The sequence below is a fragment of the Xenopus tropicalis genome, chromosome 5 (assembly GCF_000004195.4).
Source record: "Xenopus tropicalis strain Nigerian chromosome 5, UCB_Xtro_10.0, whole genome shotgun sequence".
In the NCBI taxonomy this organism is placed as follows: Eukaryota; Metazoa; Chordata; class Amphibia; order Anura; family Pipidae; genus Xenopus; species Xenopus tropicalis.
Window position 1 is genome coordinate 116,929,075 of NC_030681.2, and position 144,179 is coordinate 117,073,253.

At 39.4% G+C, this 144,179-nt stretch overlaps 2 protein-coding genes across 3 annotated transcripts; one reads left to right on the top strand and one right to left on the bottom strand.

Annotated features, from left to right (window-relative positions):
* The first annotated feature begins 1,275 nt into the window (after positions 1 to 1,275).
* Positions 1,276 to 26,982, top strand: dhx36 (DEAH-box helicase 36). The gene is made up of 25 exons (XM_002933246.5): positions 1,276 to 1,599; positions 3,086 to 3,216; positions 3,788 to 3,956; positions 4,653 to 4,691; positions 4,784 to 4,954; positions 6,616 to 6,695; positions 8,054 to 8,128; positions 8,212 to 8,378; positions 9,429 to 9,510; positions 9,788 to 9,928; positions 10,845 to 10,947; positions 12,199 to 12,286; positions 14,385 to 14,440; positions 14,918 to 14,982; positions 15,744 to 15,887; positions 17,127 to 17,244; positions 17,329 to 17,427; positions 17,716 to 17,889; positions 19,973 to 20,059; positions 20,406 to 20,489; positions 21,051 to 21,150; positions 21,397 to 21,487; positions 22,487 to 22,607; positions 23,872 to 24,024; positions 24,892 to 26,982. The coding sequence occupies exons 1-25, from the start codon at positions 1,378 to 1,380 to the stop codon at positions 25,075 to 25,077; spliced, it is 2,946 nt and encodes a 981-aa protein (XP_002933292.1). The 5' UTR covers positions 1,276 to 1,377; the 3' UTR covers positions 25,078 to 26,982.
* Positions 26,983 to 28,341: 1,359 nt separating this feature from the next.
* arhgef26 (Rho guanine nucleotide exchange factor 26) lies at positions 28,342 to 102,193 on the bottom strand. Of its 2 annotated transcripts, none has more exons than XM_002933248.3 (15): positions 102,105 to 102,193; positions 99,085 to 100,254; positions 95,279 to 95,318; positions 93,144 to 93,286; positions 75,060 to 75,116; positions 74,393 to 74,553; positions 63,750 to 63,902; positions 62,081 to 62,210; positions 60,654 to 60,728; positions 58,993 to 59,082; positions 50,750 to 50,904; positions 35,684 to 35,890; positions 33,693 to 33,760; positions 33,438 to 33,542; positions 28,342 to 29,915 (listed from the first exon to the last, which is right to left on the bottom strand). In XM_002933248.3, exons 2-15 carry the CDS (start codon positions 100,162 to 100,164, stop codon positions 29,773 to 29,775), a joined length of 2,607 nt encoding a protein of 868 aa, XP_002933294.3. In that variant the 5' UTR covers positions 100,165 to 100,254; positions 102,105 to 102,193; the 3' UTR covers positions 28,342 to 29,772. The 2 variants fall into 2 exon arrangements, with proteins under 2 accessions (XP_002933294.3, XP_012818900.2); XM_012963446.3 differs by lacking the exon at positions 102,105 to 102,193 and adding an exon at positions 101,881 to 102,045.
* Positions 102,194 to 144,179: the final 41,986 nt, after the last annotated feature.

The following is a 144,179-nucleotide window of genomic DNA, read 5'->3' on the forward strand; positions in this document are numbered from 1 at the left end:
GTTTTAATCAGGCTTGCATACCTTCCAACTATTTTGGAGGGACAGTCTTGATTTTAACAGCTAAGCCCGCAGTCCCTTTCTTATTGAAAAATCCCTCATTTCCCTTTGATCTTCTGCAATAAATGCCAAAAAAAGATACAAAGTTTCTCAAACTTAATTAGATAAGGAGTCTTTTGGTAGAGAGCCCAGAATACTCAACAGTCAACACTTGCACTTAGATAACTAATAAGATAAACACATGTTTTTGTCCCTTCTATTTTTAAAGTGGAGTTATGCTTTTAGCCCAAAAAGCCTTTCTGGTGTTTCAAGTTTGCTTCCCTATTTATAACATCACTAATATAAGCTGCCATAAACCAGTCCTTTATACTGCAGCTGTCTGGGCCTTTGTGTACTTGAAATGACAGGACCTATTTTGACTATAAAGGTGGACATACATGTCACAATTACAATGGTCACAGGAAAGATCGTTTGTATCCTCCATTAACGTTCAGGGCTGAATCGTCAGATAGGGAGGTAGAAACAATAGGAATTCTAACCCTATCTGATGATTGAGCCCTAAACAAATGCTGTTGCTTGGGTTCTTCCACAGCGCCCGATCAAAATCTTTTATCCCGCCGGATCAATGAGACAAACAATATATAAGGATTTTGCAATATCGGTCGTCTCATCGATCCACCATACACGCAGTTAGTTTGGCCAGCTGATAAAAATGACACCTATTTCCAATGTTAGCAGTGATGGAACATTACAGAGACAGAAAAACAGCATTTTTTCCAGAGAAGGTGGCAGTATAGAGGCGCAGTTAGTTGCAAATGGGATATAACCGAATGGCAATTATACAAAGGATTGTTTCCAACAGGCTGAAACTTCTACTCTTTCTAGGGTTGTCACCAGGCTAGTTCAAACAACGCTTGATATCAATATTATTAACAAGGAAGACAGATCAAAATAAAGAAAATCAGAATGGCATTTTTTTCCCACAAAAGAGGACACCTCCTTGAAAGCAGATTTTAGTTGCTACCCCTTGCCAGTGATAATGTAGAGCTTTAGTCAGAGCTCTAACGTTATACTATATAAATCTGATTTAATCAAAGTCAGGTTTTGGACAAACCTCTGAGAAACTGTTATATTCTTTATTTTCATAACTACATGTGATTTATTTTCTCTTTTATCACAAAACGTTAGCATCTCTGCGTGCTCGGCATTACGTAAGTAATTTACGTATACGTATAATAGCTCTACGGAAGCCGAATAAGTCCCATCCCTTACTGCAGTTATTTTGCTAGGGATACTACGGTGTCCGCTTAGGTTCAAATCCATTCACTGCCTCGTTACAGGCTCTTGCTTCTCCGGCTTTCTGGCAGGTCGCTGTGAGGCATGAGCTACGAACAGCGGAGAGGATGGGGGCGAGGGGGACGATGGGGACGAGGGGGACGGGGCAGAGCAAGGGGCTACTCTTCCCAGTACGAGAGCGGCTCTATGGAGAATTCGGGAGGTGAGCAAAGAGAGAAACCGCCGCCGCATCTGAAGGGCCGGGAGATAGGTTTATGGCATGCCCGGAGACAAGGCCAGAGAAGCAAAGAAAAAGAGAGGCAGGAGGTAGGTTTGGGGGAGAAGCAGGGACCATAATTATGGGATAACGAGTGTCATTGCCAAACCTGCTGATCCCTTTCCTTCCTATTTGCCCCATCCCACTGTTTTCTCCCAGTAGCATCCCTCATCTACTTATGTGCTCAGTATTAAATGTGTGGTAACCCATAGCAACCAGTCACATAGTTGCCCTCAGGGGTGTACATAGAGATGTAGTAGTCCCTATTACTGCTGGGCTGGCTCAGGGTGTACTGTATAAGGTGACCAATTACACTTTCACTATATGTTTGAACAATGTCTTATTCGTTCAGGTAAGTGTGTCCCTAAACTGTGTTGTTGGGCCTAGTAATTTTACTCCACTCTGGATTCAATTGCTGGAGGAGATATAGCCCAGGTGAAAAAACGTACCATATGCTCATTACCCTAACTATTATCTGGTTGCTAGGGTGTAAAGACCCCAGCAGAGTCAGTCATCAGTAAGAAATCAGAATGGAAAATGAATAAGAGAGTTCCTTGAAATAAGGTTTAACAATACATGTAACCTTGAAGGAGAATGCAAGTCAAAATTTAAAAAGCATACTGCCCAATAGTCCTCCTATTGTTTAGTAAAAACGTCACACTTTTGGCTCACCTAATCAAATATTTACTCAGTCACACCTACTTCACATTTTAATAGAACAAGCAGCCATCTCTAAAAAGGTATTCTCCCTTCCTTTCCCTCCTTGCTTCATACTGCACATGTGTTTCATTCCCTCCCCCCCCCTCCCCTCTGCCAGATCCGCTTCTGATTGGCTGGTGGGCATGTGTAGCTCAGAGCAGGAGACAGGATCAAGTTACACACATGCTCAGAGAATAGGAAGGCTGCCGCTGGCACCTACAGGAAGGGGAGAGAGATTTCAGTGATGTCACTGTAGTCTTCACACTGCTGTAGGCTGCCAGCACCATATCTCAGAGAAGCAAGCAGGGATCTGGGAATTTAGATATGCAGTAAGTACTTAAAAAGAATGCCTTTAGACTTACTTTTAATTTATATTAACCTTTCATTGTCCTTTAACATTGAAGCATCACTGTTCATCTGGTTTTTTTTTCTTTGTTTTTGTTGCCACTTACTAGATAACATTTTTATTTTTAGACTTGAAAAGGCAGATGATTCTAAAACCATAAAAAAATACCATTTGGAAACAGGTCTCATGATCTGAGGCAGAAGTGTTTTTCAATAGATCTCTTTCTGTAGTGTGCAGTCCATATTACCGTCACACATAACTTGGCAATCATGGATACGGGGGCATGGCACTGGTAAAGATACTCAGCTGCTTACCAAATATCTGATGAATTGGACACTCCTCACTTCTTTGACATATGTTACTTTGCTTCTGGCTTACATGATAAAAGATTAAAATGGATCTTGAAACATTCGTAAAAGGTGAAATGAATTGATTTGCAAAACTTTGATTATCATACATTTAATGTGCTAAAGTAAATATTTTTTTTCTAGAGAGCTGTCGTAAAAATGGATGAATCCAGGGAGCAACATATTACTCGGCTGCTGAATTCGGTGCAGGCGCAGAATAACAATGAAAGGCCAAGTTGCTCTGATGAATCCTGGTGGGCCACTGAGAATGAACGGTATGTTATTCTTGTTATTTCTTTACTGTGCAGACACATGAGCTTTCTTTCACTAGTTACATTTTGCACATCAATGGGTGTTTAAGGTGTAAGACTTTGATTTCTCGTGGGCTATGGATCCTAGCTTTGCTTTATTAAAGACAAAACAAGAGCTGCTGTTTCAAAAACTCCATTGTATGGCATAGAATATGTGCCATAAGGAAAGGTTAAAGTCTTTTATACGTGTAAATAATGAAAGCACATAGCTATGATTGCGCTTATTTATTCTCGTATATTTTATTGAGCTGTAATTACTGAAGGTAATCCAATTTCAAGGAAATTTCTGTTCTTTTCATACTGAAAATCAATTTAGTCAAAATAATACCTAGTTTTTTTCTTTTCTGGGTTTGTTGTTGCAAAGTATCTGGACGCATGTTTAGTTGTTCTATCACTGGATAAATGTGTATATAACATATACAGCAACAAACCCAGAAAAGACAAAATGTCCTAGAACCAGATATATATATGAGATTTTTATATTTTAATTCCATAAAATAGTGCAGTTACAAAGTAATAGCTTTTGTTTTTTCAGAAACAGTGTTTCCACTCAACTAAAGCAGCCAGCAATGCCCGAAGAAAAGGATCATGCGTGGGATTCTGAATACGCTGCTGAGGCAGATGAAGCAGGCACAGATCTGGATCAACAGCTTAAAGAAGAGCTGCACGAAAAGAGAACAAATTATAAATATCTTGAAATGCAGGTTCGCTATTACGCCCACTTTTAGCAGAGTGACTCCTTCTTGTCACAGGTTTATGAACTTGTTCAATGCTGAAGAGCATTAATGCATATTAGAGCCCACTAGTAATAAATAAGTTCTAAGATAATTAGACTTAATATGGAAAATATACCCTATTAACATAATTTAAAGGAGAAGGAAAGGCTAATAAAGAGTTAATCTCAAGCTGCAGGCATACCTTCAGTTCTCTCAATAGTGCCCTTAAATATCCCAATATTTCACTTGTTCAGATTATCAGAAGCCAAACAGGAAAAAAAAACACTGAGCTGTGTAAAGAAAATTCCCATAATGCCTCGCTCCTGCATCGAGACCCAGACCAGTGTACATGCTCAGTTAGTAAGGCTATGAGTCAGCTTCCTGCTGATTGGCTCAGATCCACATTCTTAAGGGTGGGAGTGAGTTTTTAGCATTCTTGAGGGAGGGGGAAGCAGGAGAGAGGAGAGTGCTGCATGTCTCTAGCAGAGGAAAACGGACACAACAAATCTTTTCACAGAGAACTTACGAGTGCTTATGGCTGTATTTACATAGACCTTTCTGATAAAGCTTACTTAGTTTTTACCTTTCTTTCTCCTTTAATGCATGGATAAAAAAAATAAGAGTAAACTTCATTCAGGAACCAGATTAAGTTTTTCAGTATTTATTTTTGCCTTTCGTTTCTAGAAATTTCGTGAGAAGTTGCCTTCCTACAGCATGAAGGAGGTAGGAAAATTTTTATTCATCTTCTGTTGTTATGGATAAACACTTGTTATTATGTTGGATTGTAAAACACTGTTTATTTCCATGTATTCTAGATGATAATTAAAATGATTAATTCAAACCAAGTGACTGTCATTAGTGGAGAGACTGGCTGTGGGAAGACTACACAAGTAACACAGTTTATTCTGGATGACCATATCAAGAGGGGGAAAGGTTCTTCTTGCTACATTGTTTGTACGCAGCCAAGGAGGATTAGTGCCATATCAGTAAGACATTGCATTGATTTACTTTTACTTGAGGGATAATCAATAAAATGATCACTTGTAGCATCAATGCTGTATATTGTTTAGAATTCCATTTTAATGGCAAGTAACATATAACGAACTGTGAAGATAAATAATATGTTTGTGCTGGGCATGGTTTTATGTTTGCATTTGGATACCAAAGTTATGTTATCTATATTAAAACTCATTTAGTTAGGGCTTAGGGCTCAGCACAGGGTTGGCTGATTTTTTAGATAATAGAAAAGATCTATGTATTATTGAATTATAGATGTACTTAATCAATTGAATTGTACTCTTATGCTAAAATGTTTGGTATAGTTTTTAAAAGAAAGTCATAAGGGAAATGTTAAGGTCTCTGGTACATGGAGCAATTTTGAGCACAGGGATTTTGTAGCTCTATGGAAGGGGGGAAAAAACCTTTAACTTGCCCCCCCCCGACTTTGACTGCCAAAAGCCTGAAAGCACTAGTTCACTATAACTGGGCAACAAGAGCTCCTCTGCACTCACCCACTATCAATATATATAGGACATTAAGACATTTATGCATTAAGCTACCGAGCAATGCACTCCCCTTTAAAGAATAAGTAAACCTTTTTTTTTTTCTATCAGTAAAATTATTCTAAACAGCCTCCAGAATTGCCTACCTTTGTCACTCTGTTCTTTCTGACCTGGTTCCTCAGTTACAAGCTGCTGGATTCCTCTCCTTCCTTGTTCAGAGTGAAGCCCCGCCCCCACTTCCTGTTCAGGTCTCTCATCAAGAAAAAAAACCCTGCTAATGCACAGACTGGCTCCTGCTGCCTCTAGGCATGATGAGAGAGTAATGAGAGACCTGAACAGGAAGTGGGGGCGGGGCTTCACTCTGAACAAGGAAGCAGCTTTTAACTCAGGAACCAGGTCAGAAAGAACAGAGGGACAAAGGTAGGCAATCTGGGAAGCTATTTAGAGTAATTTTATTAATAGAAAAAAAAGGTTTACTTATTCTTTTAGCAAAACAGGGATTGTTTGTCCATATATTGCAATATACTAAAAGCTGGCCAACTATGTCATACCTGATATGGCCAATCCTTATCTAATTCATTCAGAATTCTACTGCTTCAATATACATTAAACAGACTGAATTTTACCTACGACTTACATACTTTCAAGGATAAAACCCTTAAATGGTTGCACTTTTATTAGCTCCAGGGGGTTCACCAGACTGCAACAAAAGGTCCTCTGCACTTCTGCCTACATTTGGAAGTCAAAACAGAGGATGCATTGGCAAAGGCCTGAAGAGAAAGATATGCAATTAAAAATAAGAATTGCAAAGATGGAAAAAAAAAACAAAAAACTTTTTTTTTTTTGTTTTGTTTCTGCAGCCAGCGAACCTGACAACTAGGGAACTTATAGTTAAATAAACATATAAACATGCAAAGTTAATAAAGAAGACTTTGCTTAGAATAGCTTGTTGTATTACATATTTTTAAATAAGGGAAAAGAGAAAAATAAAAAAGCCAAAACTGTATACCTTTGGAGTAGCTACTAATAAAAATAAAACATTATATAGACAGTTTAGTTAAGTTAGTTGAAAATTGCAGAATTTGTTTTAGGTGCCAGAGTCACTTGAATCAAACTGGTAATATTGTGTTGCCTTTTACATAAAGGTAGCAGAACGAGTGGCAGCAGAAAGAGCAGAAGCCTGCGGAAGAGGGAACAGTACTGGATATCAGATCCGCCTTGAAAGGTAATAATTAAAATATAATCCACAGGTGGATGAAGTTCTTATTGATCAAGCTATTAATAAATAATAAACGGCGTCTTTTGGCATTAGCACACTCTGTTTATATCTTAAAGTGTAAATTTGCTAAACCCGCTGCTGGCCCACTGCTGCTTGCTAGCCACTGCTCACCCACTCTGTCAGTACTACTCTTACCGGTCTCTGGATCTGCTGCAGAGAAAACCTAAAAATCCAGAAAACTTTCTGTGAACAATAAGCTGAGGCAACCTGACAGTGTGTGAGGGTGGGTGATAATGGGCTGACTGCAGAGTTGTGAGGGGAAGGCATCACCAGAGCTCAAACTGACAGAGGGGGAATGAGCAGAGGTTGAATAAACAAACGTGATGGGGCGAAAGTGGAATAGAAAGGTGCAGAAGTGAATGAATGGGCCAAGGGCAGAAACAGAGTTGTAATAGGTTAGACCGAGTGTCCTTAAAATGGGCAGGTGGAAAACAGCAGGACAGAGGGGAGGAAGGATGGAGTAAGAGGAGGAGGGAGGTTTGTTGGAACCATGGAGCAGAATCACATACATTCCCTGAACACTTAAAAACTAAATATTTTTGCTGTAGATTAGAATGAATAATGTACCCCCTACTAAAATTTATAACAAATATCACCTCTGAGTTATGTGACCTGTATAAAAGCACTCCACCTATAAGATACAGTAGGGGGTGCATTATCCTCTATATCATGGGCTTGCACATCAGGTTATAGTAAAAAATGGAATGGGAATTATTATGTAGATTTATAGGCAGTGGCAGTGCTGCACATGGATCATAGTAGTTTTGACTATCAAACCAGATTACTTGTAATTTAGCAAACCAGTAATCTTTTTAAAGGAAACACAAATATTCTAAACTCAAATATTTAATAAACTCACATTTTTTTTCCCATCTGAAGGCCTATTCAAATATACTGATACATATGCATTCACTATTCACCATGGTTTTTTAATGCTGTATAGGACTATTCCAGTTACTCTTCTGACTACTTGCAGTAAGCTCTGTGATCAGCATTTCTTGCCCATTTACCATAATGACACATGCTGTAAGCTTGTTTTCCTATCTTGGGGTGTTTAACTACATTGCAACAATTCTTGAAATATCCTACACACACTGTATGCAGTTGAGCAGCATCAATGCTGCACATCACAGATACTCTCCTTTATAAACTTGGAACTTTTAAATTAAGCTGTAATATTGCTGATATAAACGGTACTGGTATTTATATCTAGTAGGCGTACCATAGGCCTTCGTAATAAATAGGGATATTTATATTGAACTGTGCTAGTGCAGATTCTGATTGTTTGCCTGCTTCTTTCTTAGTCAGATGCCACGGAAACAAGGTTCTATATTATACTGCACAACTGGGATTGTGATACAGTGGCTCCAGTCAGACCCGTAAGTCCAAGTACAAAGGCAAATTAAGTATACCCTCCTTCTATACGCCTATCTTCTTTTTAAGCAGAGCTCTTTTGTTGCAGGCACTTGGCCAATGTCAGCCATGTTGTTATAGATGAAATACACGAGAGAAACCTCCAGTCTGATGTTCTTATGGCAATTGTTAAAGATCTTCTAACCTTTCGGTCGGATTTGAAAGTCATATTGATGAGTGCCACTCTGAATGCAGAGAAGTTCTCACAGTATTTTGGTTAGTTTCTTGCATTTGGTGATAACACAAAGACTTTATACCTCCTCCCCCAAATCCTTCCCCTTATTATACATGTTCATATTGGTTTATATGCTGTGATTTTGCACAGTCCAGCTTACTTTTTGTTCTCTAAACATTCAAATTAACAGTAAACACATTTATTTTTTTTTTAACTTATTTTCACTTTGAAATAATTTGAAAATAGTGATTACCAGCTGCCTAAAACATTCCCTCCATTTGTATTGTCTTGCTGTATAAAAATGAAGCTTGCCAAATATTAGCCTCGCCTAAGACATTCTCTGCTGCCAATCTTTAGTAACCTTTCTCCCACATTAAATGTGTGTATCCAACATACAGACTGCAAAGAAATACTGACCGATACACAAAGTTAATAGTGCCTTAATTGGTGGAGTTTATAATCTTTAAAGAATCGGACAAGCCAACTTACTGCTGCCACCCACATGTAAAGGTCCCCAGTAAAGGTCCCCATACACTATAAGATCCGCTCGCTTGGCGATGTCGCCAAGCGAGCGGATCTTTACTCGATATCCCCACCTACGGGTGGGCAATATCGGGTAGCAAGTTGCTTTAAAAAAAAATAATCCGATCGTTTGGCCCTGGGGCCAAACGATCGCATTACATTTGCGGCCATGGGCAGTCGGTTCGGGGGCCGCATCAACGAGCCGATGCGGTCCCCGATCCGACTGGATTTTCTAACCTGGCCGATCGATATCTGGCCAATTTCAGGCCAGATATCGGTCGGCCAGGCCGCTCGTTTCTGCCCATACACGGGCCGATTAGCTGCCGAATCGGTCCAAGGGACCGATATCGCAGCTTCTATCGGCCCGTGTATGGGGGCCTTAAGCCATTATACCTCTTGTATAATTTTAAAATAAACAAATCATGTTTATTGCAAGTAAGTTGTATTATCTCTTTAATACATGGTCAAGGTTTCGTAATTTGACTAAATAAATTGAGTTATTGTCATGTTTAACGTGAGAAAATGGAAGATTTCTGCAAAATATCTGATAATCCTACCTACTTTTACAGACAGCTGTCCAATGCTGCACATTCCTGGGTTTACCTACCCTGTCAAAGAGTACTTACTTGAAGATGTTATAGAAATGCTTAGGTATGTATAATTTATTTAACATGCTATAAATTATCTCACTTTAGAAATAGCATTTAACACAATATTCAGGAACGTTTGTTTCGTACAGCCACCTTAATCTGCACTGTAACAGCTGACATTATACTCATTTGCCATGAGCTGTATATTTAGGGCTTTTATTGTTTACTTTTATCCACCCATCTATATTTCTAATCTTGGCAAAGTATTTACATACTCTAAAAATATGCTAAAATTCAAAACTCTTGATTGTTTTTATATAAAACCTATACTGCTAAAGGTACATGCCAAAGGATAGTGACCGGAGGCCCCAGTGGAAGAAACGATTTATGCAAGGGCGTATGATGTGTACAGAGAAGGAGGAAAAGGAGCAGCTCTACAGGGAGCGCTGGCCTGAATTTGTACGGAAACTTCAGAGAAGGTGAGATTCTCCTTTTTATTTTAATGCTGTCTAAAGTAACAATTAAACATAGCAAGTGTTTTGTAACCAGTGCCTAAAATTTCAAAAAATGCAATTGTTTAGCCATTAGATTGGATTAATTAACATTTTGGATGAGGGGTTGTGGACTAATTTATTAACAACAAGCAAAAATGTCCCAATGTGGTGAAATTAACATTCACTATTTTATCTGCAGAAGACTAAAGCTGATTGGTTGCTATGGTTTACTGCAATGGGTCACATTTGGCCAGTCATTTGTAAAAACCTCATTGTGTTTATAACAGCAAATCAGGCAAGAATAAGTTAACTTGGTAATTTAAACAAAACACTGTGGTACGTGGCATTTATGGTTTTCAGAACCAGATCCAGTACCTGTAGAATTAAAAAAAAAAAAAGAAATTGCGCTCAAACCCAAATAAATCATTTTTAGAAATATATATTGTCAAAGATATAAATACATCCATTTGGGTAGCCCTGCTGTTTTTTCTTGAAAGAACTTCAAATGGCAATTATAACTAACAACCCAATATTGTGCTTGTTTTGGGTTTTTTTTCAGTAAACCGTGTAAATGGAACATAAACTTGTTAACTGCCATTCACTGAACTTTGTCCCGGTGGCAGAAGAGGGATGTTCCAGTGCCGAATCTACCTCCCCTTTGCATGGTAGATCCATAATTATGTGTAATGAACTTTTCCCTCCCTCTACGAACTGCTAGTGTTTTCAGGCTTAAAAGTTAAGACACAAATTCTTATTGAGTACTGGGCAGGGATGGGTGTCTTACAAATGGGGGAATAAACTGCAGAACAACATTAATAGCAGTGCTAGAAACCTAACTCATGGTATGTGTTCATATCCTGAAAGTTTAACTACTTTTTTTTTTTTTTTTTTTTTTTTGTAGATACTCTGAAAGCACTATTGAAGCTTTGGAACTTGCAGATGATGAAAAAGTTGACCTTGACCTTATTGCAGAACTCATAAGGTACATTGTTCTAAAAGGAGAGGTAAGTGTTCACTCTTTAACAGCAGATATTATGCTATGTATTTCATTCTTCAATGATTCTTCTTTAGTGTGTGGTGGGGAAATTTAGCAAATTTAAGTTAATTGCCAAAAAAATGTATGTTTGCATTATTTTCTTTTATAGCTTTACCTGTGTACAAAGAACTGAGCTGTTTTGCACTGCACAGAGTTACTGTTAAATAGCATTTGAATAGTTTGCTTATTTTTTAGTAAATACAATTAATGCTGAAAATATGAATTTCTTAAAGGACAGAGGCCATCATTCATTGGGGGAGGTGTCAGCTAGTGAATGATACCACTCCTTTTTTTCTTGGCACTGTTTCTTTTTTGGAGAAAAATGCTCCTCCCTGGAGAACTTGCTAAAGTATCTCTGTTGCCATCTTTGCTGTCTCTTCACTGGCATCTCTTGCAAAGAATTCTTCATGCACAGTAGTGTACAACTGTAAAATTGTACTTTACTGCCCATACACAAATCTAAGCCCTAAGACAACATTGCTGCTTTGGAACGTTACCTGTGAATTATGGTTTTATTCTCCTTTAACTGCTGCCTAAAAAATTTTTTATGCTATATTAACATATTTAGGCTCTCTATCTCTCTCATGTTTAATGAATATAAGAAAATTGTTACATTCTCAAGGAAAAGTAAACTTTTATATAAAAAAAAAAAAAGTGCCTCAAAGTTCTCTCAATGCCCACCTCTTTATTTTCTGTTGGTTCCTGTTCCCATGTGAACCCTTAGCGCACTGCTTCTCCTCCACATTGACTTACTGGTTGGAGACTGTGAATGTCACCAGATCTTGGTGGTTAAACAAATATTACAGTTCCTGTCTTGAGTCACAGTATATCCTGCACATGCCCAGTAAAACTTTCTGACAACAGGTATTTAGGCAAGTGCAGTAAAGGCTATGGCAGGCATGACTTTTTGATGGATGCCGTGGTCCTCATGTAGGATCACGTGTTACTGCATGCCATAGAAAGCACAGTGCATGACAGACAGTTATAGAGTTATTTTCCAGTGCTCATCAACAAACTTTAAAGTTTGTACATAGTTAATATAGCAGTATTCAAAGTCTACATGCATGGCAGATACGGTTTCACAAGTAGAAGTAGTATATTTTTTCACTTTTTTTGTCATTGTTGGTGTGTTTGGCTTGTATTTTTGGGTGCAGCCTAAAATCTAGTAAACCAAAAAACCTGTTTCTAAAGCTAAACTTGTACTTTTTATTGTGGACAGGATGGAGCAATCTTGGTGTTTCTGCCAGGATGGGACAACATTAGCACCTTAAATGATTTGCTTATGTCACAAGTGATGTTCAAGTCAGGTACTGTTTCAGTTATTGTTTTCTTACTGCTCAGCCATATCTAGCAAATCATTTATCACAGTGCTGCTTAAACTTTTACAGGTTGCACCCTTGGTAAGCTTTGTAGCCCATACAGCAATCAAGGATTAGGTTTAAATGATGCACTCCTCTCTATTAAAGGAGATCAATGGGGCCCATTTTGGTTGTGGCTATTGTGAATAAGCCAATTTCCTGGAATATTTACTTTTCATGCACAGAACAGAAAAGCTCACAAAAATGACTTATAGGGCTTTTTATGTCATACAGAGGTCATTTAAAGGAGTAGAAAAGGCTACATCACTTGGGGGGTGCCCTCCCCAGTGACCGTAATCGTTTTCGCTTACCTGAAACCCCTGCCCATTGTTCCTTTTAGGAAAAAACTGCACCAGCTGGGGGGTGTATGCAGGCAAGAGTCCCATCTACGGTCTTCGGTTCTCTTAATAAATGGCTAAGAAAAACTTTGCATGTTCACAGAATATGGATATATTTTCAGTTTTTAATGGGCAATAATAACAAGCAAAATACACAAGTAATTCCTCTACCTGTAAAGTTACAGTTTAAATATATGTACTGGTTTAAAAAAAAAAAAAAAAAAGACCTTATTGACAGTTATGTTGTTAATGTTACTTTTCTTTCCAATGTACAAATTAGCCTTGTAAATGCCTGCATACCTAAAAACAAACGCATAAATCCTTGTTTAGTTTGACACGCACCAATTTTGTTTATTAATACCATGTGCACATTAGAGATGTAGCGAACTGTTCGCCGGAGAACTAATTCGCATGAAAATCGGGTGTTCGCAAGTTCGCAAGTTCGCGAACTTTTAGCAAAGTTCGCAATTTTGGGTTCGCCTTAGCTGGAGCCAAATTTTGACCTCTCACCCCAGAGCCAGCAGATACATGGCAGCCAATCAGGCAGCTCTCCCTCCTGGACCACCCCCGGACCACTCCCTTCCATATATAAACCGAAGCCCAGCAGCCATTTTACATTCTGCCTGTGTGTGCTTGATGAGTTAGCATAGGGAGAGAGCTGTGCAGGGGTTTGAGGGACAGTTTAGGTAGCTTTGCTGACTAGTAATCTACTTTCTACTGCTCTGTATGTAGCTCCTGTGGGCAGCTGTCCTGCTGATCATCTGCTGTAACCCAATAGTCCTTGTAAGGACTGCTTTTATTTTCTGATTACTGTTACTCTTCTTTTCATTGTGTACTGCAGCTCTATCTGTGTGTGTTTGCTACTGTAATTTATAGAGCCCAGTGCTATTAGTCTAGCTGTGTTGGGGACTGGTGTGCTGCTCCTAGTAGTTCACCCCCAGCACCAACCAGAAATTTAAGTTACTGTTCTTTAATGTGTCCAGTGCTGTTTGCTTTTGCTGAGCGATGTTTTTCCACCAGCAATAATATATTCTGTATCCACTACTGCGACGTTTTGTCTTTGGGTGTGAAACGGCTGTAACCTTTACACGACTTGATTGGCATGTAGACGCCGGACATTTTAAAGCAGTTTATTACACAAGTTTAGAAATTTAGTGTGATTTCTGCCCTTTACAGCACAAAACGCAACGCTGTGTCAACAACGTATTTTTAAGAGACATTTTTGCCCTTGATCCCCCTCCTGCATGCCACTGTCCAGGTCGTGGCACCCTTTAAACAACTTTAAAATCAGTTTTCTGGCCAGAAATGGCTTTTCTAGTTTTTAAAGTTCGCCTTCCCATTGAAGTCTATGGGGTTCGCAAAGTTCGCAAAAGTTCGCACTTTTTGGCAGAAGTTCGCGAACGGGTTCGCGAACTTTTTTTGTGAGGTTCGCTACATCCCTAGTGCACATACCTGAGATATCTGACATAACCAAAGTTCTAATATCTGTGTGTGTGCAAAAGTTATTTCTACAAACTGCGGCTGCATCTGAGTCAGTATATAGTCAAATAATTTTGCGTTTCAGTGTGTGCCACTTTTTTTTTTGTTTTTATTTGTGTGTGTCATAACTTGCTTGTGTGCTGCTTAGAGGGTCAATTATACAGAACCATCTTTCATGTTTTAAAAAGATATTCAGCTGTTTATTTAATATTTTGTTGTTTTTTCCTTAGATAAATTCATCATTATTCCTTTGCATTCATTGATGCCAACTGTAAACCAGACAGAGGTATGTGTTAATTATATGCACTATTCAGCTCTCTCATTGAGTAATGGACAGAACATATAAATTCCTGAGCTGCAAAGTAGTAAGATCATTTACAGTAGAAAAATTCTGTCAGTATAGATGTGAATTCTGGGTGTTCTTGCAAGCAGTTAGTGTTCTTGCAAGCCAGTATCTGTCAGAACTACTACTCTGTTAAAAAAGCTGATATAACTGTGAACTTTAACTTATAATAAAAAAAGATACGATTTAATAAAATAATTTTACAGCAGTTGTGCTATACACTTACAACATAACTCTATTCTAGTCTCCACAGATTTTAAATATTAAGGTTGCTGGATTCTGCCGACAAATCACTTGCAGGGTCGCATGTGTCCCTCATGCATTTAGATCATGGACAGTCTTACATGTATCTGATGTGATGTTATTTTATTATTAAAGCTGCAAACATTTTTCCAAATGAAATATTAATGTTACTTATAGGTTTTTAAAAGGCCACCACCAGGAGTGAGGAAAATTGTAATTGCCACCAACATTGCAGAGACAAGGTAAATACACACAATGCTAACTACAAGTAATTAGGAATGGTTTAATCTAAAACATAAGGACAGCTGTTATAACAGTCGCATACATACAACATAACATACAGTTTCTGTCTTCTCGCAATATTATTACATTCCTATTCCAATTTGGGTTTGTTACCCTTTTTTTCTAAATTGCAGTTTTATGTAGCTTTTTATTTGATGTAAGTTTAGTTTTCAGTGTGCAGCTGTGGTCTGGTCTGTTTTACAGCTAATATATCTAAATCTTTTTGTAATATTTATAAACCTCTGTCTACTTACCACTCAGATGTTCTATAAGCTGACTCCATACTTATGTTACTGCATAGTTTGATCTTTGCCTCTTTTGATGGCCTTTCTGGTTCTTGGTTCTCACAGACTTTTGTGCATAACTGTGTTTACAACAGGCAAGCTATGGTAGAATTTTGGTCTGTTTTTAGCAGTTTTTACTGGATAGGTTGGATAAAAGAGAAAATGGAAAAATATACATAGTGACAGTTATGGAGAAGGTATAATGAAATGTAATAGGGAGCTGTGGTGGTGCATAGCCTTTCTTAAATGATCTATATTTAAAAGGAAACTTAGTTTTATTACAGGCAACAATACGTACTTCTTATACCAGTGGCCATCTATATATAATATAATCCAAAATAAAATTGGCACATCTTTGCCCTAGTGATTTTGCATAGATCTGTTATCAACAATTCCAACTGTTTGTTTTTTAAGACTTCTCTTTTTCTCTGTTGCAGTATTACCATAGATGATGTGGTGCATGTAATAGATGGAGGAAAAATAAAAGAGACTCACTTTGACACACAAAATAACATCAGCACAATGACTGCAGAATGGGTTAGCCATGCCAATGCCAAGCAAAGGAAAGGTCGTGCAGGCAGGTACGAATGAACTACTTCTGTAAGGAGAGATGAATGGGTTTGGTCTAAAAACATTTATATGCCTGAAATGCTTTATTTCATTTAATAAACCTAACATACTCTACTGCCTGATGTTCAGCAGCCTAATAACTATAGTGATCCTTGTTGTTCCCATCTTGTTAGGCCATTTTTGTGTGTCAGTGACACTGCACTCTATCCTTCCAAATCCAGTATTCCAGTTCAGCTACCTCCTTCAGGCAGGCTATCACTCCTGTGCTCCTTTTGTAGCACTAATTACATGTAGACATCATATAGGATGCTGGAAATTAATGTTTATTAGTGTGTTCCACTACAAGTGAACAACATAACATCTGAACAAATAACATTTAAATGGTTCCAAGACCAAGTCCAGCCTCCCCCTAACACCATTGGTTCCAAGCAGATAATTATTTTTTGTATGGTACCTACTATAGGGAACACTCAATGTTTAGCTATAAACAGGGCAATACATTAAAGGATAGCCTATGCCCAAGTGAATATAAAAGGAAAGATAGAAAGCAGTTATCCCTGGGTACTCCAAAGTGGGGAACAGCACCATGTCTTAATTGTGTATGCTGCTCTGGGGTAATTAAGGGTGATTTCTAACATTCTTTGTTGATCTTTGGTCTTTATTTAACAAACCATCATAATTGCATGAAATCAGGCTTATTTCACAGATAGAAGCCTATTATTACTTCTTTGTACTAAATGTAGTTCATCTGTCGCCTCTTATATGGTGCAAGCTGTCTTTTTCCATTGCATCTAGTTCCCAAACTCCATTGCAACGATTTCTTAATGACTTGCACATAATATTCATCCTGTAGTTTAATTAGTAACCAATTTCTTTCTCTTTCTCCAGTTTTCACTAGCCACTGTAGAAATCTCAAATATCAGTTGATTTAAAAAATTCACATTAGGTTGATAAGTAATATAAAGAACAAAGCTAGCAGAAATACAATTTCCAATTAAATGCAAGAGATCAGTAAAACAACATTTTAAAAGTAAAACTGTAATTATAGAACATCAATGAGCCGATGCGGTCCCCGATCCGACCAGATTTTTTAACCTGCCCGATCGAGATCTGGCCAATTTCAGGCCACATATCGGTCCGGCAGGCCCGTGTATGGAGACCTTAAGACTAGTGGCCAAGAATCAAGTTGGGCTTTATATTAAACAGTAAACTTGAGAAATGTGGGATAAACTGTATCTTGTAATAAACAGAGTTCAACCTGGCCACTGCTACCACCTGTATAACAGCCTTCGGGATAGTCTTTTGGATGACTATCAATTACCAGAAATTGTGAGGACACCATTGGAGGAACTTTGCCTCCAGATCAAGGTGAGAATAGGTTACTACATGTAAAAGTATGTTAGTTGGTATTGAAAAGTTTTTATTGATATTGTTCCAAATTTTATTTTTTAGATTTTAAAGCTTGGTGGCATTGCCTCTTTTTTGAGGAAACTAATGGATACCCCATCTAGAGATACAATATGTCTGGCAATCAATCATCTTATGGAATTGGTATGTGCTGATTTGGTTTTTCCCCCAGTTAAACTGCACAGGTGCATTAGGTGCTAGGTCTTTAGATTACATAGCACGCAGGGTGTTGTGTGGATTTTTGTTTTAGCACCAATATACCAAATATTGTATTTGTGATGCTTAGCTGTATTTTTCCTCTTCCCTTCATATTCATTACCCAGTATTTAGACTTGTTTCTAAAGCACAAACTTTTTCTTGATTGTAGTTATGAGATTAAAGGGTGACTGGTGAATTATCAATTAATATTATTTATCCTGTTTGTTTCTACAGAATGCTCTAGATAAACGTGAAGAATTAACCCCATTGGGGTTTCACTTGGCACGATTACCAGTAGAACCACACATTGGCAAGATGATCCTGTTCGGAGCCCTTTTCTGTTGCCTAGATCCAGTTCTCACCATTGCAGCAAGCCTCAGCTTTAAAGATCCATTTGTCATTCCATTGGTAATATGATAGTTTATAAATGTGAAATGCAACAAATATTTAAAGGAGAAGGAAAGGCTAAGTCACTTGGGGGTGCCAAAATGTTAGGCACCCCCAAGTGACTTAGATCGCTTACCTTGTACCCCGGGCTGGTGCCCCTGTTAGGAGAAAAAAGCACCAGCCCAGGGTACTTGTAGTGAGCGCTTCCTTCTTCCTTTTTCTTCTGCCGGCGAAATCCGTGGGCCGGCGCATGCGCAGTAGAGTAAAAAGCTGACTTTCTTGTTTAAGTTCGGCTTTTCACTCTACTGCGCATGCGCGCGCAAGTGAATAGGAAGTAGGAAGCGCTCGCAGCTACCCTGGGCTGGTGCTGTTCTCTTCGTACAGGGGCACCAGCCCGGGGTAAAAGGTAAGCGATATAAGTCACTTGGGGGTGCCTAACATTTTGGCATACCCAAGTGACTTAGCCTTTCCTTCTCCTTTAACAGCCACATTTATCTTAAATTTAAATCTGTCCAGTTAAATTTTGTAGTCTATGGGAAAAAAAGGAACCCCATGTCTTCCCATGTTATGTTGCTTTAGATCAGTGCTGTCCAACTGGCGACCCCCCTCTGTGTGGCCCCCCACCTGTCTGGCTGCTTTGATGGCTTACCTTTGAGTAAGCATTAAATGGTATCAGTACTGAGATTAACTGGCCCCCTGCATGGTTCTCACCTCAGATTCAGGCTGTAATCCCTCTGTATTGTTTAAATATCTAATCCCCTGTGTTTTTCACACCTTTTAATACCTGCATTGTTCACCCCCTGCAGTGTTCACACCTCAGGCTCAGGCTGTAATCACCCACATTGTTCACTTCTTCACACCTCAGACATAGGTACTGTAGGCAGAGTATGGCACATACAGGCAGCATAGGGCAGGGAGGGTATGGCACACACAGGAAGGGTAGGGAAGGCAGAGTATGGCACATACAGGCAGCATAGGGCAGGCAGAGTATGGCACACACAGGCAGGGTAGGGCAGGCAGAGCATGGCACACAGAGGCAGCATAGGGAAGGCAGAGTATGGCACACACAGGCAGGGTAGGACAGGCAGAGTATGGCACACACAGACAGCATAGGACAGGCAGAGTGCTGCTTGTGTTTGCCATACTCTGCTTGCCCTATGCTGCATGTGGGAGGTGAACCTGGCAGGGGTTTGTTGTGGGAGTTTGTTAGCAGTTGGAAATAGCCAATAAATGGTCCCAAAGGTGTGTAATTATGTACTGGGGGTTGCTCTGCTATCCACAGGGGAGGAAGAGGAATATGGAATTTAAGGGTATATCTTAATATGACATAATTCTTTCACATATGAATGATGGTTGATATCCCCACAGTAAGGACCAAGCATTTGGGATTTTGCTGTGCTACCACCATTGTGATAAAATAGGTGTGGTTTCAAGTGGGTGTGGTTTCAAAAAGGGGAGTGGTCAAAACTGGCTTCCATTAGCGGCCCTCCACCATGTATGCTAGAGAAATTCCGGCCCTCGGCACCGTAGAAGTTGGACAGCACTGCTTTAGATGAAGGCATTTAATATCCCCCACCAGTTCTACTAGCAACAATACCTGGCACATACCTTAGATAATAAAACAATTTTTGTCATATACATAGTTAACAAATGTGCAGCTGAAGAGAGATTGGGGCAAGCAACCAATACATTGGTCCAATAGGCAAAAAGTAAGAGCAAAGCCTGGACATGATAATCTAAGCATATAGTATAAGTATATATATATATAAGTTCTCAAGTTGAAAATAGGCCACTCCTTTCGCTTCAGAAAACTAATCAGAGAGACATAAGAAGGACTGATTTAACAGGTATAAAAAGTAGCTTTTACAGTGGCATTTTTACTTTTTTATGGAAAATGGATTTTCTGACCGCATTTGGTGGTTTAATAAGATTTGGACATTGAAGATGAACAACCCCTTTAAAATGTCTTGTCCCATAGACCATGCACTGAAGATTTGCTGGTTTTCTGGTTTGCAGTTGGTAAATGTTTGCTTTTTAAGTTACGATTTGGATGCCATGTCGTTGTGCTGGCTAAATAGCTGTGTTGTGTTTCTTAATCTTTAAGGGAAAAGAGAAATTGGCTGATGCAAGGCGGAAGGAATTATCCAGGAATTCAAAAAGTGACCATCTGACGGTGCTAAATGCATTCGAGGTAGGTGTATGGTCTGCTAGATGCCTGGTGTATGGTCTTCTAGATGCCTTTTAGAAATATTTATACTTATGTGCCACTGCAGGTCTGTGCCATATAGCTGAATAACTAGTCATGATTTGCAACACAGCAACAATTGTTAGCAAACAAAATGATCCATGTAATTGATGTTTTTGTTTTGTTTGCTTTTGTACTAAACAGTTGGACCATATTGTTAGTACATCTTTGCTGGCCTTTTCTTGATCTGCTTTTTTTTTTCTTTCTACATGTATTTCAGTTGTTAGTGATGGAAAGGATTTTCCTTATTTTCAGTCAAAAAAAAAAAAAAATCTCATTCTTGTTGTTTCAGGGGTGGGAGGATGCCAAATGGCGTGGAGGCAGAGCAGAGAGAGACTATTGCTGGGAAAACTTTCTGTCTTCTAACTCATTGAAGGTAACTTTTTTCTTTTAAAAGGAATAAAAAAAGAAAAAAAAGCTATCACAGTAGCCATTTTTAAGGCATCTTAGCAAATTGCAGTAGAGCAACAGTTATTAAAATCCATACTGACATCTATGAAGCAGGGGCTTGTGTTAGAGTTACCAACTCTCTTTAAATTTTAGCTTTTATTGTTTGACAGTGCTTTTGAATTTCTTACACAAAGTGGGCTGATTATTTCTCATACCATATGTTTGTGCATGGTATTATATTATAAGGGTGATGTCCTACAAAACAATCATATCACTTTGAAGGCCACATCTGGCCTCCAATTGGACAGCTATAGCCATAGTTTGTAGCAATGATTCCCTAATACTAGGTAACTTTATAACTCACACAGAGATTTTGTAAGCTATGCAGATCTGATTCTAGGCTTAGTATTACTCTTAACTGTCTGAAACGGCAGTCTTGATAACCACTGTTTTTGGTGCTTAAGGTAATGGGTGATAAAGTGGATTCGTTCTGAATTTGTTACTATGAAGCAAACCGTAATTCTTGGTTTGTTCCTTTTTCCCTCAGATGCTGAGTAACATGAAAGGACAGTTTGCTGAACACCTACTTAGTGCTGGTTTTGTGAGCAGCAGGAGTCCGAACGACCCCAAATCAAATATCAATTCCAGTGTGTATTAGAAAATATTTACTTAAGTCATTGTGGTCTTTATTCTGAATTATCATACTCTTGGTCTCCTTTTAGATTGTAAGCTCTTATGATTGTGGCCACCTTGCTGTATCAGTCAGTATTTGGATGTAGAGTGTATATTTCATGTGTACACCCTTTTATTGTACAGTGCTGTGGAATATGTTGGTGCTTTATGAATAAGTGTTATAAATTATACTAATGCAAACAATTTGTTTTCCTTGACAGCTAATGAGAAGCTCATTAAAGCTGTTATTTGCGCTGGTTTATATCCAAAGGTAGCAAAGATTCGGCCAAACTTTGGCAAAAGGCGGAAAATGTAAGAAGGCTTGCACCAGATTTTGATATAGTGCTTACTTTAGTATTGGATGTCTTATCAAATGTTCCTCTTGCTTTCTTTGTGGCTGCTTGCTTTTCTGATTTACTGCTGAACATTATGGCTCCTACATCCTCAGAAACACTAAGGGGCTGATTTACTAACCCACGAATCCGACCCGAATTGGAAAAGTTCCGACTTGAAAACGAACATTTTGCGACTTTTTCGTATGTTTTGCGATTTTTTCGGATTCTGTACGAATTTTTCGTTACCAATACGATTTTTGCGTAAAAACGCGAGTTTTTCGTATCCATTACGAAAGTTGCGTAAAAAGTTGCGCATTTTTCGTAGCGTTAAAACTTACGCGAAAAGTTGCGCATTTTTCGTAGCGTTAAAACTTACGCGAAAAGTTGCGCATTTTTCGTAGCGTTAAAACTTAACGCTACGAAAAATGCGCAACTTTTCGCGTAAGTTTTAACGCTACGCAAAATGCGCAACTTTTTACGCAACTTTCGTAATGGATAGGAAAACTCGCGTTTTTACGCAAAAATCGTATTGGTAACGAAAAATTCGTAAAGAATCCGAAAAAATCGCAAAACATACGAAAAAAATCGCAAAATACCGATCATTACGAAAAAAACGCAATCGGACTCCATTCGACCCGTTCGTGGGTAAGTAAATCAGCCCCTAAGCATGAGCACTTCTTTTCAATCAATGTGGTAGCCACTTAATTCCACATATTGTCTTTCTTTTTAATTCACAGTTTCTGCAGATAGTCTGTTTGAAATTGGGTAGCAGCAAAAATGTACTGGTGTCTAATATTTTTGTATAATTATTGTGCCAGTTATTTATTTATTTAGATAGTTACATTACTTATGTGAATATGCCCACTCATTGTATTATAAAAATAATGAATAGGAATGTAACAGAGCTGAATCATTCAGGTAATTGGAAATTACTTCTGTGTTTGTCCTAAGAAAAGATTCTTTTTTTTTTCTCTAGGGTAAAGGTGTATACAAAGTCTGATGGCAAGGTTAACATTCACCCAAAGTCTGTCAATGTGGAAGAAACAGAATTTCACTATTCATGGCTTGTCTACCATCTGAAGATGAGAACTACTAGTGTATGTATCTTCTTCATCCTTTGCCTGTTTATGGGGATACACTGGGCTTTTCTCACTTTAAAGGGCAATGACATAAAACTCCTGAAACACTATTCTAGGGCTGCCTTTTTAAAATTGAGTAGGTGATACCCTTTCTTGGCTAATTAAGTGGATAACAAAACATGATTTTTCAGGATTACTTAGGCCACTGCTTCAGGCAAAGTGTAATGGAGAAACTAAATAATCATGAAGTTGATACAGATGTGCAGGATCTAACATGTATGTGTAATATAATTCCCATTCAGGGGACTGGGATATCTTAATAAATCAACATGTAGGTGTTAGGTCATATCAGTCCTGAGGCAAGTGTCTTTAGAAAATTTGAGAAGTCTTTTGAAGTGTGTCTTCTGGGTGTAGAACTTAAATCCCTCCACAACCCCCAGGCAGCTTCAGGGTGTTATTGGCAATATTAATATTGGGACAAAATCCTCTGCCCCTGTTAAGGCTGCACTGTAGGTAACTGAATTACTGCATGCATTTATGTTCTGTCTCCTTTTGGTCCTGTTGTGTTTTAAACATATATTTCAGTTTGGCAAAAGGATTCTTTAAAAGGATAGGAATCTGTTACATACATAAATTTGAATAAACAGCCATACATAGGATTTTTTGGGTGCCTGTGGGGAGTGCGTTTTCTTACAGACACTAAAACTTCCTGTTTGCTATTGCCCTAAAGAGAAGAACTGCTCCTGACTGGAATAATTTATAATGATCTAGCTGCATTTTGGCTTTTACCACAAACCGGGTGGGCAGTAAAATTCCTTCAGAGAACCATAAATATAAAAATAGTTTTAATTTGCTCCCCCTCCCCCTTTTTTCTGTAGTAATAAAACATCACCTTGTTTCTCATGGGAACTAAGCTGCATAAATCCATACTGATCCTATTGGGTTTATTTAATGTTAAATATTTTTTTAGTAGACTTAAGATAAGGGTTTTACCCCATAGTTTGGGTCACCATATCTGGAAAACCACAGGTCCCAAGTGTTCCAGATAATAGATCCTATACCAGTAATTTAAAAAAATGCAAAAATAGAAAAATCTGTTTCAGACTGGCTCAGAATATCAATGCCTACTTCATACATGAATTCATGACTATGAATAGTTTAAATGAAAGTCAGAGAAAAGAGGATTAAAGGAATGTTATGTTTATTTTGTGTAACTAAGCCCCTATAGCTGTGTGTTAAATCCATATTATTTTTTCTTTTTTTTTTTCTTTTTAAATAACAGATTTATCTATACGATTGCACTGAAGTCTCACCATATTCACTGCTTTTCTTTGGGGGAGACATTTCAATCCAGAAAGACAAAGATCAGGATACTATTGCTGTGGATGAATGGATTGTGTTCCAGTCCCCTGCAAGGATTGCACATCTAGTGAAGGTAATGCAAATGCAATCCAGTCCAGATAAAAAATAAATGCCCTTACCAAAAACATTAGTGAATAGCTTTTGCCTCCATTACAACTCTATAACCACCTCAGGATATCTACAAATCCAAACTCACCTTACAGAATGAGATTGTTTTGTCAGAGAACCTTTTTTGCTGATATAGATACAGTTTAATTAAACTAAACCCAAATCACTGGGGGGGGAGGCTTACAGTTACAGCTCATACCCATAGCTGGTACTCCTCTCTTTTAAAAATCACAAATATTAGTATTTATATGATATTATCCTGTAATATCATGATTTTGTAACTGGAGTGCCCCCTGCTGTTCTCTCTGCCTAGACAAAATGCCAAAAGCTGAAGTGATGCTTCTTGGCTCTGTTCTATCAATCCAGCACATTGAGTGACAACTAAGAGGAGCAGTGTGATGCCTCCTGTATCAGTAACTTTGGCTTCTGACATATTTATCAAAGCAGATAAGAATTGAAATTAGCAGTGAACCGCATTCTGTTTTATGGGGTGTTAGAACTCAGTGGCTTTATGGTGTGTTAATTCCAAATAATAACAAGAATTATGATAATATGAATGCAGAAGGGAGACCCCCCCCAACATACACACACACACAGATTCGCCGCCTACCTTCCTTCATGCAGCCGATTGCGTGGGGTGGCGCTCTGTTTCCAGTTGGGATGGAGTCTAGGTTGCCAGGGTACACTGGGTTTTCCCCTGGTCAACCCTCTTTATGAATGAAATAAGGAGATGTAGAACTGTATTTGTCCATTAAGAATGCAGCAAAACAAATGCCTTCACCTTATGAATTCTGTACATTTTAATATATAGCCTTTGCTCTATGCTCTGTAGGATTTGAAATCAGAACTTGATGTCCTGTTAAAAGAGAAGATTGAGAAGCCTCAACCTGTTGACTGGAAGGAAACAAAATCCAGAGACTGTGCTGTCCTTTCTGCCATCATTGATCTCATAACCACACAAGAAAACCAAGAAGAAAAAAGTTTTGGCCCTTGTTACCAGGGGGGCTTTTATAGGTGATAGAGCAGTGGCTCTTCTCTGAGCAAGAATGGGAATGCCTTCCATGCCAGCCTGAGTATGAAGGGAAGCTGTGCACACAAGACCTGAACTATTAAACTGCCATTATGGCCTGGCTTGTGTTGTTTGTAACAGTTAAAGTTGTGTCTTGCCTGTAACGTACATACCTTGTTGGTAAGCAACATTCATTTTCATAAATGTAACTTTTCGTTTACAAGAATAATACCATGATCTCCATTACAATATAGCAGCAGAAAGGTAAAGTTTAGCTGCATCTCTAGGTTTCTAGATCTCTGATCTAATCTGTTCTCTGTTGAACTGCCACTCTGCATCTTCACACGTTATTCTTACTGGCAAGTGGGGTTTTTGTTTAGTTACATTTCTCATAGCCATGAGAAAGGCATGGCCTTTGGAGCAATAGATTTTGGCATTCTATGAGAACGCTGTTGTCTCAAGGCTGGGGCAAGCAGCCAAGGTTTGTGAAAATACAAAGCTTTGTGGAAGTCTATTTTGCAGCAGTGCCATCCAGCAGCAAGGCGCTGCAGAGTTTTCCTATTCCTTTTGGTAGAAATGTTGGTTCTTTTAAGTTAGCCTGGCATTGTTCTTGGGTTTCACACAGATTGCTATTGGATTCAAGTCTGGGTCACTTAAGGACACATTTTCTGAACCCCTTCACTATGTGTGCAGTGTGCTACTGGAAAGTGCCATTTATCTCATCAGTTCAATGAGTTTTACAGCCTGGAAAGGATTTGTCTGGCGGCTCTGTCTTGGCACCATCCATTCACTTTAACACATACAATTTAATTAGAATGTAATCTTGTGCCTCAAAGAAATCCACGGTCTTCTATTGATGTATAGGCCTAAAAAAGCCATCAATAATTTGTCTATGTACGGTCACAGGGCAGATCTGCTAAACTATAACCATCAAGAATCTGCTACCATTGCAGCACCAAGGTACAAAGTCACTGACACCAAGCACCTTCACCACTGGGTTCCACACTGAACAGGTACAGGAAAGGTTGTCAAAAGAAGATTTACCATACGATGTATAGTTACAGGCGCCCCCTGCAGGATGACAGTGCTAAACATGGTCTGCAAAGAAACTGGCATGTGTAAATCACTACCTTTCTCATTAGTACTTCTTTCTCCTTAATATCTATAACTGTGGGTAGGGCCAAATATGAATTATTTAATAAAAAATGATTATCAGTTGATACTTAAACACCTTTTGTTTCCAGGCTTTACACATATAAAATAAGTGAACTTTTGTTTTTAAATGCTAAGTGAAACTGGCAGAGTTAGGCATAATTATGCTTTAAAATACTGCCGTGCTCTGTCTTTGGGTTGTGAATGGTGTCAGACTTGGAGATACTGTTTATACCTTGACAAACATGGCAGCACAATGTGAGTGCCTGCCTCAGCATCACACCCATAGTCAGCTCAGTTCAATATTTCATTGTATTTAGCAACACATCCTAATATGCAAAATACACTAAGCATGCAATGCATTAAGATTTCTATAGGGTGTTTTGCTGAATAAATATGTTTTTTATGAAATATTGACCTGTGTGGACTCCATGGGTGCCGCTCTCCTAGGGTTACGTGCACTGTGCCTGGTAAAATATTTTTGCCGCTTTTTTTTTTTTGCAAAATAAAACCATTCCATCCTTCATGCAGTGGGGGCTGTATTTAGGAAAGGTCTAGATTCCCTCTAATGGTCTCATGTTATTTACCCACCATATGTGTCTCAGCTGGGAGCAGCCCTTTTATTTTTATAATTAGCTCAGTTTGTTGCACCCAGGCAGTTAGCCATCTGTTCCAATGGGCAGTTCTTTAGCATAGTTCCCTGCTGTGCATACAATGTATATCACCCAAACAAATGGGCAGTTATTTAAAAAAAAAAAAAAAGTTCTGAGAAATGAATTTGTCTGCCGTAAAAAATTTGGAGTTCCCAGATACTCCGACATCTATTAAATGAACAATAAACAGAATATTGTGCAGCCACACAAGCTAGGAGTCACACACTCGAAACTGTTATGTAATCTAATTACTGGGGGGGATAAATCCTTATGGAAGTTAAACAGATCTCTGAGTAACAGATTAAGTTCTACCTGCTAGGTACAGTGTCATCTATCTAATCAAATCTATCTGCAACCTGCACATCAGTTTTACTCCATATTTACAAGTACCTTGTATATGATGATCGCTTATTAACTGCCTGCTTCTATGGCAAATATAAACAGAGCTTTTTTTTCTTATGCACAGATATTATTATTCCATATTATAGCTTAGAGTAGGTATAGGCAACCTTTGATGCTTTACATGTGGAAACCTACCAATTGTCCATCAGCATGACATGATATATTGATATTGGGAGTTGTAGTCCTATAAGAATTGCTTTGTGATTTCATCCAGCTTGACTGGCCATCATTGCACATAGATCCTTCTGGGGTCTCTTTGGCAAACCTTGCAGTAAATAAAGTAGGTCTCTCTGAAAGTGATTGATAGGCCTTTCCTTTTCCTCTCACTTCTGACTTAAGCCATACATGCACCGATATTATCGTACAAGACGAGGTTTTGTCAGCGAAACTACCAATATCGCAAAAGCCTTGGATATTGGTTGATCAGACGCCCAAGCAAACGCATGTGTTTCGGGCTGAATCGTCAGATAGGGGTAGATTTCCTATTGTTTCTACCTACATATCTGACGATTCAGCCCTGATGGTCGCCGGAAAGCTTGTAATTGTTATGTTTATGGCCACCATTAATTTATTCATCCCAGCCCTGCCCAGGACGAAGAAACAGATAAGTGAATTGTGGGTATCTACTGCTAGTAGGCCCCTACAAACAACTATACAGTCTGGAAACTGATCCACGTGCCACCAGCTTTAGACTATAAGGTATTTCAGTTTGTTTGGTTTTTTTTTTAATAATATCCTGAATGTGTATTGGGAGCACCCTCTGCTGTTTCGCAGAAAGCGTCTTCTGATGCTGCTCAGCGCTGTCATTTCTTGTGCATTGAGGGACAGAAGTGAGAAGTGTCAGGAGATGATTCCTACAGCAGCAAATGGAGCTGTTACTGTGCTTTCCAATGCCCCCTGGACAGACCAGCAGTGGGTGCACATGTGACACACTCAGCATACTAGCAGTGAAAAACTGCTAATATGAAAATGTATTTAAAAAATGTGCAACAGTGCTTAGAAGAGCAATCTGACATTGTTATATTTGTGGATACATTTTCCCTTTAAACTAAGAACAGAGACCTTGTATCATTAAAATCTTTTATTTACAGTGGTAAAAATTTATAAAATGTCACAGTATTCTGTTTAAAGAGATCTTACAAGTGATTGATCTAAGATACGTTTGTAGCAGACAGACACCTCCAGCTGAATCTCGGGAGCAGAGTTACACTGAGTTCACTACAGCAATAGGGGTTTTTTTTGGTGTTTGGTCCCCAGAACATAATTTACAGCCTCAACATGTTAACCCCTGCACTGCTGACTGCTTGCAGCTGCAGACACAATGTATCATGGGGGGGTTAAAGCTACACATATTATACACAGATGCACGCTATTGTAAACCAGCATCATGCCCCCCTGTAGTATGTAAGAAATAGGATGTGTACTACTTATGAGTTGTTTGTACACTACATGTATTTACCTGGAGATGAAGCTTAAATCAAAGTCTTTTTATTTTTAATTCATTTTCCTATTTTGTCTGTTTGAAATATACACATTCCCTATGTAAACGAAATCCATGATTATAATTTATCCAGTGATATTTGAAAGAATTCTTCCTGTAGTTCTGCTCTCATACTACTACCATCTTGTGTGTGTTAATGAGCCCTTTAAGTTAGCAAATGGTTTCAAACTACAACTCCCTACCTGCTTTTGGGCATATACTTGGGGGACAGCTCCCCAACCCTTCTTGCAATACAATTGCCAGTATCCCACCAGCAGTCCAAGCAAATCCCGGAAACTGGAATTCAAGAATGGCTGCAGGTTGCCTTAAAGTCACACTGTCTGGTCAATGCCATGTTTTTTCTTATGTACACAGTTTGCCTATAAAAGCATTGTTTTAACATTCTCCGTTCATTCCCAGTCTTTGAAATGGAATCCCACCAGTTGTGGAAAGTTTGTACATAAGCCCTGTGTGATGACGGTGGATTCTGGACCTTATTCCAAAAACCCCTCACAAACTTTACAGCACATAGGCAGCTTGGATCTCATGTTCCACCATAACAGACTACTTCTAATCCCCCATTGCTTGTGCCTTTCCCCAGCCATCGCAGCGTTCCTGCTAGAACAGTCCTTTCTGATGTATCATTCTTGCAGCTCCTGAAATTAAGCAAGCTGAAACTAATTTCCAGGCTGTGATGTCTTCATTTTTCCATGCCATGCAAAGAGGAACAATTTCCTGTTGTACTGTGTTTATTGGTCTCAAGAATGACCGTCCCTTGTGGGTTTCAGACATAAAAGGGGCCCCAAAGAAATCCACCAGAACCGAGTGAGGGAGTGTCGACAAATCCTCGTTCTTACAAAGAAAAGGCTTAAAGGAGAGTGCAGCTGGCCAAGGTCCTTATGAAGCTGTCCCGAGCCCAGCTGGCAAGACTGTCTCATTCAGATCCCTTCTGACATTCCCATACACAGTGCTGCTACTGTAGTGCAAATCCTGCAAGGAATAAAGGGAGTGTGAAGACTACACATTTGTTTCAAGTGCCAGTAAGCGGCCCATTCGCTCCATGTTCTTTTCTATTGTGGCACGGCATGTAATTTCTTTGGCGCATTCTACAGGGAACCATCCTCTTTCTCCATCTCGAAGTCTTTCACCTTCATACCAGCCTGAAAATACACATACACATCTGTGTCAGAAATTATTAACGTGTTTATTAACATTTATTTATAAAGCGCCAACATATTCCGCAGTGCTGTACAATAAGTGGGTTTTATACATTGGACATACAGAGTAACATATAAAGCAATCAATAACCGATACAAGAGGTGAAGAGGGCCCTGCCCAAAAGAGCTTACAATCTACAAATGAGGTACAACACTGAGACAAAGATTTGTTATTGGTTTCCCTTTAATTCTGCCTGGCCGTGTTTTCCCGGCACTAGGTTGATGCCACCCTAAGAGCATTCACATCAACATAGGAAAGCCACTCAATCTGAAGTTCTTCCCTGTAGGGGGCCCAGTTACTGATTTCAAATTTGTTAGTATAAATCATGGTGCCTAAGATTTTTCTGTTGTATGGGGAACCTGTGTATAGCAGGGTGTGTGATGGCAGCTCTGAGTATGGGGTACAGGTCACCTTTAACTTTAAGTTTGTTATAAAATGTCCTATTTCTAACCATGGGCGTCCACAGAAGGGGGCAAGAGGGGGCACTTGCCCCCCCCTGGAAAAGTAGCAAAAAAAACCTTACTTTCTGCACTGTCTCCTCAAGCCCGTTTTTGCTGTGCTCCGATTGGATCTTTCTTCTTGTGGATTCTCCAATCAGAGCGCAGCTTCCTTGACAGACAGTAAAATTGACCAATCAGAGCACAGATGCACACAGGGATCGGGAGATTTTGCAAACTGGAAACAAATGAAGACTGAAAAGAAGAATCTGCAGCTGTAACTTTACCTGAGAACCAACTCTCAACTTTTGCTGCAGATTTCATCCCACAGGTACTATACACAGGCACTATACACAGGTACTATACACAGGTACTATACACAGGCACTATACCCAGGCACTATACCCAGGCACTATACCCAGGCACTATACCCAGGCACTATACCCAGGTACTATACACAGGCACTATACCCAGGCACTATACGCAGGCACTATACGCAGGCACTATACGCAGGCACTATACGCAGGTACTATACGCAGGCACTATACACAGGCACTATACCCAGGTACTATACCCAGGTACTATACCCAGGCACTATACACAGGCACTATACCCAGGCACTATACGCAGGCACTATACGCAGGCACTATACGCAGGCACTATACGCAGGCACTATACGCAGGTACTATACCCAGGCACTATACACAGGCACTATACCCAGGCACTATACGCAGGCACTATACGCAGGCACTATACGCAGGTACTATACCCAGGCACTATACGCAGGCACTATACGCAGGCACTATACGCAGGCACTATACGCAGGCACTATACACAGGCACTATACCCAGGCACTATACGCAGGCACTATACGCAGGCACTATACGCAGGCACTATACGCAGGCACTATACGCAGGCACTATACCCAGGCACTATACACAGGCACTATACCCAGGTACTATACCCAGGTACTATACCCAGGCACTATACACAGGCACTATACACAGGCACTATACCCAGGCACTATACCCAGGCACTATACCCAGGCACTATACCCAGGCACTATACCCAGGCACTATACCCAGGCACTATACCCAGGCACTATACGCAGGCACTATACGCAGGCACTATACGCAGGCACTATACGCAGGCACTATACGCAGGCACTATACCCAGGCACTATACACAGGTACTATACACAGGCACTATACCCAGGCACTATACACAGGTACTATACACAGGCACTATACCCAGGCACTATACGCAGGCACTATACGCAGGCACTATACCCAGGCACTATACCCAGGCACTATACCCAGGCACTATACGCAAGCACTATACGCAGGCACTATACCCAGGCACTATACCCAGGCACTATACACAGGCACTATACCCAGGTACTATACCCAGGTACTATACCCAGGTACTATACGCAGGCACTATACGCAGGCACTATAAACAGGTACTATACCCAGGTACTATACACAGGCACTATAAACAGGTACTATACCCAGGTACTATACACAGGCACTATACACAGGTACTATACCCAGGTACTATACACAGGCACTATACACAGGTACTATACCCAGGTACTATACACAGGCACTATACACAGGTACTATACCCAGGTACTATACACAGGCACTATAAACAGGTACTATACCCAGGTACTATACACAGGCACTATACACAGGTACTATACCCAGGTACTATACACAGGCCTCTGTTCTGCCTCTATACAGATTTCAAATGGGGGCCAAAAATATTGCTCTGTGAGGATACAATTTTATTATTATTATAATTTTGTATTACTTATTTTTCCAAGTAGGCCCCTTAACTATTCATATTCCCATCTCTTGTTTAAACCACTACCTGGTTGCTAGGGTAAATAAGACCCTAGCAACCAGATAGCTGCTGAAATACCAAATGGAGAGCTGCTGAACAAAAAGCTAAATAACTGAAAAACCATTAAAAATAAAAGTGAATTTGAATGCGAACTAGCCCTGATCACAAACACAAATGTTTGCAGATCCCCTCACAGAAATGCGCGTATAAATACTTTAACATACTAAACATTTTAGGGTAAAAAAAAAAAAGCCCCCCCCCGCACTTTTGTACAGTATCCCTGGGAGTCAGTGGGAACGGCAAGAGGTAGTTGGGAGGTTAACTTTTTACGCCAGCAGCGAATCCACTAAGTGTCACATTAGCTGTAGGTCAGTCTGTGTATGGGCCATCTTTAGCCTCCCCTAGTATCATCCTGCAAAAAAAATATATATATTTATATATATATATATATATTTGTCTGTTGCAAGATGATACTAGCTTACTTGCCCCCCCTTGGAAAATTTTCTGCGGACGCCCATGTTTCTAACAACTTTACAATGGTAAAGTTACAATCCTTGGAAGACACTTTCATACGACCGGTGTCTGACGACTATTTCATGATCAGAACATCCTGTAGTTTATCCTACAATTTCAGTCTAAATGTTAGTTATTAAACGTACGTTTGATATCGCAGTGTTCAGAAGACTAAAACATGTATGGCCAGCTTTAAGCCAGGATCCCAGAAGAGACCCCCAGGAACATGCAGCAGAGAGTGGGGACCTACTAAAGGCATGTACTGTATATGTATATGGCAATTACAGGTCAATAAATCTGTTCTCATCCAAAGCTGCTAGACGAGTTAGCCACAACTCTTTTCCCAACATGTTTATCCAAGTGTTTGACATATGGCATTAGCCCATGTTACTGGGACCAGCAATTTGCTGTGCTGCCTCTCTCCCAAGTGCTTCCATGCACCCTGCATTTCGGTTATAAAAGGGATATTGGCCTGTACTTGCCTGTTCTGCACAACTTCTCATGCCCTACAGTCATGGCATCTTTTTGTTGCATGGCACAAAAAACATTATAATAATTCAAACACAGCTCATGTATTTAACAGAAGCTTGCAGAACCCCAGGAAGTAATAATACCCTATATACAAAATGCCTGATAAAGCCAAGATTTACAGCAAGTGGAACCTACCATCATTAATCTTTTGATAAACCAGAACCACGTCGGCAACTTGTAGGGAAAGTTCATCTGGTTGCTTTGCTGTGTATGTCCGGGTAATTTCCACCTGAGTTAGGGCTATAAAGGCAATAACAGGGCTGATCAAATATCACCAATAAAGCACCAAATAACAGAGAGATCAATGTTGCACAAATAATGTATCTCAGTTGTGTCTGTTTGTGAACAAACCAGCAGAGGGCGCTATGGCACAAAGGAAACTTTACTTACTTGTTCTGTCTGTGTCTGCTCTGTCTTTGCTGTGCACCAATGCAGTGATCCAGCGAGCTCGGTCACTCCTGCCAAATAAGGTGCACAGTTACTAAAAGACCAACTGCAGGAATGCACCTTGTGCCCAAAGCCCCTGGTAAATCAGTCAGTCTGTCTAATCTATAGCTATCCCCTTTTTTTCTCACTGTGTAATAGAGAACCTCAAAGGAAGGAAGCATGAATGTGACAATTAGAAATCATGTATTTTCTTTTACTTTCTTTTACAAAAAGGCAGCTGTCAAGAGGGAGATAGCAAAATGTGTGCCCCCTCCTCCCAATTCCACTGCCTGGTACCTGAGGGGGATTGTTTGGATTTCCTTACTAAAGCTATCAAGTTGCTGAAGGGCAGGGACCTGCAAACTGCTCAGCTTTCACCTTTCCCAACATAAAAAGGCCAGGGGGCAGGGGGAAACCATGACACTATACAGAACTGTAGAAAATATCAGTGCCAGCTGCATGGCAAACACTATAGGGGCTCATTTAACAACACATGCTGGATTGCTCCAGTGTGCTGTCTGTCACCTATAGCAACCAAACATGTAATTAGCAACTGCACTTGTGTAATTAAGCACCTTCGTTAGTAAATGAGCTGTAATAGGCTAAACGGGAAATATTCCCAGAAAACTAGTTCCATAATAAACAGAGAACTAAGAGAATGGCTGTATTGTATTTATTACAGTAGAACTATTTATTGATACTATATGCCCACTGCCAGTTAGAAAGTGGAGCATAGCTTTAGGGGAAATGCTGAACTGGCAGTTTGGGAGTAATTTCAAGAGTTCCATACAAAGCAATCTAGCACATTGCACTCTGCACATTTACTGTCCATGCCAATTTATAATGCTATGTAGGCTTTTCCTGCATTCACAGAGCTGATCCCTTTAACATTCTGTGCTAATAAAGAAAAGCTGGCTGAACTCTGCCATAGATATAAAGCAGGCGAGTGCCTTATACACAACCCAGCTGCCTGTCCATCCAAAGAACAGCAAAAAGAAACAAAGGAAAAAATGTTGGAACTGAGCACAATTAGCAATCTGTATATGGATGAGGGAAAGATGGAACCCTACTCCTACAAGCACTAGCTTTTCCCATGGGCAGCACATGTGGTGGTGTCAGTGGCAAATGCTTTCAACTCCCGCTGCTCCCAATGCATCACAGCAGGATTCCCTGTCACTACTAACAGGCTGAGACTGAGATGATAGAAAACACACACAGACCCTGAGAGATAAATGTACAATACTGAGGAACTATCTCCTAACATCTTGTCCTATCATGTACCATCTCACATTTATATGTTTTACATTGCATTCAATGGGCAAAATAACCCGGCAGCACTGGAGTAATAAAGGCAAACACATGTTTCATATGAAATAGGTATGAAATAGGGAAATGTTTTGCTGAGGTTACTACTGATTATGGGGGGTTCCTTCCATCCTAATGCAACCCAAATTACATGATAACAGACTTGGTAAAATGTGCTGATGTGATGGTCAGAAAGTGCAGTAAATGCACGAGGTGGCCCGTGTGTAACCACTTCAGAACTAAGCAGAGAATATATCTGTTACACAAGTAATAATTACTCTCAGGTTTATATATATATATATATATTTATTTATATACACACAGTTGAATGATATGAAAGGCATCTCCATATGTGAGAAATGTTTTTGGTTTGCGGGCCCTATAAGTTTGGAAGAGACACAAGTCCATCAAGTTCTGCATGTAATTCCTGTTCTTTCTAGAGATAATTTTTGCTGAAAAATGCAAAGTATTTTAGGGGTGGTCTAATATGCTATCTCAATGACATGTTATACCAAAACAGCTCCAGATCCACAGCTGAGAATATTTCCTTAACTGACAGAAAGCTTCATACAAGGTGCAGTTTCCACATAAAATAAACTCAGTCTCCCATTTTTACCCCACAGTTAATATCAGGAATAGAAGGTACTTACAGAGTTTCAGCTCCAAGCAGTATCTCCACCTCCTCCCCAGCATAGTTGGTGAGCATGGTGAGTGTGAAGAGATGGCTGGCCGAGCTTTGCCTTGAGTACAACATGGTGGTGCTATTTTTGACAGGAGATGAAGGCTCTTCATTATCATTCTGCTCCACCAGAAGTTTTTCTCGTAAGCAATAGTCTGTCACATTGTAGCTCTCCTCGCTGCAAGAAAGCCACATTTATGAAATAAGTAACTGAACAATGAGTATTAGATAGAATTACTCTGCAAATCACTGATGTATATCTTATTTGAATTAAAGAGAAGCCTGTTTGCTGATATAGGATCTAAACAAATGTGGTTTTAGTGACAGAAGACAGAACTAGAGATGAACCACAGCCTCAAGGGACATTGGGTCAGCCGCCCCACTATGGGGTTCTATTCTTGCCAGCCAAGCAATAAAATAATCAGAATACTCCTGACTGCACAGGAACATACCATAAAGCTCATGGGCTTGCAAGATACCCAATTTGTATTAGTAAAAAACCAACTCCAGGAACATGGGGTGAATATTAGTGGTTGGTTCAGTCTATTAAGGGAGAATGGACACAAATCCCCGGACTCAATGCCTGGATAACAGCCTAGAGGGATCTTTATTCTGATGTTCTCTAACTGCACAACTACAATTTTTCAGCCAAGTTCAATGCAGTTGGGGGGTGGGGGCCGGGGCACAATCTGAAGAAACCTTAAGTGCAGTTATGCTATCTCCATATTAACTTAACATGCACAGCCAATAATGACCCTGGAACCTTGCTTTTTTTTTAAAAAAGCCAAGATTTCTCCATGACTTTAATAGAGGGCTATGCTTTAACTTATAATATGAATATTCAGCAGCAATCATTGTCACCACTATTACAGTATTCCATAATGAACTAGTTGCTGAAATATTAGCTGCTTGCAGCAAAGCCTGTTTTTGCCATTTCCTTTGAATGCCCTGTTACCAAACTATCATCCAAGCTGGTCAACAGGCTGTACCACCCAGCCATTGATATAGCCCAACTAGGGGAGGGCTCCCTATGTACAGTATAGCCCCACAGCTATCTACTGGCTGGAGTAAAGGCACCTAAACACTCTGTGGAAAGCAGAAAATACTTGAGTATATAAATAAAGATAAAAAGAGTGGTAACTCTCTACCATATACCCATAACCAACCACTACCTCCCACCTCTATTTGTTTCTACTTGTTTCCTCTCTTTCTTAGCACGTGCAATGGAGGTGAGAGGGCTCACGGTGAGGCAGACGCTTCTCACTGGGGAATGTAAACAATGAATTTGTATGCTAAACATACTGATAACTTGGGCTGTTTTCATTGTATTTTCTGTATATGCTCACCACCTGTTTATGGCTCAAAGCTTTGGGTAGGAAACACATTGGAAGGAAATCAAAATACTAACATGGTAAAATGACTGTAACATCTGCAGTTTCTGATCCTGCGCCAGTTACTAAAGGCTTATTGTTGTTTCTTATAGGCAATACACACGGCGTGTACATGTAAGGCATTTCTGCTGCGGGGGCCCCTGTCAATCAAATGTGACCCCAGGATGGAAACATAATTGGCTTCTACTCAAACAGAAAGATAATAATATTTCACGTCTTGCATTCTCTGTAATAAATTACATTGGAATTCCACACCCAGATGTACTCCTGCTCTGGAACTAAAGTATACTCTGCAATATACTGCATCTATGGTCTATACAGGTCATGCTTTTTGTTTATTGTTGACATATTATTAAAAGAACAGTAAATATTAATTCCATATTGCTTAAATACCATAACCATGACGTGCAGTTTTTAGCTGCCTAGGGCAAGGCGTTTCCTTCTGTGTTTCACTTACTAGCGAAATATAAGTACGCTATATGCAACTGCACCCTAAAGCCAGCTCAGATGTGTCTGCGTACAGAACTATCCCATATAAATATCTGTGACTTGCAATACCCCTAGCCCCTGGCAGCATTGTTGTACATGAACCCCAATTGTTACTTTACCTTCTGCCACTCCCTTGGCTAAATCTGTGGCGCCTGAGATGGCAGAAGAAGCTGCTACTTGCATTGGAGAGAAGCTGTAGTTTTGGCTGCTCTGGTAAATGCATCCAAGTTGGGGGAGGTATACACCAGGGCAGCAGCTGATTGCAATGGGTTGTTTTCCTAGAAGCCTAGCCTAGAGAAGCCTAGCTTGCCTGGGCTGGCAAAAAAAACATTTCTACAAGTGGCTAGGTCCATGAGCATGTGTCACAGATAATCCTCATTTATGTGTCTTGCATCATACGGAGCTATTGGTCACATTTTTGGAGCTTATCCTGAACAGCACCCGATATGGCAATGAAAGCATCTGACAGTTTAAATTCCATACTTACTATTCCACAGGATCTCTGTGTACTGTGGGATTATTAGCTACTGTATTAGGCTTATTCTTCTGTACTTGTAGACTGTAGACACACCCAGCAGTCCACTTCAACACACATTAGTTTCTAGGGATATTATGCTATTCAGACGGTGCTTGTGTTATTATCACATATTTATAAAGCACCATGATATACTGTAGTGCTTTACAATCAATGGGTGTATACAATAAACATAAAGATTACAGACAAAGATAAACAACCAATGCAAGATGTAAAGAGGGCCCTGCCCTAAACTGCTTATAATTTAAAAGTGCTTTAAAACAAGCCATGAAGCCACAATCATATTATCCCTTTCAGCTTTTATATCATTCACATCAGTCCCTGCCCCAGTAGAGCTCACAATCTAAAGTCCCTATCACATTTACACACAGTAGGGTAATTGTAACCAGCAAAGCTACAATGACTGTCACTGAGCCGGTGCCTAGAAGCTCTATATAATACACTACAGCACTGAATAATTTATAAAAATCCATCCTTATAATTAGCGCTTAGTGCATACTTCATACTTTATACCTTTATATGAGGATATGAGGGGTCACCTCGGAGTTCCATGATCTGTATGTGGTCACGAAACTCCTGCATAGGGAAATGTTATTTCCTATATTAATGCCCATATAAGGTTTATTTGTCATTAAATGGGCGAATTTGCGAGTATATGAAACGCTGCAGAGACAATCTCCCCAAAGAATTGTGTTCACTATTATTATTAGTGTTGCTCTCAGATACACTTACTTTAAATAATTTCTTGGCACTGGGACGCATGTTAATAGAATGGCTTCCTGCCATTGTAAGTCACATGCAGGAAAAAGAGTTAAAAATGAACCTGACAGAGCTCTGTGCTATCACTCTATAAATCAAGGAAGGACAAACTGAAGCTCTGCAGTCATTATCTGACCCGAAATTCCCATCATTCTTATTTGGCCACTCTGTGCTAAATCTTTCATAATCCTAATAGTGCCATTAGCAAGAGCTGACAGAGGGATGATTTATATATATATATCTATAGCTGCTAAAATACATTGCAGGAATTGTCTGGAAAGAAATGAGTCAGAGCTGTCAGCAAAATGCGTAACCCTCCACCTTCAGAACTGTGTGTGATACCTGTGTGACTGACCCAAATCCCCCAGCATAGTACAAATATCACGCTAAGTGTGCGGCACGACAGATTTGTGATGTGATTGAGAAATGTTATGATTGTTCATTTTATTTACATTCATGTTCTACCTGCCAATGGCCACTTAGGTTTGCTACCCTCCCGTCCTATGTCATGGCACGTAGGGCACGGGCACATGGACTGGTAACATACTCTCTGAACACAGTTTTAATGTGGTGGTAAAAATCCCAACCCCCCCATTACCATTACACATTTCAAGGCAACAATCATCTGACAAGCATAAACTTAATTTATACCTAAGCCCATGGCCATGCTTTCACTGGGGTATTGTTATTTAAAAATGCAGTATTTAAAGCACCCAAAATGGACACACACCTCCAGTAAGGCTTATTGGTATCCGAGTGTATATTTTTATGTCTGACAGGTTATTGCTGTGTGAGTGAAATCCGCAGGATCTCCTGCATGTCAGTACTATGTGCCACCCACAGGGCCGACACATGCAAATGGAAGTCCCCCTCCTGCAATTCTCACACCTAATGGCTACACAAAATAGAGGGGGGGCAGAAGTGTTCAGAGTGAGTTTTCAGTGCAAACAAAATAGCTGTATGTGGAATATGAAACACACATAGTGGTCAGTATCACATTCATCCAATAAACAGAGCAACAGATGACATTACTGGAGCCAACACAGGGAGCATGATGTAATGCATCACGCGGAGACACTTACCTCCCTGTACATTCATGTATGCTAGACAAACTATAGCCTGTCTCTCTGCACGTGCCCGTTCAATCATTTGCACCCACACAAGCTCATTCATTTCATTCTAACCCGCGGGTCAATACTCAAAAATAACTGATCAAGACCAAGAAGATGATGCCCATCTCGTTGGTATAGCGAAGGGCAAAATGAAATCAACTAACACTGCAGCAATGTGCGGTTAAAACCATGACAATCCCCAATGTGTCCAATACCAGTACAAACACCAGTGGCGTCATACCCTCTTGCTGGCTGCTGGACTCCAGGAATATACATTAGAAATTGTAACCAATCGTTGAGTTCTAGGAACTATTCAATGTGATATTATTAATATTACAGTTCTAGAAAGCCTGTATGCCATCCTTGGGTTTCTCACAGAGTTTTCTTGTTAACATCCATTAATTGCCTGGAAGGAATACTAATGCGCCAGAACAAGCCTCATCACCTCATGCAGATATTTAGGCCTTCAGTGGGTAAACACAACAAAGAAAGCAACTTCTGTCTTGAACACATGTAGTTGTACATGCGCTTGATGCAATTCAGAGGCAAGTTGTGTCATGCATTTTCAGTGTGGGGATCATGTCACTTCTAGCGCACGTTCAAATACGCATTTTCGTCCCATTCACTGGATGCAGGTCCTACTGACACAATGGAGCTACTACCAGGTCTGGGGTGCTGGTAGCTATAAGGTCTCTTGGCATCAGTAGGTGCAGCTGCGCACCATTCATCAGATGAGGCAGCAGGGAGGCACTGGCAGATATGTGGAAGTGTAAGAGCGTGTTTGGAGACATCTACCTTAATGAACTACATCAATATGTAATCGCCATTACTATTATTTTGTGGGCTGCTATACTGGAAACAGTTTTATTGTCATCCAAACAGAAGAAGTACTACAAGTATATAATAAGGGTTTATTTATAACTCTAAGCACTTAAATATACCAGTGCAGTTACTTATAGCATCCAACCATTTTTTTAATTTTCATATTGAAACTTGTAGGAAATAAAATGCTGTTTTTTTCTATTTGTAACTGCACTGGTAAAAATTAAGAAGCTATTATATCACACCAATGTCTGCTTAATGCAACAATGTTTAACTTAAGCTGGCCATACACATAAAGTACTGCTCTTTAAATAGCCACTTTGGGCAAAGATCTGTTGTTTGGCAAGGTCTCGAAGGAGCAAATCTTGGTCATCTTTGGGCTTAACAGACGATCTAGCCTCCATACCAACGATAACATGCAGGACCATCAGGAGAGGACTACATCAATGTGCCATCACCCGACAGGATTTTTTAAACCTGTCCAATAGATAGTTGGAGGATTTTTGGTCAGACATTTGTCAGGGAGGCAGATAAAAGCATCCATACATGGACATAGATGCCAACACAGTGTGGACAGACTGATTTGGCAACCTATACCTGCCTATTTATGATAACAGTTAGTCTTTTACAGAAATCTCACAGATCTGCAGCAAATGCATTATAATGAGAAGAGATACACTCATCAGTTCAAGATTCAGTAGTCAAATAGCCCTTCTCAGAACATCCCTCTGATGTCTTCAAAGTTTTACATTTATATGTTTCGCTATATAAATTCTAAGAATGCAAACGCAGTACGATAGAAAGTAGAAATGTTAGGTATGAGTCAACTATGAGCCAATATGTATAATGTTAATATTTAATATTATGATAAGAAACCTTTCCCACATATTGCTCTAATCTGACTAACTTTCTGTGAAAGAAGCATGACTGAAATACCATTCAAGCTCACATAACTGTGGGTCACTGGCTTTGCAAACGAAAGCTTACATTTAGCTTACTGCTTCAGGTGTTGTTCTGCAGTCACAGCACAGAAAATAACCCAGCTCTGCTACACAAAACTCATGTTATGATGGAATTGCTTAATAAATGCATATCACAAGGCATATAGCACACAAGGTATCTCAGGTATCTTAGGAAGAATCTGGTGGTTAAAACAGCTTTACTGCATACTCTGTATATTGCAAGTAGGGTCACTCAGGAACCCCAAAAGTCAACATAATCCATAGGTCCAAAATTGTGGGGTTGTTCCCCCTTCAGGGAGCCAACCAAGTTGAAAAATTAAAAAATGATTGGTTACTGTCCTGGATATTCCAGGGAGTTCAGCTGATGCAAGCTGGGACTGTTTCCAATTTCCTGGTTCTTGCAAGGTAATAGTGATGAGCAACATTTTTTACCAGGTTTGCAGCAAAAAAACATCCATAGACTAACTAAACTAAATAAACAAAATATGGATTAATTTATTTACTATAAATAGGCAGAATGTGTTTTAGCATAAGTTCTATTTATTTGATTTTGCTTCTGTTGAAAGAAGTTGTACATAGATGATTACTTCCTAAAGAGTTTATGAGCAGTCAATGTATTGTCCCATCTATATGATTTTTAACTGTACTCTCGGCCAAAGCACATCTGGTCATTGGCTGAATTTATCCGGTTTGACCAATTACATGTATGTAACCCCTATTTGACTGTAACAACAGGCAATGAAAACGTCGAATCTCTTTGGGTAGAAATTTCAGTAGGGCTGAAGGTCACAAAGAAAATGATCATTGGTGTATGTTATAAACCACCCCGTATAGATGAGGGGGATGAGGCCCAGCTATTGTTGCAAATGGAGGAGGCTTCAAAACTGGGTCAAGTTGTTGTTATGGGGGACTTTAATTATCCGGACATTGACTGGAGTAATGGGGTGGCTAAGTCAGAAAAAGCTAGTAGGTTTGTAAATATGCTAAATGACAACTTTTTATTTCAGGCAGTTCAAGAACCCACTAGGAATGACGCTATTTTGGACCTGGTGATTTCTAATAATAATGAACTCATCTCTAACATTTGTGTGGGTGAGCATTTGGGGAACAGTGATCACAACATGGTCTCCTTTGAGATAATGCTACAGAGACAGCTCTATAAGGGAGTAACTAAAACACTCAATTTTAGACGTGCAGACTTTGCCAGTATAAGGGCATCTCTGCAATGTGTCAACTGGGAAAGGCTTTTCATGGGGTTAGACACAGAAGGAAAATGGAACATCTTTAAAACATTGCTTTGTAGGTATACACAACAGTATATCCCCCTAGTAAGCAAGGAGAGGCATCGCAAAGCAAAACCTTTATGGCTGAATAAAAGTGTTATTGTCGAGGTTGGTAAGAAAAAACGTGCTTTTAGGGCATTCAAGTTAGCTGGGACAGCGGAAACTTTCATCAGGTACAAGGAAGCAAATAAAGCATGCAAAAAAGCTATCAAGCAAGCTAAAATAGAGATGGAAAGGGGTATTGCAGCTAGGAGTAAAAAGAATCCAAAATTATTTTTTAATTATGTGAATAGTAAAAAAATGAAGCAAGAAGGGGTGGGAACTTTATTATCACGGGGGGGTACGTTGGTTGATGAAAAAGGGGAAAAAGCTGAAATTTTGAACTCTTATTTTTCATCTGTCTATACATCTGAGGAGCCAGATAATGAAGGCTTCCCTTGTAATATGCCCAGTTCTAGTAATTTAGCTACTGACGCGTGGGTCACTCGGGAGGAAATTCAAAAGAGACTTGAACATGTAAAGGTAAACAAAGGTCCAGGGCCGGATGGGATTCATCCCAGGGTATTAAATGAGCTGAGCGCTGTGATTGCCAAGCCTCTTCACTTAATTTTTCAGGATTCATTGAGGTCTGGCATGGTGCCAAGAGACTGGCGGATTGCTAATGTGGTGCCGTTATTTAAAAAGGGATCCCGTTCTCAGCCTGAAAACTATAGGCCTGTTAGTCTGACATCAGTAGTAGGAAAACTTTTGGAAGGGGTAATAAGGGATAGGGTACTTGAATACATTGCAGTTCACAATACTATTAGTTTGTGCCAGCATGGTTTTATGCGTAACAGATCTTGCCAGACTAATTTAGTTGCCTTTTATGAGGAGGTGAGTAGGAACCTTGATGCTGGAATGGCAGTTGATGTCATCTACTTGGACTTTGCTAAAGCGTTTGATACAGTACCTCACAGAAGGTTAATGATCAAATTAAGGAATATTGGCCTAGAACATAATATTTGTAATTGGATAGAGAACTGGCTGAAGGATAGAGTACAAAGAGTGGTGGTAAATGGAACATTTTCTAATTGGACCAGTGTGGTTAGTGGAGTACCGCAGGGGTCAGTCCTTGGGCCTTTGCTGTTTAACTTGTTTATTAATGACCTGGAGGTGGGCATAGACAGTATTGTTTCTATTTTTGCTGATGACACTAAATTGTGCAAAACTATAAGTTCCATGCAGGATGCTGCCGCTTTGCAGAGCGATTTGACAAAATTAGAAAACTGGGCAGCAAACTGGAAAATGAGGTTCAATGTTGATAAGTGCAAAGTTATGCACTTTGGTAGAAATAATATAAACGCAAACTATCTACTGAATGGTAGTGTGTTGGGGGTATCCTTAATGGAGAAGGATCTAGGGGTTTTTGTTGATAACAAGTTGTCTAATTCCAGGCAGTGTCATTCTGTGGCTACTAAAGCAAATAAAGTGCTGTCTTGTATAAAAAAGGGCATTGACTCAAGGGATGAGAACATAATTTTGCCCCTTTATAGGTCCCTGGTAAGGCCTCACCTTGAGTATTTAGTGCAGTTTAGGGCTCCAGTCCTTAAGAGGGATATTAATGAGCTGGAGAGAGTGCAGAGACGTGCAACTAAACTGGTTAAGGGGATGGAAGATTTAAACTATGAGGTTAGACTGTCGAGGTTGGGGTTGTTTTCTCTGGAAAAGAGGCGCTTGCGAGGGGACATGATTACTCTGTACAAGTACATTAGAGGGGATTATAGGCAGATGGGGGATGTTCTTTTTTCCCATAAAAACAATCAACGCACCAGAGGTCACCCCTTTAGATTAGAGGAAAGGAGTTTCCATTTGAAGCAGCGTAGGTGGTTTTTCACGGTGAGGGCAGTGAGGTTGGGGAATGCCCTTCCTAGTGATGTGGTAATGGCAGATTCTGTTAATGCCTTTAAGAGGGGCCTGGATGAGTTCTTGATCAATCAGAATATCCAAGGCTATTGTGATACTAATATCTACAGTTAGTACTAGTGGTTGTATTTATAGTTTATGTATGTGAGTGTATAGATTGGTAGGTGTGGGTTAGGTGTGCTGGGTTTACTTGGATGGGTTGAACTTGATGGACACAGGTCTTTTTTCAACCCTATGTAACTATGTAATACCAGCTAGATAGGCTTTAGAGCATGGTGTACATAGGACTCTACACACCAGATGGGCTTTCGCTATGTGGAAATATCTTTGGGGTGTAGAGCAACTACAAGCAAATGAAAGAATGGGAGCCAGAAGGTTCTTTGTGGTAAACCAGAACTTAACTTGTTTATTGTCCAATACAACGATCCACAGGGTTATAGCAATACTCACACAGATGACATATCAGATAATTAACAGACAGTAGAAAAGTATGGTGTCCATCCGTATAGCCCACCTCAGCCAAGGGTGGGGAAGGTAAGGACCACCAACGAGCACGGCCTCCCTGTGGAGAGTAGCCTGGCTAAGTATCTGTATCCTCAGGGTGTCCCTTAGCAGCCAAGGATCCCTCACAGCCAACTATGGATCAGGGATAAGAACTGACCTGATACCTGCATCTTAACTGTATCCTGCTCTAAGGCAACAATGCCTGTAGGGAAGAGTACTTCCAGCTAATCTCTCCTGGTTGGAGTCAGACACTGCTCTTTCTAACTAAGCTCGCTATCTCACTCTCCTAGAAAGTGCCCTGATATATTATCCTGACACTTACTACTCCTCATTCACAGGGTCCCTGTTCCCTGACTTCACTAGAGGTAGCCTCTAGGGTACTCACTTTACTGGGGCCCTGTTTCACCTGGGTGAGCAGATGCAGCCAAAGAGAAAGACTCACCCCTTTGTTAAGCACTATATTGAAGTCCCAAGGGACTGGTCTACCTAATATCCAATAAGGCACATATGCTAATGGAACACTAGATACATGGGCCTCTGCCCAGCAACAGGACAGAAGGAACTAGTAGGGCTTAAAGCCATAGAGATGTATTAACCCTATAGGTCTCTACATGTGCTTTCTGGGTGGGGGCCACAGACCCACATGCTCAGTATTCAGGCTAAATGGATGGATCACAGTGCCCAAGCCAGCTATTCATTTACCAAACTTGCAATAAGAGGTTAGTGCTCATCCATTTATACAGATGCTTTGGCGTAGTTAGTTCTTGCTGCTATTGTGATAGTACATTTCCTACCCTATTTCCAAGTCATTATGTCAGTTCATTCATGTATCACAGTTAAAAAAGACATGCCTGGAATATAACAAAAAACTTACATTACAAGGAGCTTTAAAAATAAAACATCTTTTTTAACTCTCCTCTTGGAATATGTGTATAGGGAATGAAGGGAAATACAGCTGCTTTAGAAATAAGGCGGCTTATACCTCTGTAAGGATTAAATACAAAATGAATCTCGTTTGCAGCTGCACACAGGTAACATTCCATTGCATTGTCTAATTTTTGGTTGGGATCCAATGTAAGAACTCCAGCTGCATTTTCTCCAATATATCTGTTATCCATAGGGCACAGTGCCAGAAAGCTCAGCAATTTACTGGAATCCCAGTGTAACCAGACAAAGAACAGAACGCTGCACAGTGAAATACCCAAGCCAAAATACTGTTAGCCTTCAATTCAGCATGTTTACATTTCCCCAGTTCTAAAGTGCCAAGCGTTTTCTTATAGATCACCCACTGGAAACTCAGCCGTGACTGCGTTCGCAATGAATTTGGTGCATGCCAGTTATGGAATGCTTGGCAAGCTAGATACTATGCTGAAAATACCTGAAACAGAATATGTGACCAATTATATCACAGCAGATTGGCCAAGCATGTGCACCAAACACAATGTTCTTGTCTATTACACATAAGAGGGAATAATTCTTCTTGGTGTAGAAATTCCATAAAGTGATGAAAGTTTTAGCTAGAGATAGGATTCAACCTCCATGCCTTCAGTGTCAGTCATAGCGATTTATCTTGCACTTGCTATATCTGCTACTTTGTACTAATTCATATGTCAAGTTTACCTGAATCAATCCAAATTGTACAGAGGAAATTATGTTAAGTAAATTAAATGAAGATTCACTCATATCCATAGTTATTAAACTGCTTTTCCCCCCTTGTAGGTGGATAGTGAATTACATAAGGACTTACATTAATTACCATGCAACTTTTCTGGGAAAAAAAAGATTGCAAAACTCAAAGTACAACAGCTCACTTCCAATTATCATAAATGCAATGCAGTTTCATTCTAGCAAAAAGTGGTCTTTGGCAATGTAGTCCTCACCCCTTGAGATTTTTAAGCCTTCCTGATTGAAATCAAGTAAATATTGGCAATGTTGGTCATCATTTTGGCATTGGGTTTCTCTAGCTGACCATTTGCACAAAAAAGCACAAAACTGGCTGATGGGATGGGCCAGAGAGGCTGATTCAAATTTTGGGTTTGAACAGACCTGTCAGGAGAGGACTGCATCTGTGTCCTAAGTTCTCTACCATAAGTTCTTCTTAAGCTTCCTTACACACCAAACGAGCAAATCTACAGTATTTCTAATTTCATTACAATATTACAGGGATCCATTCATTTGGCCCCCAAAAACATATTAAATAGGAAGACCGTGCAGATCAGCTAAGAGAGGATCACACCCATAGCTCAATGCAGTCCTTGCCTTACAGAACCTTTAAGCCAGCCCTATCTATATCTGGCCAAACCCTAACCATATTGTTTGGACAGACAGTCATTGAGGCCCAATCATGGTTAATAAGGCACAAACATAAGAGTGCCCAAGTCAGCAGGCAATATCAGCCCTTTTACAGCCAGCTTTACAGCTCTATATGATATTAAATATAATATGATATTAAATGTAGCTATGGTGCATTTAATAGAAACATGTATAGATGGACCACAGTGCAATGTTTCCCATACGTTTCAATTAAAACTACTTGTAATTGAACTTAATTAATAATAGATGAAGTTCAGGATGGCTGACCAAATTAGTCCTTAAAGCTGACTTTACGATTTTAATGACAAATAATAAGGGAAATATGGTTACATGGTGCTGACTAACGGCACAGCCAGGAAACCTGAGCGATTTCCTCCAATGACAGATTGAAAAAGTTGTTTTTATTGACTGTCACACTTTAGTGCTGCTGCTGCAATATTTAGCCTTCTCCTACATGGCTCTCTAAAAATAACTGACTTACTGTTTCATTAGTTATAATATCAAAATATAAAAATCATATGAGCTATATTAATTCCCTGACAAAACAATAGAAGGAGCAGAGAATTTGCCAGCATATGCTCACTTGAGAGCTAACCTCTCTAATCTGCCAGGCTGATAATTCCCTATAGGCCGCACCATAAAATTTGTTTACTGGAAACAGTGACAGAATGTGTGGAAAAAACTCCAATGTCTTTGGAAAATAACTGGGAAACACACAGTTACAATTCAAACATATGTCTGGAGGAAAACTGGTATGAACAAGAAGGTGTGACTCTCAAACAAGGAGCTTGCTTGACTACAGCTTCGAAATCTTGGAGACCTGCTGTTCTGGGATACGTAACTGCACCGGGTTAGGCTTGTCAAACTGCATACAACATATTTATTCTGATCAGAACAAAGCCGCTGTCAGTGTACAAACGGCCTCAACAGGGGAAAAAACGAGTGAGAACTGGTATAACATCACACATGGCAGCAATAGCAACTAAATACATAAACACTAAACAGGCATAAGGGTTTGTGGCTATACAGTATCCATTTCAACAGGGTCCATTTTCTAAGCAAGTGATGCTGTGTATTGCATTTAAGGCTACTGTAACACTACATGACATTCCAGGGTGATGTAATGCCTAAAAGAGTGCCCCAGAGTGCCACATTCTGTACATTCTGTATATGGGCATAAAGATTATTAGTTAGAACAGAAGATGGAAGAATGAGGCTTCTAGTATTATTCGTTTTTTAATATTACACTATTTTAGTATTTTCAGCCCAAAATATTAGTTTGGGGCTGAAAAATACTAACATAGCATAATACTAAAATGATTGGATGCAAAAACAAATAATACTTTAGCTTAATATGCCTGCACAATATGGCACCAGCAGAGTCCAGAATATCAGAATACTTTTGAATAAAAAAATAAAAACCTCAGACGTATGTGAGTTTGGCATTCCTTGGTTCTGCTGCTTCAGTTACAGAGCCCCTGCTTGTTGTTTTGCAAAGATATGATTATTGGGATTTCCTTGAACAAGCGCTGACAGGAAGGTCAAAGTAATCAAGTATTTATTTTAAGATTTCCAATAGGAACTGTGTAAGAAATGGGTGTTTATACAGGGCTCCCTGTTTTGGCTGGAATAGAATACTACTGGAGGGATCTTCACAAAGTGTAAACCATTCTTGCCTAAACTATGAACATTTCTTCTCTTGTGCAACTTTGTTTTCATGGTGTGCACTAAACTTCTCTTCTGATAATGCTGCCATATACTTTGTACAGAAAGCCAGCACGAGTCCCTGGGGAGGTAATGGGAGAGATGCTGACAGGATGTCAGTGGCCATGTAACAATGAGCGCTAACAAGCATCCCTGACTCCGCTGCTCACGTACTCATCCTATCTCTGCCCAGAGACTGACGCGTGTGCAGGATGTCACCCCTATAGCCCTCAATAAAGGGACATTAATGTTTGAATTAACCTTTAGAAAACCTTAGTATTCAGAGTCAATCTGCAACTGGTTTTTATTTTCACTTTTTTTAGTGGTTTTTGAAATATGTGCACTTATATTCTAATGTTAGGTGGTTACTGGGGTCAGCAGTACCCAACAATCTGATACATTCTGAGCCTGAGAAGTTGTATTCCAACTTTACATGGAACCAAGCTGGCAACTTTTATCTTCCCGTGTATGGTCACCTTTAAAATATCACATATATTTTAAAGCTATTCCCATCAGTACACTTCATTTGCTTAAAAAATACCTTTTACTCAGTGTTTCATTAGGCTTTGTATTACCAACCAATTAACACTGATTATATGATATTGCTTTGCATGGCTTGAGCTAAGTACTGAGGCAGAGAACCTTTTTAGTAAGACATATCCAAAGCGTAATGCAGAGCAACAGTTGTTACCTTACAGTCTATTATTATTTTGAGGAATCCCAGCAAAGAGAGTTTATTTCCTAAGTGGTGAGATGTGGAATAATGTTACCCACAGCTTAGCCCAGACTCACAGTAAAGAGCAGGTTTCTCATAGTCCGTGTTATAAGGAATGGAAATATTGACTGTAATTTAATCAATGTTTGATGACCTATCCTTGAAAAACCCCAGGATATCCTTGCTTTGTGTCAGTTTCGCTGCCTGTGTAATTCCGGATTCCACGTTATACATGACATCATTATGAGCAGAGCACTTTGGAACGGTATCAGGATATGACAGTGAAACATGGGGATGTTCGTTTGCTTTCCCCCACCCAATGAAAGGATAGAGTGCAGTAGCCACTGGCTTTGCTGCACCTACCCTATCCTAATAACATTGTACTATAAGGGGATAATGAATGAGGAATTATAACAAAGAACATGCCTAGGTCTATACAAACCATAAGTAACACTTCCCTGATTACAAATGAAAGAGTATGCTGCATACACCAAACAACTAGGAAAGACATTTGCAACGCATCATTGATGGCAAATAGGCATTTACCTCTTCTTTTTGGTTATAATGAGCACGTCATTGAAGAGGAAAAAGTAGAACTGTTGCTTTGTTGTTCTCTTGGAGAAGATGCCAGTGTCCTCTACATAAGCTGTAAGTTCTCCTCTCTTCAGTAACCATCTGGAGGAGGAAACCAATGGAAATGGCTGCAAAACAGACAGTTGACAAATTAAATCAGCAACGAGAGCTTTACTTCTGCCTGCTTTACTTCTGCCAATATAATGGCAAACAAATAACAGATTTTCTACTTCTTTACTGCCTTCATTTTTAATATTAACATCATTACTAACATGTAATTTAGGAATACATTGTTTACATTCAGATTCATATTAATAGTAAGTGGCAATATAAACATAAAAGATGCTTTTTAAAGGGTTGGTTCACCTTGAACTGTTAGTATGCTATAGAATTCCCTATTCCTAGCAACTTTACAACTGTTATTCATAATATAGTTTTTGGGTTATTTTTCTTTCTCTTCTGCATATTTCCCCCTTTTAATTGGGGGTCACTTACTCAGCAGCCAAAAACTACTGCTCTGTGAGGCTACAATGTTACTGTTACTTTTTATTTCTTACTGTACCTTTCTTTGCAGGCCTTCTCCTATTCATATTCTTGTCTCTCTTTCAAACCATTGCATGGTTGCTAAGGTTAATAAGACCCTGCCCTGCTTATGGCGTTATGTTTTTTTCTGCAGGTTGGAGCATTTTTGCCCAATAAGGAGCAGCAGTAGGGTTGCCACCCATGGACCACTTATTCAAAGTGCACGTAACCATGGCCCATGCATTTTAAGGTTGGTCATAATTCAAAACACGCACTGAATCAATGCTTTTTTGTATTGGCAAACTTAGTGCAATCAGACAACATGAGATTCAGCCAAAGCACTTGCTGTAAGGGACCACACATATACGGGATACAGTATATTAAACTGATGAAAATGGACAGGAATCTATTGCCTGTGCAGCCAGGATAGCACCTATGCAATTTGCCTTCATTGTTTATTGTTTGTTTATCTCTGGAAGGTTAAGCACAACATTTTGATCTCTGGGTTCACAGCCTTAGGGGACTACTGGCTACCGGTTGGGATGTCCCATACGGCAATGAAACAGAGAATAGAGGTTAGCCAATGTGTGCATGGTACTGAGCAAACTCTGGTCGATGCACACCCTCTCCCCTGGGCTGGAAAGTCAGTTAAGATAAACTTAATGGATCACAGATGTCGACTGTTAGATTTTTGGGAAGGGCTGGGCTTGAATTGCTGGAGCACAGACCAAAAGGGAAAAAGTCATTTATTCCCTAATAATACAAAACCTTTAACAGGACTTGCTAAAGCTGTAGTCTCGCTCAGGGTGGGGCCTTTACTCACAGATCTGGCAATATGTTCTTTTTATTATAATTTAACAGATTTGCAATATTAAATGGGACCTTTGTACATTCCTCAAATCCAAATGTATTAACAGACCTTTTTTTTTAATCCTAGTGACATTAGCACTGCTTTCCAAAAGTATTAAATGTATACAATTTAAATATTATTGTCTGGGCTGCTGGAAATCTCACTGAAACAATCATATGATATCCAGGGCAGGCCGAAAGTGGTTATTCATTTCAATGTGTCTGAGAGATCTGTGGTTCCAGAGCATTGTAAAAGATTTTTGGCAGATTAAGATTTCTAAATTTGTGCTAGAAAAATATATTTAATCCAAATGTCTGCTTTTTCAGCAGATCCCCAGATTCCCCAAAAGAATACAGGAATGTAATATTGCGTCATGTTACATTGTCCTGCAGTTAGCTCATGGGTTTAAGCCTGGCAGATATTCCACTGCGACTCTTAGCAAAATAACTAATAGCAGTGCACCAGTTTTGATGTACAGGTATGGGATCATATTGGAATGATTAAATAAGTAACAATTATTTACTTAATGGGACTCATGTTGGTTATTCTGCACTTTCTGTATAATGGGTTTCTGCAGACCCCCTAGCTACAGTGGTGTGAAAAACTATTTGCCCCCTTCCTGATTTCTTATTCTTTTGCATGTTTGTCACATTTAAATGTTTCTGATCATCAAACACATTTAACTATTAGTCAAAGATAACACAAGTAAACACAAAATGCAGTTTTTAAATGAGGGTTTTTATTATTTAGGGAGAAAAAAAATCCAAACCTACATGGCCCTGTGTGAAAAAGTAATTGCCCCCTGAACCTAATAACTGGTTGGGCCACCCTTAGCAGCAATAACTGCAATCAAGCGTTTGCGATAACTTGCAACGAGTCTTTTACAGCGCTCTGGAGGAATTTTGGCCCACTCATCTTTGCAGAATTGTTGTAATTCAGCTTTATTTGAGGGTTTTCTAGCATGAACCGCCTTTTTAAGGTCATGCCACAACATCTCAATAGGAATCAGGTCAGGACTTTGACTAGGCCACTCCAAAGTCTTCATTTTGTTTTTCTTCAGCCATTCAGAGGTGGATTTGCTGGTGTGTTTTGGGTCATTGTCCTGCTGCAGCACCCAAGATCGCTTCAGCTTGAGTTGACGAACAGATGGCCGGACATTCTCCTTCAGGATTTTTTGGTAGACAGTAGAATTCATGGTTCCATCTATCACAGCAAGCCTTCCAGGTCCTGAAGCAGCAAAACAACCCCAGACCATCACACTACCACCACCATATTTTACTGTTGGTATGATGTTCTTTTTCTGAAATGCTGTGTTACTTTTACGCCAGATGTAACGGGACACGCACCTTCCAAAAAGTTCAACTTTTGTCTCGTCGGTCTACAAGGTATTTTCCCAAAAGTCTTGGCAATCATTGAGATGTTTTTTAGCAAAATTGAGACGAGCCTTAATGTTCTTTTTGCTTAAAAGTGGTTTGCGCCTTGGAAATCTGCCATGCAGGCCGTTTTTGCCCAGTCTCTTTCTTATGGTGGAGTCGTGAACACTGACCTTAATTGAGGCAAGTGAGGCCTGCAGTTCTTTAGATGTTGTCCTGGGGTCTTTTGTGGCCTCTCGGATGAGTTGTCTCTGCGCTCTTGGGGTAATTTTGGTCAGCCGGCCACTCCTGGGAAGGTTCACCACTAATCCATGTTTTTGCCATTTGTGGATAATGGCTCTCACTGTGGTTCGCTGGAGTCCCAAAGCTTTAGAAATGGCTTTATAACCTTTACCAGACTGATAGATCTCAATTACTTTTGTTCTCATTTGCTCCTGAATTTCTTTGGATCTTGGCATGATGTCTAGCTTTTGAGGTGCTTTTGGTCTACTTCTCTGTGTCAGGTAGCTCCTATTTAAGTGATTTCTTGATTGAAACAGGTGTGGCAGTAATCAGGCCTGGGGGTGACTACAGAAATTGATATTGAAATTGAAAATTGAAATTGATAAACCACAGTTAAGTTATTTTTTAACAAGGGGGGCAATCACTTTTTCACACAGGGCCATGTAGATTTGGAGTTTTTTTTCTCCCTTAATAACGTAAACCTTCATTTAAAAACTGCATTTTGTGTTCAATTATGTTATCTTTGACTAATAGTTAACGGTTTTTGATGAGCAGAAACATTTAAATGTGACAAACATGCAAAAGAATAAGAAATCAGGAAGGGGGCAAATAGTTTTTCACACCACTGTATATATACAGATTCAATCGCACATTTACGCCTGCAAGTGCAGTGAGCAAAATATAAATTCACTGGTTTTTCCCCAAAATGCAGCATTTTTCCCCCAGAATTCCAGCATCATTGTGGTCGCAAGGGGGTGATGTGCTTGTAGCAATTGTGATGCATCTACCACAAATGTGCCCCCAATTCACCATAACTGCTGCAACTGCGTGTTGCAAATCGGCCCACTTGGCATCATTTCTGGTGTTCAGTGCGTGAGTCACATCTGTGCCCAATGCTTCAGGTGCATGTGTGCTGCACCTATTGTCACTGGTTGTGAAGGGAACCCTAGACCTATTGCCTGGTTAGGAGGTGGCAGTAGCTCCAGGGTTCCCCTCTGTCAATAGGCGCAGCATTGCTTGATTCAGAATGGAGGTCAGGAAGGACTGAGCAGCACTGTGCAAAACTACACTGAAGTGCAAGTAGCTTTCATGAAAGTGGTTTGACACACAACTGCATTTAGCACAGAGGTGCACCATAGCTGAAAAGTGACAACACATCTATCACCAAAGGTGGCATGACACAAAGATGTCCCCCAACAATAATCTGTGCTCACTTTCAACTCTCCCCCAGCAGACTAGAGTAGGGCCGTGAGTAGGGCTTTGTCACAACTGTTTTTTTACTGCTGGAATATGATACTTCTGTATAAACTCTTCTAACACAAATCATCCAGAGGCACAATGTACAGAGCGGCAGGGAGTGCAGGCTGCATGGGGGCCCTGTCCTTAGTGCCAGATTTTTCACTGAGTGCTCAATGCAGAAAGCAGCAGGCAGATGCGCCACACTTACGCCCCTTAGTATTCCTTCCTGTGCATGAATGACCCCTGTGATCTCTTCCAGCAGAATAAAAAAAAAAATTAGGATGTGTATGGGCTATGCAGGGGCCTGTGTCAGCTGACTGATAAAAGCAAATAAATACATATAAACACATGTATATGTACAGGTCCCCACCCAGCTGTGTCAATAATAATGAAAGTGAACGCTGTTTCTTTAGTTAGAGCCTATTCTGGCCTGCAATGCGCCACTCCTTTGCCTGCCCTAAAGGTTAATACGCGGTTCTTTGGAGCAAGGTCATTGTGAGTACTGAAATTTACATGGGGGAACTAACGAAACTCATTTATGTATAAAATCTACCCAATTCTAAAAAAAAAAAAAAATCTGTTAAGCGAACATTTTTTCCTTTGTGCAGTTAACGCCCCACCCCACCACAAATGAGCTATTGGCAATCAAAATATTCATTAGACAGTTACTACATTACATTACAAAATGCCTTTTTTTTTTTTTTTACATGTAGAACTTTTCTGACTTTTTCCTCAACAGTGCTCACCGAAGGCAAATGCACCCCACAAAATTGTTGAGAGAATTGAGAGTTGTTGTCACAAAAAATATATTATTTTACAAGTAAAGTTCATGCCTCATCCAGCACCAGCCACTAACAGAAAGGCAGGGAGATACAGGTCAGCCAGAAAGCACTGACAATTCAGCCAAGCAGAATAATTATATTTCAACACATTGATTAAGGTTCCTCGTTCATAAATTCATTGGACAAAAATACAAAAATGACGAAACCCACTACTCCTGTGCCAGCCTTCTAGTGTATTACAAACTTTTTAACACTTCTGACATATCCAGCCTCAGCTGGCAGCTGGTATTAATTTTATTAGTGAAATATCAGGGGAATTTGGCATCACTGTGTGTATGAAACCAGTGGAACACACAGACACACCAAGGAGAAAGGTAGCATGGATCCAGCCAAACCATTTTCCAGCCATGGAAAGCAGGTACATTATGTAGGTGTTACCCCCACATGTAATACATCACTAAGTTTACCCTGGTACAGTAACCTATAGGTGCCAAGACATTTATTTTTTAACTGCGCCGCCTCAGGGTTCCTTGCCGCCCTGAGGTGGCCAAGTTGACGCTGTCCCTCGCCATGCTTTCTTTTCTTTCTTCACAATAGCGCTCTCTGCACTAGAAGAGCCAATTAAAAAAATTGGAATTTCTACTCTTTAAGTTACCAGGAGTGGCTTTTTGCCGCCTGGGGCAAGTTTCTCAGCTGGCCTCATTGGCAGCAGTGCCCATGCTAATTGGTTGCTATAGGGTACTAGACCTAGACTAGTTTATTATATAACTCTAGATTTGTTTTGACTTCTCATCTTAATAAATAAAGTTATTGCAGTGCTTCCTTTTTATTGCAAGCAGACTTACATACAGTCAGAAGGTCAAGAAGCTTTTAAAATTTCAGTGGAGTCAATAATGATTATACCATAAAGTCATGGATAACAGGGACTATCATTAGCAGATTAGCAAACTCTTCCTCAAAGGCCACATATGCCTTTAGGCTGAGAACAACCAAAACATTTTGTCAGATGTACAAAACTGTCTCCAGTGCGGGCAACAAAATGTCTAAAAATACCTTTGTATTGGCGGCGCATGGAATATCTGTGACTAAATCAGCTGTATTGCATAATCATGTGAAAGGCATTTTAGAACGATTACAGCAACGCAATTACCTCCATTGAAGGCAATAAAACATCAGATGTTTTCTTTTTGTGTCTGGGGCAGGGGGTGCTTACTAAAATGACAAAGGTATAACAGCAAAGGAAGACATTCATCTATAATAGTAGAGCTGGATATGCCATAATCACAAGCCTCTATTAAAGGGGAAGTTAAGGAGTTCCACAAAATTAAGGGATTCTAATAGTATCACTTAAAACTAGCTACTTTCCAATGTTCTACCATTTATTTATATAAAGTCTGTCTCTCCCCTTACACCTAACAGCCCTACCCTCAGACCATCTATAAATCAGTGCCGTTAATGCTTTACACTCAATAGGAATCAATAGGAAACGAGTTCCCATGGCACTCGACACACCACGTGCACTCCTTCCATATTGACTTCCATATTGAGAAGAGAACTCATCTGCCAACTGAGCTGATTTCTGGTGATACAGAAGTTGGGGCTAACAGAGGTGACTGGGGATACTAGGACTTATTTATATAATAAAAAGTAAAAAGACAAATAATAAATGTATATTAAAAGTAAAGACCCACCTGTTTAAGGAAAGCATATTCAATGCATCTTGACTAATCAGACTTCAGATTATCATGAATCTCAATTACTTTCATCCTACCCCTTTAAATTGTAAGCTCTTGCAAGTAGGGCCCTCTGATCCTATTTTTACTCCGTAACCCTTGTTTGTTCAAGACCCCTGTTCATTATAAAATAATATAAACCTTTGCATAACCTGTTGGCACTATATAAATAACTGATGATTCTCCTCCTGCTCTCTTAATCAGTTGTCATGTGGTACATTATTTCAGAAGTCAGAACCACTAGTGCAGTGAATATACACAGCCAGACAGAAGTTGCTTTTCAATTATATCTACCAAAAACTTTAAAACCATGGACATGTATAAACTATAGTGCTTGCCTTGTATCACTAGAATATGATGAGGTTGAGAGGTGCTAGTAGTTAAACTGCTCCAGTACAGATGGACAGTCTCCAAGATTTCACCCTCAACTGTGTACTGAATGGCACATTAGCCCTTATATATACTCCTTCAAAACATTTGTTTCAGCAGGCTGTTCATTCCTCCCCCACTGCACATATAGCTGTACCATTAAAGCTTTCTATAACTTAGCCAGTAAATTCTTCCTAGCACCTAAGCCTTTAGTATCCCAGCCAAGATATACATTAACAACTTCCTAAAGGCCACTTTGCTGATCCACAGTTTTTCCTGTCTCATTAGTGTTAACATGTTCTCTGCCAATGTATGTAGCAATTCACTCTGGAGTGTAACAAAATGACATATTACTGTTTTAATGGCTGGACCCAGCATCATTTTCACTAACAAGACTCTGATATACAGCAGCACCCAAGTTTTTAGAGCGACACACATCGAGACAGGACCCAGCGCTTCGTAATGATTCCCATTAACTTTGGATGGGGTAATTTCTAGATAGTAATTGCCAATAACCATAGTCTGAAAGGACAGAACATGTTCCTTGGGGGGGGGGTCATCCCTTAGCATCTGTACATAGCCTTACCACTTACTAAAGTACAGATGTAGCTCAGTATTCATGGGGGGATGCAGAGCTCTGCATTCCATTTTGGAGCTCAGGGACCTGTGGCAATTACCGTTCTGCTGCCAAATCATATATGGAAATTAGGGATGCACCGAATCCAGGATTCGGTTCGGTATTTGGCCAGGATTTGGCCTTATTTCGAAGGGTTTGGAATTTTGGCCGAATCCACAGTCCTGACCAAACCGAATTCGAATTAGCATATGCTTACTAGGACTTGTAAGGGTTAAATGGCCACATAAACACGGAAGTGAAAAAAATTTCATCGCACGCGACATTTGTGGATCCTAATTAGCATATACTATGGGATAGATTTGGGGGTTTGGCCGAACCCGAAAAACTGGGTTTGGTGCATCCCTAATGGAATGGACTTATGTGACAAGGAGAGAGGGACGGTTCTGCCTGTCATGCCGGATGGTACCGCTAGCTTGGCCACATTTTTATATATAATATTATTATATGCATGCAGTACTTTACATATGAACAATTAAAATTGGACAATACCTTAATCTTAAATTCCAGCTGAGAATTGATTGTAACCATCATTTCCATCCTCTCCATTTTCCTTGCTCCTTCATTGCACAGACGGACCAGCTAGTAATAAGCAAAGGTAATACAGATGTAATTATCATAAACATATATCACATTTTTGTTTTTTTTGTTCAGCCTGAAGTTGACTGAAAAATACAATCATTAATTGGTTGCTATGGGTTACTGCCCATGTGCAAATGTACCCAATATTTATAAATAACCCAGAGTCTTTATTATTATTTTTTTTTTGTAGCCCCAAACAGAATGAAGCAGCCTCCCCAGTGACTTGAATGTAGATCTCCTGACATCACTCAGCAGTATTAAGGGCTATAGAGAAATTGTTCTTCATTCACACACCAATGCACACTACAGGATATTTCACTTTCAATCTGTCCATGTATTTTTCGAGCGTGAGATGAAATGGAAGTATCAAAAAGAAAACCACACACACACAGGCACAGGCAGAACATACAAACTCCTTGCAGAAAGTGAACCTAGGACTCTAACACTGTAAGGGTAATTTCTCAGAGACTACAGTATCGATTTAATCACATAGCTGAAAATGAATTACATGAAGGCATGTAAATACACAACCAAGGTCTCACGAAAAGGTAAGGAATTCAATAACTAAGAAAACTGCCTGGATTTAGTAACAGCAAGCAAAATGGTGTAGTCCAAGTACCTGCAGGCCTCAGAATATAAATCCTTAAAACTTCTTTGGTCTAAAAAGACATAGTACACCACTGGATGGTATGTACAATACCCTTGGGTGGTGATAAGTCTTAACATGTTTAAAATTTGGACTTGGTGCATATACTGTAACCCACATATAAGGCAGACACTGATTAAAAGTATCCAAGTTGTAACTAAGCTACAACTACAGACATGCAAATACTATAGAGAAGAGCTGATAAATGTAATTTTCCAAAGCATATGGACAGCCTGATTCATAATATTACTATAAAATATTCACTTTTATGTCTAACAGAGCAATTGCTAGTCGTTATACATGAACTCATTTACACCATGTAAAGGCACACTTAGGGGCCCATTTAAAGATTTGTTTCAGGCCTTGAAACACTATATGGTATAAATTTGAAGTAACCACGATAATTTCTGTAGTTCTAAAATGTCTCGACAATGCTTTCATCATTTGTACGAAAATATTGTGTTCTGAAAAGTTCATAAACGCCACGAAAACAGTTCTGGCTCAGTGGCACTCGACAGATCAAACCTGTCAAAAATATAGTCCCGATGAAAGTGTAACCAAAGCGTTAACGAATTCCGAAATGTTCATATTCTTTGCGCAAAGTACGTTTTTTTTGTGGAAATTTACCAAAAACCACAAAAAACTTGTGGAATTTTAAGGAAATTTTCGTGTACACTCCAAAATGTTCATAATTTAGAAAAAATATGAATTTATCTGAAAATTGTTTAGTAAATGGGCCCCTTAGCTTGCAGTATAACATCTCTGCACTACATACTAACATATCCATTAATGTTTATGGAAAGGTCGGCATTTGGATACAAGCCAAGTATAGGTTTAAATAAATGTATGTCTTACTGGGCACTAGAATGCAACAATTGAAATTCTACCGATATTCTTACAAACAATTAAGAACTTTGGCACTTACCTTCCCAACTTCTTTTAGAGCATGCTTACTTGCCTCATACTTAGCAGACTCTTTTGGGGTTTTCTGACATATTGTCTGGAATGAAATATTCTTAGTGTTACATTCTGCATTCTCTACGTGCTCAGCTAAAAATAAGCAAATTCAAATTACAAGATCTTTAACAGAAAACTATTATAGTTTGCCCTTGTTAAACGTTGAGGAACTAGAGTAACAGACTGGAATAATTCTAGCCAACTTCATGACCATAAAATGTAAGGCATTATTATTTATTTCAAACTCTGATGATTAGTCTTTCAGTCTAATAGAATATGGTACAAAGGAAATGCAAAAATGACACTTTGGGCAAGGTCGTTGGAGTCCCTGTAGACAGAGTAGAAAGCAGGGTTGATAACATATTGCTACTGTTAGGGCTCTGGCACACGGGGAGATTAGTCACCCGCAACAAAACTCCCTGTTCGCGGGCGACTAACCTCCCCGGATTGCCATCCCACCGGCAAAAATGTAAATCGACGGTGGGATGGCATACGCGGCGGCGCGATTTCACTAATCTCCCCGTGTGCCAGAGCCCTAATGATGTATGGCAGTTTGGACACTAGAGCATCAAAGTCTGTTTTTATATAGGATCAGTCTCTAGCTCTTTAGAAGATCTTAACATTTACAGTGTCGCCAGCAAGAGAATTGTAACCAAAGTGATCTGAAACACCAAGCAATAATTAAATGAATATATCAACTACAAAACCTGCTTTTTTATTACAGCCCATTCCAGGTGTTGATAACAACTTCCTGCCTGTCTCTGTTAAATGCTCTTTTAACTGGTAGACCAAGTCGTCTACCATATACCCTCTTTTATGATTACAGTCATTACCAGCTTGCGGGAATCTCTTATGGCCACAATGGAATACACTCTGCTAAACTAACAAACTCTGCACTCTAGATGAACTGCTTGAGGTAGGTTTCATTTTAAAGGCTGAACTCAACATAAGAGTGCCTTTTTTTAATCTAAATGACTATGTTACTGTGTAGATTCATGTTACTATGTGGTTATCAGAATGCTTCTGAGACACTTGTGCTTGAATAATTCTAATAATGTATTAAAGTTTGAACAGTTGCACAATATAAAGGATAGGCTGTGGAATTTTTAGATTGATTTTATGATATGAACTTTGTGTGCTATTTTTTAAATATAAAGATAATGATTGAATGCATCAGTAGATCTACATAAGCAGAGATAGCCTCTCAGACTACAGAGCACATGAATACTATGCCAGGAATTCATCAATTTGCAGAGCGGGTTTTTATATTTATCTTGTGGGATTAATTCAATATTACACTATCAGCGGTTGTTTGTGCCTGCACTCCGTGAGTTACTCATTTGTTCACAATAATGTGCCTCTACATGAAATGTAATGTATCTTTGAAATGCTTACATCCATGAGGAGAGGAAGGCGAGTCACTCTCTGCATAGGAAGGATAAGGAAAGAGATCATTGGAAGATTCCTGCACTCTTCATGCGATTCAATTTTAGACAGCGCTTCTTTGAAAGATGAATTGGTCAATCTGTATTAGCAAGATAAATATCATTAGTGAACTATTTTGAGACAAACAAAAACATTAAAGGGGAACTCCACCCAAAAACAACTTAAGCTTTTTGAAGAGCAAACATAATTTTAGGCAACTTTGCAATATACATCAGTTAAAAAATTTGCAGCCTTTTCATGATTTTTCATTTAATAATATGGTTTGGAACGGTTACCTAAGCCCTGCCCCCAGTTCTGCAGATCTGGCTGTTACACCAGTCGACTATCCTCAGCCTGCATCCTCTAAATCCCCCAATTCCCTGCACACTTAGGGGTATATTGATCATGCAGTGTAAAAAGTGGAGTAAAACAACACCAGTGATGTTGCCCATAGCAGCATCAGATGTTTTGCTTTATTTTCTAATTGTTGAAATCTAATTGCTGATTGGTTGCCCTCGGCAACATCACCGGTAATGCTTCACTCTACTTTTTACACAGCATGATAAATATAACCCTTAATGTCAATAAGGAAAGGAATATTGCAGTGCAGTGCATTGTGGGGTATGTAGTTCCTACATGATGCCTGTAAGCTGCGGAAAATGTGTTAGGATTTGTAACATCAGTGTTTTAGTCCCTCCTCCCATGGCAGAATTTCGAATTAGGCATGTACTGAATCCAGGATTCGGTTTGGGATTCAGTGAAGATTCAGTGAAGATTCAGTGAAGATTTGCCGAATCCAGGTGTCTGGTCAAACCGAATCCTTAAAATCACATGACTTTTGGTCATGAGAACACAGAAATTAAAGAAAAAATTAGGCGTGCTTCTACTTAACCCTTCCTTAGCCTTATTTGGGCATGCAAATTAGGATTCGGAGTTGGTTCGGTATTCAGCTGAATCTTTCACAAAGGATTTGGGGTTTGCCTGATACCAAAAATAATGGATTCAGTGCATCACTGTTTCAAACGATGATATACCTATTACAGTATATTAGGGGTTTCTGTGTTGTGCAGGGCTCTTTAACAAATTTTGGGTCTGAAGCCAGAGTTCTCCTTTAACATTTAAAATATAGACAGTTGGTAGAACAGTTGGCAGACTGTCTAAAGTCTAAAGCCTTTGGTTATGAGCCACTTTAGCTAATAATATGGTTCTAAAGAAAAATATCAGTGTCTTTCTGTAGTTCCCAAGTTCCAAGAGTTCTAGGACAACAATAAATTTTTCACCCTAACTGTGGAGCTTTTAGAGGCATCTAGAAGAGCAAACAGACAGAGTCCCCAAATCTTACACAACCTGTTCTACAGCCTGAGCCTCCTGCCAAGACCCTCTGTTTTAGATACATTTGGACATTTGATCATAAAATCAAGGACATAAACATTAACAAAAAATTCCCCTTAGTATAAACAGCATGTTATATTTGTTACGCCTGCTTTAATCTGCCCAGGCAGAAAATGATAGACTGCTCAGGATATAGGAAAATAAAACACTACATAACTGCATGGAGCGGTGAAAACCTCCCACCCCCAACAAAAACAACCAATAAAATAATGAGGAAAGTTATAGATCTACTGCCACGTCCTCATACATTAATCTCTGCAGCGTCCTTTGCTGGTAGACTTCATTAGTGCAATACTTCACGTAGGGATCGAATGTTGCCTTGGCATGCTTTTCAACAATATCACTAATGTCTTCTATAAGAATGTTCCTTTGATGTCTTCCTTCCAGCTCTTTAAAAAACCTGTACAACAAAACAAAACTCTAAGTTATTGTTAAGGAGAACATAGAGGAGGAGGAGTTAGGAAATTGGGTAATGCTATTTTATTTACAGGCCTTACAGCTTAAAGTCACTAATTACAAGTTAAATGAAAGCACCTGTACTTGACACTTAATGGTCTATTTTCCATGCAGCGGAAGATGAATGTCTGATACCTGGCACAATTATTCAAATAATAATAAAAAGGAAGAAGCAAGATATTATATTACAGCTATGTCGCTGGTTGCCAAGCACAATGTTTATTCATGCTAATCCCCATCGTAACTATGATGTTGAGTAATAGGAGCAGCTCTGAGGCACAGCACAGGCAGCATTTGCAGAACATTAAGTTCTTTTGGTCTTTTTGGAGGTTCCAAAGGACATTTAAAAATACTTATTGAAAAAAAAAAAAGATAACCATCTAAAATTAAGATATTTTTCACATTAAAGCTTATTTATAAATATACTAAATGGAGTATAAAAGGAATTATAAGAATTAGGTTTGTGTTATATATAAGGAATGTTTTGTTGTTAGGAATATTATATCATGTAGAACTATATAAAGTAATGTTAGACTCATTTATACTTTATGGTAAACCACTGAGAAGAAGCTAGTGCTCTGGATAATCCTGGATGACAAGGTTTAGTCCACATTCTGAATGTCAGTTTTAGTCCTTATAATGTTACATCTATTGATAAAACAAATCTTTAGTTTATCATCTTTAAGACCACAAAATATCAAACCTTACAATATGCAAGTCTTTATGACTCTCTACTGTATAAGGTTGTGATCAAATGGATAATTTTGTTAAAGTCACTCAAATTGTGAGTAACTTGAGCATACAGGAACAGAGACACCAGTGAGTATCAGCTGAGACACCAACTCAGGTATTCAAGAGGACATAACCTCCCAAAGTCAATTTTAAGTCACTAGGATGTAACTTTGTCACTTTGTATAGTATGGGCTCAGTATTTGATGGTGAGTTAATGGGCATTTCTATAGTGCCTGAAATGTTAGCTATGCATTCAGAATATCACCTATTGTTATACTGACCAGTCCCACTTAATCTTTATGTTTCCTACTTTCCTATGGTTTCCTTTAAATACCAGGTGACTAATAATTCCCCACTTGGCCAGAGATATTAAGAGAGATGGCCAGAGATGTCTAAGCAGCCAAGTGTTCCTTCCGTATTCATTTTGAAGTCCAACTAGGAATTGGCAAATACGTGTACAAAGCGTCCTGTGAAGCAAAATATACTCAGATCTGAGGCTTATAAAGTTAGACTGACTGGGCAACATGGCAGATGGAATAATTGAATTTGTCAGATGAAGTTTATAATTGTCATAAAAACTCATACATGTCATTTCCCAAGACCAAACTAAGATAAAAGTCTGTGTGTTATTGTTTCTGTTTGATCTCTTGTTGCTCAAGATGCTCTTTGGTAACACAGGCAGGATAACTCCTATTGCTCCTTGTCATTTTATGTTATTAATAACTTATATTCATTACAAACATAAGTGCTATACTCTCTATCTATGGAATAGGATATATGTTTAGTTGCACTTTATTCCATTTAGGTGACTGAATGTGAATCTGTTAAATCTGCACCCAATTTTGTTTCGCCTAGACAATAATTTATGAGAATAATAAGTATATTTTGGGAGGACCATTCCATTTACATATATAATCAGGAGAAAGTGTACTAGGATTTCATTTTCAAGGTAGGGCCAAAAACAAGGTTTTATTGGTATGTATACAGCTTCTTTAAGTCTGGGAGGGACAGGTGGTGGAATGTTATAAACAGGACCCTCCCTTTTGAGGCAATTAACTTAAAAACAAGTAAATTGAAGCACATGGGTAAGATTCTACGGGATTTTTGCACAGAGCACTTTAAGGCTTCACATTGGTGTAACCTCTGTACATCCAATGTGGGTTGCTTTGCCTAGGACATAAGGTCTAACATATTTATTATTAAACAAAATCACTTCACATACTGACTTACTAATCCCAACGTTGGGTGTCTGCTTCCAAGTGGTTCACTTTATAAGGGTCCGAATTTATTGGGAATTTAATATTATTTATTTAATATTATTTAACTTTTCTGAAAAATCTAAACTATCATTACGTTGACAAAATTTTATCTCATACAAAGGAAATCAGCTGCAGATAAAAGAAGGTACCAACTGGATTATGGCCACTTTATACTATGATATATACATTATACAATATATATATGTTTACAATGTATAAATGTCATGTGTCACCTAGGTGTCAGCAAAACAAATACAAAGAAGCAGCGAACCACGCCATAGGAATGGTTTCGTTTTTATTTCTATTCAAACAAGCAAAAACACTTGCAAGGTAAATAGCCACAAGATTAAAGCATTAAATAAGATTAAAAACATTTTTTTTTTTAAAGATTAACATTTTTCACGGGATAAAATAGACTGTTGTCCGTACAACAAATTACCTTTCCTACCAAGTAAACATATTGACCTGTAAGTAACATTTCCTTAAACACAGTTAGGAATCAGGTTTGTATGTGTGATGTAACTGCTAATAAAATTGTGCAAGGAGGTACTTTATCCCTTTCAGAGTTCAACTTACAGTAGTATTGTGGGGCCTTGCCAAAAGATTCTATACAGACCATTTCTGACTTTCCTCAATCTATGGCACTCACAACTTTCAGCTCCACCCAACACACATCAGCTATGAGTCTATATGCCACTGCAGGAAATTGCATTTTAAGGGCAGGGGTACACGGGGAGATTAAGTCGCGCCACAACAAATCTCCGTTGTCCCGGGTGACTAATCTCCCTGCAATGCCATCCCACCAGCTAGAATGTAAATCGCCGGTGGGATGACATACGCGACGCCGCTATTTGCCAAAGTCGCTGAAGTTGCCTTGAGAGGAAACTTCGGGCGACTTAGGCAAATCGCGGCGCTGCGTATGCCATCCCACCAGCGATTTACATTCTAGCCAGTGGTATGGCATTGCGGGGAGATTAGTCGCCCACGACAATGAAGATTTGTTGCACGCCGACTAATCTCCCCGTGTGTTACTGCCCTAGTCATCAGAAGTTATTATCCCACTGCTACTATAGGCACCATCTCTCCCTAATGTATATGCTATCCCACAGCCACAGTCCCTTCCCAGAGGCTATTATCCCACTGCTACTATAGGCACCATCTCTCCCTAATGTATATGCTATCCCACAGCCCCAGTCCCTTCCCAGAGGTTATTATCCCACTGCTACTATAGGCACCATCTCTCCCTAATGTATATGCTATCCCACAGCCCCAGTCCCTTCCCAGAGGCTATTATCCCACTGCTACTATAGGCACCATCTCTCCCTACTATACCTGCTATCCCACAGCCCCAGTCCCTTCCCAGAGGCTATTATCCCACTGCTACTATAGGCACCATCTCTCCCTACTATACCTGCTATCCCACAGCCCCAGTCCCTTCCCAGAGGCTATTATCCCCCCACTGCTACTATAGGCACCATCTCTCCCTACTATACTTGCTATCCCACAGCCCCAGTCCCTTCCCAGAGGCTATTATTCCCCCACTGCTACTATAGGCACCATCTCTCCCTGCTATCCCACAGCCACAGTCCCTTCCCAGAGGCTATTATCCCCCCACTGCTACTATAGGCACCATCTCTCCCTACTATACCTGCTATCCCACAGCCCCAGTCCCTTCCCAGAGGTTATTATCCCACTGCTACTATAGGCACCATCTCTCCCTACTATACCTGCTATCCCACAGCCACAGTCCCTTCCCAGAGGCTATTATCCCCCCACTGCTACTATAGGCACCATCTCTCCCTACTACCTGCTATCCCACAGCTACAGTCCCTTCCCAGAGGCTATTATCCCCCCACTGCTACTATAGGCACCATCTCTTCCTAATGTATATGCTATCCCAGAGCCCCAGTCCCTTCCCAGAGGTTATTATCCCACTGCTACTATAGGCACCATCTCTCCCTAATGTATATGCTATCCCACAGCTACAGTCCCTTCCCAGAGGCTATTATCCCCCCACTGCTACTATAGGCACCTTCTCTCCCTAATGTATATGCTATCCCACAGCCCCAGTCCCTTCCCAGAGGTTATTATCCCACTGCTACTATAGGCACCATCTCTCCCTACTATACCTGCTATCCCACAGCCACAGTCCCTTCCCAGAGGCTATTATCCCCCAACGGTTACTATAGGCACCATCTCTCCCTACTATACCTGCTATCCCACAGCCACAGTCCCTTCCCAGAGGCTATTATCCCCCCACTGTTACTATAGGCACCATCTCTCCCTACTATACCTGCTATCCCACAGCTACAGATGCATTCCTTATGCTTTAGATTTTTACAAAATATTAATTGTACAAATAGGGGGACAAAAGTGCAATACAATAAACATAAATATGCATCCCTATTCCAACAAGGATTCTGTCAAAATTGGATACTTTACTTAGCTTTTCAATCCTCCAAAAATCTACAGCTGCTACTCTGTGGCGCTGCCAGGTAGATGCCCCTGCTTCATTCCTCTGAAACACCTCTGAGCCTCTGACCTCTCTCTCTATTATGTGTTATCTGCTTTCCATTTACAAGGTGCAAATTAATATACAAACCTCTTATCCAACCATAGACATTTCACAATTTAAAAAGTAATCAAAAGTATTTTCAGCACAGAGTATACTACCCCTTTAACTGCTATTGAGCATGAAGTGTATGTAATAAAAGTTCTTATTAAACAACGTGCTATTTTTGCACCAAAATAGTATGCCACATTCATGCACGCCTTAAAGATGCACTATGCGCAAAAAAATTCACAAAGCAATAACAAAACATATTACACTGAAAATGCACATTTTTAATTCTTACTTATGCAAAGCTTTTTCTGTTTATAAGTTTTATTAAACTTTCCCCATGTATTTAAAACAATTTTACCAAGTATACCAAAACACAGGATACAGTTCCTTGCTTCTTTTTATTTGGCATTTTCCTTTAAGACAATATGTAAGCATATTCTGCATTCCAATTCTGCATATATTTATCCAATGCACTTTGCACTCTCCCTATCACAAATGCGTCAGCGTTAGATAAAGGGCTGGCTTCATTGGTTAAACCTGTAGGAGTAAGCTATGAGTTGTCTGCTGTGTTATGTAATACAAAAAGTCAATAATAAGTTCAAAATTCACTATTCAAGTATAATATAACTAGAGTCTTTTAGGACCTGACAGATAATTTAGGACAAGTCTTCCTGCCAAATATTCTATGATGCCACCTTTTGTTCAGTACAAACCCCAGTGACCCACACTATGTTGTACTACATGGCTCTTCTCCTCACAACGGTAAGACCCAACCCCAGGCAAAGTAAATAGTTTACACACCCCAAACACAAAGCAAATTGCATTCCCTTTGTTGCCTTTTTTTGGCCCTACCTTGAGAATGAAATCCTAGTACACTTTCTCCTAATTATATACGTAAATGCTTGTAGGTCCTTCCAAAATATACTTATTATTCTCATGAATTATTGTCTAGGTGAAACAAAATTGGGTGCAGATTTAACAGATTCACATTCAGTCACCTAAATGGAATAAAGTGCAAATAAACATACATCCTATTCCATATATAGAGAGTATAGCAGTTATGTTTGTAATGAATGTAAGTAATGAATAATATAAAACGACAAGGAGCAATAGGAGTTATCCTGCCTGTGTTACTAAAGGGCATCTTGAGCAACAAAGAGATCAAACAGAAACAATAACACAGACGCAGACTTTTATCTTAGTTTGGTCTTGGGAAATGCCATGTATAAGTTTTTATGACAATTATAAACTTCTCTGTTCCGTTTCCGTTTAAGCATACAGTACATATACTCCGGGCACAAACAGTTCACCAAATGTACGTATACCTTTAATATTCTTCAGTAACATTGTGCAACTCTTTATATGACTTGTTATAAAATGATAAATAAGTCTTTTACATTTTATGGTAAAAATAATACATGTAAACATGCCTGCTCATAGCTTTGATGGGTAACTATATAATTTGTTGACATGAAATGCTGGTAGGGATATGCCACCATGCAACACATGAATAATGAGGAGTGTCCTAGCTCACTAATTATGGACATGTCGGAACAAACATGGCTGCCTGCACTGGCAGTTCCCTTACATTTTGGGCAGCATAGTGCACACTAGGAGTATTTTCTTGCACAAATAGTATTGTGTCCTCCAAACAGACTATAGGATTTTTTATTATCTTGCACCTCCAGTGGGGGGAAAAAATCTATGTCAGGTTGTCTTTAAAGGAGAAGGAAAGGCTAATAAAGAGTTAATCTCAAGCTGCAGGCATACCTTCAGTTGTCTCAATAGTGCCCTTAAGTCTCCCCATATTTCACCTGTTCAGATGATCAGAAGCCAAACAGGAAAAAAAAACACTGAGCTGTGGAAAGAAAGTTCCCATAATGCCTTACTCCTGCACAGACACCCAGACCAAGTGAACATGCTCAGTTAGTTAGACTATGGGGGAGATTTATTAAGACACAAATTCTCAGAACGTTTATTCGAATGCTCCGAGCGTATTTCCGAAATTTTTTTTGGCACTTGCGCCACTTTTTCGTATGCCCGCGCAAAAAATTCGGAAAGGTTCTGCTGCTGTTTACAATTGTTCAGTTTACATTTTCGTGATATTTGTGATCTTCAGAAATTATCGTATCCAATCCAAATTTTTCCCATTCTGGATTCGAACTCGTGTTTTAATGAATCGGCCCCTATGAGTCAGCTTCCTGCTGATTGGCTCAGATCCACATTCCTAAAGGGGGGAGTGAGTTCTTAGCATTCTTGAGGGAGGGGGAGCAGGAGAGAGGAGACAGCAGAGAGCTGCGTGTCTGTGGCACAGGAATTATAGACACAAGAAATCTTTTGACAGAAAAGTCAGTGCAGCGTTTCTGTGAGTGCTTATGGCTCTATTTATATAGACCTTTCTGATAAAGCTTACTTAGTTTTTACCTTTCTTTCTCCTTTAACTGTATATATTTTACACATGAGCTGATACATGTTTCACCATAACAACTAATTTGTTACAGACAAAAAAGCTGAAGGGGAACATGTTTTGTAAAGGCTGAAGCTGCTGGAAAATATATCAAGTAATGTATCAAATTGTCACAGATCAGAGAGCCAGCAGCCTGGCCTATTCAGCTGCTACTGGGACAGATGAGATGGGGGAGAATTAAATGATTTAATTTGTAAATTGTACATTTTAGAAAAATAGTAAAAAAAAAAATAAAGAAATTTTTAAAAATCATTATCCGTAGTGTATATAGTAACTTTGCAGTATATGCCCCACTTTTAGCATGGAGTGCAGGAACAAAGCACCCTGGGGTTTATCCATCACTCTATCCCCCATCCAACACTCACCCTCATTGCACCTTTTTCCTTTCTTCCCTTTCTAACAATGCAGTTCACACAGGAAACAAATGGGACTGCATCTGATGCTATCATTATACCTCGTAACAATTAACCTCCTAATTGTAATTAACTATACGGGAAAGATGATTAACAAATGTAATAGTATCTAATTATACTGAATGTATGTATCCCTAGGGTGAATTAGAGGAGGTTTAACTGAACACGTCTCTGCTACCAGGACATCTAAACTATACTGCACTGAAACCTACAATAACTTTGGGCCCATCTGCAGTTAGGATACAGGTTATATTGTGGCCTCTAATTAAAGGAAAGAAAGACTGTGAATGTGACTGGAATTTCTTTCAGGGCTTTTGTGAGTAACCACAAACATTGGCCTTTAAATTACAGCTAGACTGAGTGGACTGATTGTCTTTGTTCCCCACTTTGTTTTACAATCAATAACATCACCTCTCTAGCAGGATGGATGCCAGGCTCAGCATTTTATTGCACAGCTGAACTACACAATAGGGTCAGCTTCACAAAGACAAATGGTGGGAAACTGGGCAATGAGGTTTACAAGACTATCCACACGGATTCTCACTGGACTGAACAACATAAATTAACAAGTACCATGAGGGAGAATGTACGCTCATTCTTATTCTCTAAGTATCTCACAGCTTTAGCAGATGCCAATGCCGGCAACAAGACTCGCTTTCAATTGCACATTTAGGTGGTCAACACGTTGGCCTTCATACACAGCTTTGTGAATTTTTTTAATGTACTGACCAATTCATCATTCAGATATTATAATCACATATTCCTACCCATATGTTCCTAAAAAGAAAGGAAGCATTCAATCATATCTCTGATTGGTCACAAATAAGTGAATGATTTAAAGAAGGGCTGTCCCATGGAGACCTGTGGGCTGCTCTCCAAAGTATCTTTATGGGCCTGCCTGCCCAGTGGTTTTACAGACTAACCTGAATGCCAAATCTAATCATTATTACAGTAAGTGCCCACTATCTAGATATAGGAAACACTTTCTGCACTACTTTTCTTGGCTTTAAACATCATCCTGTTTCAATACAGATAACTGAGATTTGGATTTCCCAATATAAATAGCATAGTAAAAGTAAACTGCAGAAACTGCAATAAAGTCCTAAAATATAATATTTTTACAACTCCACATTAGATTCAGAAATGCTTCCATTGCTTAATAAACTATAAATAACTGTAATATACAATATATGGAAAACTGCTAGTGTGTGATCCGTATTCGTTCCCCATCAGATGTTTCTTATTTTGGACATCCCCGCATCATTGAGACTGATTAATGGCTCTGGAATGAATCACAGAATGCAATTGTTTACTAGTTTCCCATTCAGCATGCAGTAGATATCAAACTGGGTATCTGGAAAATGGGGAAGCCAAGGAAATTTCATGGACGCTAAAGAATGCACACTGACAGCCATGTATTGTATGGAAGGCCCCGACAAAACACACATGGCTGGGAACGGCCAAATGCTTAAATCATTCTCTTCCTCTAATGGGGAAACGGATTCCAGGGAGCTTCCAAAGAGACAAAGCATTCAGAACGCCACAGAGATAGCTTTGTTCCATACATATTGATGGCCGCTCTATTCAGGAGAGTTTCTGACATATGCAAGCAAGAATATTTATATCAAACCCTTTTTTTTTTAAAGGGAATAGTCTACTTTTTGTTTGCATATTTTCCTTAGATATGTGCATTCCTGAACAGTGATAAATTTTAATTACCAGACAGCTATTTTACCCTTTTCCCTGCATGAACAAGCCTAAGCCTTGCCCAACAGGGAACACTCATTTTTTTCACATTACCAGTTCGGCTCTTAGTTTGTTTTTAATGATGGTCGTAATAGTAACTAATAACTTCATGGGTATGAGGCCAAAGGCCAGGAAGTTATATCATGACAGCATTAATGATTTTCTATATAAATTTTATATTATTATTCAGGTTATAAGTGCCAAGGGGAGTAAGCAAATGTAGAACTGAAAACTCTCCCATTTCTGCGGGTCCAAACCTACACAACATGTCATTCTAATGTCTGCAGGAGTCATAGTTAATATGTAACCCTGACCCCGGGAACTGTTTTTCTTTTGCTATAAATACTAGAAGAACATGTCAAGCTGTGAAGACGGGTCTTTTTTATGACTAAAAATGATCAGGTGCTGCAGGCTTCAAGTTTTTCACTAAAATACCAGACTTTGGATAATTAGACTATGTCTATACTTGCAGAAAGATCATTTAAGACGTGGCTAGCTGAACATTGCTCAAAGGTTACAAATTGAAACAGTCTGTCCTTATGTAGCCTTTAATAAATGGGGAATCAGTATTATGTTACATTTGTAACTAATAACATCACATAGGTCACATCTGGGGATTATACATTGGTACGGCTACCTAGGCAAATGAAGATGTATCTGTGTAACCCCAGATTGAAGGGCTGTCTGATTTATGGGCTTATTTGTCCTGAGGATATCCCCACTTCTACAATGAAAAATGTTAGGCATTACCAGGACAGTAGTGTTGCCACCTGTTCAGATTAGAACCAGACAGTACAGCTATTGGCTGCTCAAAACTACTTCACTGCTCTGAAACCAAAACAAGTCTCTATCCCGAAAGCTCCAATCATTTTTGCCAACACACCAAATGCTCATATATGCAACACAACCCTGCCCTGACATCATCAAACCGACATTGCCCCACGTCCGCCATCAGAGAGGGGAGGGCATGGGCCTAAAATTACCAAGGCTCAGTGGGTTAGGGTCAGGTGCAGTTACAACGCAAGCAAGTTAGGGTCAGGTGTCGACCCGCACATAACTAAAGCCCAACTCAGTGAGTTTCCCCCCATTATTGTGCATGGGAACACAGATAACACTACTTTATAAGCAAATAGAAACAAACAAACAAATAAACTATTAAACTATAATAACACTGTAACAGCTGTATGAAATTTTCTATCCCTAATGAGGCATTTAACGATTTAGTGACACTAAATATTATAGAAACATGCTTACTTTTTGCTTGCCTCATAAACATCAGTAATGTTTGAGAAAAGGTGGTGGCTTTCTGTTTTTGTCATGGTGGCACTGAGTTGCTTTGAATTCTTAAACATTCGGATTAAAATTTCCAGGCTGAGAAGATAGGAATGCTCAGAAGATATAACTTCAAACATTGCCTGTGGGAAAGCAATCAAATGAATACATTCATATACATACATATATGAAATATATGAATAAAATCTGGTAAGTAACAAGATGAAAAACTGTCAGAGCATTGCCTTGGTCTAATAAAGAGGTGTGTCTATAAAGTAATCCACCCCCTGTCCTTATGTGTCATTGCTATAGTAGGCCTAAGGACAGACATGAGCTGTGAGTAATTACAATAATTAGCAATCAATGTTATCTAAATAACATTTAGTCCATTATTATCTTTCAATGAAATAGTGCCAACATATTACACAATGTTTTTTCAGTTCCTGCTCAGGTGAAACTTAGGGGCAGATTTATCAAAAGTGAGTTTAGAGCTTAATACATAAAAAATCACCCCTGTTCTATTTATTCCTATGGAATTTTTAGAAGAGTATTGAATGAATTATGTTTTTATGTATTAAGGCTCTAAACTCACATTTAAAGAAATTTGCCCCTTACAGTCAATTTCATTTTAATACACTGATGTGAATACCTCTTGCCTTTTTCTTTCTTCCTGGCTTACACTTTGGGACAGTCCATTCTTTCTCACCTAGAGAAAAGGAAAATATATTTACTGTACAGCATTTTAAGCATGTAAACATAAACAAAAGGGAAGTGCAAATAGAAAGTAATGGGGAATATTTGGATTATTTAGGAATATGAATATTTAAGTGTACAGGTATAGAATCCATTATCTGGAAACCGTTATCCATAAAGTTCTGAATTATAGAAAGGCCAGCTACCATAGACTCCATTTTAAACAAATGATTCTAATTTTTAGAAAAAATTTCCTTTTTCTCTGTAATATTAAAACAGTACCTTGTATTTGAGCCCAACTATGATGTAATCAATCCTTATTGGAGGCAAAAGAAGCCTACTGGGTTTATTTAATGTTTAAATTATTTTTTAGTAAACTTAAAGCATGGAGATCTAAACTAAGGAAAGATCCCTTATCCGGAAGAGCCCAGGTCCTGAGCATTCCAGATAACAGATCCCGTACTTGTACTAAACTCCCAAAGTGCTTCATCTGAGGTAACTACTTACTTAAATGCACCCATCTTTTTACTGCCATAGGGCATTCACACATATACAAGGGATCTTGCCAGTTTTGTCTCTTCTTTGTGTCTTTAACACGATATACCATATGATTATAAGAACACACGCCAATAAGTTATTTTATTACAATGTTAAATTCCTGCCAACTCTTTTATTCATAAAGCCGTTTCACTTCCTTCAAAAAGAAAAGACTGAATTACAATAGTAGAACAGAAGCTTATATTGGAATTTAGCTGCGTAATTAAAAACATTTGACTGTAACAAAACTGTGAGGGCCATAACAGACCAGAACTGGTAGAGGTATGTTACTTAAAAAAAATGAACACCTACTGACAAAAAAACCCTGGAGGGAAGCCTTGTTAGTCCAAGAAGAGAGAAGACTCAGCTGTGGAAGCCAATGCAGGGGCTGGAATTGATGAGACGCCACCTCTGGAAGAGGGGAGTAGCAGTAAATGAGCCCTCTGGGAAAGCATGTAAATATTCTTATTGTTCTGGATTAAATAGCATTAAGTACTATCAAAAGCAGGTTGTGCAGGTACACAGTCTGTTGATGAAGTATTTTATTCTAATGTTGAAAGAAAGAACTTTTTTGTTTATTTGCTTATGTTGTGTGAATTGAAAACTGTTGTGGAAAACTTTGTGAGGAATAAAACCCACGTGCATACCTGCATAAAAACTACATTGGTGCCGCTGTCTTCTCCTTTGGAAAATATATTGCTGATAATACAGTTACACAATGTATTGTGCCCAAGCAAAGATTCACAGAAACAAATTTCTACTATTCCAAATACCTATTTTGACCCTACAAGAACAACAATTCCACCAACAGGTACATAGACAAGAAGGAGCATAATTATAGAGAGTTGAACAGCTGATATAGAGGAAACATTTAAGAGTTAAGATTGTCCCCATGAATGCATAAAGTGAGCTTGTACAGCCGAGTGGTAAGAATGATATCATTATGGAGAAAAAAAATCTCATGTCCACATGAAGTTTGCAAATAAGTATTTAAGGCATACTAAGAACATGTGGAAATGGGTTTGTGGTTAGACACATTTGGAGCCACTGTAGAAATAAAAAGCTTAACGTCTAGTACACTCTTAACACAGACTGAGCATTAGGGCTGCTTCTTCTCAGCAGGAACTATAAAGAAAAAAAAAGAGGAATGTGCAAGAAACAAAGTACAGGCTTCTAAATGAATAAAAAAAGGAGAAAAAAGGTCAGTGGTCCAAAACTCAAGAAAGTAGTAGGATTAGGCCAATGGCATGGCCATTGGTGATAAAGGGAATTTTGCACACCCATAGGGTGCAATTTGGCTCCAAACAGCTTGAGGGCCGGTCTTCATTTAACTGGTAGTTTGGCAGTCAAGTTGAATTATACGCTGATTAGGACATGTTCAGTACAAGCAGTTTCCGGAATGATACAGGTAAGGGATGCAGCTTGATTGGGGCTTTGTTCAGTGCTTCATCTTAATAAACAAGACCCCATATAAAACAGAAATTGTTGGTTGCCTTGCCACTAAGATACCGAGCAGAACAAAGAAGCATGCTAGAGATGGTTGCAGTCCACTAGCAATAAGTAAGCAATTATTATTATTATTATTAACATTTATTTATAAAGCGCCAACATATTCCGCAGCGCTGTACAATAAGTGGGTTTCATACATTGGACATACAGAGTAAAATAAAACAATCAATAACCAATACAAGAGGTGAAGAGGGCCCTGCCCAAAAGAGCTTACAATCTACAATAAGTAAATATAGCCTTGTGTCCAATAGTGATCCTGGCTTGTGTATTCTGACAAATTCCATGCGATACTCATGTGCCTCCCACCATTCCCCTGCTTAATGCAGACCTATATAAAGTAGCGTCCACATCAGCCAGGAAGATTTAATCATGAAAAATAACAAAATTTAAATGTATCACTATATTAAGGTCATATGGCTTGGATAGAGGGCAGAACTATTCATTCTTTGAGTCCAATGGATCTAAGAATAGATAAGGATACTGAGTCTCATTCAGAAGGAAGAGGGCTAAACAATATTGATGTGCTGCAGCTATTCAAGATCTTATTGTGTCATTAAACCCTTTTGATATGCCCTACCCTAGAACCAGCCCTGGGCAGGAAGACATTTGCCAACACACCATAAGTTCCCTAACAGTAGTTTAGTCAGTACAGAAAGCCAAGGAACTATGGAAGAACCTCCAGGGAAGGATTGTAGGGCAGAAACGTTAATGAGCAAATGGACACACCTAAACACTTTATGTATACAATAGCCTTCCACAGAATTTGGTGCGCCCCAGGCCCCACCACCCATGCCCTGACTCCCAAGTTCTGAAACCTTTCCGAAAGCTGCATTTCTAGTTGTATTTATTTCAGGAATCTTTTAAATATATCGAGGCTTTGATATTTGATATGAGAAGTTGAATTTGTTATTAAACACATTCATAAATCATATCCACACAGAGCAGCATCCTGTTACTGCCTGCAGCTGTTCATTAATACAGAATCAAAATGTGCCAATGTAAATTACAATAAACACCATGACTCAAAGGAACCAAGACATTTCTGCAAGGCAGTGAAGCACCAGTCAGTCAATGACTTCACCTGTAAAACATCTTCTCAATGTGACAGGACTGGATATCTGCGTTACACAACATGTGTCAATAGGTGATACATGGGATCTGATGGGTATATCATGGTAATGTAATGTATATAAATGTGACTCCCACTAACTAACAAGAAATAGCCAGGGGATCCAAATCGTCTTAAGGCAAATATGCAGTGAGTTATCATTTTAAAATAACATTTAATATATTGAAGATAATGGTATTCTGCAGCAATTACAGCTGGTCTTATTTTATGGTCATATTTGATATTTTGTTGGTTTTGAACAACTTAACTTTGGTTCTTCAGTTCTCTCCCCTAGGATTTTAACATTTATTAGTTAGGATCCTATTCACCCTAACAAATCAGGCAATAGATAAATGGAAAGTGAATGGGAGAGGGCCACAGAAAGAAAGTTCAGAAACTTAGAGCAACAATAACAGTTCAAATGTAGCCTGAGAGAGCATTAGTTTCATTTGTTGCCAGGGTCAGTGACTCCAACAGCCACAAAGTATTTGGAAATGCATTTCAGTAAGCGGCAGAATAGTAATTCAAGTAATTCAAACACCATAGCAAATAAAACATAAAGTCCAAAATAAATTTCCCTTTAAAGCATAAATGCATGCTAATTTAACCATTTCTATAGCTGCACACACAAATGCTCTTACACATTTCCATAACAGACCAAATTTAGAAAGCTACAATTTAAAACCTGAAAAAAATGTCCTCATCCTACAAAGTCAGAACAGACTTTAAATATCTCAGACATGTGTGGCCACAAAGGGGTTACAAATTATTGTAAACAAAAAGAACACAATCACACATTGTAGAGATGCCCTGTGACTTACAACTGAACTGCCAAATGTAAGGCCAGTAGCTAATTAATGATGTACTCAGTCTTTGGCCCAGCTGCATATTTAGATAGGGAAGGCAAGGAAAACAGAAAGTAAATTGTAAACAGTTAATGGAACAGAACATTATGTCAGTTATATGTTGTGCTTAAGTTGCTTAATATTTTATTAGAGCGATACAAACATTTCATACATCCTGTAAGTTTCCACTTATATGAGATCTTTGCCACAGAAAATGTGAAAAGTCTATTTTACATGTGGGAATAGTAAAAGGCATAGGGTAGGGCATACGGATTGGTGCTAATTATTACCCTTATTTTCTCTATAAACACCCAATAATATGCTGTTGCTATCTCTCCAAGATTTAGATGGGTGGGTGATGCAAAGTTTTACGGTTTCTCCTTTAATCTCAGTTAAGGTGACATTTGGGCAGAATCCATATCTGCTACCCTAGTCATGGTGAAATTTTGAGTGAACACATATTTGCTGTCCCAGATATTCCTAGAACTATGTCTGAAAACAGATACACCAACATTCTTCTAAATATTGTGAGATAAGGGCAGCCCTGAGCAAAGGTTGGACCTCCAAATTGATCTGAAATCGTCCGACAATCTTTGCTTTACAGAGTACAGCCTTCTGGTATTCCCCTATAATCATCAAAATGTGAATAATTATATTTCTGTACTTCCACACCTCTTTGGGGGCCACTGGAGCATGTTAATAATGACATAAAAGTGCTGTATTCAAAATGAAACACAGAAGATAATATATTTAGTTAAAATATAGTGCCGTGTAGAATTCTCAGTTAGAGACCACTGAAATATGCCTCAGTGGGGTTGTATATTGTAGCTACTGGAAATGAGATGGGACAAAACTGCAGATTAAACATATAGCATACTCAGGGTAAGGGTTTTACACATCATTACTATGTTTAATTTAGCAAATTCAGCAACTTGGTGGTCCAGCTGCAGCCACTGCCTATTAAAGTGTGTGTATGTGCTCCGGCTGGCACGCTCTATCCTGAGATCCCCACTCACACATGAACTGGAGCATTAGGAAAGAACTGCTGCTGACAACACCACATCTGATTCATTAAATCTTAAAGGCGATTTGGGTTTCCAGCACTCATCACACAATACCTCCAAAGAATGATTTTGTTCCCAAAATACCAATCAAAAGCATATTTCATTGGTAATATCAGAAATTGCAGCTACAATCCTCCCTTTGTGTAACAGATACGGAGCAGTAGCGTGCGTCTGAAGCTGCGGATTTTATAGTTTTATACCAGACACTTTATACCCTATTATGGTTTGCCTGCTAGAACACACATCATTTAAATATGTGCTAAACGTAGCAGGGCTTTCCTGCCATTTTTTTTTTTTAGCAACATAGACATTTCCTGCTGAGCAATTTTCCTTTCCAGGCGTATGGAACCTGATCCCGAATCTGTGTTTTTCCAAAAAATGCCTAAAATGCCACTAGTTTAAATGATCTAAAATACAGCTACAAAGGACTTTTATTTGGTGTTTCACTGAGAAGCACCGAACATTTCACGTAGTTTGGGAATTCATATAAACTCTTACTCGCCACAATAATGACTATAAATGGCTAGCTGCCAATGCAGGAGAGTATAAATAGAAAAAACACTATATAGAGAATGAAGACTCAATGTATCAACTATTATTATTGACTGATTAATAATTAATCAGATCTAAAATGATTTTATTTATCAATAGTGATGATCAAATCTGTCCCATTTCGCCATAAAATTTGCCAAACGGCAAGAAAATTTGTGAAACAATGAAAAATTTACGAAACGCATTTGTTGCATGTTTTTTTGTTGCCCGCGATTTTTTTGTCACCCGCATCTTCTTTTATGCAGCTGCACCCATTTCTGACATGACCACCCTATTTTGATGTGGCCGTGCCCAATTTTGGCGTGACCGCACTCAAAAACTTTTTTTGACACGCAAAAATTTTGTCTGCGGTGAATTTTCACAGAAGTTTTGCGAAACATTTCACCAATGGCGAAATGTGGAAATTCACTGCTAATCCATGCCTGGCAAAAAAAATTTGCTCATCACTATTTATAAATCCAAATAAAAAAAATCCAGTTGCATTAGAGAGATTTTGAACAAAGATAAATAACTTTCAAAATGATAAATACTGATATTTATCCAATAGATAGAACTGGCCAATCAAATTGATTGCCCATGAGTATATTTAGTCATCATTAATCCTAATTATATCCAAGGTACATCAAACATAGTTTATACCCAGACCAATGGCATAACAGTAATGGCAGACTCTGTGATTGCAGGGAGGCCTGGGGAAGAGTAGAGAGGGCGGGGAGTGGATACTTATACACGATAGGGTGGGGGTGTGAGGAGGCAGGGCCCCGGCAAAGTTTGTTTTGTGGGAGGGGGGGGGGGAACGTAGTAGTTGTGCCACTGATCCAGACTACACCTGTCTGTTACATAGATTTCTCACATTTAGCTTGTTAAACATGTGGAAACGCACTTAAGCTTGTGTCAAAAGTCTTTCTGAACAAGTGCAATAAATTATACATACTGTTTATTTGGATAGGTTTTCCTTTTTCATACTTTTGGTTCACACTCTTTGTACCTAGGAGACATTCTCTTCTTTTTTAAAATGTGTTTTTTATCCTGTTTGCTCGTTGGCAGTTGTTGCTGATTGGTAGTTGCTTGCTTAAATAGTCACTTCCTGTAAGATACTTTAGCCTATGAAAAGGGATGGATCACCTTTAAGATAACATTTAGTATGTTACAGAATGGCCGAATCTTAGCAACTTTTTAATTGGCTTTAACTGTATAGTTTTTATAAATATTGAATGATTTGCCGCCTTCTTCTGATTCTTTTCAGCTTTGAAATGGGGGTTACTGACCCCAAATGCCCATAAAGTGTTACTCTGTGAGGCTACAATATTATGGTTATTATTATTTTATTTATTAGGGGTAGTTCACCTTTAAATTAACTTTTAGTATGATGTAGACCTTGATATTTTAAGACAATATGCACCTGGTCTTCATTTTTTATTTCTTATGTTTTTTTTAGTTAGTTAGGGTTTTGTTCAGCAGCTCTCCAGTTTGGTATTTTAGCAACTAACTGGTTGCTATGGTACAATTTATCCTAGCAACCCGACAGTGGTTTGCACAAGATTTGGGAATTTGAATAGAGGAGGACCTAAATAGATACAGTGGAAAACTATTTGCCCCCTTCCTGATTTCTTATTCTTTTGCATGTTTTTCACACAAAATGTTTCTGATCATCAAACACATGTAACTATTAGTCAAAGATAACACAAGTAAACACAAAATGCATTTTTTAAATGAGGGTTTTTATTATTTAGGGAGAAAAAAAATCCAAACCTACATGGCCCTGTGTGAAAAAGTAATTGCCCCCTGAACCTAATAACTGGTTGGGCCACCCTTAGCAGCAATAACTGCAATCAAGCGTTTGCGATAACTTGCAACGAGTCTTTTACAGCGCTCTGGAGGAATTTTGGCCCACTCATCTTTGCAGAATTGTTGTAATTCAGCTTTATTTGAGGGTTTTCTAGCATGAACCGCCTTTTTAAGGTCATGCCACAACATCTCAATAGGATTCAGGTCAGGACTTTGACTAGGCCACTCCAAAGTCTTCATTTTGTTTTTCTTCAGCCATTCAGAGGTGGATTTGCTGGTGTGTTTTGGGTCATTGTCCTGCTGCAGCACCCAAGATCGCTTCAGCTTGAGTTGATGAACAGATGGCCGGACATTCTCCTTCAGGATTTTTTGGTAGACAGTAGAATTCATGGTTCCATCTATCACAGCAAGCCTTCCAGGTCCTGAAGCAGCAAAACAACCCCAGACCATCACACTACCACCACCATATTTTACTGTTGGTATGATGTTCTTTTTCTGAAATGCTGTGTTACTTTTACGCCAGATGTAACGGGACACGCACCTTCCAAAAAGTTCAACTTTTGTCTCGTCGGTCCACAAGGTATTTTCTCAAAAGTCTTGGCAATCATTGAGATGTTTTTTAGCAAAATTGAGACAAGCCATAATGTTCTTTTTGCTTAAAAGTGGTTTGCGCCTTGGAAATCTGCCATGCAGGCCGTTTTTGCCCAGTCTCTTTCTTATGGTGGAGTCGTGAACACTGACCTTAATTGAGGCAAGTGAGGCCTGCAGTTCTTTAGATGTTGTCCTGGGGTCTTTTGTGGCCTCTCGGATGAGTTGTCTCTGCGCTCTTGGGGTAATTTTGGTCAGCCGGCCACTCCTGGGAAGGTTCACCACTGTTCCATGTTTTTGCCATTTGTGGATAATGGCTCTCACTGTGGTTCGCTGGAGTCCCAAAGCTTTAGAAATGGCTTTATAACCTTTACCAGACTGATAGATCTCAATTACTTTTGTTCTCATTTGTTCCTGAATTTCTTTGGATCTTGGCATGATGTCTAGCTTTTGAGGTGCTTTTGGTCTACTTCTCTGTGTCAGGTAGCTCCTATTTAAGTGCTTTCTTGATTGAAACAGGTGTGGCAGTAATCAGGCCTGGGGGTGACTACAGAAATTGATATTGAAATTGAAAATTGAAATTGATAAACCACAGTTAAGTTATTTTTTAACAAGGGGGGCAATCACTTTTTCACACAGGGCCATGAAGATTTGGAGTTTTTTTTCTCCCTTAATAACGTAAACCTTCATTTAAAAACTGCATTTTGTGTTCAATTATGTTATCTTTGACTAATAGTTAACAGTTTTTGATGAGCAGAAACATTTAAGTGTGACAAACATGCAAAAGAATAAGAAATCAGGAAGGGGGCAAATAGTTTTTCACACCACTGTAAGTAACAAAAAGTAACATTCAATAATTTCTCTGGTGATCTGTGTGGATCTTTGAGTGCCCCTCACCTTGTTGAATATCTACAGGATGGCACAGAGCGCCAGGCACACAAATAAAATACCATTACAGAGAATAGGCACAGTAGGCAGCAGGGGGTAAATGAACATTGTAAATTTGTGTTAGCAAACACTATTAGACTCCTATTTAATGTAGAAATAAACAGGTATCATTCAAATTTTTGCCAATACCACAATTGTTTCATATTATTTTAGCCGCAGCGCCAGCGAACATTCATTCAGTTATCTAGGTTTGTAGCCTTAGAGTGTTTATTTATTTTACCCTTTCCCTGTATTTCACTGCTTACCTATTGCAAAAGGGAAAATCTAAGTTTAATACCTGTGTTCCCTGTACTTGCTAAGCTTGTTTAGCTGAATTCCTTTCTCTACAGTGTTATTAACATTAAGATATGGTGTTTACATCCCCGTGCATGGCTACCGCTCAGCTGCAACATCCCAGGCTCATAAAAGGAACAGTGGACATAAAATGGCTTTATAACCTGCAATCAATAAGCTGATCTCCCAGTATCACCAGCATCTGTAAGGCACTGTGGTACCGGCCACCGGCACACTGTGTGATACACAGCAGTATATAATAATATCCTTATTGCCTGTACTTCTCCACAAACCCCCAGGAATACGAGCCATTATATACATCTGGATCCCTACAATATGTACGTATCACACAATTGAAAGAATTAGACGACTGCAAACAAACATTTCCTATGTTTAACCTATTGCCTATGATTTGGCCTGTAGTAAGAAAGCAAACTTCAGGGGGAAATTCAAGCCAGTGCCTATTTTCCGCTCTCGCCATGCGCTAAATGAAAGTTTATACAAACACACCGTATCAGGACCATATGACTGCTGGAGGACAGGGAAATGTTTTTTTTTAGGGAATGTTTACTTATATGAATCAAAAAGCTATTTTGAGTAAAGAAAAATATAAATATATAAGGTAACAGCTAATTGTATGAACAGATGCCTAAAGCCATGTTATTTGGTTATTGCTTTTTTTAAGAAATCTGTGCCAGGTAATATAAATATAAGTGTGTGTTTTTTCTCCAGAGAAGGTGTGCATATGGAAACCTCATGTCCTTGTTAGCTTCCATGAGCCGTGACATCTTATCATTAGGGTTGTGTTCCAATACACAAGTGTTTGATTCATGGGGCGTGACTGCAAGCAATCCTGGCTCTTCCACTTTAAGTTTTTAAAGTATGTTTTGCTTCTCAGCCACTCAAGGGATGTGGCAATGGAGCCTACTGCTTCTCCTTCTATGTGGGCATAAGCTTTACTACATTCAGTAATGGAAATCAGGGCATAAGGGCTCAATCATGAACGACAGGGTGTTGGCCAAAATAATGCCTTCATCAAGGTTATTGCACCTATACCCATACCTTATACCTTGTGCCCAGTGCCAATTTAGTTGGCTTTGATGAATGAGAGAGCAAAGAACTGTGCCCATGGAATGCTGTACTCTAAGCTGTACACTTGTGCTCACACACACAAATTTTGATACCAGTGTACATAATAAATTGTGGTGCAAACAAAGAATTGTGTGTGAAAACACATATTTTTGTACCACACACACAGCCAAGGAAAATTAGTGGGGAACCCCACTTTAAGGAATTTTTACTTTGCATAAAACTGCCTATTGTCCCTCCAAGATATTCCGGGAAGCCTAGTTTGAAGGTTATTTAGAGTACAATTGATGGTGAACCCATATTTGCTGTCCTTTTGAATTTTGATGGTTTTTTGGGTATCACAGTGTTTCCTTATTTCTGTGATTAGGGGGGCTTAACCAAATGTTGGACCTCAAAAGGGAAATTGACCCAAAAAGTCCAACAGCACTGCTCTAGAACTATGTTCTTTTTGTTCATGTTGTTTACTTATCTCTGCCATCTACCAAGTTCACCAAATGGCCGTGCTCTGTTACAGTTTGCATGTGTGCAACTGAAAAGGTCCTTCATCGGCACCAATCCCACTCTCCATATTCCTTAATTCCACCTTTTACCAAAACAGGCTTTTTCTCTTGCACACAATCAAGGGAACATGTGCAGAACACAAAACTGCCCAAGAGGGTGTCAGTCTGACTGCCATAAAAAATGTTGGTCTATGTACAGTGCCAGCACAACTTTTACAACTTCACTGGCTCCACTGCAATTAGACCCACAAATGTATTTGATAGACAGGGTTCTTATACAAGCACATATAGTAATTGCATGCTGATGTGTCTTTAGAAAGTCTGTCTCCACTCTACAATAGCGTGGTATTTCTGTAAGGACATAGCTTGAGAGGGTCTCAGTTCCTGTATAGTACTCTCAAATACGATGGAGGTGCACCGACAGCTAAAACCCAATCCCCGTTGTTCTCATATAAGGTTATTGGAAAAATAACACAAACACAAAAAAAGTAATAAGACATTAGCTGACTGACCAAGGAATGGTATGCTCCAAGGAAATAGGCATCTTCATTTAATAAATATAGCTGAAAATTATATGGCTCCCACATCTATTTACACACTGTTAATTGCTGGAAGTCCCTGCTGGAAATCACCCAGGGTGCTCTTATCTGTAACAGCTGCTCACAGGACCAATTTGCCAGCTCCAAGTCCAGGGTGCATAAAGAAGCAATGGGGAAAAGCCTATAATAGTGAAACAGCTGTTTGCTACTCACTGTTCCAGGCATTAACCTAAATGTAAGTCTTTTTCTTTATCTATAGCATTTTGTGCACCGAGCAGCACAGTACTCTCACTCACCATCACTGAAACGAATGGAGTCCTGTCCAAACAGTGAGAAGCGTCTCTTTACAACTATAATCAGATTTTCTGGCATATTTCAGGCTTATTTTTCTGCACAGTAAATATTTGCAGACACTGAGCTCATAAAGCAAAGTGTCAAATTTCTCCAGTACATAAAATTATCTATTATATGCATACATTTGCCAACTGGATTCTATTGGAATGATCATGTCATTCAAACACATTTCACATACATGCAGGTTGTGACCACAAAATTCAGAGGGCCCATGTTTGTCCCTAATTATGCATTTGTACAGTTGTGCTATAAGGGTAGTTCCTAACTACCAGAGATCCAATGGGATAGTCCTGATCTTAGCAGATAAAAAGGTAAAGTCTAAGGCCAGTGGCACACAAGTTGTTTTTTCCACCCAAGAGAAATGCAAGAGGAGAAAATGCCAATTACCTCCATGCTACCAATGCCCTTACAGCCACAGCTAGGGCTGCTACCTTTCTTTCCTTTCTTTCTTATAGGTCGATGACAAGAGCCAGGGGTGGGGCAGAGAGGGGGCAGAGTTGTGACATTTTGTGAGTAGGGTTCTGTCATTTCCAAGGTACAGCTGTGACGTTTTGTGTGCTGAGTCATGTATTGGGGCTGGCTGGGCCAGTAAGGGACTGGCTCACTTTAGATTATATAAGTAGAGCTTGGGGTTGCAGAGAGAGGGCTTTGGGGCAGAACAGATGTCCAGGGGCAGGACAACTAGTGATTATAATATTACCAGCAAGTACATTGCTGGTAAATTTGTAATACCGGCCCTAGCTGGTATTTTACACTAAGCCTGCAAAATGCTGGCTGGGTGCCAACCCTTACCGCAGCATCATCCTTTGAGTGCACATGGAGCCAATTTTGGCAAGAAATGTGAAAGTTTACAATGGACTGGATCAGATCAGCCTTGGGACTGGGCTGAATGATGTATAATCTGCAGAATAAGTCACTATATAAATAATGAATGACTACACAAGCGACTTACACTGTTATTGCTCCTTGCTCCCCACCCTAGCTAGGAGGCCTTATTCCAATTACCTCCAGAAAGTTATTTTCCCTCGTTTTAGGGAACATTCCTGAAGACGTTTCTATGGAACATCATCTAAGAGTTACTTGAGTTTGTTTAAAATATAATTATAAGTGAGGGCCCTGCCTCATCACAATCACCATTATCAGCTTAACATCAGGCTGCTGACTTAAAAGCTGAAATTATAGCAATTTTACTGTCCCTAGAAACAAGCAGTCAACTTTATGGGCTGTCATGGCAGCTTCCTGTCTAAACATGCGAGTCCCAGTACCTTTTTCAGTATAATTTCCTTCTTAAATAATTTATTTTTTAACATCAACGGCATTTCTCAAATTCAGAGGCTCACACACATACAAATATATCCAATATATATATATATATTAACTGCACTAAGTTATTGTGGACATAACACTAAATTTACCTTTTAGTATTAATATATGCTGTGTGATGGTTTCATCATAAGGTAACAGCACAAATGTCATTTTAAGATAATTTATACTTTAACATTCTATGCCTTTATTGCTATTTACAGAAAAGTTCCCAAACAACTGTATAAGTCCCAGTCCGTATGCCATGTTTCTGAATGCTGCTTTATAAATGAAGCAAAGCAATTTCTTCTCTGGGCTTTTCCCCTCTTTTTCTGTCGCACCTTTGGCCTCAGAAGCAGAATGTTCGTTGCCCGAGGAGCTTTTCTTCTCGGAGAGATTCTCTATGAATACTAAACCGCAGACTTGTGAATTGAATGCTTAAGTTAAGGGTTTGGCAGACAGCCACAGTGACCATCTCAAACTCATACAAGTTTGGATATTTTCCCTCACGAACATCATTTGTTCTCTGGTTTTACTTGCAAAGTAAACTGGTAGAGTTAAGGGAAAGTTCAAAAGCCTAAACTAACACAAGGCTGTTTTAACCAGAATGCTTAAGAAACAGCCACACAAATTCAACATTTCCAGTATTTTTACGCAGGGAAGGCTTTCCATCACACTGCTTACTGTGTTAGGAAATTCTGCAATAAGGAAAATATTTTCTGTTTATTTACACTGGTGCAATGGAAGATCCCACTAAGTTCCTAAATGGCTACAATTATCCTATGCTAGAAATGCTGAAAATCCCTTCCTAAACCCTGTAATTGGCAGCACCTTTTCATCTATCTGCACTGCTTACTGCCAGTAAACACAAGAAGCAAAGGTCAAATGGACCTAAAGCTCTAGCATGATGGTACAGGTATGGAACCTGTTATCCAGAATGCTTGGGACGTAGGGTTTTCTGGATAAGGGATATTTCTGTAATTTGGATCTCCATACCTTAAGCTTGCTAGAAAATAATTTAAACATTAAATAAACCCAATAGAATTGTTTTGCCACAAATAAGGATTAATTATATCTTAGTTAGAATCAAGTCCATGATATAGTTTATTATTACAAAGAAAAAGGAAATATATTTTAAAAATGTGAATTATTTCCTGAAAATGAAGTCTATGAAGATGGGCTTTCTGGATAACGGGTTTCCGGATAATTGGTCCCATACATGTACTTGTCATTAACCACAATTTCTCCTACTGTATTTCTTGGAAAAAAGGTCGGACTTTCCCACTGGGACACAGGGGAAACTGGGCTCCAGTCCTAGTGCCTCAGCTCGTTTGTTGTGACTAGGGTTGCCATCTTTGCCGGCGATGACATCAGAGAGGTGAGTTGGTGATATCAGAGGACGAAGCTGTGATGTTGAAGTTGCTAGTGACATTGGAACAGGATCTGTGATGTTGTTGGCAGACCCAGAGTATTCATTTAAAAATTGGACAGGTGGAAACCCTAGCTAAGGCCAAATTTTCATTATTTATGCCACCTGATGTACTGGTCAGCCAGTCTTTCACCCTATCATTTTTATTTGTCCAGATGGAAGGTAATGGCCACCAAGATTGTAAGCTCTACGGGGCAGGGACCTCATTCCTACTGTGTCTCATACCACATGGCACTTATTCCCTGTGCATTTATATATATATATATATATATATATATATATATATATTGTATTTATTTATTACATCACTTGTATTTTGTAAGATTGTACAGCACTGCGTACCCTTGTGGCTCTTTATAAATAAAGTTATACATACATACATACATACATACATCACCCCACAGAATTTAAGTTGTGTGCATCTCTCCTACTGCTGCTGCTGAATAGTCATAGAGGCACACAGCAGCCATCCCTGAAGTCATGCCTAACAATAAGTATATCAAGGGCCTTTGAGGTTGGGTTCTCTAGTGAGGCCCAGCTTTTTGGAAAATGTCTCATGTTTACTAATGAGTTTGAGAGAAATTATCTAATTAAGGATTTGTGAGGGAGAAAGAAACAATGTATAAAGGGAAAAAGGGATGGGAACCAGTAACAGTGCAAAAATGAAGAGGAAGCTTGCGGATGAAAGAAAAAAAAGTGTTGGGGGAGAATAAGAATGGGTTAACTGAGCCAGGTGCTTTTCTGTCTGTGATAGAGAATTTATGCAAGGAGTATGGTAGCCTGAAAACCACCTTCATTAGCATCAAGGTAATGTGAGCCAGGCAGTTTCAAAGCTGCTCCACCAATAAAATAATGCAAGTCTACCCCCCTATCCCCCGCCAATTTTTGCCATACAAACAGCACGACATGAAAAATCCATCTCCTGCACATCACACAATGCCTGACACAGTAGTAATGTCTCACAGCAAGCACATAAATATACAGCACGGGGACACAAGTTTGTGTTTTCCTCCAGAGAGTTCATCCACAAGCCAGGGCCCAGCTGCCTTCTCAATCTTGCACTTAAAATAAAAAGCCTGGCTCTGGTTCAACTCAAACACAGGCCTCATCCGATGGAATCCGCATTTCAATAACCCGTTAACAAAAAGTATTAAACTCAGTGAACATCACACAGTGAGGCGCTTCTCTGTTACTAGTGTGCTTCCCAAAGTTCTCCCCAGCTCCCCTCAGCACGGGGCTGCTCCCTCCCGGCCGCTCACCCCACAAAGCTCCACATTCAGACACAATGAATGGCTCCTGCTAAATCCTGCTTCCCACCATTTTTCTACCAATACTGGGAAAATATTCCCTGTAAAAAAACAGCAGCAAAGAACATAAAGATGTGGAGCTAAACCTGGCACTGTGACACCTGGTACCTCTAGGAACAAAGTGGCTGTTCTTAACCTCATGTTGTATAACATTGGCTAAGTTATATAGCTACAGTCTGTGGACCACCATATGAACTGCTGCTGCCTAACTCTGGTGTAAGGGGTCCAAGAGGCAAGTTATAAATTGAATTTCTTTATATCAAAGGAGAAGGACATGTTCAATGCCAAATGTTATGCATAGTACTCCTCTACTGACTGTAATCACTTGCCCTATACCCAGGGCCGGTGCTCCTCTTAGCAAAGCAACACAGAGCGATCCTCTTCCTTCTTCTTTCTTTGTTCGGGTAAACCAAGCTGTAACGCTACTGTGAATGCTTTGGCATGGGTTATTGAAGAAAGATGAAGCAGAAGAGAATTGTGTGGTGGAGAAATACCCTGGGCCAGAGCAGTTTTCTGCTAACAGGAGCAATGGCCCAGGGTAGGGAGAGTGTCTAACATTTGGCACCCCCCAGTGATTGAACCTTTCTTTCTCCTTTATTCCAATCGGTGTCCCAGGTTCTGCCATTTAAACCCAAGAGAGACTGCCTATATATACCCTAATCTTGCACTGTACTCTTGCCGGTTCATTAGCCTACCTTGCTGCTGGTCACTTGGCCTATGTTAGTTACTGCAGTTACTGTATTTGATCTCTGTAAAACACTTTGCCCTGTTTCTGGCTTTGCCTGTCCTGACCCACAGCCTAGACTTGGACTTGACTTGAACATGAGCTTGTTAACTGTTCATCAGCCTGTTTATCCTGTGTGTACCAGAACCTACACTTCTACCTTGTATTGTTAACCGTGCCTGTGCTTCAGTTAAGTGTTCTGTTTGTGTTCCACCTTGGTAACTACTCCAAATATTTTGACCATTGGCTCTGAAACAACACTGTGTTCCCCTGGTTATTACAGTATGAACAGGTCATTGGTCACAACACAACCCGCAACACAAGAGACTGACATTATCACAGGCATATTGTTTCCTATTTAACTAAATAGGAAGAAACTGCACATTGGGTTGGGTGTGTTGACCATCATGGTTCTTCCTAAGAGCCTTGTCTGTATATAGGCACCTATATTTTCTATACATATAGAGAGACCAAATCAAAATGAGTAAGTTTTACAGCAGAACAATACCACTAATACACACACACACATGAAATAGACTTTTTTTGTGCAATAACTTTGCAACAAGGCACTTCCCATAAATAGCCATGTTTTCATCGGTTGGAGGCACCCTACAAGTTATCTTTGTTTTATAAAAAATAGGTCACATTCTGATTGGCTTACCTTAGACTGTAAGGTGACTTAGAGCCATCAGTGATAACATAATTAAAGCAATTATAGCACAAATCCTAGCAAATCTACATGCACATTTTCTCTGCATGTTTTTCACATAGTGCATATTATAAAGGCAATCAGCTCAGATAGCTCCCACTATTTATATGAGGTTATTTTATTTGTCAATGGTGTGACCTTGTACTGTACAAGATAAGAAAGCTGAAAAAACAAGCACCATTTGTAACGAAATGTACATTCACCAGCCTGCCCCTTGCCAGTTATGAACTTGTATATGGTAGAGCTTATTAGCCAACTGCTCGCTTTGGTCCCTACCTGAGGTATTTCTCTACTGGTCAGCAGGGAAGGCATAAATAACGCTGCTATAAAGGGGTGTAAAAAATAATAATAAAAACACTTATCAATAGCCCCAAAAGCAGATTTATGCTTGTTAGAGAAGTTAGTATTAGGAATGCTGCCTATTTCTGTGATATATACCAGCCTTCAAATTGGGGGTGGGGCTATGACATAAAGGGAAGAGAAATGGGTGGACGGGGCAGGAGAAAGAGGATGGGCCATGGATATAGGCAGAGCAGAGGTGGGCCCATAGTAACAAACCATGATGAGCAGCAGAGAGTGTCAGGAAAGGGAGAGATTTAATGAACATTACATATTTATTGGCAAGCTAATGCTGGCCCTAGCTGGTGATTTACTGCCTCGGCCAGTCAGGTAACGGCCAGGTGGCAACCCTAGTTACTGCTGCGTAGGTAACATGAACGCAAACACCCTCAAAGGTACAAACCCCAGCTGTTCTGATATATAAAATGTACATACACAATATAGTTCACTTGTCTCACTTTCCAAACTCTATAAAACCTTTGTGGATCTGTTAGTATTACACTGTACTACACTGTAAACATGGATTAGAAACGTACCACAGAAAGCTGGCTCCAGGTAGATCTTAAAGGTTTGTATTCAACAATGATCCTGTCTTCTTTCTGCTCCTTGGAATCAGCGTCCTCATCTGAATCAATGTCCAGAGCCTTTTCCTTATAATTTTGGTATAACACAGCATTTTCTGAAATTAGAGATCTCTGTCACTATACTCGTACAGCAAATCTTAAAGCACTGGCAGGCATGATTTGGTAATCAGTAAGGGAAAACATTCTGAGGCACAACTGTAATTGTCTGACAGTTCTTCACCATATTAGAGTTAGAGTTTGAAGACCTCAGTAAGGCTAGACCTTTCAGCAGGTAAATATTGTTACAAAAAGTAGCAAATAATAAAAAAAAGCAGAGCTTGTAACATACCCAATAATAAGACATGGTACTAAGAGGCTCTGCTGAAGAGACAGCACACTACATTTCCTTAACAGAGGTGGCAGGCAAGCTAACATTATTGCTGGCTACGTGGCCAGGCTCATTGTGAATGCCAACTCAAAAGGAAAAGTAAGCTAAGTAAATTAGTCCAAATCTTGAGCTGGTACACACTGTGGCAATTTACATGCCAAAAAAGATACCATGATATAATTTGGGGAAAGTCTGTGGGGAAGCGTAAATTACAGCTGGAGTGAATTACATGGTAACTGGTGACATTTATTATAAATCAAAGTTTCTCACCTCTCCCTATTGCTCAGTTCCTGTATAGTGGGCCTGGCTCCCTCGGGTGGGACTGAGCCTGCAGACCAGTTGTGTGCAGAATTGGGAAGAATGCCTATTTGCTGTCCTATATGTTACTGGAATGTGTTCATACATCTATAAGCTTGTTACTTTGGAACCATGAACAAATTCTGGAAATCCAAGAGGGTCTTAAACCAAAAAAAAATTATTTTTTCCATTAAACTAACTGATAAACCTAGACCCAAATTAACCTTTTGACAAAGTGTGATGGTGGTAGAAGAAGCCCACGCATTATATGGGTTGGTTTCAGCCTCACAAGGTACTTTGGCCTGACTGGGAAGGGCTGTCAGACAGAATGAGCTTGTACTTTATACTGTGGGCAGCTTTCCAAGTGTAGCCACGAGGCAGCAGCCCTTGCACTGTTTGTGTTTGTGCTTTTGCAATGTCTTAGCAACCCATAGATCTCCTTTCCGCTTGGATGCACATAAACTGCCTGTACATTTTGTAGAATTAACCACAATATATGTCTGTTTTTTCAACTACCATGTAGAATACACTTCATATATAGTGTATATTAATCTGCCAAAGAAGCTGAAATTAGTAGAAGGATACAGTGTGCTTAGCAACAATATCCCCAACAAAGAATCCCCTAAACCTATGTCTGGGATTTCTTAATAGAATAGACAGCACTATGGTCCAACATCACTCAGGGCAGAATATTTTATTTTATTCATTTTTTTTACAGAACTAGGCTTTTAAAAAAGATAAAAGCTGGTTAATTTAAGGATTACTCAGAGCTAGTTATTGCAACTAATTCCATATAAATACTATGGAATAGGGTGGATTAGACTTAATTTTGCCAGGGAAATCTGGGTGATGAACTTCACCTACAGTTTAAGGACCAAAGAGTTTATTATACACAGAGGGAAACAAACTTTGCCATCATGCAACTCACACAGAGCACAATGACACACAAACTAGCACACTCTTTAATGGAAATGTGCCACAATGGTTAATATAAATGAAAAGACATAAACGGAAATGGTGAGCCATCGAAACCAAATGTCTATAAAGTCTGCACCATTCTTAAGGAGGTCAAATATCTGGGCAAAAACTGTACATATATCTATCGAGCACAGTAGAAAATCCCCTTGGTCGAGGACTGCATTGATACATTGGAGATTGAGACCCCATAATGATCGGCTCTTTGACCCAGGGGACAAATGATAAAATCATTCCGATACGGCCCAGTGCGTTGGTAACCCAATCAGGTAAAGATCCGCTTGTTTGGTGAGGATGATAAATGGGTGGATGTTACAGTGTATGCCCAACTTTATGGGTGATTTCTGATCCTTTAGAATGCTTGCCTGAATATTGCTAAGATCTGCAAATCAAATGCATGTTAGATTTGTGTTTAGATTCTAGAAAAGCCGGTGATATTTCTACTCACCCTCACTGCCAAATGTCCCATGGCCTCTTAGGATTTTTCGCTATTGCAAACAGAAACAGAAGAAAGAAGTATTAGATCAGTTAGAAGAATCACTTAATGACCAGATTTATTATAGCAGGCAAAGCAACATCACCAGTGATGTTGCCCATAGCAACCAATCAGATCTTTGCTTTTGTTTTCTAACTCGTAGGTGACAATACAAATCTAATTGCTGATTGGTTACTATGGCAATATCACCGGTTATGTCAGCTTACACACTACACTGTCACACTAAAGGAGCTCAGAGAATCTACTATCCAAACTCCCTCACTGGCTCACGTGTCTGTGGTTCTTGTATGCCCTAAGCTTCCAAGGAAATGAGACAGTAAATCTTTCCATCTAAATTCGGGGGAATCTTGAAGTCCCTGTATCAGCTGATACATTTCTGGATGCCTTATGTGGAACTTGTCCCTATGACAGCAATCATGTCTATATGACTTTATGATAATAATGTCAATTATGCCTCCCTTTTCTAAATTCACTTTCCCCTTTATGTATGTAGGTAAACATTATAGCATAGCTTAAAGCTTAGTTTGCACATTTGAATTTACTTGGAAGCAGCCATATTGATCACATCAGCAGAGATAAGCTTGTCTTTGTCGTTTTACATGGGTAACTGCACCCCTAGGGATCATAAATTAATGGCGCAAAGCAAAAACACAGCTTTCACTCATGTTATTAAATATGTATATATATATATATCACTGCCATTTGAGGATAGATGTGGGGTGAAATAAGGTGGCTGATTTGTGCTGGGGCACAGTAGGTAACATTGTAGCCTTTGAGCTCTGGGAATACAGGTTTGATTCCAGCCAGGGCAGAAACTGCAAGGAGTATGCTTGTCCCCCCTATGTCTGTGTGGCTTTTCTCTAGGTACTTACATTTCCTACAAAATACATACAGAATAACACAGTGTGTGCACATATGCAATGACCTTAGACTGTAAGTACCACTGGGGCACGGGCTGATGGGAATGATGTATAATCACAAAACAGGACCAAATAAAGCTGAAGAAAACATCTTGTGAGCCCACTAAATGTATGTGCCAAAGCATACAATTAATTCTGACTCGACAAGCACATGAATCACATAGCATACATACTGTACAGCACTCACACCAACATGAACTGAGGTTTCTTGAATTCCACAGAAAAAAAAACAGTCAAGGCTTCTAATTTTAGGCTTCCTGTGCTATTAGTTCAGAGGGCCCAAGTGATGTTGGATGTACATTTGCCAGACTGGGTGTGTAGCTGTGTGTGTAGTTGTGAGAAATGTCACAGCATCACACAGATAATGAAACCCTTGTGTCTGGCAGCAGAGGGACATGCTGCCAATGACTCCATTGAGGGGGGGGGGGGGGTGGGCTGGTTAGTTTATTAGGGTGCCAATAATGCATTGTAATCCACAAACAGAATTAAATTTGTTGTTTAAACCTAAATTGCAGGTATGTGTTCATTCCACAGGTCAGGATGCTGAATGAACATGTCAGTAAAAAGAATGTACAAATGAGGAAAATAACCCAGAGGGGCTGCACATTTTTGGGCACCCTTTCAGCAGTAGTGCCTACTGGCTACAACACATGCAAGGCCTGATCAGCTCCAGGTGTGCAGGGGGCATGGCTAGCATACTGGGAGATAAGGTGGCCTTGGGCAAGAAACCTTATCTCATGCACCTCAGGCAACAAACTTGATTGATTTCTGTACAGGTCAGTGGCTCACTTTCAAATAAATGCTACTAACAGACTGGCTATTACAATGGGCCAGCATTTTTCCTTCCATTTACAGGCACATCACATTTCACTGAAGTGCATTTTATCTGCTCACCACCCTGTCCTCTCTATGCCCCATATTAATTATAAATATACATGTAAAGCTACTTATATGGACAGGGCTATTATAATGACCAGTTAGTTGATTTGATAAAGGGAATGGCTCAGAGGTTAGGACAGTGTACTGGAGTCAGGAACACTTGGAATAATTTCCAGTTGATAAGTTCTATTCTGTTCCCCGTGGCCCTGATTTAGTATTTAAAGCACCACAGACAGGAACCCACGGGGTCTGAATAACAATATACATAGTGCTGTGCACAGTATATATATCACATTGTGTATTTATAGCTCATGGTTTGCAAGCTTTGGATCTATGATAGATGCTGAGATTAAAGCCTGGAAGCATGATCCTTTGGCCACTGGGACCCCTTATCTTTTGTTATTCAGTTATGGGACCCATTATCTGGAAGCCTCACCTGCTGGATAAAGTCCCGGAGTTCAGAGCACTATACTAAAATATATTAAACATAATCCTGACCAAACAAGTTGGATGAGAGTTTTGTTTCTATCTCCTGTGCTTCCTCCTACTGTACATTCAGATCTGGGTCAGAAAGGACTTATGGTGGCCATACACATTACAATTATGATATTGCCTGCGACCAATGGTACACTCCACTGACATTTAGAGCTGAATCGTCAGATATGCAGATAGAAACAAAATAATCTGATGATTCAGCACTAAATGTTTGCCAACAAGACGAAAGATATCCAAGGCCTTTGCTGATATCGGTTGCCTCGTCTATGGCCATACACTGAGTTTCGTATGATGATATCCGTGCATGTATGGCCACCTTTAGAAATGGCACGGAGAGTCAGTGAAATCCTGGGTTAAGAGCAGTAATATTGGCCCTCCAGCATCCTCATTTTTATACTATTCCAAAAACAAGGATGCAGGATAGGGGTCCATCACCTATAGTCAAGAGCAGGGTCAGACTGGGCTGCCTGGACACCGGGAAAAATCCCGGTGGGCCCCAGCGGCCCAGACCCGACCCTTGCTGCACTCCCTCTGCCCGACCACTCCTCCCCTGATGCATTAAATTTACGCACGGTCAGGGGAGGACGTCGGGTGGGGGCCCTGCGGGGGGGTTAGGGGGGCCCCTGCGAGGGGTGGGGTTAGGGGACGCGGCTGGCGGGGGCACCTGTAGGGCCCCTGGGGCGGAAGCCCCGGTGGGTCCTGCACCCCCCAGTCCCACCCTGGTCAAGAGTGAGTTACTTTAACTTGGTAAAGCAATCAGTATGGCAGCACCCACTCAAATAGATAAAACAGTCACGAAAACAACTCAGGTGTGCTATGATGTAAACTCTACTGCATATATAAACAAAAACAAACTGAAAGCAAAAGCTTAATATAAACATTTCCTTTATATCCCAGTGGGAGGCATTTTATATCATGGAATAATGTTATTTCTTTCCTACCTCTGCAGCACCATATCAGGTGGATAAATACTGAATAATCTCAGCAACATCTCTGCACTTAACTATACACAAGGGCCATTAATTATATTTAAAAATAAATAGTCTTAGCAGATATGTAAGGCGTAAGACAGCTTTATATACAGAGTAGCTGTGCCCCACAGGCTGTACAGAAGATGCCATATTGGTACGTGCCCCAGCACTGCTAAACATACATTATATATACAGAACAAACAGAACATTTAGTATGGAAAATAAAACATTGCACATTGTTAAGTGACATAATGTGGATCGATTCTGTCTGATTGCTTCAATAACAATGTTGCTTTAATATGCAGAGTTACTTGAGGGAAGTAACTCACTTCTAAGAAATTCCATTGCAATGAATTGAATCTGGGTTTTTATATATTAAGTTCTAAACTCACATTTTTATAAATCCGCCCCTATATATGTGTGTATATATATATACACACACATACTATTTTAATTTACTGACAACTTCGAGATACAAATAGAACTATATTACCTTTATTCTACCCAAGCTTGAAAACTTTTCCTTGTCCTCTGAAACGGTCCTCAGGATTGGTTGAGACATCCTATTATTTTTTTTCCTTTCTGTTGGATTACTGAAGTCGAGGCCACTCACTACAGCCCTACGGTAGGAGGTAGATCGGAGGCCTCTCCTTAGGGTGCCCGGACTGTCCCTGTCAGCATCTATGTCTCCGTCTTCTTGAACCACTACCAGAGGAAGAGAGCTTGTTTCAACCATGCTGCGGGTTTTGAGTATTCTTTTGCCAGTCTCCATATTTTGACTGTTCTGGGAATTGTTTTTGTTTGTCAGTTTTACTCCAGAGGCCAATCCCTTGGGTATAATTTGTTGCACTCCCACTTTGAGAGCAGCAGCGCTGTTGGTGCTCAAGACGAAGGACTGTGTTTCAGTCGAGGAGCTTGAGTTTGATGGGGTTCTTTGGAGAACCTGTTTGGTGTTCACATCAGATTTTGGGGAACCCAGAACAGGATCTGAGCACAAGGTATTTGTTTCCTGTTGGTCATTGTAAGGCTTCATAGGGTTATTGTTGTTATTAGAATTCACCATCCCATTAGCTAAGCTGGATCCAAAAACAATCTGTTCTTTGTCAGGTGTCAGGGTGATATTATTGGATGTCCTGCTGGAAAGCATCAACCTCTGATTTGGTGAGGGCAGAGCTCCATTGGCAGTAAAACTGATAGAATTACTTGAAACCACCTTTAAAACTTGAGGCGAGTGCCTCTGGTTTGGTGCAACTGAATTGTATTCCAGAGACAGAGAGGAGGATGATGGTAGTATTCTGCCATTAGGTCTATACAAACTTGTCCCCCCTTGATGAGAGTTCCTGTTGTCCGGAGAAGTTGTAATCCTTTCTGCAGGCTGGGTCAATGTAAAAGTATGTTTGTCCTCCACAGGGAAATCTGTCACCAACAAGCCACTAGGACTCTGATAAGACTGTGGTCTAGGTCTAGGGTTTAGGCTACTATACAGCCCTTCCACTTGATGAGGATTCATCCTCCTCCACAATGGTATAACCTTGACATCATTATGAGAAAACTCCACCTCACATTCCTCCATAGCAACGCCTGTTCATCCTCCCTCCAGAAAAAACTAAAAAGCCGCCGGCATTCAGCGAAGATTAACAACTCTCCACCGACACTTCCATTCCTAGAACAGAGAGCTTGTTTAGCACCAGGGGTAGAAGAGCCCACCTAGGATAACAAGATCTTAGGGCAGCATGTCCTAAAATTCATATATCACTTATTATGCAGAAAGCAAAAGTAGCGTTACAAATATGACTGCATAGACAGTAGCCCAGATAATGTCATTGCGGAGTGGAAGCTGCCCTATGCATTCCCCCCATCATTTACAGTCCCTTGTAAGGACAAATGAGCCAAACAGCTGCATACACAATAAGAAGCAAATGGAGCACAGCAGTAAACTATTTACAGGCAGTGCCACCCTTAGCCCCAATAATGTACATTTCCTGCAATTCCCTATTAGGTATGCTACAGACTAAGGAACATTTGTATTTAAAGGCTACCTGGCCAGTGGAAAAGCTGCACTTGTGCCCTGCAACTAGTCTTTATTGCTGTCACTGGGCTAGTGCCAAACATTGTATTGCTGATAGCCTTACACAGCTGGCAAGCAAACACAGATGGTATGTCCCATCTATTACTTTCCAAATGATACTGAGAACAAAGAATGTGTCTATTGAGGAATGCTGGGATTTGTAGTCCCACAGCAAGTATATAGGGTACAAATATCTTTACCCTAAACTCTTGCATATCACATCACAAAGAATGAGATGTTATAGGGAACCCTGCTGTGCCCAGATATGAGAGTTATGTTAGTTTATACCAGTATGGTTCTTATGCAGAACTGTTTACCCACTCGTGAGCAGTAGTACTCTGGCATTCCTCTGCCTACTGTTAGAGGAGTTTGGCCACATTCTAGCAGCCAGCTATTTCTGTGGTCACATTCTCATGTCTCCTGCTGAAGATTCAGTAGCTGGAAACTCCTGCCATAAAGGGCCTGGAAACCTGTTTGATGAGATTATTCTCTTACATGGGACATTGTGGTGCCATTCTCTCTCTGAAATGGAATACGCAGGCAGGAGCTGGGGGCAATGAGAGCTGGCACTCAGTATTGTGTAACGTGCAATAGGAGAAAGGGAAAGAGAAAGCAGATTCTACAGCAGGCAGGCAAAGGGGCAGCAGGATCATGGGCTATAAAGTATTGCAATTTTATAACACCCAACACCTCCCCATCAGATTTGCACATAGTTTAAAACCAGCTGGAGGGAAAGAGGAGATCCCTATTATATGCAAACATAGAGACAACTGGCTGGGAGACCTGCTGTCACACGGGGGGAGATCAGTTTTGGGCATCCAGCTGACCTCCAGATGTTGTTAAATAACACCTTCCAGAAAACAGCCATTGGTGGAACTAAGCAACTCTAAAAAGCCACAATGACAAAGAACTGCTGGGGATGCAGGGACCTGTAGTTTCACAACACCTGAATGGCCACATATGGACTTCTCTAGAAACCAAGCAACATAAATCTGCATTTAGGGGTCATCACAAAAGAACACAGCAACTAAAAACAGCTAAAGTAACAGTAACAGTAAATCATCCTCCCAGTAGTAAATAAAGGCACCCAGCAATTATCCCTGGACTGAGCTGCTGCACCACACATCCCTTAACCCACTTCTCCCCTGGGCACAAATGTTCTGAGGGTTGGCAGCTTGGGTAGTCTAACGTTCAACTGAGCCTGAACCCACCAGCACTTACAGGGTTAAATAGTTCTACCCACGTCTCATGAATTAGAAGTATGCAGCCTTACTGCCTGGGGTTCCCAGTGTTGCAGGTGAGGTATGGCCACCCCTAGGCAAACTTCTAGCACAGTCTCTGACAGTTCAACCCGAGCTGAAGGATTCCTGTACAGTGTCAGTAAGGGTAGTAGCGCAAGTGATCCCCAGTAGCAGGCTGTACCATTGCCAGGGCTGGGCACTTACTTGGAGCTGACACGTCGCCTTGCCAGGCTGGACTTCTCTCAGGGCAGCTCCATGGCAGGCGGCGGAGCGGAGCGTTGCTGTGAGTCCATGTGTGAGGGCTGCTCGGCTCCAGCTGAAAGCGATCAGTCTGACAGCACAGCTCCACCTGCGCCCCGGTGCGGAGGGATCACTCACTATCGCACTAACTCTGATAGGCACGGCCGCCGGGGTTACAGTCTAGTCGAGTTCAGTCAAGTGCAGTGCGACAGAAAAAAACCGTACGACAAAAAAAACTTTTCTTTCCTCTGTAACTTTATCTCCTAGGGCGGCAGAACCGCTCCGAATAATCTCTCAAGGGCTGACTAGCGCTCCTTCCATTTCCTACCAGCCGGGGTAGCAGTGCCACCTAGTGGGTATAGCAAGTACTGCACATTTAGTAAAGGCTGTGGTAAAAGCATTATACTGTAAATGATTAAAGGGGTCCAGCTTTGAATTAACTTTTAGTATGATATAGGGAGTGCTATTCTGAGACAATTTGCAATTGCTCTTTACTTTTCATTATTTGCGGTTTATGAATTATTTCGCTTTTTGTGCAGCAGCTTTCCAGGTTGAAATTTCAGCAGCTATGTGGTTGCTAGAGTCCAATTTAACCTAGCAACCAGGCAAAGTTTAAAATGACACAGGAATATGAATAGAGAAGGGCCTAAATAAAAAGATAACTAATACAAAGTAACAATAACCATAAAACTGTAGCCACACAAAGCAATAGTTTTTTTTACTGTGGAATCAGTGACCCCCATTTGAAAGCAGGAAGGGGTCAGAAGAGGAAGGCATATAATTAAACTATAAGAAAAAACTATATCAGCTAGATAGTATTTTACATTTAAAGCTGAAAAAAACCAGAACAGACAAATAATACATAAACTCCAAAAATAAAAGACGAAGATCAATGGAAAGCTTTCTGAGGACAGGCCATTCTATAAAATACTAAGAGGTAAAGGTGACCTTACGGGGCACTAAGGTTTTTATATTTCATTGCTGAATGCTCTGCCATTTGTAAATAAACAGATATAAGGCTCACTAGTCTGCATAGTATGGCACATTTAGAGTTACAGTCACAAGTTTAGACCTGCTCCCTAAGTTCCTTATTACAACATTCAAATGTAAGAGGGAAAAGACTTGGGGTCACATTTTGTGTGACAACATGAAAAGGTCTAAGCTCATTGTTATATGTTGCCCCCACATGGAGGTAAGATTCAGCTCACCCCCTTTTAATAACAGAGACATACACCTTTTAATGGCAAAGTATTAACAAGGATAACTGGACATACAATACAGGCTATTACACTATGAGTGTACATATTCTCAGCAGCCTGTAACAGTGTGTTATTATTTCAGGGTCAATAGTAAGCTCCGGAGAGCTCTGTATACAAACCATACACATAGCACACATATCTCCCACGGTTCTTCTCTTGTTCTTATATGCTCTTTTTCTGCTCCCTTCTACTCTTTTCTATTTTTGTTCTTCTGTTCTCACCTTTATTCTTCTTTCCCATGTCTTTGCCCATTCTCTTTGCATCTTCTCCTATTACTTCTAGTGCTCCTTCTTCTGTTTTGTAGGTCTGTGACCTTCTCATCTTTACTTTTGCCTTCTAACCTTTCTGCCTCTCCCTTCTTTGTTCCGATTCTATACGTCTGTCATTTCTCCCTCCTGCCTTTCTTCTGGTTACCCCTTCCAGCCATGACCTGCCTATGGTGGTTACTGTTGTGATTATTAAGTAACAAGTGACAAGTCTGATCTGGAGTGGGGACTAAGGAAACTACTAGATTCAAATCTTTCTATTGGACATCCAAGGAGACTTTTCAAGCTGCCCAGGCAGTTGCTCCAGGGTTCCTTTAAAGCCATCAACTGACAAAGTACACTTGGGTGCAGACATCATCTGCACCCAAAATAACACTAGCAACCCCCAGAAATGATGCCAGGCAGACAAAAAAGAAACAAAAAGCTGTGCATTGGAAAAAATGGTTTTTTGAATAGAATCCCAGTATTGTTCTAGTTTTTTATATTTGTACCATAGATGTTCGTAAGTCCCTATTTCTGAGTTGCATCTCCAGCATATATCAGTTTCGTCAAACATTTTTTTTAATTTAACTGGGGTCATATACCACCTGGATAGTAGTTTGTAATTAAATTCTTGTATCTTAGTTGACGTGAATATTCTAGAGTTATTAAGAGTCTAAAAACATGGAAGAATCTATTGCGTACAGACACGGAAATATACTGAAACATTTTCAAAATTGGAGATTATGGACTGAATACATAGAAAACAGTTAAAGAACGTATGTTATTCCAATCTATGAGTTGCAACTCCAAAGAAAATCAAAATATAGTAGAGATATACAGTGTTATATAAGAAACATCTTTTTTAAGTCTGAGTGATATACTATTTACTATGAAAAATTGTCTCTAAATCCAAGTGCAATAACAGTAATATCATGAGAATGCAAAATCACTGTGTTATGTCATGTTATCTATATGTCTTTAAACTGTAATACTTACCTTTACCCTAACCCTCCTTTTCTTTCTGTACCCCCAAAAACCTGAAAATTAATAAAAAGTTATTTGGAAAAAAAAAAAAAAAAAAAATGGTTTTTTTTTTGCATTGTGCTTACAATTGAACCATGCGCACTGTGTCTAAGTAAGTGAATGTGCACTCATGTTCCCTCTGCCCATTTTATATACACTGTGTGCAATTATCCCATCATGCCTTGTTCCATTCTCTTTTCCCTCTGCTATTGTGCATAAGGTTGTTCCACTCTGTCACTCACTCCCCTTGTATCATTTCCCTTATGCTCTGCCTTTGTAGGATTCTCTTCTCCCCTTCAACCTTTGTGGCCTCCTTCCTCATTCACATTTCATTTTGTGTCTCCCCTTTATTCATCTCACCTGCAGTGCCCAATTTTGCTCAAGTTTCCTTCTTTTATATCCAGTGGTGTTGGAAGCAAAGTGCTAACTTTCAGCATCTTGCCAGGGGTGGGAGATAGAAGCCTGTGAGTACCTTTAAGAGCCAAAGAGCTCCCTTTTGTTTTAAAACCAGAAGTTCAAATCTTTTATTATATTGGCTTTATGAAGGACAGGTCATGTCAGACCAATTTAATTGCTTTTTATGATGAGGTAAGTAAGAAGCTGGACAGTGGGGATGCAGTAGATATAATCTATTTGGATTTTGCCAAAGCATTTGATACCGTTCCCCACAAACGACTGCTTTCTAAACTAAGGTCTGTTGGTCTTAGTGAAGTCATTTGCACATGGATAGGAAACTGGCTACAGGATCGGGTACAGAGGGTGGTTAATGGTAAATTCTCTACTTGGAGTAAGGTTCTCAGTGGGGTCCCTCAGGGTTCTGTACTGGGTCCACTTTTGTTTAATTTGTTCATAAATGACTTAGAGGAGGGTATTATGAGTAATGTATCAGTGTTTGCAGATGACACAAAACTCTGCAGACCAGTCAATTCTATCCAGGATGTGGCATCTCTGCAGCAGGATCTTGACCAACTGGCAATCTGGGCAGCTAAGTGGCAGATGAGATTTAATGTGGATAAATGTAAGGTCATGCACCTGGGATGTAAAAATATGCAAGCCCCGTATAACCTTAATGGGACTGCACTAGGCAAATCCATAATGGAGAAGGACCTTGGAGTCCTTGTAGATAATAAACTTGGCTGTAGCAAGCAATGCCAGGCAGCAGCTGCAAGGGCAAACAGGGTACTGAGCTGTATTAAAAGGGGTATAGATTCACGGGAGGAGGGGGTTATTTTTCCCCTTTACAGAGCGCTGGTAAGGCCCCATCTAGAATATGCTGTTCAGTTTTGCTCTCCAGTGCTCAAACGGGACATTATTGAGTTAGAGAGGGTCCAGAGAAGGGCAACTAAGCTGGTAAAGGGTATGGAAAGTCTCAGTTATGAAGAAAGACTGGCCAAGTTGGGTCTGTTTACACTGAAGAAGAGGCGCTTAAGAGGTGACATGATAACTATGTATAAATATATAAGGGGATCATATAATAACGTCTCTAATGCTTTATTTACCAGTAGGTCCTTCCAACGGACACGAGGGCACCCACTCCGTTTAGAAGAAGGGAGGTTCCATTTAAACATTCGGAAAGGATTTTTTACAGTGAGAGCTGTGAGGTTCTGGAATTCCCTCCCCGAATCAGTCGTGCTGGCTGATACATTATATAACTTTAAGAAGGGGCTGGATGGCTTTTTAGCAAGTGAGGGAATACAGGATTATGGGAGATAGCTCTTAGTACAAGTGAGGAAATACAGGGGTATGGGAGATAGCTCTTAGTACAAGTGAGGGAATACAGGGGTAGGGGGGATAGCTCTTAGTACAAGTGAGGGAATACAGGGGTATGGGAGATAGCTCTCAGTACAAGTGAGGGAATACAGGGTTATGGGAGATAGCTCTCAGTACAAGTGAGGGAATACAGGGGTATGGGAGATAGCTCTCAGTACAAGTGAGGGAATACAGGGTTATGGGAGATAGCTCTCAGTACAAGTGAGGGAATACAGGGGTATGGGAGATAGCTCTCAGTACAAGTGAGGGAATACAGGGGTATGGGAGATAGCTCTCAGTACAAGTGAGGGAATACAGGGGTAGGGGAGATAGCTCTCAGTACAAGTGAGGGAATACAGGGGTATGGGAGATAGCTCTCAGTACAAGTGAGGGAATACAGGGGTAGGGGAGATAGCTCTCAGTACAAGTGAGGGAATACAGGGTTATGGGAGATAGCTCTCAGTACAAGTGAGGGAATACAGGGTTATGGGAGATAGCTCTCAGTACAAGTGAGGGAATACAGGGGTATGGGAGATAGCTCTCAGTACAAGTGAGGGAATACAGGGTTCTGGGAGATAGCTCTCAGTACAAGTGAGGGAATACAGGGGTATGGGAGATAGCTCTCAGTACAAGTGAGGGAATACAGGGGTAGGGGGGATAGCTCTCAGTACAAGTGAGGGAATACAGGGGTATGGGAGATAGCTCTCAGTACAAGTGAGGGAATACAGGGGTAGGGGAGATAGCTCTTAGTACAAGTTGATCCAGGGACTGGTCCGATTGCCATCTTGGAGTCAGGAAGGAATTTTTTCCCCTCTGCGGCAAATTAGAGAGGCTTCATATGGGGTTTTTTGCCTTCCTCTGGATCAACTAGTAGTTATGCAGGTTAGATATAGGCATTATGGTTGAACGTGATGGACGTATGTCTTTTTTCAACCCAACTTACCATGTTACTATGTTACTATGTAGAAGTGTAATAGAAATCTCTGCACTATCCCAACATTTCCTCCACTAGAATAGCCTTCAGTATAACAGTAAATATTCATATTTAGTAAGATTTAAGTTATAGTTTTGGTTACATAAATATCAATGGATTGTAATAATCAGGGAAAAATAAAGTTCCCCTAAAAGCTGCATGTTTACTAGATTCCTACATTATAATTATTTAATGGACTCCTTTAGGAATCTAATGGCACAAATTTATATTTGAATGATATAGTGGGTTCCGCGAGTCTGGAATATGTGTCATAAAAATCAAATTTATAGATTTCTTCTGTTCCCAATAAGGAATGCATCTGGCTGGATTATTGCAAAATATTTAGCAAGACGTCAGTATGTTCCTATGGTATGTACTGTGAGTGCAGCAAATCAAAGTAAGTTGTGTGCTACCCGGAACATTGGGTTACTGGGAACTATATACTGTATATAGAGATGGGACAGACTAAGATAAGCATTTCATCTAATATTCCCAACCATATTCAATGCTTTCGGGTGCAGGCACAAGGTAGAAGGACTGTACCGTAGCGGGGCATATTCTCAGCAAGCGTTTCTTGGCTTACCGAGAAAATGCTTTGGGTGGCATTAGCCTAATCATTTATTTGTGTGATTAAAATCGGAGTAAACAGGAATTAGGGGCCTATAAGTAAAAAAAGGTGCCCTAATAATGATATAACAGTTTAGCAGCATTGCAAAACTTTGTGCCTTTTGTTACTTATAGGTGGGTATAGTGTTGCAATTGCAATATGTATGCAATGCCACCGGACAATTTTGTGCCCCTTAATATCCCAGCATTTGCACCTGTACCTGTGATAAATTGGCCCTGCTGTATGCCATTGCACTATGCTATTGTACTACAGTTGTACATAAAGTATAATTGTGGGTGCCTGGATCCATGCCAGGGATCTTCTCATAGTGAATAGACAAAGTTACACTGCTACTGTAATTTATAATGTTTTGCTATGATATTATTGTTATATCGGGCACCTTTTTCAACAACAGCTCCCTTAATTTGGATTACTAAGGCACAATCAGGGCTTTGTTTTGTGAATTGAAATAAGCAAGTTTATACTTGGACTGAATGTGATTTAAAGCCAGACAATGAATTAGGAAGAGTGGAATGAAGAAATCCCCCCTAGGGTGATAGGGCGCACACCTTGGCATTAAACAAATGAAGTCATGTTACAGCCATGCCAATCAAATGCACATAAAGGAGGATACTGTCTGAGCAAACACTGGCGAATGCTTAAAGTGTTATGTGGAACATTACATAATGCACTGCATGCTTTCTGTACCCATAATCATTATATAACCAGACTTAGAGACAGGGGGCTGTGGGGACGTTACTGATACCTTATGCTCGGATACTTGGGGCGTGACTCTTTCCCAGAGAATGCTTTCATCCTTTCGCCAAGTGCAAATGCTCTGCATTTGTATTCTGTGGCACAATACACATTTTAAATCCAGGTTTATGAAGTATCTGGTTGAGGATAACATCCCTCCTATGCTGATAACTTTACAACCTGTAAACAAAATTATGCTCCCACCCTGCACCCTGCCTTGAGAGGAAACTTCCGCAATTTCACTGAAATCACGCCGCCGCGTATGCCATCCCATCGGGGAGATTAGTCGCCCACGAACAGGGAGATTTGTCGCGGGCAACTAATCTCCCTGTGTGCCACAGCCCTTACTTTCACTATGGTTTTGTAATGGGGTGCGGAGGTGGGTCATGAACAGGGAGCTGGGGGAGACACAAAAGAAAATGCGTGCAGAGATGCAACTTTAGGGTAATATCCAATGGAGAGATTAGTCACCCGCAATAATTCTCCTGCAGGCAACTTTGTGCAATTTAGTTGCCTGGGGTAGCAGAGGTCTATTGTGGGTGACTAATCCCTCTGTGGGACATTACCCTTATAGTTGACTTCTGTTGTAATCTTGGTTCAACTTTACTTGCTCATATAAATTGGATTGGGGCAATGATTGTTCTTCCAGAGGCCCTTAAATGGCTTCAAGTGTTTATACTTCCCTGCAGTATTACAAAGGACATATTGTGTAAAAAACAAGAATGTGCCAGTGCATTATACTCCTTCAAATACAGAAGGAATGTGCTTAAAAAAGGAGTTTTTGGGGTTGATATTTTGAAAACTTTTGCAAAAACCCCTCTAGTCCCACCCATGTGTTCCACTTCCTGCTGCAATTTTTCCCAGGCTGTACAGGGGTGCCAGCAGCACTTACACACTGCACTGTAGGATAGGAACCAATCAACAGCTAGGCTTAGTTTAATACAAACAGTGCCCACTCACTTAATTAGTAAACTAATTGTTAACAAAATTACTTTTTATTAATTTTAAGGGACAATTTGCAATTGGCTTTTATTTTTTGTATTTGTTGTTTTTAATTTATTTAGCTTTTAGTTCAGCGGCTTTCCAGTTTGGAATTTCAGCAGCAATCTGGTTGCTAGGGTCCAATATTAGGGAAGTAGTGCATTTTGACACCTTTAATGGTTTTACATGTAAATGATCGTGGGGAAATTGCAAGTACTCAAATGAATTTGTGGATATAAATGGGTTGTACAGTTTTTTGTGCACATTCCGTAATGCTGGAATGCTGAGAAAAACACTGTATTGTGGGTAAACGTGGCTTTCATTTTTTAAAATGTAAAAAGGCTAATTAATGAAGATGCCCAAAAACACTACCTAGTTTTATTCAACTATTATATATATTTTTTTAAGTCATTACAAACAAGAAACAACATAGCATGTGATCTGTTATTCGGAAACCCGTTATCCAGAAAATTCCAAATTACTTCTAATTGTTCAAAAAAATTCCTTCTTAATCCCAAGTAAAGGCCATACACCAATATTGTTTATCCCATAATTGGAGCATGTATGGTGGGAGACGAGGTGGCCAATATCGGTAAAGGCCTTGGATATCGGTCATCTCACTGATTGGACAGGACTGAATATTTTGATCGGCTCCTTTAAAGGTGCCCAAACATCATATCGTTAATGCTGAATAATGGTAAATAATTCCTTTATTTTCACCTACATATCTGACGATTCAGATCTTAGTTTTAATAGAGTGACTAATTAATCTTTCCTACGACCAGTGTTGTGTATGGCCACCTTAAGATATAATTAATCCTTATTGGAGGCAAATAATCCTATTGGGTTTATTTAACTTTAAATATTGTTTTAATAGATCCAAATGACAGAGATCCAAATTACAGAAAGACCTGTTATTCAAAAAACCACAGGTCTTCACAAGTATTTTGGATAACAGGTCCCATACCTGTATAAACATATCAGTGCAATCTCTGAAGAAAGCTATTGAGGATGCTTTGATAATGTACTGTCTGTAAGTCCAACATGATAGAACTGGATCAGCAAAGGCAAAGCACATGAAGATACAAGGAATTGCTCATATAAATTGCCTTACTATTCAGCTTTCCCTTTAAACTGAATTTGAGGTAACATTCTCATTAAATCAGTGAGAATAATAAAGAGCAGAAAATCGTTAGGTTACAATGTGTATTGCACTTTAAATGGGGAATATTGGGGGTATGACCTGCATGATTTTAATCAGGCACATAAAGCGTTAAACTGCATGCCACTTTACTTGCTATATAAACTCAAGTCACGCCATATAAACTGTGGCATTTATGTTAATTGATTTGACATATTATACAATAAACAGGATATTTTTATTTTGCGATATGTATTTTTCCATGATTAACACTGAGCTAATCATTTATTGCACCAGATTAAATGTGGGAGGATGATTAAAAAGAGATTTAATTATAACAGCAATTCAAGCCAAGCCACCTGCAGCAGCATTTCTAGGGCCGTTTTACATTTACACTTGATTTACACTGGGTTTCTCTCTATGGAAAATAACACCAGGGAAAAATAAACGTTCCTGCCTCGTACCCAGATCTCTTATTTTACATACATTTTTAAGCCAGCATAAGCAAGGCACCCCGGGGCGTGTTAAACTATATGCTAGAGGGGTACAGGGGGAAAGGAGTCATTGCTCAATCCTCTGTCTTTGAAAATGAATGGCTCAGTGTCAGAAACAAAGGGCATTTAGAGCACTTACTGGCTAAGGGATGAAATACATTTCTCTTCTTACCATGGACTATTTGCTTCTATTGTGCTCTAGGATTCTGCAGATTTTGACCTTTGATTAAAGTGATTTCAGATCTAACTTTACTGATTGATTTTTAATTCATATATTATATTGATTTAACAAGGTAGAATGGTTTTGTTTTACATGCAATTAAGTCAGAAATACCCAAATAATTATGCCTTCTCTGGCCAGGAATAAAGCTGGCCATACACGCACTGATAATATCGTACGAAACCTCGTTTCGTACGATATTCGGTGCGTGAATGGCAAGTTGGCAAGTCGACCGATATCGCAGGAAGCTGCTGACGACTCGCCAATCGGCCCGGTTAAAAGATTTTGATCGGGCGCCATAGAAGGCACCTGACCAAAATCTGCCTTCAGCGCTGCATCGGCAGAAGGAGGTAGAAATCCTATTGTTTCTACCTCCTTATCTGCCGTTTCAGCCCTGAACGGTTTGTGGCCGATTGTACTATCTTTCGTGCGACCATCGGTCGCAAATCGCCACGTGTGGCCACCTTAAGCCATAGATTTCAGTCAGGCAGTTTTAAAGGATGTAGCTAATCACTCAGCTAGTGCTGCATGTATGGAAGCTTGGCTTATATCCTTCTTGCTCAGTACAATTTACTGACTGATGAGTACATAACCAGCAAACATTCATCTTAAAGGGGACCTGTCACCCACACATTAAAAGCTGTACTGAAAAAAATCCCTTTGCAAATGAAACATGAAACCCAAATTCTTTATTTTATTAATTCATTCATACCTGTCTATGTATTTACAAATCTGAGCTATCATATACCTGTATATTGCCTGCTCCGCCTCTATGGCTCAGGAATAGAGGCGGGGCAGGAAATTACTTTCACTTTCCATTCAGCACTTTATAGATGTCATTTCATTTATGCAACCTGTACATGGGCATGGGGTGCCAGACTGAGGAGCATAAACAAGATTTTGGGATGATGCAAAGCTTGTCTTAATAAAATAACAGTGTTTACAAAATGGCAGCTGCCTGCTTGCTGTGTTTGTGTACTTGCCAGACTGAGGAAAAACAAGATTTATATAATGTATGTAGTGTAAGTAAAGTTTATTTTGCTCAACTAACATGATAAAAAAGGATTTGGAATTATTTCTTAAGGTGACAGGTTCCCTTTAAATGTCGGCCCTTTTGCATGACCAGTCATTGTGCAGTATGTTTGCAGTTGCCAGATCCCCACTATGGATCAGCCTATCTGACTGGATCTGGACCCACTTAGCCACCCACAATCTGGGCCAAATTAGGCTGACCCGATCATTGGCTTATCCACTGCAACCTGTCGAACAAGTGCCAATGTGCTCCTCGTCCAATGGGATTTTCAATCCAGCCTGATTGATATCTGGCCGATTTTTGCCAGACATGAGTTGAGCAGGCCAGTTGTTGAGTCCCATACATAGGCAGATATGCTACCAGCTAGGTTTGAAAGGTCCAAATCATCAGCTTAAATCGGTCCATGTATGGTCAGCCTAATTCAGTAAGGAGTAAAATTATTTGTTTTTCCCTATTCTTTATGAAGTAATGATTTCAGTTCGAAACAAAAAAATTCAACAATTTCACCTTGTTCATTTCCAGTAGCCCCTGTATGAAAATAAAATACAATTGGTAATAGGTTATTAAACAATGCTTTGTGCATAAAAACAAACCAGCCATTCCCTGGAATCCATTCGAAGCCCTGTGCCAAAGACTGATTTGTATACACTGGCAATGGATGGATGCAATGATGAATCACGGTTCATTCCTTTGGTCTTCAAAACAAGACAACACATTTATGAATTCATATGTTCTTCATTTCAACACAAAACTCAGTCCCATGCATAACAGAACTGGCAATAACAAACATCTGATTTTAACTGTTCTGTGCTTCTCAGAATTAGATGGAGCTAATTGTACTAATAGTGATGCTGATAATAAAGGGACGGGGATGTAGCTACTGATTAGAGAGATGGTTTAGAAACTAAGGGGCCTTTCTCCTGCCCACCTATATATTCAGTTCCAGTAAATCAACAATAAAATGATTTTAATAAATATAATTAGAATAAATATAATATCACACAGATTCTTCTTTGTACCCAAAGAGCTCAGCTCGCGTAATTATACACTAAATGGTTATGTGTATAAATAAGAAAATAATAAGTTACCCAAATACATTCCCTAAATTGCATTTGAAATGCAAAAAGCAGAGTATTTGCTGTACCAAGATAGGAGGGAGATCTGAGAGAATGAAAGCAATTACTGGTGCTTTAGGGATGGTTTGTTTACTGGCCTGTTCCTCCGTATCCATCCCTGTATCGCTGCAGTGAGTTCATCAGAGCCATGAATTTCTGTGAAAAATAAAATCAAACTGTTGCGTAATTCTGCAAAAACACACATACAGATCAGACAGTTTTCCACTGTCAGTGCCAGGCCTGGGAGAGACAGCCAGCGGTATAAATATGCTGCTCCTTGGCTATGAAGGAAAAAAAGATCTAACATTCAAAATAATAACCACACCATTTTCCCCACAATACAATAAAAATCATGGTAGGGATGCAGTTTTTATGTGAAAGACAAAGGTTTAGCTGAGCTATAACATATAGCATAACATTTGTGTGGATAAAACAGTATACAGGTATAGAATCTATTATCCTATACCTGGGTTTTTCCAAATAAGGGGTCTTTCTGTAATTTGGATCACCATACCTTAATGTTGCTCTCCTTTGAGTTAACTTTTAGTATGATTTAGAGAATAATATTCAGAGATTATTTGCAGTTGGTCTTCATGTTTTATTATTTGTAGATTTTAATGATTTCAGTTTTTGTTCAGCAGCTCTCCAGCTTTGAGTTTATAGCAGCTATTTGGTTACTAGGATCCAAATTACCTTAGCAACCAGGGTGTGGTTGGAATGAAAGACTGATATTTGAATAGGAGAGGTCCTGAATGGAAAGAGAAGTAATAAGAAGTAACAATAACAATAGTTTTTTCAGTGCGGGGGTCAGTGACCCCCATTTGAATGCTGAAAGAGTTAAAAAAAAAAGGCAAATAAATAAAAAAAAACTACAAAAAATAATGAAGACCAATTGAAAAGTTGCTTAGAATTGACCATTCTATAACATACTAAAAGTTACTGTAAAGGTGAACCACCCCTTTAAGTCTGCTCAAAATCATTTAAACGTTAAATAAACCCAATAGGAGTGTTTTGTTATCATCTAGTACAAAGTACCATTTTAATATTACAGAGAAAAAAAAGGAAATCATTTCATGTAAAAATGTAAAATTATTGGTTTAAAATGGACTCTGTGGGAGATGGCCTACCTGTAATTCAGAGCTTTCCTGATCATGTATTTCTATACAAGGGATCCCATAGCTGTCTTTACATATTAACCCTTTCCATGGTGGCAGGCAACACCTCAGTCCCGACTAACTGAAGCTGTATCCCTCAGGCATAGAACGTACAGTCTAACAAAGCTTAGAGCAGGCAGGAGGATGAGTGCATGTGTACTCGTGTCCAAATATGCTCCATGTGCTGCCGTAGTTACATGCATGTTCACATAAGTACAATGAGTAGGGCTTGTGCTTAACATGCTTTGTGCCTGTTGTTTTAGTCTAAAATCATCAGTATTTTTTTGTAATTTTTGAGCTAACAGGGCAAACAGGGAAACTGAAGCAGCTGCATGTTTGGTCTATGCAAGTTAGACAATTAATTACATTACCAGTATACAACTACCCCCTACACCCAATCCATAATGACGGGGGATTATTGCACTGGTAAACTCATGCTCATGTTGAACACTTCCCCTTTAAAGTTGGAACTTTTGTAATGTATATAAATATCTATATTTAGTTTCTTAAAATTATATTTTATTTTATTGGGCCAACCCTAGACCTTAGACTGTAAGCTCTACAGGGCAGGGACCTCCTTCCTACTGTGCCTCATACCACATGGCACTTAATCCCTGTATATTTATACTTATTTATTGTATTTATTATAACACTTGTCCTCCCTGTGTGTAATTGTGTATATAGTAAGATTGTACAGCGCTGAGTACCCTTGTGGTGCTTTATAAATAAACTTATACATACATATAACCCAAATTTTGCAGTTTACAAACCACAGATTTACAGAGAGGGTTACAGGCTCTGTACTAACATTTCATCAATATTTTTGTGCAGCTCTGTACTGTTAGTTTTAAAAATGTTATTTATTTGTTTAGCAATCAGTGATAACCAAAGAGCTTGTACTTACCCATCAAATAATCCATAACACCATACCTTTGTTATATTTGATGGTTCCTTAGGATGAAGAAAATCTGAGAGTTACTAGAAGAGAAATATTACTGTTATATACTAAATGCTGGGCAAACCTCTTTCTGTTGCCAACAGCCTATAAGGCATAGTTACCACTTTAACACCATAAACACTATGCACATCACTTCAATAAAAGAAACCCCCTGCAGATATAGTGGAAAGAAGAACACCAGACCACAAGTTCAGAGACGCCTGCTAAGAGCCTGCAGCATATCAGCGCAGTTTTGAGCTCACTGAATTATTTTGCATTTACTAACCATCAAAGTGAAGAACAAAACTGATAACCTCTCTAATCTGACTATTTATGAAGACAACACTGAAAATCATAGCGAACTAATGAATTTTAATTCTCTATAGGAATGTATTGGATAATGCAATGAATCCTGCTGCCACTGGAGGGCACTGTTTAGCTAACATGAGATTGCAGGGTGGCAGAAGAATGATTGCATTCCAATTTTATTAACTGTGGGGACATCCTGCTACACTACATAATTCTTCAGATTGTGGCATTTATAAACTAAATGCCAGTCACTTCCTACTTATCTTAATGCAAAGCAGTTAAAGGGCGCAATAATGGCAATTAAAGTCTTTTTTATGTTAATGAGGGTTACTTGAGGGATTATTAATTGCGTCTAGACAGATTTAATGATAATCTCACAACTGGAAGTCACTGGCTAAATGCCGCCCTCTGCATACTGTATTCTTATTTAGAAAAGAAAGTCGGTATTAGGATATTGGTTCATTCGAAAATTCAGGTCTTGCAGGTGTGTTCTCCAAATAAGAATAATGCTGTTAGGCAAACTGAACCTTATTCTCAAGTAATGCATATCTTTAATCATATTCCATTAAGGCTATATTCACATAGGTGAGTGTTCCGGGCATGGCTACTTTATACCTTTGTGTCTATACCCAATGGTTACATCCACAACATGGTACATGCATCGGTAAGCAACTGATAATTCCTTATCATATTTTATCCATGTAACATTGCATATCTTTATACCAGAGTATGTTTCTTAGTATGGCATTGTGGCGCTTATAATGTCTTTCTGTAAGTAAGAACTAGACTAATATTTTCCATAGAGGCAAAGGGTGCACAGAGTTAAGCCATGCAGGAAAATAAAAGTAATACAAAGGCATTAACCTCCAGGGAACTGAATCCCGTCCATAGCACACCCAGACCACAACCCATTACTCCCTAATCAAGCCCCTTGCTCCATTCCCTCTGGGGCTATAAATATGGATGGCTCCTGAAAACAAATGCAAGTGATGATACTGGATACATTCACTTGACTACCCATATGTAGTAAATAGCATCTTGGAATGGTCCCATAATAAGGGATTACTGAGGGGTAGGTGGGATGAGCCCCCCACCAATGTTGAACTTGCCCTGGACCTATGCAGTTAGGTTCTAGGTAGTAACGTTATGCTTAGAAATTAATAATCTTAAGCATTATATGAGGTTTCCTTTGACATGGGAGTGGTGCTCCAGGGTTTTTAATTTTGTGTATTAGCCCTGCGTTAAACTGTAGCAAAGCCCATGCTTGGTTACAGCAGCTGACAAGACAGAACACCCCCCCACATTCTGGGGAGTTTGATATAAAATTGCATATTCCTTTGTATTTATCGCATAATAAAGGTCCAGGAAGGTGGGGAGCGTCAATTTATAAGCACCCCCTGGGGATTTCAGTCAGTAGAGATCATTTAGGTTTCCCCGGGCATAAGTGCCATCCCACCTGCCCATTTGAATAGAACACTGCTGTAATGAAGAACTGAACCTGCGGCAATACAGCAACCAAAGAAGGTGTGCAAGGTACAAAAATATGGCCGACTGAGAACTTTTTTGCCTTCCTTGCTGTAAATGAGCCCTTCTAAGCACTCGTCACAGGACAATGAGCCAACAGAATGTAATATGCATGGTTAGCACTTCGCCTTACTCCACTTCTTGTACTGCATATACGCTAAATCAGGGACATGCCAGGAATCATGGGGGCAGCAGGTGAGACTATAGTGCTATAGTGACTCTAAAAACACTATCAAGACCAACAATGCTTGCTGGTTAACACCTGGAGTCCCAAGGGGGGTACCATACTAATTTGCACATCCACAGTTTATGTTTTTTAAAAATATATCTGTTCCAGGATCATCCAGAAGTCAAATCACCAGTCATTTTCCCTTGCACACTGAAAACGTAATGGGTAATCGCACACTGCGAGCAAGATACTTAAGTCAAAGCTGTTCAGTTTTTAGCATGGCAGTTTGTTCCTTTCCTCAAAGCCCCCACAATTCAGTCTTTTGTTAATGATTACAGCACTATAGTCCTTGTCACTCACTCTAGTCTGATTGAGACAAGGACCACCTATTTTGAGCAATAAAACTGCTAAATCCTTTGACGTTGTTCAACAGCTAAAAATAGAGCTGCCAAATCATTAAGCTTTGTTCCAAGTAGCAGGGACATTTCCAGCGTGGCATCAGCTAAATACAATGGTTATTTATCCCTGTGATTTTTATTGATGAAACAGGCAATGCTGGCTTGGGTTGCAAGACTGATAGACCCCATGGGCATTAAACTTATAGTACTGCATGGCTCCTGCATTGCCTACCAGGACATACAAAGGAATTTATGCTAAATATCAAATTTATCTTGATAAAACCTGTGTAACTATGGCATTTATCAATTTAAACCCCATCTGCGATAAAAAAATAAGAAGTTTGCCCAGGTGCAGCAACCCATGGCAACCAATGAGATGTTTGCTTTTAAACAGGCATCCAGTAAATGCCATGCTCCGATTGGATGCTATAGGTAATAACAAATGTAGCAAACTTTGCTCCTTAAATTATAACTCCAATAGATGCAGGGCCACATCGGATGTTTTGGTCTTGCATCTGTGAGAGACAGGAAGGGGGCACTGAGTAGTTAAAGTCTTTAAGGCAGGGGCTGTTAATGTGTTGACAGGAGCAGGACGGAGAGGGCAAAGAAACTGGAACCTGACAGGATTGAGGATGAAGTGAGTGAAGACTCAAGGACAGAACAGAATGGTGTGGCCATAGAACCAGGTCAGGACAGAAGTGGGCTTAGAATGGTAGCTGGACAGTGCAGGGTGGAGTGGACAAAGGATCAGAGATAGACTGGAACAGGGTAGAGTAGATGGGCCGGAGCGAGGACATAGTGGCCAAAGACTAAGATGGGAGCAGGACCAAAAAACCCAGGAGCAGGAACAGGTGAATGAACAGGAGTAGTTTGGGATAAGAATAGAAACTGACAAGAACCAGAGCAGGAAACAAGAGCTAGAGACAGTGTCTCAGTGCTCAATGTAAGGCCAATGCTCAGGCACCGCCACTGAGGCTGAACTTATATAGGGCAGGGCCAGCCCTGATTGGCTGACTGAATGAATGAATAGGAGATAAGTGCTTGCTGGCTGCTCTGCTGGTCGGTCCAGTGGCTAGGGAGAGCTGCCAACAACCAGAAGGTCCTGGGTTTAAAGCCTTACAGCATCTGTGCAGAATTGCCTAAAAACATTGCACAGCCTTGTTCAAAGAGCAAAAGGAAAGGCCAATTCTACTATGATGGTAGTCTGGTCCCAACACTCTAGAAGTACCCCAGTTGTAAATTTTAAAAGTTTAAGAAAAAAAGACTGCAAATTTCAAGAGTGTGCAGCTCTGGAAGAAGGGTGTGGGTTACTTTATAGAAAAGAATTTATCTGCACCGGATGTACCTTTTGAATATGAAATAAAATAAGATGAGAAGAAGCAGTTTAAATACAATGCCCACTGGAAGTGCAGTGGGGGGATCTGAATAAAAGAACATTTAGGCATTTGTAGAGGATGCACCCACCTCTGGAAAAGTGGAGATCTTTGAAATATTTAAATAATGATTAATATTAATTATTATAAATGTTTTATTTAGTTATCAATTATTTGTGATTATTATTTTTGAATGTTAACGGCAAATTAAGCATATCTTCTCTCTCTTTTGGATAAAGCTCATTTTTGGTTAAAGATTGCTACAAATGTTATTCTACAAAGTATTCTTCTTCATTCTGGATATGAAAAACTGTTTTCTAAAAAATAAAATGATATATCAGATAGAGATATAGTAAATAAAATATACTGCTGGCAGAGTTTAAGTAAACTGAAAAAGAACATAACTCTGGAGCAGCTGAAATCAAGATAAAAAGAAAGAAATAAAATATTTCCTTGTGGAACATTGGTGAACTTATATAGAAGGCTCTACAAATAAAAACTGTACTCTAGCCTTTAGAAGGATAACGCCTCCTCCAGCCCATCATGTCTAAAACAACTGCAGAGAGTCACTCTGGGTGGCTTTGGGAAACTTTTGGCTTGCAAGTGTATCATTGTGTGTAAGAATGAAAATAAAAAAAATGTTCTTACTGATTGTCTTTTCCTGGCATCCTCTATGTCAGCCACACTAATGGGTTATACTTCTTCGCCAAACCCGAAGAAAACACATCCCCAGCTAATTTAAAAAATAAATAAAAACCACCACAAACCCCCAGTGTCAACAACAAGACTGACTACCCCAGGGTGGGAAACATTAAAGCTTTGTGACAGAGGATGCCAAGAAAAGAAAATCATAGTAAGTAAGAACACATTTTCTGTTATTATGACCCTCCGTGACTAACACGTTCATGGGAAGTGCCATAGCAACCTTGAAAGGCAAAATAATAGGCCAATATTTATATTTTTTAACCTAGACTGTGGAGCAGAGTTAGCCTGGGTGGCAGGTGGATCTAATGCGGGGTCTGTACTAAAAACAGCAAAAGTTCTTCCTTAAGAAAACGCTGCTTCCCTCAAACCCAGTGTGCATTGCCAAAAACCATATTTGCTGCCCCCATTAACAGGGCCCAGACATCACTGGCAGTCAGACCCAGACTGGCAATCTGTGCTCAGTATCGGGGATGCTATAAGATGCTATAGATAGTCACTGGTGGGTGGCTGTTTGGACCTCTGTATAATTGAAATGCCACAACCTGTCAAGACCAGCCAACCAAGAAAAACACCATAGTGACCAGGAAGAGAAACAAAACCATCATGACTGGTAACCTAACTCCTCTCAGGATAGAAAAAAACAAACTGGGAAAATGCCTGCACCTAGGGAAGCTGTCAAAGCCCCTGAAACAAAACAAAATACACAGAAATAAAACAAAACACACCTCATATTTATTATTTTACAGCTGGGGAGGTGCAACAGTTTGGGTTTGGGGGATGACTAAAAGTCATTAGTCCTCCTGACGTTAGTGCCACAATACAGTACCAATGTATTGCCATTGAGAGACCGTGGTATAAATTGTATATTCTTACTTTGGGTTGAACAGGTAAAATGTAATTAGTCTTTTGTTCACCATCTATTGCAATATAAAAAATACTATTTTATTGAAGTCTCCTTCTTTCTCTCTTTCTCTGACTGTCCATTTAATTCCCATTTCCTTATCACCACTGAGCTTTACCTTTTACTGATTCACATTAGAGCAGCATCTCTGAAACAGTAATGACAGCATTCAAATGAAAACACTTCAACAGCTATTAAAGTGCTTTTCCTATACATAATACTGCCACGCTGACTGGCACAAATTGCTTGGCTTTGCAAAAGTTGAAATGAGATGTGTTGTCTGCAAAGAAATTTTATCTTATCACTTTCCAAGAATTTATGGATTTCTTGTGCATTAATTGTGGCTCATGGTAGAACTGCACTTTCAACATCTGTGTCAACATGAAAATATATTTTTGGCAGCTTTACAAACCAGATGCTGAGCTCCACTTTTCTTGTACAACACATTATTGTAATCCTGGCTGTCATTTTGCAGCTGGTTCAATAAAGATGTAACTGGATGTGCACAATTAGACCACTATGTAACTGGCTTTTTTGTCTCATCTATAAAACTTGTATATCTAAGCAGCTTGGTGGTTCTCAACACAGCCAAACACTTCTTCTGCAAAAATATTTAGCTAGTGGATTTCCATTCAAAAAGGCTTGTTTCTTTTATGCTTAATGCTGAGGTAATGCCTTCTAAGAGTAACAAGTAATATTCCGCACAAAATATACATAAACTACACAGTCTCCCTCTAACTGGCATGCTGACACAACATTTCCAAGTATGATTACAAATAATTTTTTTTAATAGACATTAAAATGCTAACCGCTTATAACATAAAGGTTTGATAATATAAAGTTATGTTGTTTTGTAAAGCTGATAAGTATAGAGTGTGTAACCTCTCTCATGCCTGGCATTTCTGATCTATCCGTGCTGTAAACTTGCGGCCTGGCATAGATCAAAGCAAAAAAAGGGAACCGTAAAATCTGGGATTTGTAGATTATGCAGTGCGTGGCACTAGCTACTCCTATTGAGGCCTACCTCCTCCGCAACTCTGACTTCCATCTACTACATCCAGCAGGTGGGATGCAAAGAGACCGATCACATGGTGACATCACCTTATAAAGACTGGCAGTATAGAGCAGGAAGAGTATGGCACACACAGGCAGCATAGAGCAGGCAGAGTATGGCATACACAGGCAGCATAGGGCAGGCAGGTTAGGGAAGACAGAGTATATCACACACAGGCAGTATAGGGCATGAAGAGTATGGCACACACAGGCAGTATAGAGCAGGCGGAGTATGGCACACACAGGCAGCATAGGGCAGGCAGAGTATGGCACACACAGGAAGCATAGGGCAGGCAGAGTATGGCACACACAGGCAGCATAGAGCAGGCAGTACATAAAGTGACACAATGCTGGCACTGGTTCTACAGTCTTTCTGAGGTATTAACAGGTGAACAATGTGGGCACTTACATTCTGAGCCTGAGTTGTGAACATGCAGGGTCCAAAAGGTGTGAACAATATAGGGGGATTACAGGTGTGAACAATACAGGGGTTTAACAGTTGAATCTGAGGTGTGAGCAATACAAGGGGCCAAGTTAATCTTAGTACTGCTACCATTTAAAGCTTACACAAAAGAGAGCAGTCACAGCAGCCAGACAGGCGGGGGCCACCAGTTGGACAGAACTGAGCTATAGATTTGAACAGAGCTTACTGATATAATTAAAGTCCTCAAACCAGGCAGTGGTTTAAATGAGAGACTGGAAGATAAATAGGAGAAGGCCTGAATAGAGAGATAAGTAATTGTAGGGACCCATAGGGGCTGATTTACTAACCCACGAATCCGACCCGAATTGGAAAAGTTCCCACTTGAAAACGAACATTTTGCGACTTTTTCGTAAGTTTTGCGATTTTTTCGGATTCTTTACGAATTTTTCGTTACCAATGCGATTTTTGCGTAAAAACGCGAGTTTTTCGTATCCATTACGAAAGTTGCGTAAAAAGTTGCGCATTTTTCGTAGCGTTAAAACTTACGCGAAAAGTTGCGCATTTTTCGTAGCGTTAAAACTTAACGCTATGAAAAATGCGCAACTTTTCGCGTAAGTTTTAACGCTACGAAAAATGCGCAACTTTCGTAATGGATACGAAAAACTCGCGTTTTTACGCAAAAATCGTATTGGTAACGAAAAATTCGTAAAGAATCCGAAAAAATCGCAAAACATACGAAAAAAATCGCAAAATACCGATCATTACGAAAAAAACGCAATCGGACTCATTTCGACCCGTTCGTGGGTAAGTAAATCAGCCCCCTAGGGTTAATGTGCCCCTATGGTGTTAAACCCTACCTTTCCTTTTCTTCCTTGTCACTAGGCGGGATGAATGTATCTAGTTGGAATTTACATATACATTATTATTGGCCGAAGGCTAGACCACACCCTACCACACTTTAATATAGTGATAGGAAAGGGGTGGATCTTCCTTCTTGGGTTACAGCAACAGGAGTGTTTGGCCCTAAGGGGACAATTACCCTTAGTGAAGTCGGGGACAGGGCCCTGTGAACGAGGTAAAGCTAGAACAGGTTAAATAACACTTTCTAGGAAAGTGAGGAAGTCAGAACTTATCTAGAAAGAGCAGCTGATTTGCTCCACCCAGGAGAGAGAGTAAAGGAGTAGTCTTCTAACAGGCTTACTTGCCTTAGATTAGGGACGCAGAAGTGCCAGGGACATAGGCCAGCAACTAACCCTGCCCTACCTCTAACCAAGAGAAGGGATAAACCGGTGAGCTGCCTCCTACCATTCTGTTGGCTGTCGTATCCTACCCATACCTCTTTATGAGAAGGGATAAACCGGAAGACACCATACTTCAACTGCTTAATCTACTTTAACATCAATTGTATTTCTGAATCTTGTTATACTTCATCTAAGAGTGAGTATTGATTTGCCCTGCGTTACCACTTTGTCTTGGACAAATAAACAGTTACCTTTGTTTTTGCAAAAGCTTCTGGCATCCATTCTATCATTTGCAGTGCACTACACAGTGGCAGTGGGAGGTGTAGATATAAAACACCCTCCATAAATTCCTTCCCCATAGCAAAGGCCCATCCTGAGAATCCGAGTCGCAACGTGCTCTATTACTAGCTGGACTGTTTGACTTTTAGAGCCAAATAGGGGTTACACAATAAGACAACAGAGCAACATTATTTTGGCTGTAGGATCAGTGACCCCCCAAAGTCCAAAGTTGGAAAAAGAAGGAAAATAATTGAAAACTGAAATGCAACAAATAAAAAATAAAGACCAAATGAAAAGTTAAAAACAATAGGCCTTTCTATAACACACTAAAAGTTATCAAATGTAAATTAAATCTTTAACACTGTCATTGTTGCCCTTAATTACATTAAAAGTTTAAGGCAAAAGTAATTTTTACTTAAATGAGTTTGAAGACCGTACTTTTCAGTTTTCGAAGCCACTGTGCAAAATTTTTACGCTTGTTACATGACCCTGGTTTTCAGTTCAGCACCCACTCTATTCTGGCTCCAGTTGCTGTAATAGCGGCTGAGCTTCCCCTAAGATCTCTGTGCCTGGACTGAATGGAGCCAGACACAACCACTGTGGGCAATCTTTGCCAGATAGCTGAAGTCACCAAAGCACTTGCAATTTACTTGCAATCCACCAATACTGCACTCTAGGGTGGATGGACAAATGTCCGTGGTCAAAAGAAACTTCACTTCCTAACCAGTGCAGCAGCTCCTCACACATGGAGAGCAGGAACATCTAGTTATATATGGCTTGTCACTAGGTGGCAATGTAACAAAATGTAAGAATGGGGGATAAACAATAAAATGGATACATTTAAAACATAATAAAACAACTATAAATGCAGGGGCAGCACCCACACTCTTGTGCATAATTCTGCATTACCAGTGGACTGTATGTTGACAAGACCATTAGAATCAAGTGGGAATGAATATGTGATGTAGAAACTAGTGATACATATCACACTGGTTAGCCATGGGTTGTAATAATTCAAAATATCATAATTTTAAAATGAGCTTTCTTGGTCTTTTCATCATAATTTAGCTAAATACTCAATTCAGGATTTTCTGGTTTGTTGAATGTATCACTACTGCTCGTAATACACAGACAGATTTAAGCTGTGGATTTGGCCCCTAATATATCCATGTATGGGCCCTCTCCGACAGATATCTGGCTGAAAATTGGGCAGCTATCTATTGGGCAGGTTTAAACATCACATTGGGGTGAGGACTGTGTCAGCTAATTGATGCAGCCCTCTACCTACAGCCTGCATTGATCTTCATTCTGATCTGATACATTGGCCTGGAGGTTAATTGATTAGATCAGCCTTGTATGGCCCAGCACATACTGTAGGTGGCCACATAGGCAAAGATCACCAGATCTTCCAATATATGGGCAGCTTAAGAGAGAATGAGTAATGTGTAAATGCAAACAGTTTCACTTCAGTGTCCCCATGTTCAGTACATTGTTTTGTGTCCCCAGTCATCAGAATATCAGGTATTTAGAGTGATAACTAATGTATTCCAGTGTCTTAAATAATTCATGCACTTGTGATGCAGTTTAGCTGAAATGATCTGGAAAGAAATAAGGCTGGGATTTATATGCCAAATATTTCTTGGCTGTGCGGTGTCAGTTTGTGCAGAACATACAGTAATGTGCAGAAGCCACTGAGCTGTGCTGTTGGATAGCTGTCAGGCTGATGCTTCCTGATCTGCAGGCTCTTTTAACAAAGAAAATGGGATTGGAAGAAAAACTTTGTTGTGGTTTGGGGGAAGATAACATGTCAGCAAGTGACACGCTCTAAGTAGCTTGCAAGTTATCAACCAGCCACTCATATTTCAGTAACCTGCGTATGTTCTATGGTTATTGAATTATTGTAGTAATTGCAGAATTGTCCATTCTCCAACACAAAAGTTTAAAAAAAAAAGTAGCACTCACATAACTCCCCAAACATTCAATTTCCTTATCAAATCATCTTATACTTTATTAAAGGAGAAATATAGTGACATTTAATGAGGCAGTACAAATATGTTAGACAGCCCCAGTAAATATACAGTAATTGCTAACCGTAGACCACATCACCGTCTTTCTCAATGCCACAGAGATTCTCTGCACCGTTATAAAAAAATGAAGACCAATTGAAGGTTGCTAAAAATTGACTATTCTATGACATACTAGCCGTAACTTAAAGTCCCAATCTTTATTCTACTGTGTAGGGTTGTGTCCAGGACAAATACATACATATCATAATGCTTCCTTAACCCTCTCAGAGCTAGTGATTTCAGTTTATGTATCAACCACACTTCATTTTTTCATCTTAATTCAGGGTCCCCTTCATATTTTATTTGGAGGAATTCCTTCTAAGGCTAAAAATAACTAAGTAATACCTTACAGCACACCTATGGGTTAATTTGTAACTATGTACCATATTGTAGGACCTTTAAAAAACACACACATACATAAGATAGTTTTCTTCTAAATCATCACATGTACCTATTAAAGTTCACTTAAATGTACACACATTTACATGAGATTTTTTATATTTAGTCAGACATTTATATCACAGTTTCACGGTGTATTCATGCTCTATAAGCATCTTAAGCATATTTGAAAATCTAATATATACGAGAATATTCCCATTAACCCTTTTTGCACTGTTCATCTTATTGTTATGAGAGTGGGCCGTGGATGTCAGGTTCTCCGCTCAGACCTAGGAGGCCCAGTTCAACCATGATCATGCATGATTATTGGTAAAATGTGCATGGTTTAATTTCAAGCTTCCCCCTACAAATAACACAGGGGGAGCAAATCTGGCCTTGGATCTTGGACACATCTGACAGCATGGAGCTGATTTATTAAATACAAATTAACAAATTAGCTGATAACTGTACAAATTCATCAGAATGTGTTTGACTTCTCTGAGAAGTGAACCACCATTCGGATCTTGTGCTGGGTGGGTAGTGCTGCTGCTGATCACCTCTCCAAATCCTCGTCTCACAAGGCATATTGCATGGCGTGGGAGGAATGGCTTTGGACAGTTATTTAAATTGTTTAAATTTTAACATCTAAAACCTTTAGTAATGTTTTATAAAGCAGTAACTATTAATTACTTGAGTTTAACTTCTTCATGTTAACTCTTGCACTGTGCTGAATAGCTCACAAAAGAATAAAAATATATGCATATAGTAAAACAAAGAAAATAAGACATGAACAGTGTTAAAAGTGTTGGAAAGTGTAACTTTACCTTTTGGTCCATTAAAAGAAATAACTGTAATTTTGTATCCTTCCAGCATTTTCATCCTGTCAGGGAATATGATCAAGCAAATGACTTTCAAACACATAGGTCAAAGCTAAAAAACATCATTATCAGATTCTCGCTCCTGGTGGTTTCTTCATGCAAGGATAAAGAGGTCATTAATATTACAGTCAGTTTACTTAAGAATCTGCAGTTATAAAGTAAAAAACTTGCCTTATGTCCAATATTTTAGAGCTTCACAGAAACCAAAAGCGATTTGTAATTTAAACAGAAAAAAGTGCACTAATATCTGAAGAGGAACAACTTTGCAATGTAGCTTCTATATTTATGTTTTAAATTTTACATGGAGATGGATGCTCCACAGTTTACCTAGAAGTGTCTAAGAGCTGCAGTTTGCATCCACCTCAGTGTCTTCTTTACTTCTTGATAGTCCATGTGCTTGCTCAACAGGAATAGGCAATCAAATATAGGTTCTAATTGAACCAGAACAAAGTTTGGTAGAAAAAGACACAGCTCTGTTCTTTCATTGGCTTATGAATAGTGATGGGCGAAATGTTTTGGCAGGCATGGATTCGCGGCGAATTTCCGCATTTCGCCATTGGCGGATTGTTTCGCGAAACGGATGAAAAAATTTGCAGCAGAAAAAAGAAAAGTCGAGGGCATCAAGAGAATAGCCGCACGACAAAATAATAGCCGCTGGCGACGAAATAATAGCCGCTGACGACAATTTTTTTTGGCGCATGTCATTTTTGCCGTTTCGCAAATTTTTCGTCATTTCGGGGATCTTTTGAAAGATTCGCAAATTTTTCAGCGAAGCGAAATGGAACAGATTCACTCATCACTACTTATGAAACCTAGCATGTATGTGTTCCCTTGGTTTGTGTGCCAGCATAGTAATTTATATGAGCAAGAGGGACAGAATTTTTTACCTTAAGTGGAACTTTTTTAATTTTATTTAATGACACGTACTATTAGAAAAATATATTTAAAAATATAAATATAAAATTGAAGCAAGCCCAAATCCCCCAGAATCTTAGGCTAGGGAGTAAATAACCCACTAAAGTTCTTCTATCAGTACTTAAAGCAGAGCTGCACATCTCAAGCTTCTCTCACCAATCTCACTCACATACTTTTCAAGTCTCCCCCACCTGAAACACCATTGCTGAAATTACAGTAAAGGTTACATGTGTCAGAATATCAAATCAAATATTACTTTCATTATAATTGCTAATGTAACATTTACTTTGTCTTCACTTGGACAAATCAAATGAAATGAAATGCTCTGATACTTTAGCTCTATTAAGAGCAGTCACGCAGAGGGAGTACCTGCACTTCTCCAGATTTTCAAATATTCTACCCAAGTGCTTGAACCTGTGTTTGAATATGAGGTTGAAAATGTGACATAAATGTCTGTCTAAATGTTAAAAAATTAATGTATTTTCATTTGTGTAAAATTATGTGTATTTTGATAGATACATGTGATGACTTTGGATAGCAGGAAGGACCAAGCCTTTCTGAATTGAGCGCTGCTATGCCTATTGATGTAGAGGGGACCCTAGAGCTACTGCCACCTTCAGACATGGCAGTAGTTTTAGGATTCCCCCAGCACCCTGCTTCAATCACCACAGCTCAGTTGCACAGAAGGAATAAGGCACACACGTTGCTCACACATGAACACCAGAAATTATGTCAGAAAGACTCTGAAAACATTTGGACGATTTATTTTTGCTGGTAGGCACAGTGCCAATGCGTCAAGAACACCGCCCCTTGCGACCACTATGATGCCAGAATAAAAAAAACACTGCACTGAGGGGAGATAGTACTCTAAATTGCACTTTGCTCACCACTTCCAGACGTACCTGTGCCTCATATCTGGCTGCATATGAATTGCAGTACAGAGTACAGGTGGATACCCTGAGGGTTAAACTAAAACATATATATATATATATATAGGTATGGGATCCATTATCCGGAAACCCATTATCCAGAAAGTTCCGAATTACAGAAAGGCCATCTCTTATAACTTTGCCCTCATTAATTTGGGCAAGAACGCCCCACGGGTAACTCCGGTCGGGACCGAATATAAAAATTCCAAAAGGATTATACTTGACATTGACATCAGTTACCACGGAGATGCTAAAGTGGAAATGGCACTCCAAAAAGATATGATCAAAGTGGGAATTGATGAAGTAAAGCTGGTGGGAACGCTCCGGATGGTACTGGAACCATTATTGGACAATGTACCTTTTGTCGGAGCCATAACTTTTTATTTCCCCCAGCAATCAAGGTTGGATATCAGTTGGACTGGACATGCGGAAATGCTTAAGCTTCCAGGACTAAACTGTCTATCTGATGCAAAGATCATGGACCAAATAGCAAAATATATTGTTTTGCCAAATCATATAAAGGTCCCACTAAAGGCAGGCTTTAACATGGAAGACCTATACTACAAAGTACAAAGGAATGTTTTTTGGGTCTTTGTGTTGAAAAAAGGATGTCAGACCCCTACGTTGTTGTGCGCTGTGGGGGTCAGACAAAAGTGGTCTATCCATACTGGAACCAGGTTTTTGAGCTGTTGTTTTCCGATTTGCCTGGGCATAACATAGGCTTTGAGGTTTATGATTTTGAGAAATATGACTTTTTGGGCAGCTGCCAAATTAGTGTAAAAGAAGTCATCAAACAAAAAACATCAATAAATGAAGTTAAAGGAAAAGTAACACTAAAAAATTTTATTCTACCCTGCTCCAATAATTGCCCTATCCTGCAAACCATTTATTATTTTGAATGCTTTATTAGAAAATACCTGTTAAAACTTGGCTTTCGGTCATTTGAAATAAGGCGATACGGCAATGCAGGGGAAGTATCAGGGGGAAGCATCCACTATGCGGCGATCAATTAATCGAGCCTAGCCGTCCTTCTGTATGGGAAGGAGTCAGGCTAGGCTCGATCAATCGATCGCCGCATAGTGGCTGCTTCCCCCGATACTTCCCCTGCATCGTCGTATCGTCTTTCTTCAAAGGACCGGAAGCCAAGTTTTAACAGCTACTTTGTACTAAAGCATTCAAAATAATAAATGGTTTGTAGGATAGGGCAATTATTGGGGCAGGGTAGAACAGATTTTTTACTTAAAAATTTTTAGTGTTACTTTTCCTTTAATGATAATTATGCCGATGGCAGTAGCCCTCATCGTATTTAGTTCCTAAATTCTTATTTTACAAAGAACCTCATTTTTGCCATCAAATAATCTCTTTATCCCACTGAGATTGGATGCTTTTAGATATTTTATCTATTGGTTTCACATAATTGAAACTAAGGACCCTATTTATAAACCATGAAGTGGGAATGTTTCCAGCATCAATGCATTTCATTGGTTTTCATCAAAGTAGCAATGATCTGTTTACATAGCATCAAAATCCCTGTTGAAATAGCTACTAATGTTGGAACTGAAATTTCATAAAAATAGCTAAATGTTACATAAATTCTGTTACTTGTACAGGTATAGGATCCATTATTTGAAAACCTGTTATCCAGAAAGGTCAATTAATCCTTATTGGAGGCAAAGCAATCCTATTGGGTTTTATTATGTTGTTGTTCTTCTTTTTCTTCTTAGCGCCCCCCATTTTCTAAACGCTACTCCTCCTACAGTTTTAGGGGTACAATACCCAAACTCACCACACTTCTTCGCTATAGCGGAGCAGGTTGCTTGTGCTTTTCTAAGTGATCCCACCCCCGTCTTTTTGTGGCGCTGCCCCCAAACACCCCAATTTTTCCATTGACTGACAGGGAAGATTTTCAAACTGCTGCCCCTCTTACAGCTTTGAAGGCACAAACTTTAATAACATAATCATGGGGTCACCATGCATGAAACAGCAACCCCAAAGTGGGAGGGGCCAACAACAGCCAATCAAATTTCACCCATTGACTTTTATCGGGAAATTGAAACTGCTGCCAATCTTACAGCTTTGAGGCTACACTCCCCAAACTTGAATCACATAGTTATGGGATCAACCTGAATGAAAATATGATTGTTGGATGCCCAAAAGTAGGCGGAGCTGTGAACAGCCAATCAGATTTACCCATTTACTTGTCAGAAATCCAGCCTGCTGCCATTCCCACAGTGTTAACACCAGGGTCCCCAAACTTTTCACAGTTGGTCACTGGAGGACTGCAGTTTTAGTGTAGAAAAAGTGTGAGGAGCCACCAACAGCCAATCAGATTTCACCTATTGAATTTTTTTGGTTTGATGCCAGGGTTCCCAAATTTTGCACAGTCAGTCACTGGGTGACTTTGTACTCAAGGTTTGAAAATGTGGGCGGGGCCGCCAAAAGCCAATCACATTTCTTTCAATGTTTTCAGTGGGGAAATTTGCTGCCATTCTCACATGTTTAATGTCAGGGTCCCCAAACTTCGCACAGTTTGTCACTGGGTGACTATGTTCCAAGTTTACAAAAGTGGGCAGGGCCAACAACAGCCAATTAAATTCACCTATAGACTTCAAATGTTTAAATTTAAACTGCTGCCATTCTTTAAATATTAATAAATATAAATATAATAAAACATAAATGCAAAAAAATCATCAATAGCAAATGGTTTCATGGAAAATATCTGCAGCCCATCACTATTAAGCGTAAAACCAAGAATGAATTTCTAGAAAAGAAATGTGAGTAATTGCAACAAAACACACAATCATTACTTTTCTCATAATCATTTGTATTGTATTTATTGAAATTCTCAGATGGGTAAATCTTGATCACTTTACATCTCAGAGAAAAAATATGATAAATTTGTCAGCAATCACTTTTTTTGCCCCAACAACGTTTCGAATTTTAAAAAAATAGTCACCATAGTGTGGGACTTTTAGTACTGCCTTTGTACTCATTTAGAAGTAGATTTATTTATCGATAACGATATCTATCACTCATACATTTTTATAAAGTTTAAAAAATTTTGAATGTATTCTTCTTTTCCATTGATATGACACAGAGAAAAATCACTTAGGTGTTTGAATTGAAGCTCTTTTGGCGAAGCAAAACTGGACAGATTCGCTCATCACTAATTTTTAGTCATTTTTGGAGAAAAGGATTATCAACAACCCTCAAAAATATCCCCTTCTTTTCTAGTTGACCTGAAGTGTTGTCTAGTTTGCTTCAGAAAGAGGAAAAAAAACCTTCTTCACTTGGGACCAACTCCTGGATCAGTACACTATGGATGAAAGATTGATGGGAGTCAGTGTCTTGGTTCCTTTATACTTTGACTCTGAGTGGTGTGAATAGGACACATAAAAAATAAATCAGATAGTGCTCCCAACCAGCAATGTGCTACTATTTTCAAGTTTATTAAAGTGATACTGACACTAAAAAACTACTCTTCAAAATATTAATGTACATAAAAAATTGCTTATGGGTCATGCTGATCGTTTTTCGCTGATAGGGCTGCTTTTGTAACTAATTGTTACTTGAAGTTCCTAAACCTGACTGTCCCTTCTCAATCTGTCAGTTACAGCTTCTAATGCTAATGGACTCCTGCTGCACAAATACGACAGCCCCTCATAGAGAAACATCCCCCATGTATAGTTAAGGTAAAAGCATCAGGCAAATACTTTTATGGCAAAATTATATATAGCATGCAAAGACAACGTTATGATATACTAAAAATGTAAAAAGTTTACTTTCAGGTGTCAGTATCTCTTTAAGATCTTTACACAACATTTCATGGAAACCTCCCATTTCACAAGTTCTCAGTTTTGGAATACCCAGAAATGTTGTGTGAAGATTCCAACAACTGAAAATTGTAGCATAATTGTTGGTTGTGAGTTCCATCTGATTTTATTTATGTGACATGTTAGTCTCCTGAGCAACACATATCCATATAGAGTGTCACCATCATAACTAAGAATAGACAAAGTTTGGAAATCAGTTCTGTATAAGACACATCTTTAACAAGGCGCAGTTGCACTGTAACCACAGTATTTTCCCTGACTAGGATTTAGCGCAACAACAACTACATATTTAATGTTATAAATTCCCATGCAAACGTAAAACATATTAAGCCACACCATTTAGATATAAAAACCAGTCAGTTGGTCATCTGCTGTTCTTAAAGGAGAAGGAAAGGCTAATAAAGAGTTAATCTCAAGCTGCAGGCATACCTCACTAGTGCCCTTAAGTCTCCCCATATTTATCCCCTTCAGATGATCAGAAGCCTCATAGGACAAAAAAAAAAGCTGAGCTGTGTAAAGAAAGTTCCCATAATGCCTCACTCCTGCACCAAGATCAAGACCCCTGTACATGCTCAGTTTGTAAGACTAAGGGGCTGATTTACTTACCCACGAACGGGTCGAATGGAGTCCGATTGCGTTTTTTTCGTAATGATCGGTACTTTGCGATTTTTTCGTATGTTTTGCGATTTTTTCGGATTCTTTACGAATTTTTCGGATCCAATACGATTTTTGCGTAAAAACGCGAGTTTTCCTATCCATTACGAAAGTTGCGTAAAAAGTTGCACATTTTGCGTAGCGTTAAAACTTACGCGAAAAGTTGCGCATTTTTCGTAGCGTTAAGTTTTAACGCTACGAAAAATACGCAACTTTTCGCGTAAGTTTTAACGCTACGAAAAATGCGCAACTTTTTACGCAACTTTCGTAATGGATACGAAAAACTCACGTTTTTACGCAAAAATCGTATTGGTAACGAAAAATTCGTACAGAATCCGAAAAAATCGCAAAACATACGAAAAAGTCGCAAAATGTTCGTTTTCAAGTCGGAACTTTTCCAATTCGGGTCGGATTCGTGGGTTAGTAAATCAGCCCCTATGAGTCAGCTTCCTGCTGATTGGCTCAGATCCACATTCTTAAGGGGGGGAGTGAGTTCTTAGCATTCTTGAGGGAGAGGGGAGAGATCCGTGTGTCTCTGGCACAGGAAAACAAACAGACAAGAAATCCTGTATCTTTTGAAAGAGAACTCAGTGCAGTGTTTCTGTGAGTGCTTATGGCTGTATTTACATAGACCTTTCTGATAAAGTTTACTTAGTTTTTACCTTTCCTTCTCCTTTAAATGCACTATTTTCAGATATTTTCTCCCTATACTGATGCGTTTCAACAAGCAGAGATTTACTGTTCTGGTCCAATTCATCTCTAAGGCTTCTTTTGGTTTGCACAATGTGTGTAATAAAACTTCTTAAAGAAAAAGATGTTATTTTTGTTGGCAATTAAAAATTATAATACAAGTATAGGGTCTGTTATCCAGAATGCTTGGGACCTGGGTTTTTCTGGAATAAGGGATCTTTCTATGATTTGTATCTCCATACCTTATATCTACTAAAACAACATTTAAACATGAAATAAACCCGGTAGGTCTATTTGCCACCAAAATTGATTAATGCAGCTTACCATCAAGTACAATATACTGTTATATTATTACAGAAACGAGGAACTTATTTTTTAAACTTTAGAATTATTTGCTTATAATGGAGTCTATAAGGCATAGCCCAGCCATAATTCAGAGCTTTTTGGGTAATAGGTTTCTGGATAAGGCATCCCGTACCTGCACAATAAATAAAATTACAAATATGATTTTTTTTTTTCCATCTACAAACTTTTAATATGTTCTCCCAGATGTCAGAATTATCTGTGTTATGTTCCTGAGCACACATCCTAACTCTTCATGCTATTGGTTTTGAGATAAAGTGTTGAAGACAATACATAAATGACATGGAGAGAAATCTAAATGACAAGGTTTGATTTGTGCTTGACCACATTCATCCACAAAACACCAATCATAATGCTGCAGGGTTCTCAGTGTGTCAGTTTGTATTTTTCTTAAAAAAATGTATAAGTGGCCTCTTAACAGAAATGGTTATTATACACTTTTTCTTGCCAACTAAAAAGGAGACTCCATCTAGGGGGCCTACAGAATGTGTTTTGCTGAGTTTAACCACTAACTCCTGTTTGGAGCTATAAAACAACCAGGCCACTGGGAACCTATATTATTATTGTGGGTACAGGACAACATCACAGAGACAAAATTATTACTAAATTCTATATATATGCCTCCATGGGCCACATCATAGAATTGAACAGCACAAGACTGGTGGGCTTTATCAGAAAGATTGAGAGTTAGGGTAAACCAGGCAGTAGTCTCAATGGATCATGTGCATAACTCATTTTGCATATATCCTTCTCTGAAATGTGAAACAGGTTGAAATAGGGTGTGACCTTACCCTGTTGTTAATTTTATATTGGCTGCCATCAGAAACTTTTGGGTCCCGTACTAGTTATTTATATGGGGCCCCCATGAACACAAGTACCAAAATTTTGGCCACACCCCTTGTGTGTGCATAATAAACAGCTAGTGTTACTCTATAATAAGAGTTTCATAATTCAATGTGTTAATTAAAGGTTGGTTCATTCGCAGTCAGTGGAGTTTGCCCTTAGTTTAACCACATCCCACCTACCTGCCCCTGCTCTGCACTGTCTTTGCTTGATATGGAAGTTACGTAAACTGCATAGATTTAGAGCCCCAATAACTAGTCAATAGTAGTAATAAAAATAGTAAAAATATAGTAAAAATTATATGGTAATAAGCCAGTCTTTTAATTGGGGGGGAGGGGGTCAGTGGACTTTATACATAATATCACAGACTCAAAGTCATTAGACAGTGTAGGACTCATGTACAATGAGGGGCCTTGACGTGGCACATGAGCTTACATGTTTTTTTATCGTTTATAGCAGCTGGTCAACTCCAGATTGTGGGTTAGACCGAGCACTGGCACAATAGTGTGTTTCTAGCAGCTGGTCAACACTACAGCGTGGGTTAGACCGAGCGCTGGCGATTCCTTTCTGTGGACTTTATACATAAGTTATGCAAGTTTCTTTGAAAGTAACGTACATTTTGCACAAGTTACGTAAATTGCATAAGTGTATGGGGCTCAGTGATGTTGCTGTGGGGCCCAATAACCAGTCATTCCCCTGCTGGAAATTTCATGTAGGAGAAATGAATATAATTCAGTAAATAGCTCCCAAAATAAACAGCTGATGTTTCACAATAATAATCAAAATAAATAATAAATAATAAATGAGCTAATAAGTCAGCCAGTTGGGGGAAGTAGAATTTACCTTAAGTTCTTTCATTTATTTTTGGTCAGTGGAGTTTGCCTCAGTCTGCCCCTTGTCTGCATTTTCTTTAACTTGTACCCAAGTTTCCTAAGATTCTAGAAAAGCTACATCAGTTTCCTGCAGAAGTTACATAAATTGTGTTTAACATAACATTATGGGGATGATTTACTAATCCACGAATCCGAATCCCGAATGGGAAAAAATCGTATTGGAAACGAACATTTTGCGAATTTTTCGTATTTTTGCGATTTTTTCGTTGCCGTCGCGACTTTTTCGTGAATTGTCGCGTTTTTTTCATAACTGTTACGACTTGCGCAAATTGTCGCGACTTTTTCGTAGCCTTTACGACTTGCGCGAATTATCGCAATTTTTCGTATTGAGCGCTAGTAAACGGCAGGCAAACCTTTCCGATTTTTTTGCGACGGCTACGAAAAAGTCGCGACAATTCGTGCAAGTCGTAATGGCTACGAAAAAGTTGCGGCAATTTCCGAAAAAGTCGCGAGGGCGACGAAAAAATCGCAAAATACCGATCATTACGAAAAAAACGCATTCGGACGCTTTCGATCCGTTCGTGGATTAGTAAATCGGCCCCTATACGTAGCTTACGCAATTTATGTAAGTTTATGTAACAGAGATGCGTCCAGGCCCCCTTCCCAAGGTGATTGTCATGGGGCCCGGCACAACTGTACCCCCTCTCCACCTCTGATGGCAACCCTGTGTGAATGTAATAGGGATCTTAGATTGTAAGTTCTGCTGGGGGCAAGGCCTGATGTGAATGATATACATTCTCTATAAAGCACTGCGCATAAAATAAATACATAAAACTAAAGTTTTAATTTAAAGATGACTTTTCTTTGGAGCTCATTTAACCTTGGATGCTGTGGTTATTTGTGGAACTGCTATTGGTTGTGCTATCATGATTGGTGCTTACCATTGTGTAAGATTAATGAACACCTGACAAACAATCCAACCATCGCTTTAAGTTTCTATTTGAAATGATAATATACACATTTAATTTAAAAAATATATAAAGAGTTCAGGTGAATAGAGAACAAAAATGTTTTGATTAGATGTCACTAGACATGCCAAGGGAGAACAGGCTTATCAGTTACATTTATGTTGGATTAAGGTCAACGGCAGCATTATAAAACTCCACATCTTGCATTCACTAAGAAAGCAATAATTGCTATTGTTTTTTTTCTATTTCTAAAGAGGTTTCAAATAAATAAGGGGTATAATTAGCATTATTCTTTATAATACATTTGCCACACTTTTTACGCCACTATAATTCCAGTACACGTCAGCTTCAATTGGCATCCTTCATTATTCATTCTCAATGGAGATGAAAGGAACACTTATTACTTTGTTTAGGTTGCTATGCATTCAAATTCAAATGCATTTCATGGGCAATGTTAAAATTCTCTAATTGCACTGATGGAAAATCACAGTGAGCTGCAAATGATTGAAAGATAGCCAAGCATTCATGCGAACTGGCATGAATGATAGTGCTGGCAGTTTTATGATCATTGTGCACAGAATAGCTGACAGAATAAATGCTTTTTCTTTCCGTCATTTTGGCTAAATTGATCAGTGACTGGTGTTTGCTAATACATCTTCAGGAATGCAAATGCATAGTCACTATGGATTAAAATTATACTCTTTTTAACAAAAGTATTAGAATTGTTAAATGTTTGTTGAAGTGGCTTTATAAATATGTCACTCAGAATTAGTATGGCTAACCTGAAAGCATGTATTATCTATTTAGATTTTTTATCCTATTATATATATTAATTTTAGTATCTATCTATCTATCTATCTAACTATCTATCTATTTTTTTTTATCTGTCTGCCCTTCCATAATACTTGTAGATCTATCATCCGTCCAAATGTATTTGTCAAAATATCTAACCTTTATTTTATTTGTATGTCTGATATTTCCCCTTTATTTTATAGTGGCTTGAGTAAGCTCAATGAAGTCATGGAAAAAGTGCGAAGAAAGACAATTTCCCATGTCTAAGCCAGATCATTTGGCTTGATGGTTGAGCTTGATGGACAGTAGTCTCTTCTCAACTCTAATCAACTATTTATAGTAAAGCATACCTCCCAACATTTGACAAATGTAAATAGGGACAAAAAAAACATTTCTGACCACTCCCATTTTGTTGTGACTACACCCTCTAAATACCACTGCCATTTTACAAATTTGGCAGGCTATTTAAAGTTTGAACACATTTCTGGAGGTTTTGGTAATTTTTTATGTGTTTTTACAGTTTTGCTAAAAAAGGTGAAATTGGCGCTTGAGCTGTGAGTCTCAGTTCCCCAAAGAGACCTGTTTAGCTTATTAGTTACAACTGTATCTCAGTGCAGATGTGGTTTGTTAGCTTTCTGGGCTCTCTGCCAAAAGCTACTAATTAAATTAAGTTAAGAAACATTGTATCTTTTTTAGCGTTCAGTGCAGGAGATCAAAGAGAAATAAGGGACTTTTCAATAAAAATCCAGGGCTGTGGGCTGTGCTGTTAAAATTGGGACTGTCCCACGAAAATTGGGACAGTTTGGAAGTATGGTATTGGAGCAAAGTTAACTGTAGCTGTCCCTGCCTAGCTCTGTTGTAGCGAAGCATGTTATAAAGTATATCAAATGTTGATGCATGTCTATTCATTTAAAAAATACTAAGTAGAAAGCAAACAAAAAAAATGTGGTGATTGCTGGTATTGAAAAATAGATGGGTGTACATTAGATCCTTTTGTTGCAGATTTGTTTATTTTGCTGAAATCTTATGCTCATTATCATTTCCCATGTTTAACAAGTTGCACACTTACATTTTATGGCCCAGAACTTTCCCAGTCATCATGTCATATATCATCTATGGCTGTTTAATGTTTATTTGGGCTGTATGTTTGCATAGCAGTTAAATAAATAAGCTAATAGGAGTACAATAGTTTTAGTTCTGATATGCAGTGATGAGCGAATCTGTCCTATTTAGGACATCCCAAAACAGCAAGAAAATTTGCTTCAGACGCAGGAATATATATTTTATGTAAATAAGCTGTTGGGTAGCCATGGCTTATTAATATATATATATATATATATATATATGGGTGCAGAAAGGAGCACAACCCTAAAACTGCCCAGGTGCTGGTCAAACCACTTTGTCTCACTGTTTGTCCTTGAAACGTCCCAGCTTGTGCTCTCTCTCTCTTTCAAACATATATATTCTTGTTTTTGATTTCTGACAACTTTAAGAATTGTTGAGCAAGTTACTCCCTACGGTTTTAAGGGAGTGAAAGAGAAGATTTATGATGGTTTCATGAGTGTTGTGTGTTGCTGTGATAAGGCACAGTGCATGTTGTGCTGGTTTGTGTATTTTCTTTTGGCATGTTGTTGCCATGGCACGTTGGCTGTTTTCATGCATGGTGTGATGTTTAATGTTCTTTTGCTGTGTCACAGTTTGTCTCCATGGGCATGTTCCACACAAGTTACAAGCTTTGCATATTTAATGTCGGAGTAGTAATACAAATAATTAAATCTTTACTGTTAGGAGTCTGTAATGTCTTCTAAAAGAGGAGCTGATCCAAAAGATAAAGGCAAGGAAGCAATTCCCAGAAAGAAGAAATATATACTTGGGGCAGAAAAAGATTAGAGGCTTCCAGGAAAGGCCTAGTGGAAGCAGGAACTGCACCAGGAGCTCAGTCAGAGCTGGGGTCTTACCCCAGAAAGATGCCCTACTGTGACTAAATTACTATCTTGTCTAGATGAAGAGGGTGAAGGGCCATCTTCTCTTTTATAAGAACAGGAAATTGAGCAGAAAGGCACCCCCACTATATATGTGCAACCTGATAAACACTCTTTCTCTGAAAGTCAGATGTAGTGCTTTCTATGTTGCCTTACATATTTGCTTCATGCAATGTGTTTGATGCTCCAGACCCATCCTGCCCTATCTCTGCCAAATGAAACTTTATGAAGTGTCACCCTGTTTAGCTGCTATCAGATGCTTATCATACATTTCCTTTCCACCGTTCCGTTCTGTCCCCAGTGGGAATGCAATGCAGAGAAAATGACTTACTGTGACTTACTGTGTTTATAACCAAAAGATTTATTGTTCTGTATGAATGGCTTTCTGCACTAACAGACATAGTATATTTATTGGTGGCTGGCCAGTTCATAAACATCATTTAACTGACAGGGTTAAGGAGCATGAAGATTCTGCCCTCTATCTGGCAACAGTTACTGCATATCTGACTTTAGAAAGGAAAAGTGACATGAAAACACTTATAAGGAAAAAATACAACATAATTGTATGGTCATACAAAGGTTAATTGATATAGTAAAGGTATGGGACCTGTTATCCAGAATGCTCGGGACCCAGGGTTTTCTGGATAAGGGATCTTTCTGTAATTTGGATCTCCATAAAACTACTAAACTACTAAAACTCATTTAAATATTTAATTAAAACCAATAGGTTTGTTTTGCCTCCAATAAGAACTAATTACATCTTAGTTAGGATCAAGTACAAGGTAATGTTTTATAATTACAGAGAAAAAGGAAATCATTTTTAAAAATTCAAATTATTTGCTTATAATGGAGTATATGGGAGATGGCCTTTCCGTAATTCGGAACTTTCTGGATAAAGGGTTTCCGGATAAGGGATCCCATACCTGTACAACACATTGTAAAACTTGACCTTGCTTACAGAGAAGGATGAAGCTACAAAACATATTCTAAATATGTTCTCCAGAAACATGTCATACATGTAGTGACAATGAGTAAGGAAAGAAAAAGGCACCATCCTGAGAGCAAAGAGAGAGGAGGCCTAGTTACATTTCTAAGTAAAACAATAAGAAATAAATTAATCAAGCTAATGGGGAAAATGGTAAAACAAAACATTAGCAAAGAAGTAAAAGGTGCACTGAAATATAACGTGGAAACAGACAGCACTCAAGATGTTGGTGCGATAGAGCAGTGCAGCTTTATTCTCAGGTATGTCAGAGAGAGAGATGTGCAATTTGTGCATGAAAGGCTTATTGCTCTCATTGATGTCAGTAGCACGACTGGAGAAGCCCTATTTACATCTCTGAAAGAACAACTGGAAATTATGTCTTTAAATATTAGTGATATCATTAGCTCCTCTTTTGATGGTATAAGTGGGTGCTACAATGGAGTTCAAGCCCACATAAATGTTTCCTGCAATTCTGTTTATACTGGGGCTATACTTACATCCTCAGTCTTGTCATTGTTGACATTACCCAGTGTGGTGTGTCATCCCTGCAAAGTCTTTATTTGGACTCTTAGAGAAGAGTGTTTCTTCTCTGAATCTTACAAGAGGCTCTCAGTGTGGACAGAGCAAGTCTCTACCCAGTGTCAAGGACAGGAAAAAAATTTATGACTAAAAAAAATTGGTGATACCCGATGGTGGAGTAAGCCAAGAGCACTGGGTACATATTTCTGGCCATGCTCTGACCAGTCAAAAGAGTTATACAACACACTGTTATACTGCCTGGAACATATTTCTTTGTCTCCTGAACTTCTAAACTTCAAAGATAACTATGCAGTATGAAAAAATCCCAGCCTCCCTCAAAAAACCAGCATCAATGTAGAGGAAAATGATAAGAAGAAAGAAACAGTCAGTGACAAAAAAGAGTGTGAAAACTGCCTCACTTGCTGCTACAAATTCCTGTATAACCACAACTTGTACTCTGCTGCCTACACAAAACCTGTTTGCAGTCTATAAAACACTTTAACGTGCTCTCAGGTATCTTGTAAACAAGTTTAATATTGAAAGGGACATTGCTGCTAGTTTATTGTATGATGACATCATTGATAACCTTGCCAAGGCATCTACACTCTTGCACAAACTTGTAAGAGGGGCTGTTCTGTGCATTTTTCAAAATGGGAAATCAATGCAAGATAATGTTTTGGTGTTTTGATGGTTAGCGTTTGGTTAGATATAATTTATTTATTAAAGCGATTCTGACAGAGTTAGAATTTTTTATTTTTATTTTGCCATGTTATGTACTTACCTGATAGCTTCTGAAACGCTATTAAAAAAAATCCCACAGTCCAGCTGGTCCTCTGTCCGCACCTTCTGAATGTAAGTCCCATGACGCCACCATCTTCTTTCTTCTCTTCCAGGTTCCTGGAACGCCGCCCCTGCAATAAAAGAAAAACTTACGTTTCCACCAATCGGCGACGGGTCCTGCGCTGCCCTTTCTTGCTTCAGTGCGCCATGACGTCATCACGCACATGTCGGCGCTCAGGAACAGAGACAGTCGGGTTTGTCTCACAGTCATGTCCAGGATCTTGAGAAGCGTTTATTTAAAAAACAAGCGCTTTCTGGAGAAAATGGTCAACATGAGTAGTAGGTACTTTTGGAGGTAGACTCATATAATGAAATGTATTATTTAGCTGTCAGTATCACTTTAACAAAAGTGAAATAAAAGCTTTACTTGTTTATATTTTATGAGCATTTATTTAAAATATGTAATATTCTTTTGTATTTATGATTTTAATTAAGTATTGTTATGGCCATTTCAGTATTTGTGGGTGCTATTTTGTACCAGGAGGGATGCAGGCCCTTGAAATTAGTTTTCCTCAGTCTGACAATGAATAAATAAGATAACAACTGGCTAAATGACAGGGACACTCAGTGGTGTGTAACATAAGGGCCCTCCCCAGTATTAGAACAACTCACAGGTGTTACTGATGGTCAACGATAGAGCAATGCACATAAGCTAGGGCTCATCAGCTGAATAGATTCTTGCATGTTGGTTCTGGAGAGAAATATGCTAATTTGCTTTGATTAAGAAACCTGAGAAAAATGCAGGAATAATATTCAGAAATGGTGAAAAATTGGCAAAACGAGAAAAATGATGTGCGTGTCAAAAAAAAGGGCACACACATGGAAATTCGTTGCAAATCCATGCCTGCCAAAAAAATCGCTCATCATTATATACTACAGAATTATTTCTATTTCAGTCAAACATCTTTAAATTCCTGTATTTTTAAGGATTGGCTGAATCATTAATTTTTGAATTGGATCAAACACTAAATCCTTCACAAAGAATTTGGCTAAATTCCAAACCAGATCTTGATTAGCATTTTCAAATTTTAGCTCAAATGTGGGTCAGCTATGAACTATGATACCCTGCTTTGGTTTTCACTGTTTCTCAAACTATGAGGACATGACTTTACATGCAAGTATCTTTTGAACATCTGCTAATGAAACCCATTTCCCCCTACATTACAATAACTCTGCCGCTTCACAGAGTAACTGTGCTCATAAAAGACTGCCAAATCAGCACTAAAATATCTAAGTCTAATTCACATTAAATGTTACGTTTCAGTTTCAGTGTAATATAAAAACAACATAATGCTAATGTCCCAGTTACAGCACCTGTAAAGTTTATTTTCCTTTCTGTAGTGATATATCAAAAGTGTAAATCCTAGATTCTGACTATAATAATCATCAAAAAATGAGAAACACTGAGATTACAGCCGCTTTTATGGAGCCATCATAATTAACTGGTATTTAGCCATGAAGGATATGGATTCAATGTGTCCAGCTGTCTCTTAAATCAAATGCCA

Bases quoted from the DNA above. Each gene is read 5' to 3' on its own strand.
- dhx36 (XM_002933246.5), top strand. From the start codon at position 1,378: ATGAGCTACGAACAGCGGAGAGGATGGGGGCGAGGGGGACGATGGGGA. The intron at 10,948-12,198 runs GTAAGTGTTCAC...TATTGTGGACAG, and splicing joins ACATTGTTCTAAAAGGAGAG to GATGGAGCAATCTTGGTGTT. The intron at 12,287-14,384 runs GTACTGTTTCAG...TTTTTTCCTTAG, and splicing joins ACAAGTGATGTTCAAGTCAG to ATAAATTCATCATTATTCCT.
- arhgef26 (XM_002933248.3), bottom strand. From the start codon at position 100,164: ATGGAGGAATGTGAGGTGGAGTTTTCTCATAATGATGTCAAGGTTATA. The intron at 33,543-33,692 runs GTAAGTAAAGTT...TTGCCTTTATAG, and splicing joins AGCAGACACAGACAGAACAA to CCCTAACTCAGGTGGAAATT. The intron at 29,916-33,437 runs GTAGGTTCCACT...GTGTATTTTCAG, and splicing joins TTATCAAAAGATTAATGATG to GCTGGTATGAAGGTGAAAGA.